General features: G+C 39.2%; 10 protein-coding genes and 2 long non-coding RNA genes across 25 annotated transcripts in view; 5 read left to right on the top strand and 7 right to left on the bottom strand.

Moving 5' to 3' along the window:
• Positions 1-354: 354 nt before the first annotated feature.
• On the bottom strand, positions 355-23,216 carry LOC115728263. Of its 5 annotated transcripts, none has more exons than XM_048285132.1 (11): positions 23,109-23,216; positions 22,705-22,775; positions 4,642-4,727; positions 4,374-4,472; positions 4,200-4,265; positions 3,958-4,074; positions 3,213-3,287; positions 2,680-2,782; positions 2,231-2,278; positions 875-996; positions 355-772 (listed from the first exon to the last, which is right to left on the bottom strand). In XM_048285132.1, exons 2-11 carry the CDS (start codon positions 22,757-22,759, stop codon positions 671-673), a joined length of 873 nt encoding a protein of 290 aa, XP_048141089.1. In that variant the 5' UTR covers positions 22,760-22,775; positions 23,109-23,216; the 3' UTR covers positions 355-670. The 5 variants fall into 5 exon arrangements, with proteins under 5 accessions (XP_048141089.1, XP_048141088.1, XP_030514465.2 ...); XM_048285131.1 differs by having other exon boundaries at positions 4,642-4,747; XM_030658605.2 differs by lacking the exons at positions 22,705-22,775; positions 23,109-23,216 and adding exons at positions 5,302-5,372; positions 5,737-5,898 and having other exon boundaries at positions 4,642-4,747.
• On the top strand, positions 9,970-37,486 carry LOC115732433 (ferredoxin--NADP reductase, root isozyme, chloroplastic). Of its 5 annotated transcripts, none has more exons than XM_048285115.1 (5): positions 9,970-10,196; positions 10,485-10,541; positions 34,687-35,019; positions 35,461-35,680; positions 36,806-37,486. In XM_048285115.1, exons 1-5 carry the CDS (start codon positions 10,074-10,076, stop codon positions 37,303-37,305), a joined length of 1,233 nt encoding a protein of 410 aa, XP_048141072.1. In that variant the 5' UTR covers positions 9,970-10,073; the 3' UTR covers positions 37,306-37,486. The 5 variants fall into 5 exon arrangements, with proteins under 5 accessions (XP_048141072.1, XP_048141070.1, XP_048141074.1 ...); XM_048285113.1 differs by lacking the exons at positions 34,687-35,019; positions 35,461-35,680; positions 36,806-37,486 and adding exons at positions 11,579-11,911; positions 12,379-12,598; positions 13,753-14,256 and having other exon boundaries at positions 9,977-10,196; XM_048285116.1 differs by lacking the exons at positions 9,970-10,196; positions 10,485-10,541 and adding exons at positions 32,278-32,536; positions 32,781-32,837.
• Positions 17,711-22,633, bottom strand: LOC115730590. Its single transcript, XM_048284952.1, has 9 exons — positions 22,520-22,633; positions 21,450-21,548; positions 21,277-21,342; positions 21,035-21,151; positions 20,274-20,348; positions 19,738-19,840; positions 19,307-19,354; positions 18,038-18,159; positions 17,711-17,934 (listed from the first exon to the last, which is right to left on the bottom strand). Exons 1-9 carry the CDS (start codon positions 22,631-22,633, stop codon positions 17,833-17,835), a joined length of 846 nt encoding a protein of 281 aa, XP_048140909.1. The 3' UTR covers positions 17,711-17,832.
• On the top strand, positions 26,936-27,629 carry LOC115730592. The gene is made up of 2 exons (XR_004014157.2): positions 26,936-27,350; positions 27,442-27,629. It is a non-coding gene; the product is annotated as an uncharacterized LOC115730592 (long non-coding RNA).
• A 9,908-nt stretch (positions 37,487-47,394) lies between the features above and the next one.
• Positions 47,395-54,491, top strand: LOC115729002 (probable ADP-ribosylation factor GTPase-activating protein AGD13). Of its 3 annotated transcripts, none has more exons than XM_048285119.1 (10): positions 47,395-47,604; positions 48,165-48,239; positions 50,055-50,186; positions 50,443-50,524; positions 51,222-51,297; positions 51,963-52,126; positions 52,342-52,480; positions 52,776-52,892; positions 53,175-53,270; positions 53,919-54,491. In XM_048285119.1, the coding sequence occupies exons 2-10, from the start codon at positions 48,200-48,202 to the stop codon at positions 54,198-54,200; spliced, it is 1,128 nt and encodes a 375-aa protein (XP_048141076.1). In that variant the 5' UTR covers positions 47,395-47,604; positions 48,165-48,199; the 3' UTR covers positions 54,201-54,491. The 3 variants fall into 3 exon arrangements, with proteins under 3 accessions (XP_048141076.1, XP_048141077.1, XP_048141078.1); XM_048285120.1 differs by having other exon boundaries at positions 50,096-50,186; XM_048285121.1 differs by lacking the exon at positions 50,055-50,186 and having other exon boundaries at positions 47,395-47,603; positions 48,163-48,239.
• Positions 54,492-58,323: 3,832 nt separating this feature from the next.
• Positions 58,324-62,999, top strand: LOC115729160 (pentatricopeptide repeat-containing protein At5g64320, mitochondrial). Its single transcript, XM_048284777.1, has 6 exons — positions 58,324-58,362; positions 58,465-58,552; positions 58,640-58,699; positions 58,792-60,923; positions 62,050-62,125; positions 62,485-62,999. The coding sequence occupies exons 1-5, from the start codon at positions 58,324-58,326 to the stop codon at positions 62,059-62,061; spliced, it is 2,331 nt and encodes a 776-aa protein (XP_048140734.1). The 3' UTR covers positions 62,062-62,125; positions 62,485-62,999.
• Positions 63,000-71,838: 8,839 nt separating this feature from the next.
• On the top strand, positions 71,839-76,147 carry LOC115729161 (2-succinylbenzoate--CoA ligase, chloroplastic/peroxisomal). The gene is made up of 10 exons (XM_048285148.1): positions 71,839-72,176; positions 72,534-72,606; positions 73,197-73,366; positions 73,472-73,602; positions 74,125-74,222; positions 74,397-74,590; positions 74,729-74,856; positions 74,991-75,373; positions 75,569-75,783; positions 75,952-76,147. Exons 1-10 carry the CDS (start codon positions 71,977-71,979, stop codon positions 76,079-76,081), a joined length of 1,722 nt encoding a protein of 573 aa, XP_048141105.1. The 5' UTR covers positions 71,839-71,976; the 3' UTR covers positions 76,082-76,147.
• Positions 76,148-76,979: 832 nt separating this feature from the next.
• Positions 76,980-78,967, bottom strand: LOC115729162 (cyclin-B2-3-like). The gene is made up of 6 exons (XM_048285136.1): positions 78,804-78,967; positions 78,619-78,711; positions 78,033-78,281; positions 77,830-77,928; positions 77,554-77,732; positions 76,980-77,430 (listed from the first exon to the last, which is right to left on the bottom strand). The coding sequence occupies exons 2-6, from the start codon at positions 78,703-78,705 to the stop codon at positions 77,232-77,234; spliced, it is 813 nt and encodes a 270-aa protein (XP_048141093.1). The 5' UTR covers positions 78,706-78,711; positions 78,804-78,967; the 3' UTR covers positions 76,980-77,231.
• Positions 78,968-109,580: 30,613 nt separating this feature from the next.
• LOC115756681 (probable 3-hydroxyisobutyrate dehydrogenase, mitochondrial) lies at positions 109,581-117,837 on the bottom strand. Its single transcript, XM_030696539.2, has 10 exons — positions 117,582-117,837; positions 116,379-116,467; positions 115,912-116,026; positions 115,206-115,356; positions 114,376-114,458; positions 113,546-113,641; positions 112,623-112,765; positions 111,811-111,895; positions 110,179-110,258; positions 109,581-109,766 (listed from the first exon to the last, which is right to left on the bottom strand). Exons 1-10 carry the CDS (start codon positions 117,714-117,716, stop codon positions 109,670-109,672), a joined length of 1,074 nt encoding a protein of 357 aa, XP_030552399.1. The 5' UTR covers positions 117,717-117,837; the 3' UTR covers positions 109,581-109,669.
• A 797-nt stretch (positions 117,838-118,634) lies between these two features.
• On the bottom strand, positions 118,635-124,271 carry LOC115756658 (LRR receptor-like serine/threonine-protein kinase GHR1). Of its 4 annotated transcripts, none has more exons than XM_048285322.1 (4): positions 123,886-124,271; positions 122,253-123,477; positions 120,591-122,135; positions 118,635-119,433 (listed from the first exon to the last, which is right to left on the bottom strand). In XM_048285322.1, exons 2-4 carry the CDS (start codon positions 123,313-123,315, stop codon positions 118,850-118,852), a joined length of 3,192 nt encoding a protein of 1,063 aa, XP_048141279.1. In that variant the 5' UTR covers positions 123,316-123,477; positions 123,886-124,271; the 3' UTR covers positions 118,635-118,849. The 4 variants fall into 4 exon arrangements, with proteins under 4 accessions (XP_048141279.1, XP_030552377.1, XP_030552376.1 ...); XM_030696517.2 differs by having other exon boundaries at positions 122,253-123,519; XM_030696516.2 differs by having other exon boundaries at positions 122,253-123,418; positions 123,797-124,271.
• A 5,312-nt stretch (positions 124,272-129,583) lies between these two features.
• LOC115756663 (obg-like ATPase 1) overlaps positions 129,584-141,276 on the bottom strand; it is a 15,504-nt gene continuing 3,811 nt past the window's right edge. The window contains exons 4-12 of the mRNA XM_030696520.2: positions 140,750-140,841; positions 137,971-138,069; positions 135,516-135,629; positions 135,013-135,077; positions 134,593-134,709; positions 133,345-133,420; positions 131,279-131,371; positions 130,541-130,591; positions 129,584-129,991 (exon numbers count right to left, since the gene is read on the bottom strand). Of these exons, the coding sequence (XP_030552380.1) occupies positions 129,893-129,991; positions 130,541-130,591; positions 131,279-131,371; positions 133,345-133,420; positions 134,593-134,709; positions 135,013-135,077; positions 135,516-135,629; positions 137,971-138,069; positions 140,750-140,841 (806 nt within the window). The 3' untranslated portion in view covers positions 129,584-129,892. The remainder of the gene's footprint in view (positions 129,992-130,540; positions 130,592-131,278; positions 131,372-133,344; positions 133,421-134,592; positions 134,710-135,012; positions 135,078-135,515; positions 135,630-137,970; positions 138,070-140,749; positions 140,842-141,276) is intronic.
• On the bottom strand, positions 139,983-140,552 carry LOC125316553. The gene is made up of 2 exons (XR_007199684.1): positions 140,490-140,552; positions 139,983-140,456 (listed from the first exon to the last, which is right to left on the bottom strand). It is a non-coding gene; the product is annotated as an uncharacterized LOC125316553 (long non-coding RNA).

Here is a 141,276-nt window from a genome sequence, read left to right on the forward strand (position 1 = left end):
AAAAATCTTCTCCTTTGATAATAATCCAAAGTGGAAAGTGTTCATTTGGAGAAAATCTCCTAAGGGTGACTTATCTGGGCAATTTTTTACTCATTATTACCAAGCTTTAGCGGAATTTATAATCAGGTCTTCGACTGTGATTCTTGCAAGCAAGGTACAAGGACCGCATTTGGCTAAGCAAGCTCTCTAACTCGCTCCCTCTCTACTACTAGCTCATAGGACCTGCATGAAACAATTTTTTCCTATTTGAGAACATATGTAGCATTTGAAACAACACTGCTATACATTATGTGATGGTTCTGCCTCATTACAGGGTTCACAGAACGCAACCCACTCCACAGAGGATACCTGCACCATAAGTTTTCACTCGCCGAAGCTTTTCATGAAACTGCTCCATATATTTTACAAGTTCAACAACATAAGTGAATAAACAATGAAGTTAAATCTACATTAAGAGCAACTGTAGAGCACACCTTTCTCATCTGAAATGAATCAAGATGCTCCACACAGATTTTCGAGCGTGAATGGAACGTCGAATGGAATTAAGCAGAAAAATCTGAAGTTCTCTGAATTGTCGTCTTCTTCTTTCTAGTGTTGTAACCAAAGACTAGCTATGCTCATGTGCGGATGATGAGCCGCCCAGGAAACCTATCAACACTGCACATACGCACTACTCGGGTTTCCCTTGAAATACTTGTACGATCTCCTCTGCTCTTGATTGGATGCCTTTTAGGTACTCCGTGAGGACCCTCTGCTGGTAAGAACCTCCTTCCTAATAAGAGAGGAAACGGAATGTCAGAGACATCAAAGAGCTACAGAAGTGACGAAAAAGACTCATCAAAATGTGGCCGGCAAGGTTAACAAAGGGACTTACTGTTCGGATCAAAGTTCGCTCTATTCGCTTCTTTATGACTGCGTATAAATCTTCTGGCGAAACATCGCCCTTCCCAAATGTCATGCCATCGAGCAATAGCTTATTCCATTCTTCCTCTGGAGCTGTTGCCATGAGCCATCCATGATTGAGGCACCAAAACAAGAATGGACAGAAAAAATCATCAGCTCATTGACCCAAAACATATAGTAGATGAAGAACACCAGACAGCAATACTGCAACAGTGTACTTCACAAGATTTCTCTAAATTAAGAGCTGCTTGTACCAGAGGCCAGCTATAAAATTCTCACAAAGCCAAAAGGCAAAATATTCATCATCATTCAACATTTTTGAAGTCAACTTACATAGGTTGTCACTTGGCTTTCGATGTATGACAAAATCAATTTTCCCACAATCACCTCATAAAAGCCTTAAATCTCATTAACCAATCAAGCTTGGCCCAGTATAGACAGTGTCCATAGAAAAAGTAAGAAAATCGTGCGCCCTTCAGATAATGAAACTACTGCATCTAATACCTTATTATAACCAAGATATAAGAACAACCTTTTAATCTACAAAGCATTCTGTAAGGCAGACCTGGTGTGCATGGAGAGGTACACTCAACTAAAACAAATTTTTTTTTTTGGGGGTCAGAAACTTGAACAATTAGTTAGCTAGATTACAATGTATACCCAACCTGAGATGACCTCTTTTTATTGCCAAAGGAGATGAAGGAGGATCGTCAAACTAAAATCAGGCTTGCAACCTATAGGAGGTAGCTCTGCTTTCTGGCAATAACTTTCTTGCTTTAGCTGTGATTTTTTACTTAAGCCAGGACTTCATAATGTCCAATATTGACAATTTGTCATCAAATAATCATACATACAACCTTTCCTCATGATTTGCACTGAAAACTTATCTAAGGCGTAGATGAAAATGAGATATGAACATTGACTGAACACTTCAAAGGAAAATTTGTTCCTTTGTATTTTCCTTAAAAGCCGAAAAAGGATAGATTGGGTTCTCCTTCTAGCTTCTCACGGACTTTTGATAACAGAAAGAAGGATGGATTAAAAGTCAATAGTCGGAAATGGCAATTGGTCCCCCAAAAACTAGCCTTCGCATATAGGGCTATGAGAATGGAGGCATATATAATTGGCTAACCTTTTCTGCGCCTACAATTGATCTCATTGTGCATGACTTTAAACATATCTTCTAATGCGGCCACAGACAAAATGTGACCATATAAGTACTGAAAAAGTGACTAAGCGAACACCCTTTATGAAGACACAATATGGTCGAGTCGACAAATTTACAGTATGAAAGCACTGTGCATAACTAAATTCATGTGATAACCACCTTTTATAAGGACCTCCAAAAACTCCTCTGCCTTCAACACTTCATTTCCTGCAATTCATTCATATCACAAGGTCAGCTTCGTAATCGGCCTCATTACGGCATGTCAAAGAATATGAAAAGATTCTCAAGGGACATGGAGAACCAGAGAACAAGATAATTATCCTATGTCCAAAGTTCCCAGTCTCCCCAACTAATTAAACTCGAGAGATTGCAACTATAAGTGAGAAATTAAACACAATGAATTGATAGCTAAATTGCCCCAATAATCGAAACATTAACTTTTCCTTAAAAAATCTACCTCTATGATTTTTTACTTTGAATGTTAATATAGATCTAGTTGAGAGTCAACAAACCAATAGCAGTTGATGTTGTAACCGTTCACATAACTACTACCTCCTTTGAGGTTCGAGGTTCGCGTAAGAATTATCAACTTGCTCACTGTTATTCACCTCTCTTGGCATAACTGCGCTTGGAGAGAACTCTAGAAGCATAAAGTTGCAAGACTTTCTGTAGCATAGCCACAAGCCCGGGCTTGTCTCCATCTTCCTTTGCCTGCACATGGTATAGATATGAAAACCTACTAATATGCAAGAAACTCGTAGAACAGATATTGGCATCAACATACTGTTTTGCTCGCAAAGGAAACAGACAGAGTTGGTATTATCAAATAAGAATCTTTATTATGATTAAAAAAACACTCAGTTCTTTGAGAAATTTTATCAGCATAACCAATTTAAGTGATAAAATTGAAATTTCAACCCTAGATAATATATACAAGAATAATTTTTCACTCTACCTCACATTTTGAGTTGAGTTGCCATCATGAAATGAACCAATATCAACCACAAAAGACGGACGATGATCAGGAGAAGAAATAGCACTTAGTTGAGCAAACGGATTAAAGAAAGATCATAATGAGGAAGGACCATTATAACCAAAATATGTTCAGGCAGATGTCCCCAGAAGTAGCAAATAGACTTACTTGTCTTAACTGTGCATTAACTTCAGAGAGGAATCCTTCATCTAGTTGACCTTCTTGCTCCATTTGCGTTACTTCCTAGGAAAAACCTACTCTGCTCAATACATATGATCACAACATAAACCACTAAGTGTCTTATGAGTGCAATGATGAGATAGGATGAAATGATAATGAAGCTGCCGGAAAACAATTCACCTTCGAAATAATAAAATATCTTCATGTGCAGAGAAGCAACAAAACATGAACACTTTTCAATTCTCTAGCTCTCATCTTTTTATTATTTATGCATGACCAATCAGCAAGCTACTCTATGTGGGGGTCAAGATTGATGAAAAAAGGAAGGAAAAGTGAAGGCCATGTTTGGTGGCCATTTTTCAGCAACTTATAACATTTCCCTGTGAATTCCCCTCCAAAATATGGTAATATTATGAAATATTATATACGATTCGATATTTGAATATTTAAAAATTTGAAAGTTCTTCATCATTTCAAGTTAATTAAAGTTAAGAGCGTGATTTCCACAAAGTTCATCGAAAGTTAAAGTAGAAGCCCCTGACAGATCCTAAATAAACCATGCGATTGGATGATGAACAATAGACAAAATCAAATTCATCCTCATTGTGAGTAGAACAATGAGCTGACTCCATTCAGTGGGATAAGGCTCAGCTGTTGCTGGTACTATAGATCATTTGAGTACACTAAACTGCCACAGAAAAGCAACAACTTAGTAAATATTTGAAACACATACTTCCTCCATTGCTTTAAGAGCCTCAGGGTCTCTGGGAGGCCAGGAAATCTCTTCCTTTTCATCAACAACAGGCTTTAAAATTCCCTGGAGAACATCAGTTGAAGATTCTATCTTTTCCTGCAGAAGCAAGCAAAAAAGATAAAGTGCAATAATAAAATAAAGACCCTCAATGTACAAGCCAGGGTGCTAAAGGTGAATTGTCCAAATGTGCTTGTGCATGTAGACGTAAGGGAGAAAGATACATTAGTTTTATGGACAATGCGGTCCACTATGCTCATCACAGAAAGAGCCAATTCCTCGTAATCTTTCTGCATAGATATGAAATGATGTCAAACCATTTCTCAACAAGTACAAAGGACTGATTTAGCAAAGGAAAAGATTAACACAGCAGAATCAAACAAGTACAAGAACCATGCTTTATCATCTTCTGACTTGCAGGTATCAGTTCTTGCAGCAAGTCTAATCCAGAAGCCCTCATTGAAGGCCAGGATGTTCTCCACAACTGTTTTCTGAAGCTGCATGAAGATTGAAAAGCAAAATCAGGAGGAGAATATATTCGCATTTTAACTTATTGATCGGTCATATGGATATCATCTCTCTGTCTCTCTCTGTCTGTCTCATGAAAAGTTTTTTACTCTATCCAATTGCTCATTAGGGGAGAAAAACAAAGCATCATCCGCTCACCTCCTGAGGATTTGCATGCCTCAGCAGATCTATCAACCTGTCAATTTCTACTGTCTTTTTGAAAGCTTCTTCCGCATCTTGACCGACTGCACATATCAAAGTTCTCCTGTATTATTAGACCCAAATGTGCCACTCTATTATTCTTCTTCTCAGACATAAAAGGTTGATGAGAAACTGCATAGTGCCTATATTTCCACAGCATTTAAACACATGCAGCCTAAAGACCAAAAATATGAGTTGGTAAATATGCTCTACGAAAGATCTAAAAGATATTTGGCCAAAGATAAACTCTAAAAAAAAGACAGTAGAATACTGCTTGTCCAACATTGCAGTCTTATATAGTATGTAAGCAATCCCTTAAAGGAAAATCCTAAACAATTAATTTAGAATTATGAGTTCAAGTTGGACAGAAAGAAGATTAAGGTCAAAGAAACCGTTTCATCCAATTATCATTGATACCTTTTCGGCACAATTCTGTTAAAACCCCTCAACAACGTGGTGGAACATGCATCATTGAACTACATTAGTTGTCCAAGGAAATGCCATGTACTTCGCACGTCTTTCAGAATTTGGAATATGACTCGTTCATTGTCATGCAACAGCATTGTCGAAACAACAGAAAACGTGATCACCAGGAACCCAAGAAATGACAGATTCTACCTCCTCCTGGAGCACGGCTTAAACTTCTCCATACCCAAACACCAGCCGTGTGCATTTCCAAGTGGTTGAGTCTGCGACAGACACATAAGCGCCAGTAAAAAATCAAAGCATATGGACCAGAAATCAAACAACAGAGTCCTCCTTTTTTTTTTTTTTTGGGCCGAAAGAGTCCTCCTGTTAAGAAGTAGCTTTTGCATTGCACAGTTCAATCGGGAACCGAAGTGGAAACTAATCAGTAATCACAATATTGTATCAAGAAACCCTAATCCTCAAACTCGAACCGATTAGATTCTCCTCCGCTCCGCTTCATTTCCTCCATCACATTGAATCATTCCAAAAAAAAAAAAAATCGCTAAAAACACACGAATCGCAGAACCGACATTGAACCCCGACATGCGCAGGTCAACATAGGACGAGACGAAGAAGAAGAAGCACCTGACGAAGAGGTGAAGAAGTACTGAAGCGCAGACATGGCGGTGCACTGGAGAGCGAGAGCGAGGCCATGTCCGTACAGTGGCGGAAGAGCACCACCACCACCACGCAACGACCGTTGCAAATGAAACCACCAAGTCCTGATAACGGAATCGACACGATAATCTCTCGCTGTGGGTGAGCAAGATCGTGTGGAGCGCACGCACGTGTGTAGCCGGATCTCGACCTTTGGATCTCGTGGGTCCCAGGATCGAGGGCTGAGAATGGCCGATGCATCTCCCTGCTGGTTCGCTCTTTGGGCTTCGATTGGACCCTATTTCAGGGTTGCGCCTGTTGGGCCAGAGACCTCATTATTTTTCGACTTTAATGACAAAAATCTCGGAAATCAAGGAAAAAAGCGACGAGAGAATTGAAAGAGAAAAGTGAAAGATATAGGACTGCATTCTATTTTGTGATTCTCAAAAGTGATTCTTTTTTTTTTGTTCTTATTTTTGCTCTAAAACTGTTTTTGGGAACAGAATCAGAATTAAAATAAGTTACGTTACCAAACAGGATTCTCAATTTTTTTTTTTTTTTGGGACAATTAGAGAACCAAAATGGTTACTATACAAATCCCAAATGCAATGAATAGAACTGGGCATCAGGCTGTACCGGCCCAAGCATGATAGAGCTTGGCACGCTTGGGCCGGTTTCAGGCCCATGGATCCTAATGGACTGGCTTATGCCCGAATCGAATGGTACCACATTTATTTTCTCTCTCCCCAAAACAATTTAGTTGCATCTTAAATATCGCAATAGTATAATCGTGTCCATTTGTTCCAATTCAAGCCCGAAACAATGGCGACTCGATTGTTGAGTTCCATTGTCACAACATGTACACGCCAACTCCACCCCTTCAACAAGCCGAATTTGACTATGACAATAGACAAGACGGTTCGACGATTTGGAAGAATTGCAAGGGCAAACGTCAAAAGCTCAATCCCTACAAATTGCTTCGCCGGATGATACCTCTTCTCCCGACGGAAGGCTCATAAGCACCCGAGGCGGTGGTTTCACGGAGAAGAACGTCCGGTGTTACGTTACGGCTCGAGATTGATGAGAATGGCACCCGGAAGATCTTTTTCAAGTAGAACAAATGGTTTTCAAAATTTATCAAAAATATCTTCTCAAATAAACTTTCCTTGAAAGCTAGCTCCTAAAGATGAGGCCTAAGTAGATGATTGCGAAAGATACTACCAACTTTGTTAAAAACAGGGAGATAAAATATCACCATTCATTCTTTAATCTAAAGAAATAACCTCCCTCTTACTCAAGTTTAGCTTTAATCACCGTTACCACTCAAGAAGGCAACCTTGATTGCGACCTTTCTAAAGGGCTGTGTAGCGCCTTCCCTTCATTGGAAAAGAAATCGAAAATCGAATAAAACTGGAAAAATTGAAAACTGGGCTTTTGAAATAAAGACAAAACAAACCACGGCTCGTATGTTTTTTCATAACTATCTCTACCACCCTCATTTTGTTAGATCTTGACTTACCGGATTTAATAAAAGTCAAAGCCAATATTCGAGGAAGAGAATGCCTATCGAGCAATTTTTGCGAGATTGCACGAGGGTCTCGAGGTCTTAAAATCTCGAAGCTTTAGCTCTTGATCCGCACTCGTCTCGTATCTATATAGGACTTATTTCGGGTCGAAAATCAATTCGAATAATTTGATTGGCACAAAGATTAAGATTGAGCTGGTTGATGCGAAAAGAACAAACTCTCGACTAAAAGCATAGCACGAATTGTTCCGTCCGCTGCATAGTTAGGAGTCGGGACAATGAAGATTAATGGGTCGTAAAGTCAATTAAAAAAAAAAATACATGTCGGCTTCTTTGTGTTCAGAACTTTCTTAATTCGTCTGTCCTAAACTTAAGACTAATATGCTTTGTCCATGAAACTAAGAAAGTTGTCTTATGGGAGTTCTGATATCATCAAAATACACTCATTGCCACTGTTTGAATCAGCATTTGCTAACTCAATTCTTTCACAATTAGTTTTGATGTTAAATATGCAACCTTTTATTTGTAATTTTTTTCTATTAGTAAAAGGATGGAGAAGATGGATCCGCAGCATTACCGTTTCTAAACATGTCAAGAGGGGTTGAAAAGCCCGTCATCACAACCTCACCACATGCCGCTAAAAAGTCACGAAATTTCCTCACACAAGATAGGAAATGCCCAAGGCATAAGCTAATTAGAGATTTATTAATGATATGCTCGGACTAGTGATTACGCGGTCCACGGATTACAACGCCATAGCAGCATAAAATAGGGATTTCATTTTTTCCTTTTCAGAGATTGGGTAACCTAAAGGCTCATCGAGCACGCTACACACCCCAATGAACCGGTTAAATTCAAACTTCTGGCATATACAAATAGACTTGACCAAAATAATTTGCACGTGATTGATGAGATTCAAAATGGCAATATCCCGATGAGCCGAAAGATTCCAAAACATCCGAACCAACCGTGTCGATCGCAAAAGGTTTATAATTGGGAATTTCAGTTTTTTGACCGAGAATTTGTCGGACACAAATATGTTACTTTGAAGGAAAAATTACAATTGCTATTAGCCTATCACGTTGAAACCCACCAACATCCGCCAGGACTCAATAAAGTAAATGGCCTAACTAACTTTATCTTAAGTAGGTTTTCCAAATTGGCTAGATTTTGTTTGGAGGGATGATAAGTCACCTCGCTACATAGATCATAGGGACGATGCAATTAAGATAAAATTGATGGGTGTTGGTTTTTGTTAACTTTATTTTAATCAAGGTGAAGTTTTGACACGCAATACGCGAAGCTGTTCTTATTATCGAGAAAGAAACGTGGCAATATCTACGATTTTGCACGTGTTCGATGAAAGTAAGGATGCAAATCTGCATTTTTTGAAAAAAAAGTCTGGATGGGTTTTTGATGTTTTTGGAGAAAATATTGGGTGCTCCTGGAGCGCCACGTCATCTCTGAGACACCCCATTTGATGATCGACACGTGTCCAGCGGAGCCCAGATTTCAGATTTTTTAAAATCTATTTTTCTCTCACATTTTTCTTTCCGTAAACACCCCCACAGGCCCCACCCCCCCCCTCTCTCTCCAAGTTTCTCTGCAAAACGTAGGACGGCATTTCTGGGTGGTGAAATCATCAGCGCCGCCGTCGACCGGAGAGGGGGGCAACCACCGCCTACGGCGGGCCACCCAGGACACCCTCCGGGAGCAAAACCTCCTTCACACTAATCAGTCCCCTCACCTTCATCTTCACATCTTCAACCAACAGCCGGCCGCAAGGGAGCCGCGGGCTGAGCCGCCCAAATCGCGGACTGCTAGGACGCGGCGGCGGAGAGACCGAGGTGGAGGTGGAGGCGGAGGCGGAGGCGGGGGTCAAGATCTGGTTGAGGGCGAGCTTCGCGTTCGAGATCGCCGCTCATCGCGGCTGAAGCGACCTTGTACCCGTCTGCGGCCGGCGACGAGAGAGCCGCGGGCTGAGCGGCCGAGATCGCGGGCGGCGAGGACGCGGGGCGGAGAGGCCGAGGCGGGGGTCCTCGCGCCCGTTTGCAGCCCACGGCCCACTTTCTCTCTCCAAGTTTTTGCAAAATCTCTCCTCGCCGCCCCTGATCTCTCTCTTCTAATCTCTGTTCAAGTACTCGGCCTTGCCTCCCGCGATCTCAGTGGCTCAGCCCGCGGCTCCCTTACCACCGGCTCCCTCGCCGCCGGCTCCCTCGCTGCCGGCTCCCTTGCCGCTGGCCGCAGATTCGGGCACGAAAAAGAAAAAAAAAAAAGATGAAGGTGAGGGATCCTATCACTTGAAGAGGGAGAGAGTGGGCCGTCGCCATCGTTGGAAATGCTTCTGGTTTTGCTTATGCTTCGCATTCATTTTCCTCGTAATCTTCATCATCTTCTTCCTTTTGCAGATACTTGGAGAGAGAGAGTGTCGGCTGTGGGGGTGTTTACGGAAAGAAAAATGTGAGAGAAAAACAGATTTTAAAAAAATCGGAAAAGTGAGCCCGCTGAACACGTGTCGTTCATTGAATGAGGTGTCTCAAAGATGACGTGGCGGAGCACCTAATTTTTTTCGTTTTTTCGAGAGGGCAGGTTCTGATGCTGTTCATTTTGTCTTTTGGGCCATCTGAAAGAAGCAGAGACTTCAAAAGCAGAGATTGGAGAGTCAATTGAGACGGAGAGGCATTCTTGGGGAGCCTGAATCAAAGAACCCAAGTTGTCTCTTGCCTCTCTCTAAAGGGTCACTGTCCAATCTTTTACTTAAACACAAGTTGAGCTCGCTCTTGATTTTCGCCTGATCCTCATGCCCTTTGTCGGCTCGTCGTCCCTTGTATACCCCACCGTAAATCTGCCCTTTGATTGTACTTGGCCGCAAGCGGTTTCGCTGCTCCCGATTCATCCAATGGCTCACTCGGCTGTATCTCAGGTGGGTGGCGTCGATCTTGATCGGTGTTTTGGTTTGCTGTTCGGGGCTCGAGAGAAAAAGTAAGGGGAAGTTCTTGGAAACGAAAGTTGGACTGGACTCGAGAATAACCCAAATGGCGGCTTCCATCTGATTAGCACGATTTTGCTCGCTTCTTTAGCGTTTTCTTTGCTTCCTGAAGTGCGACTTTGTTGATTACCTTTTTCCATTGTTTGCTTCTTTAACTCTTTTTTTTTTCTTTTTGTGTTTTTGGGTTTGTGGGGAACTGATCGGTGAAGTGATTTTTTGCAGGTTTCTGTTGCTGTTCCTGTTGGTGGCGATTCATCTATTAGAAGATCGGTGTTTAAGGTAGCTGTTCTTTTGTTCCTTTCTTTTTTCAGGAGTCTGTGCTCTCTCTGGTTTTATTGCGTCCGCCGGTAAATGAATATTTTCCATGCATTATGCTTTTGGTCCTTGTTGCTTTTGGTTAGATTGTCAATGATGCGAGGTCGGGAAAAAAGTCATCTTCTTTTGACACTCTTGTCCCCAAGGAGGGTAGAAATTCTCAATTCTGTTGCACTCCTCAGTTGCATCACCGCGGAAAAGTTTCAAACTTGAGAATATATACAATGAAGTTGCTGTCAAAATGGAGAAATTTAGTGTATGGTGTTTCTGATAAGTGGTAACTTCTGTAAATTTCATGTGGTGGTTCAATTTGAAGGATATTTCTGGTGGGGATGGAAGTGTCTGATTTTTTTTTTTGGGTCAAAGAAGTGTCTGAGTTTGGTGATGCAATTTGTTTCCCTTTTTTTCCTGGCCAGCACAATTCCACTCACACACACACACACACACACATCACGTACCCATCCTCTTTTGTCTAATTGTACATAGAAGAGGCCTACCATAACTCTTATCCGTTGGGGTCAAAGCAATCTTGTTGTGAACATGAATGGAATTCTTTTTCTGTGCTTGTACGGCGTAATATTTTGAATCTAGTTGAATTGCTATATACTGTTAAACTGAAAAATGGAGTCTTCAATGCTGGACTTGATCCAAATGCAAATTGAGCAGCAAACATAGATTACCAGATGGCAATATGGCATTCTCTTTGGTTCATTTATGAGTAAGGTGCAGCATAGGGCATCCATTCTGTTGGTTTTTGTTTTTCGCTTCTAAGAATAGTGACACACACCTAAATCTGATGAAGTATGTATGAGTCTCTTTAAAGTTTTGGCTGTGAGTTCTTTTTTGCCTTTCTTGGTTTATGTCCCACTGGTTGCTGAAAAAGTCGAACATTTTGTTATGAGATTCTTATATCTATAGTAAAGTTTGTAGCAGTACTCTGTTCTGCCCAGTGAGTGAATTTTGTAACTCTGTTAAGCTAACTAGTTTCTAATGAATTGCAGCCACATACTCTCAGTTTCTGTGGTACATTATGGGCACCCGTATTGACATTGGACCTGAGTACCAAGAATGCAAGATCCAAATACGGGTATACAATATGCATGTCGGTGCAGCAAGCAAATGCACCAAAAGTTTCTGTCTCTCCATTGCAACTCGAGGTTGCCAAAGAGCCCCCATTAAATACATTCAAGCCAAAGGAGCCTTATACAGCAACCATTGTTTCTGTTGAGAGGCTTGTAGGCCCAAAAGCGCCTGGTGAGGTTTGTCATGTTGTTATTGATCATGGCGGCAACGTCCCCTACTGGGAAGGACAGAGCTATGGTGTAATTCCTCCTGTAAGTTGCTAGTTATGGAGCCGTAATCCTTATTTTTTCCACTTTGGCTCTCTAGTTTGTGATGCGATTAGTTGAATGTGTATGAGTGGCGTGAGTTACTGATGATTCGAGCAAAAGCAAGAAGACTTTAATTTCCCTTGTCAAGTTCCCTTGATGAGGATTAATGTAGTGTTGGAAGAGATCTTGTATTAAGATACTTAATGTATGTCGATTATTTATGCTCCATCTCACTAAAGGAATGTTTTCTTTCTATCTCTTGACATGAATTCTTGCCAATGTATATGAATCCCATTGACTTACTGTACTCTCATTTTTTGCGATGCTTATCTGCATCATTTGATTTGTTTCAACTTGAGCAGCTGCTCCAAATTTTCTAAACGTGCTTTGTTTGATGAGTTCTTTGTTCAATTAAAACAATAACTCAGTGCTGAGCAGTCTATAATCATCATCATTGTGTGGCATCACAGGGTGAAAATCCGAAGAAACCAGGGAGCCCTCACAACGTTCGTCTTTACTCAATTGCATCTACCAGGTATGGTGACTCTTTCGATGGTAGAACGGCCAGCTTCTGTGTCCGCCGAGCTCTCTATTATGATCCCGAGACAGGGAAGGAGGATCCTTCTAAAATCGGAGTGTGCAGCAACTTTCTTTGTAATGCAAAGCCTGGAGATAAAGTTCAAATCACAGGTATGGCTGATTATTTTTCCTGGTTTGTGCATCTCGAGTGCCCTCTTTGAATTAAATGTCTAATGATAAAAAAATACTCTTTTTCCCGTTAATTGGCCAAGAATTGGTAGTTGCAAGAAATCATTCTGATGCCATCGCACCTTGTGCATGTTTGTGTATAACAAGATAACAATCATAGCTGCTTAGATTTTCACCTTCTGTCTTTAATGAAGCCTGGGATGCTGGCTTTCCACCTGTTGGCAATTCATATGTGCATTTTTTCATTGATAAGATGAAAGTGCCGAAAGAATGCTTCACTACTGACTAAGGTCAAGAACCAAAATTGCTGCTGAATTCTCACTAAGCGTTGTGTTTTAAGAGTTGATTGTATTGGGTCCTTCAGATTGATGAATGGCTCCTTCAGATTGGTGCTAGAATCAATCTCCCATTTGTGCTCAAGCTTGGATTGTAAACCAAAAAAAAGTTTTAATTTTTTATTTATTTTAAGATACCTATGGAATGATTCAATTAGAGTTGTGACTGTTTGCGAAAGTATTAGCAAAGATGAGCTGAGTTAACAGTGTTTCTTTAGTGTGAGAGCTGTTGGTCTTGGACTCTAGTTTGCAAGAATGGGAGACCTAATGTGGTGCCATCTGCCACTGAGCCACGGATGTCTGTTGAATCCTCAGTAATGCGCTCTGGAAGACCACAAGTATGAGACACTACACAAGGATGAGACAAAGGACATATATTAATGTTTTGCATTTTCAGAAGCTCAATATACTTCATCATTCTCAAACTATTACCTTTCCTTTCTTTTTATGTGAAGTACTGTACTCAAAAGAAACACATTATGGGCAGTACCTTGCTCGTACTTCTGAATTTTACTGAAAGCCTAGCTACAATTGCCTCTTTGAAGATAGTTTGACAACATACTTGAATTGAGACAATACTCTTTGTTTGCCCAATTTGATAGACAAAGATAGTTCGAACGTAATTTCTTTACGGTCCGAATCATGCCTACCTTGTGTTTGTTAGGTTAATTTCCTCAGCTTCTTGTGGTAGTCCATTTTCTGTTAAATCTTTTTCATACTGCCAGTCCTAGGAGGAGCTCAACCATCATGCATGTCTGATACTGAAAGAGAGCTCAACTTTGATAATTGTATCTTTTGCAGGTCCTTCTGGGAAGATCATGCTTTTGCCTGAAGATGACCCGAATGCCACTCACATAATGATTGCGACCGGTACCGGCATCGCCCCATTCCGAGGCTACCTTCGGCGCATGTTCATGGAATCTGTCCCCAAGTACAAGTTTGGGGGCCTTGCCTGGCTCTTTCTCGGCGTGGCCAACTCAGACAGCCTGCTCTATGACATCGAGTTCTCCAAGTACCTCAGAGATCACCCAGACAACTTCAGGTACGACACAGCGCTGAGCAGGGAACAGAAGAACAAGAAGGGGGGCAAGATGTATGTCCAGGACAAGATCGAGGAATACAGCGACAAAATCTTCAAGCTTCTGGACGGAGGGGCTCACATCTACTTCTGCGGGCTGAAGGGAATGATGCCGGGTATCCAGGGCACCCTGAAGAGAGTCGCAGAGGAGAGGGGCGAGAGCTGGGAAGAGAAGCTGTCGCAGCTCAAGAAGAACAAGCAATGGCACGTCGAAGTCTACTAGAACCGGAGTCTCTGCTCTTGCGTAACCGGTGAATTCACCTGCACTCGGCCTTCTCTTGATTACCAGTTAATTGTGCCATCTACCATCTGTTGCCCGATCGATTAGGATTTGATTAAGAAAACCGAGTATTTAGAGACCGATCTGTATCGCCGAATAATTAACCCAAATTATCATTCTTATTTCCATTATTGCCAAAAGTTGAGGAGGCCTTATTTGCTGTCTCGTAAGTTATTATTGTTATCATTATTATTTTATTTTTTTGCAAAGTTTCTCCTTCCAAACTATAGTATTAGGAAGTTTTTCACCGACACCATCATAGATTAAGGTGATGTGAAGTTGTCGAGGGCCTTATAATTTTAGCTCGAGAGAATAAATTAAACTGGAAAATAAAATGGAGATATTTCCTTTTTAACGGATAGCATAGATAACGCAAAGAGTATTTTGGGAAAGTTAATTCAAAACATTCTCTTTTCAAAATTACCAAATCAGTGTTAAAATTCCCAAATCAGGCATGTTACGATCACCACAAAAGAAATTTATTAAGTTGCAATAATTAAATGAACCGCCACGTCTTTTGTTATCGGGAAGGTTTCGCCGTAACGTCACGCAGAAAAAAAAAACTCAAGTGCTGCAACCGATCGAAGATCAGGTTGTCGAAGATCGATTTCGCATCGAAAGTTGGTCCGAACACCACCTCGCTCGACAGCTTAAAAGAATAAAATCTCGGATCTGCCCGCTGCCCTGATGTCCCCAGGTGGATCGGATCGGTCGAACGTGAAATTATTTCTCGCAGAGAAGGCCAACGATGCATCTTGGTTTAAAACGGTTGGTTTTAAACGTGAAATCATTACATATCAGCATTTCTTTGGCAAGTTTTTGTGACTCCTATTTATGCATCTCTATGCTTCTTGACAATTCTTTCTGTTGTGAAAAGACTGGCCTTTATTTTTTATTTCGTTTGTGCACTTATTTTCCTTTGTTGAATTGAAATCGACAGGTTCGATGGGTTCAACTGACAAGTTTGTTCAGAGTTTGTAGAATTAGTCCTCAAGTTGTAAGCCTATAATACAAAATCGATATGACTATTCTTTCCTTCTTGCGAGATTAGCGTGATGGAAGTACATTTGGAGTTCTCTGCCAAATTGTCCGAATTTCAAAGGCACAAGTTCACAACATAGTGGAAAACAACAGAGATTTTCATGTAGCTTTGTGCTATCTGCTATTCCAAAAGCATGAAGTCCATCACCTACACGCCCACTTACATTTGCATCTCAATTCCTGGTCTGAAAGTTAAAGATTTTGTACATATGCAATGCCACAGTTTCTGAATTTAGTTCAGTTCTATTATTATTTTTTTGTTTGTTTTGGGGCTCAAAGATCAAGTTACATGAGCCATGATCGATAATCTGACCATTGAAAACTTGTTAAGTCTTTTGTACTTCATTGATATCATTCCAGATTGACACACGAGCCTGTGAAAATCTTACAGTGATCTCTTTTCCTGCGTCATTTTGCTCAGCCTCCAGATATGTTGCAACAAAGAGGGGATCTCCTAGACTACCATGCTCTCTCTCTGTCATTGCCTCTATTACTAGGTAGTACATCCTGTCCAAGGAGGAAAGTTTTGGCCTTATGACAGTTCAGTGACAACATGTCCGACGTCCGTCTGTTCACCTGGCCATGCAGCTGAACAGACCGATTCCGTTAGACGTGTTATGTTATTCTGTCTGTTGTTGTCTTTGTTCTTTTCCGAATTTAGCAAGGGATGTATGACCTGCATGAGCCTATCTGGAAGAGCTGTTTTGACGAAATCATGGAGGTCAAAGTTGTCCACGAACATGTCTTGGGTTTCTTTCCTGTGACAATTCAGCCGAGGATCCCTAGCTTTGACATTGACTTGCCATCCTATTCTGTAAACTGGATTTCCATTTTTTTGTGCCCGATCTATTGAATTCACTTGTGTTTTTCTCCTTTTTTTTCTCCTTTTTTGGGTGATTTTCATTTTTAGATGTACGGCATATACATTTGGGAAGCAAGCGATATCGTGCTATATAAATAGGGGGATGATGTTCATTTTTGGAAAATAAGAGTAGTGGAAGATGTTAAGATTGTTGGGACTTTGAAGTTTAGTCTAGTTGAATGAAATGAGGATGAGGTCCATATGGGAAAGGAGATGGAGATTGGTTTAATATTGGCCTAATGGGTTTGGGCCAGGGACACCCCATTTTGTGGAAGGGTGATTTATGAAGCTGGTCGGCCTGCGCGCCGCTGCTCCGCGTGTCTTTTTTATATACCTTGTTTCGGTTTGTTGGACTCTTGTTTGTCTATAAATAAAGCATTGACTGTTGAGTTTTCTCTTTGTTCGCATTAGTGATTCGCTTTTATCTTTGTTCTTAACCACTAATCATTTCTTCATCGTGCTCCGACGTAATAGGCCCTTGATTACTCAGGAACTCTAGCATTCGGGCTTGTTTTGAAGTTTCAAGCAAATAGGATTTATGCTTGAGGACTATCCCATGAGGTTGGTATATGACTCCGCATAACCTTGAAATATTTCCGGAAGATTTGTCACTCTGTTGGAGGTGAAGGAATGCTGCTATCCATACCGACTTCTTCCCTTCCGCTGATCGTGTCGTTAAGAGTACATGCTCTGTGGTTAAGTTAGACTCTTGAGCGTTTACTTGATTTGGGGAACAAAATCTGTTCTTCATCGCTCAGGGATGGGTAATAGTTTTTGGCAATTTGTGTTGACTTTTGTACTCGTACTTGAGCTATCCGCCGCTTTGAATTTTGAGAATTCAAACTTGAAAAATCTATTGTTCTTATTACAAGTATACGATTGCATTCACAGATGTTTGATAAAAAAGAAGAAGAAGAATCTCCTCCTTTGATAACAATCCAAAATGAAAAGTGTTCAATTGGAAAATATCTCATGTACGGCTCTACGGAGAGACGGTAAGCATAACTTATCTGGGCAAATTTTCACTCATTATTGCCAAGCTCTAGTGGAATTTATAATCAGGTCTTCGAATTAGTAATCTGGAACCGTGATTCTTGCAAGGAAGGTACGAGGACCGCATTTGGCTAAACAAGCTCTCTAATTCGCTCCCTCTCTACTCGCTCTTAGGACCTGCATGAAACGATTTTTTTTTTTTCCTATTTGAGAACATATGTAGCATTTGAAACTCAACACTGCTATGCAATATGTGATGGTTCTGCCTCATTAAAAAGTTTCACAGAACCCAACGAACCACGCAGAGGTTGCCTGCATCATAAGTTTTCACTCGCCCGAAGCTTTTCATGAAACCGCTCCATACATTTCACAAACATATGTGAATAAACAATGAAGCTAAATCTACACTAAGAGCAACTGTAAGGCACACCTTTCTCATCCAGAATGAATCAAGCTGCTCTGCACAGATTTTCAAGCGTGAATGGAACATCGAATGGATTTAAACATAAAAATCTGAAGAGCTCTGAATTGTTGTCTTCTTCTTTCTAGTGTTGTGACCAAAGACTCGCTATGCTCATGTGCGGATGATGAACCGGCCAAGAAACCTATCAACACTGCCCATACGCACTACTCAGGTTTTCCTTGTAATATTTGTACGACCTCCTCTGCTCTTGATTGGATACCTTTTAGATACTCTGTGAGGACCCTCTGCTGGTAAGAACCTCCTTCCTAATAAAGTGGAAATGGAATTTCAGAGACACGAAAGAGCTACAGAAGTGACACAAAAAGGACTCGTCTAAATGTGGCTGGCAAGATCAACAAAGGGACTTACTGTTCGGATCAAAGTTCGCTCTATTCGCTTCTTTATGACTGCGTATAAATCTTCTGGCGAAACATCGCCTTTCCCAAATGTCATGCCATCGAGCAATAGCTTATTCCATTCTTCCTCTGGAGCTGTTGCCAAGACCCATCGATGATTGAGGCGCCAAAACAAATGGAAAGAAAAAATCATCAGCTCATTGACCCAAAACACATGTAGATGAAGAACACCAGACAGCAAATACTGCAACAGTGTGCTTCACAAGATTTCTCTAAATTAAGAGCTGCTTGTATCAGAGGCCAGCTATAAAATTCTCACAAAGCCAAGAGGCAAAATATTCACCATCATCCAACCAAAATTTTGAAGTCAACTTATATAGGTTGTCACTTGGCTTTCGACGTATGACAAAATCAATTTTCCCACAATCACCTCATAAAAAGCCCATAAATCTTATTAACCAATCAGGCTTGGCCCAGTATACACCATCTGTCCCTAGAAAAAGTAAGAAAATCGTGTGCCCTTCAGATAATGAAACTACTGCATCTAATACCTTATTATAACCACGAGATAAGGACAGCCTTTTCATCAACAAATCAACTTGAACAATTTGTTAGCTAGCTTAAAATGTATACCCAACCTGGCATGACCTCTTTTTATGGCCAGAAGAGAAGAAGGACGATCGTCAGACTCAAACCAGGCTTGCGACCAGTATGAAGCAGCTCTGCCTTCTGGCAATAACTTTCTTGCTTTAGCTGTTATTTTTCACTTAAGCCGGGACTTCATAATATCCAATATTGACAATTTTTCATCAAATAATCATACATATAACTTTTCCTCATGATTTGCACTGAAAACTTATCAAAGGTGAAGATGAAAATGAGATACAAATATTGATTGAAAATTTGTTCCTTTGTATTTCCCTTAAAAGCCAAAAAAAGATAGATTGGGTTCTCCTTCTAGCTTCTCACGGACTTTTGATAAAAGAAAGAAGGACAGACTAAAAGTCCAAAGTCAGCAATGGGATTTGCCCACCCCCCCCCCCCCCCCAAAAAAAAAAAAACTCACATATACTATGAAAATGGTGGCATAAATAATTGGCTAACCTTTTCCATGCCTACAATTGATCTCATTGTGCATGACTTTAAACATATCTTCTAACGCAGCCACAGCTAAAACGCAACCATATAAGAACTGAAAAAGTTACTAAGCTAACACTTTTATTAAGACAGACAAATTCATGTATGAAAGCACCGTGCATAACTAAATCCATGTGATAATCACCTTTTATAAGGACCTCCAAAAACTTCTCTGCTTTCAACACTTCATTTCCTGCAATTCATTCATATCCCAATGCCTCTTTACAGCATGTCAGTGAAATTTGAAAAAGATTCTGAAGGGGCAGGGAGAACCATATGTCCAAGATTCCCAGTCTCCCCAACTAATTAAACTCGAGAGCTTGCAGCCATAACGCATTAACTGAGAAATTAAACACAATGAACTCATATCTAAATTGCCTCAATAATTGAAACATTAACTTTTCCTCAAAAAATCATAGATCAAAAAATCGACCTCTATGATTTTTTTACTTTGATTGTAAATATAGATCTAGTTGAGAGACAACAACCCAATAGCAGTTGATGTTGTAACCTTTCAGATAACTTCCTTTGATGTTTATGTAACAATCATCAAATAATTTGCTCACTGTTATTCACCTCTCTTGGCATAACTGCGCTTGGAGAGAACTCTAGGAGCATAAAGCTGCAGGACTTTCTGTAGCATAGCCACAAGCCCGGGCTTGTCTCCATCTTCTTTTGCCTGCACATGGTATAGATATGAAAAAGCCTACTAATATGCAAGAAACTCGTAGAACAGATATTGGCATTAACATACAGTTTTGCTCGCAAAGGAAACAGACAGAGATGGTATTATCAAATAAGAATCTTCATTGTGATTAAAAAACCACTCAGCTCTTTGAGAAATTTTATCAGCATAAGCAGTGAAGTGATGAAATTTAAATGTCAACCCTAGATAATATATAAAAGCATATTTTCTTACTCTACCTCACATTTTGAGTGGAGTTGCCATCATGAAATGAAGAAATCAATATCGACCACAAAAAGAAGGATGATGATAAGGAGAAGAACTAGCACTTAGTTGAGTCGGAAAAAAGAAAGATCATAATCAGGAAGAACAATTATAACCGAAATATGTTCAGGCAGGTGTCCACAGAAGTAGCAAAGAGACTTACTTGTCTTAACTGTGCATTAACTTCAGAGAGGAATCCTTCATCTAGTTGACCTTCTTGCTCCATTTGCATTACTTCCTAGGAAAAATCTACTCTGCTCAATACATTCGATCACAATATAAACCACTAAGTGTCTAATGAGTGCAAGTATGAGATAGGATGAAATGACAATGAAGCTCCGGGAAAACAATTGCATCTTCAAAAGAATAAAATATCTTTATGGGAAGAGAAGCAACAAAGCATGACCAGTTTTAAATTCTCTAACTCTCATTTTTTTTTTTATTTATGCATGACCAATAAGAAATCTACCCATATGGGGTCGAGATTGATGAAAAATAGAAGGCAAAGCAAAGGCCATGTTTGGTGGCCATTTTTCAGCTACTTCTAACTTTTCCCTGTGAACCCTCCAAAATATGGTAATGTTATGAAAGACTATAGACAATTCTATATTTCAATATTTGCATATCTGAAAGTTCTTCAGTATTTCAAGTATAATTAAAGTGTGGGTTCCACAAAATTCCTCAGAAGTTAAAATAGAAGCCCCTAACAGATCCTAAATAAATCATGCATGGACTGGTGAACAATAGAAACAATCAAATTCATCCTCATTGTATGTAGAACAATGAGCTGACTCCATTCAGTGGGATATGGCTCAGCTGTTGCTGAGTGCATGGAACGGTTAGTCATAATTGTAGTATAGATCATTTGAGTGCACTAAATTGCCACAGAAAAGCAACAACTTAGTAGATATTAGAAACACATACTTCCTCCATTGCTTTAAGAGCCTCGGGGTCTCTGGGAGGCCAGGAAATCTCTTCCTTTTCATCAACAACAGGCTTTAAAATTTCCTTGAGAACCTCAGTCGAAGATTCTATCTTTTCCTGCAGAAGAAAGCAACAAAGATAAGGCGCAATAATAAAATAAAGACCCTTGATGTACAACCCAGGGTGTTAAAGGTGAATTATCCAAATGTGCTTGCGCATGTAGATGTAGGGGAGAAAGATACATTAGTTTTATGAACTAGGTGGTCCACTATGCTCATAACAGATAGAGCCAATTCCTCGTAATCTTTCTGCATAGAAATGAAATGATGTTAAACCATTTCTCAACAAGTACTAAGGACTGATTTAGCAAAGGAAAGGATTAACACAGCAGTTCAAACAAGTACAAGAACCATGCTTTATCATCTTCTGACTTGCAGGTATCAGTTCTTGCAGCAAGTCTAATCCAGAAGCCCTCATTGAAGGCCAGGATGTTCTCCACAACAGTTTTCTGAAGCTGCATGAAGATTAAAAAGGCAAAATCAGGAGGAAAATATATTCGCAATTTAAATTATTGACCAGTCGTATGGATATCATCTCTCTCCCACTCTCATATGAAAAGTTCTCACTTGATCCTACTCATTAGGGGAGAAAAGCAAAGCATCATCCACTTACCTCCCGTGTAAATTTGCATCCCTCAGAAGATCTATCAACCTGTCAATTTCTACCGTCTTTTTGAAAGCTTCTTCCGCATCTTGACTGACTGCACAGATCAAATTTCTCCTGTATTATTAGACCCAAATGTGCCACTCTATTGTTATTCTTCACTGACATAAAAAGTTGATGAGAAACAGCATAGTGCATATATTCCCACAGCGTTTAAACACATGCGACCTAGAGACCAAAAATATGAGTTGGTAATACACTCTACGAAAGCTGTAAAAGACATTTGGCCAAAGATAAATTCTGAAAAAAAGACGGTAGAATACTGCTCGTCCAACATTGCAGTCTCATATAGTGAATAAGTAATACCCTAAAGGAAAATCCTAAACAGCTAATTTAGAATTATGAGTTCAAGTTGGATAGAGAGAAGATTAAGGTCAAAGAAACCATTTCATCCAATTATCATCGATACCTTTTTGGCGCAATTCTGTTAAAACCACCATCTGAGAACTTTGGAAGGATTTATACAGAAGCACAAAAAAAGGGCCCAATTGAATAACAGATTCGCATGTGCTTTGCTCGGGGTCAGAAGCCTTACAATGGGTCAGATGGCCAACAAAGATGAGAAACAGAGAGCTACAAGAGCTCCTTAACAATGTGGGGGAACATGCATCATTATATTACATTAGTTGTCCAAGCAAACACCATATTACTTCGCATAACTTTCAGAGTTTTGAATATGACCCATTTATAGAGAAAAGCAAATGAGCAAAGAGAAATCTGGACTAATTGTAGGTTCCTATACTCTTACACAATTGGGCAAACCACAGAGAGAGATAGAGACAGAGCTATTGTAAACACAGATATATTGTAAACCAAAATGCATCCAGTTAATGAAACCACGAAAAGAACCCGCATCTCATATACAAGCTCGTTCATTGTCATGCAACAGCATCGCTGAAACAACAGAAAACACGACCCCCAGGAACCCGCAAAATGACAGGTTCTACCTCCTTCTGCAGCACGGCTTGAACTTCCCCATACCGAAACACCAGCCGCGTGCATTTCTAAGTGGTTGAGTCTGCGACAGACACGCAAGCCCCAGTGAGACATCAAAGCGTATTGACCAGAAATCAAACAAAAGGGTCCTCCAGCTACGAAGTAGCTTCGCATTGCACAGTTCAATCGGGAACCCAAGTGGAAACCTATCAGTCATCACGTCATGTATCAAGAAAACCCAATCCTCCAACTCGAACCGATTATATTCTCCTCCGCTCCGCTTCATTTCCTCCATCACATTGAATCATCCTCCCCCACCCCCCCCGAAAAAAAAAAGGCTTAAAACACACGAATCGCAGAACCGACATTGAACCACGACATGCGCAGGTCAACATAGGACGAGACGAAGAAGTACCTGACGAAGAGGTGAAGAAGTAGTGAAGCGAAGACATGGCGGTGCACTGGAGAGCGAGAGCGAGAGCGAGGCCATGTCCGTACTGTGGCGGAAGAGCACCACCACCACCACGCAACGACCGTTGCAATCGAAACCACCAAGTCCTGACAACGGAATCGACCCGATAATCTCTCGCTGTGGGTGAGCAACATCGTGTGGAGCGCACGCATGTGTGTAGCCGGATCTCGACCTTTGGATCTCGTGGGTCCCAGGATCGAGGGCTGAGGATGGCCGATGCATCTCCCTGCTGGTTCTCTCTTTGGGCTTCGATTGGACCTTCTTTCCGGGTTGCGCCTGTTGGGCCGGAGACCTCATTCTTTTTCGACTTTGATGACAAAAATCTCAAAATCAAATGGAATGAATTGAACTGGGCCGGGCTGTACCGGCCCAATCACGACAGAGCCCGGCACTTTTGGGCCCGTTCAAGGCCCATGGGTCCTAATGGACTGACTCATGCCTGAAACGAATGGTGCCACATTTTTTCTCTCTCTCTCTCTCTCTCCTTAGAACGATTTAGTTACATTTTAAATATCGCAATAGTATGATTGTGTCCAATCGTTCCAATTCAAGCCCGAAGCAATGGCAACTCTATTGGTGAGTTCCACTAGCACGACGTGTACGCGCCAACTCCGCTCCTTCAACTCCTTCAACAAGTAAAATTCGACTATGACGATGAAACATGATTGTTCGACGGTTTGGAGGAACTACAAGGGCGAATGCCAAAAGCTCAATCCCTACCAAATGCTTTGCCAGGTGATACCTTCCCCCCCCTCCCCCAATAGAAGGCTCATATGCACCCGAGACAGTGGTTCCATTGAGAAGAACGTCCTAGTGTCACGTTATGGCTCGAGATCGATGAGAATGATATCCAGAAGATCTTTTTTTCCAAGTAGGACAAAGGATTTTCAAAATTTATCAAAAATATCCTCTCAAATAGACTTTCCTTGAAAGTTGGCTCCTAAAGAGAGGCCTAAGTAGATGATTGCGAAAGATACTACCAACTTTGTAAAAAAAGGTTGATAAAAGATCACCATTCATTCTTTAATCTAAAGAAATAACCTCCCTCTTACTCAACTTTAGTTTAATCACCTTTACAACTCAAAAAGGTAATCTAGATTGCAACCTTTCTAAATGGTGGTGTAGCACCTTCCCTTCCGTCCGAATCGGAGTCCGAGAGAAGAATAAGGGGAAAGGTGCTACGAAAGGAAAGGAAGTCGAAAATCGAGACTAGAACAAAATTGGAAAAATTGAAAACTGTGGTTTTGAAATAAAGACAACAGCTATCTCTACCACCCTCATTTTGGTAGATCTTGACATACCGGATTTCATAAAAATTGAAGCCAATATTTGAGAAAGAGAGTGCCTATCGAGCAATTTTCGCTAGATTATACGAGGGTCTCGAGGCCTTAACATCTCGAAACTTTAGCTCTTGTTCGAGACTCGTCTCGCATCCATAGGACCGTTGCGGAATAAGGCTTTGTCACCAAATTGATGTGGAACAGCCCTTCTTGTTACAAAGAGAGCACTTATTTTTCGATCGCCAATTCGAATAATTTGATTGGCAAAAAGATTAAGATTGAGCTAGCTGATAGAAAAGAACAAACTCTAGACTAAAACCAAAGAACGAATATTCTTTGGGTGTTGGGGAATGAAGATTATGTGCAAGGATTGTTGATCGTATTTTATGTGAATTGATCAATTGATTTCTTAAGGCTTTGTTACCAAATTGATGTGGAATAGCCTTTCTTGTTACAAAGAGAGCACTCATTTTTCGATCGTCAATTCGAATAATTTGATTGGCAAAAAGATTAAGATTGAACTAGCCGATAGAAAAGAACAAACTCTAGACTAAAACCAAAGGAACGAATATTCTGTCATTTGGGTAGTTAGGAGTCGGGACAAATGAAGATTAATGTGCCAAAGGATTGTACATGATCCGACGTTATTTTATGTGAATTAGGTCAAATTGATTCCTCCAGTTGTTCCAGGAACTATCTGCCAAAGGGTTGAAAGATTGGTGGGTCGTAAAGTCTAATTTAAAGATAAAAAAAAAAAACGTCTCGATTTCTTTGTGTTCGGAAATTTCTAAATTCGTATGTCCGAAAGTCGAGACTTCATGCTTTGTCCACGAAATTAACGAAGTTGTCTTATGGGAGTTCCGACATCCTCGAAACACACTCATTGCCACTGTTTGAGTCAGCATTTGCCAACTCAATTCTTCTACAATTTGTTCCGGCGTTAAATATGTTAACCCTTTATTTGTAATTTTTTTTCTATTAGTAAAAGGATGGAGAAGATGGATCCGTGCAACTGCCGTTTCTAAACGTTCTCAAGAGGGTGGACATGCCCAAAGTCATGAACTTTCCTCACATCGGATAGCAAATGCCCAAGTCATGAGCTAATTAGAGATTTGTTAATGATGTGTTCGGGCTAGTCCTTTCGTGAGAAATAGGCAGCTTTTACCGATGGGTTACAACGCCATGCACTTGTTTATTTTCAATTCCGCAACAATATAAAATAGGGATCTCTCTCTCTCTTTCTTTTTTTTTATGGAGGTTTCGGTAACCTTAAGGCTTATCGAGCACTCTATACACCCGATGAACTAATTAAATCCAGACTTTTGGCATGTACCGATGGACTTGACCAGAGTAGTTTGCACATGAAATTCAAAATGGCGATCTACGGATGAGTTGGGAAATCCCAAAACATCCCAACCAATTGCATAGATTCCAAAAGGTTTATAATTGAGAATTCCAGTTTTCTGTGTAAGAATTTGTCATTGTGCTGCACGAATATGTTACTTTGAAAAAAAAAAATTTAACCTATCACGTCAAAACCCACTACCAATAGCCGCCCCGACTCAACAAAGTAAGGGCCTAACTAACTTTGTCTTATATAGGTTTTTTAAATTGGCTAGATTTTGTTTGGAGGGATGATAAGTCACCCCATTACATAGATCATAGGGACGATGTCATTAAGACAAAATTGATGGGTTTTGGTTTTTGTTACTTTATTTTAGTCAAGGTGAAGTTTAGACACAAAATATGGGAAGCTGTTCTTATTATCAAGGAAGAAATGTGACAAAATTGTAAGTAGATGCAACATCTGCGATCATTTTTTGCATTTGTTTGCTGAAAGTGAGGATGCAAATCAGCATTTTAGGAAAACGAAGTATGTAAATTGGTCATGAAGTAGAAAGTCGAATGGGTTTTTGATGCTCTTGCCAAATCCGTTTGTGTCGATCGAAAGCGCAGCATAAAAGGTTATAATATGTGCCTCAGATTTTTTTTAAAAAAAAATATAAAAAAAAATTTTTTTTTTTTTATTATCGAATATGCATTTTGCATAAGGAAATGGTTGAGTATTCTTCTTTATTCGATCTGTGAAAAAAATATGAAGGTGCTCATTAATGCAATTCTATGTACTTATATAGTGAATAGGAGCAATGTAAAAAATCAGACAAATGTTCTTGGACCTGAAGGAAGAACAGACTTTTTTTTTTTTTTTTTTTTTCGGTCGAAAAACTACTAGCTTTTTATTGATTACCCAAAGAGTTCGTAAACACTACACCTGTTAAAGGGGCTTCCAAATATAAAAGGTCCCATAAAGGTTGGGGTGGCCTAGCTATCCACGAGAAAGGACGATCATTGGACAGATGGGCTTTTGCGAGCCAATCTGCTACTTTGTTTGCGGATCTCAAACGATGGGCCAGAGATAAGCACTTGTAATGGGCCATTCGTTCTTGGGCTTTAGCAATCAGTGGTTCAAAATCTACCACTTCTGCGCGGTCTAACTTAATGTTAATAATACTCTCTCTCCTCGAGTCGTATCTCTTCAGCTTCAACTAGAGCCATCACCTCCGTTTGGATCGCCGACGAAGAAGGGACTTTGACAGCGAAACCATCCAGCAGCGATCCCGTTTCGTCTCGAAGAACACCCGAGATCACCCCTTCGGTCGCCTCTTCACAGAAAGCTCCGTCGACGTTGATCTTGAAGGTTCATGGCTTCGGTGAGACCCATACCTCAGTTGATTGAGCTTTTTCAGTATAAAGATTCGATCTTTGTGAGTTGCACTTGCTAAAATTTCCGTGTAATACCTTAGCTGCATCAATTAGGGACTTCGGATCTGGTGGTTTCCTTCTGAAGACAAATTAATTTCTTGCTTTCCACAAAAACCACTGCAGGGACGCAATATCTTCAAAGGTGGGTGAATTCTCATTCTGTAGCACAAGATATTGTAACCAAGCCTCAAATCGTGTTATATTTTGACGCGAGAACTGTACATTGACTTTAGGATCTTTCCAAACAGCTTCTGTCCAAGCGCAGAGTAAAAATAGGTGCTCAATTGTCTCTGTTTCTTGCTTACAGAAAAGGCAAGCTGGCGATGCTAAGATTCTCCTCTTGTAAAGATTCTCCATAGTGGGAATTGCATTTTGACATAAACTCCAGATAAAGGTTTTTATTTTGGGGGGCATTTTCATACCCCAAATCTGAAGCCAGAGTTTTCTAGACGGCTGGAAAGATAACAATGCATGTGTGTTCTATTGTAGTTTATCCCTTTCTCGGATGAAATTGTAGGCACTTTTAACCGTATAGTTCCCTGACTTTCGACTTTGTCCATCTCAATTTGTCCTGTTTGGTCGAAGGATTGAGTGGCATAGCTAGGACTTCTTTGACTGTTTGTTCATCGAAAAGTCCACTAAGTTTTTGAGCATCCCAGCACAGTCTCTTGGAACAATTAGTTCAGCCACTGTTTTGGGGTCATTCCAATTTGCTGGTCCCCCTATAATCCCTTTCTTCAGCCATCTGTCTTCCCTGATATTAATGTCTTTCCCAGTACCTACAGTCCATATCACTGATTCAGCAATATTGTCCCTTCCCATCATCAAACTTTGCCACCCCCATGAGGGACGAGAGCCCCTCCTTGCATTCCAAAATGGGGACGAAGGAAAGTAAATTCCTTTTAATACTTGACTGCATAAGGCTGACTCATCTTGAGATATTATCCATGCCTGTTTGCACAATATAGCCTTGTTAAACGTCATCAAATCTTTGAATCCTAGCCCCCCTTCATCTTTCCTTGTTTTGAGCACCTCCCACCTTTTCCAGTGAAATCCCTTACATGATTCTCCATTTTTCCACCAAAAAGCTGCTGTTCTCTTTTCTATGGATTGGCACATTGACTTTTGGATTTTAAATATAGACATGGCATATTGGGGGATTGCTTGTACCACAGCTTTAATCAGCACGTCTTTTCCAGCCTTTGAGATTAAGTTTTCCTTCCATCCCTCTAGCTTTCTGTTCACTTTAGCCAAAATCCATGAAAATATTTCCTTTTTGAAGCTCCCCAATCCGAAGGTATCCCTAAATACTTCCCAATTTTTTCAATTTCTGGGACTCGAAATTCTGCTGCCATATTGCTTCTCAATAACTGTGGGCAGCATGAGCAAAAAGAGATACTGGACTTGTTACGATTAATTTCCTACCCCAAAGCCAAACAATATTCATTCAATATCATTGCTAAGTTCTAGCATTCTCTCACTCTCCCATCTAGAAAGAAAATTGAGTCATTGGCAAACAGGAGATGTGACAAGGTTGGATAAGATTTGTTAAAGCTTGATTCCCACTAAAGTCCTTTCTTGGATTGCCTTTCTCATCAAGGACGAGAGTGTATTAGCCATCAGGATAAACAAATATGGGGATAAGGGATCACCTTGTCGAATACCTCTTGTAGGCTGAAAATAAGGTAGTGGTTTGCCATTAAACTTCACACTAAAGGAGACAGAGGTAACACATTCCATTACTCTTTGTACCCACCACTCGATGAAACCCATTTTTATCAAACATGCTTCTACAGAGTCCCATTCAACTCTATCATATGCCTTTTTCATATCTAGTTTTAAAACAGTCTAAAACTTTTCCCTTCTCTTTCTGATTCTTAATTGATGCAACACTTCCTGTACAATCAGTATATTATCTTGGATTTGCCTACCCCCAACAAAGGCATTTTGCTCTCTAGCTACAATTTTTGGTAGCTAAGGTTTTAATCTGTTTGCCAAGACTTTGGACATGATTTTATAAGAGAAATTACATAGGCTAATGGGTCTGAATTGGTCCAACCTTTCTGGATTTTGAACTTTTGGTACCAAAGTGATATGAGTTCGATTCAATTTAGGATTTAGAACACCAGAACTAAAAAAAGCTCGTACCTCTTCAAAAATTCCTTATTTGATGTCTTCCCAATGGTGATGATAAAATTGTCCATTCAAACCATCCGGCCTTGGTGCTCTAGTGAAACCCATTTGAAACACAGCTTTCTCGACCTCTTCCATCATAATATCTGCTTCTAAATGCTGGTTCATCTCCTCCGAGACAGTTTTTGGGCATTTCTATAGGGTTGGCTCAAAATTTCTAGGACCAGCAGCAGTATATAGATCTTTAAAGAACTCTACTGTCATCTCTTTCAAACTTTTGATATCTCTAACCCAGAGATTTCCTCATTTTTAATCATTGAAATTCTGTTCCTCTGCCTCCTTTGGATTGTTGTAGCATGAAAAAATATGGTATTTTTATCCCCCCATTTGAGCCAGCTAATTCTTGACCTCAATCGCCAATACATTTCTTCCTGATGCCATAATCTCTCGATTTCTGCAGTAAGTTCTTTTTCTCTATGCAAGTTTGAGTGTATCATGGGGGAGTTTGTTATGCTTTGAAGTTCCTCTTTTAACTACAAAATTTTTTTACTGCTGTTTTGAAAATTCTATTTGCCCCATCTAGCCAACTCAGCAGTTATTTTTTTTATTTTCTGCGTTAAACCTGCACCTTCCAAGCTGGGCTGATTCTAGATACTCTTAATAATTTCTCCACATTCCTCATAATCCAGCCAAAAAGCTTCAAATTTAAAAGCCTTCTTCCTCCTTATTACACCCCGTTTTGTTTTGTAGTTCGAAATAAACAGGAATGGGATGAAATGGATTAGACAGCTAACTTAGGTAGAAGGAAGTAGCGTATGATTCGGTTTTAGTCACTGGATTAATCAACAAGCGATGAATGAGCGGCAGTGGAGTGGCCAGAGATTGGACCTGGCCCACTACAAAAAAAAACTTAATTACGGCCCAAATGTACAGGTGACAGTGGGTCGGGGGAGCTTTGGCCCGCCTGAAATATACCCAGTCCAATTGATTGGCTGGCCTCTTTATTCCTGCTAGCCACCGTGGGCTCTCAACAACAAGGCCCAGTTATCCAGCCCACCATCAAGGCATATGAGCCCAATGCAGCAACTTGGATAACTAGCCCATTTTGCGCAATTAAGAGCAAAAAACGTGAAGACCCATCTTCTCCTCCTCACTATATTCTCCTCGGCGATATCACCAGCCTATGCTTCCTCTCCTCCATTGTTCCGACGCCTCCTCCTGGTCTGTCACCCCACGCGATCGCTAGCGGGCTACCTCGGCAGCACAAGGATCGGGTTCGCGCGAGAACTGAGGCGAGTAACTTCTCTTACCCACTCACTAATTCCTCCAATGTATGTCAAACCAGTGGATCGTTTGGTGGTTGAGCTGCAGAGTTGTGTCGGTACTGAGGTGGTACGAAGTTGCGTGATAAATCGATTGTGTGCATGTCGGGTGAAGGCTACGGGAAAACGCAATGGAAGTCCTTAGTCGCGAAACCGTGAGGGTGTGTGAAATGGGTTTTGGAAGTCGACAATGATCTTGAGCGACATTGGTTTGAAGTGGTGGGTATTGAGTATAATTTTTGGGTGTAGTTTTATGGTTCGATTTTTATACGGGGCCTGAAGCTTTAGAGGGGGGGTTGCTGGTTGGTACCAGCTCTGGTGGGATCACCGGTGGTAGTTTATTGATGACCCTGTGTGTGTGCTGAGTTAGGGGCAATGCGGGCTGCGAGTTGGCTATTCGGCCGTGAGAAGGCAGCAGCATGGAGAAGAAATGAAGTCCGGCTTCTATTGAATTAATAAAAATCATTAATCTCACAGTAGGTTAGTTTGGGAATTATGGACTGACAGGAATGTTGAATTCACCCTTGAAGGTTGTGGAATTAGGGGTGTCGGGGCTGAGTTGATTTGCACTAGCCTTGCCGTGAAACTTGAATTAAAATAAGAGTTTTGTGGCTATGGTACAGGAGCCGCAGGAGTAGAATGAATAAGAATGAGTGTGGTATGGTGGTTTGGAATCTTAAGTGGCACCAATAAGGAGTGACCAATTGAGGAATTTCGAGAATTCTTGGGCCTTTTTTTTTTAAACCGGGTTGCTCTGGTTTTGGTACTTGATTAAAGATTAAAAAAAAAGGTAGTAGGCGAGGTTGAACTAGTCAGTTTATATAGTTTGAAAGCTGAATTCCCAATGGAAGTTCGGCCCATTCACATTAGCCTTCGTTTCTTCTCGTAATGATGGGACGTCGATTTCATACGTGTACACATGTAAATACAGATTGCTTTCCTTTTCGCATTAGTAAAAGCTGTTGTTGTGGGACATAGCTTGACACAGTATACCACATGCATTGGTAATGTTAATGGCATAGTAGGTGAGGTTCGCGGTAATGAGCTGTGTGTTCGTAAAAAAAAATTACCCCATAGAGTTTATGGGAAGACCACGCTGTGTGATCCGGATGGTCCTGCTGTATGATCCGGACCGGTCTCGGAGGTGGTATGAGACATTATCATTGTTGCATGACTTGAGTATTTGAACTATGATATTGACACTTGACACGCCCTCCGGTGTGTGGTCATGTTTTGCTCTTAATGTAGCACAACGCATTATGGTATTAGTGGATGTAGATTATCTCTAGTGGAATACCAAGGGTGGTCGCTAGAATGAGGATACTTGTTCGAATTATCGTGCTTACTCATATTATTTGATTTGTTAGTTGGTGATTTAGGGAAGTAACTTGCTGAGTTTTATCTCATACCTTCTTGTTGACATTTTTTTAGGGAAGTGATGGCGAGCTTGGGACGCCATGGCTTTGACATTGGTTGGTATTAAAGCAGAGGATCAGGGGAGAGGGGGTTCCGGTATTTACACCTTACCTTTTCAGCTGATAGCAATAATAAAAGAGGGCTATGGTCTGAACCAATGGCTGCTAGTACAGACTTCAAAAACAGAGATTGGAGGGTCGATTGAGACAGAGAGGGGTTCTTGAGGAGCCAGAATAAAAAACCCAAGTTGTCTCTTGCCTCTCTCCAAAGGATCACTGTCCAATCTTTATTTAAAACACGAGTTGAGCTCGCTCTTGATTTTCGCCTGATCCCCATGTTCTTTGTCAGCTCGTAGTTCCTTGCGCACCCCAGCATAAATCAGCCCTTTGATTGTACTTGACGGCAAGCGGTTTCGCTGCTCTTGGTCCATCCAATGGCTCACTCCGCTGTATCTCAGGTGGGGTGGCGTCAATCTTGATCGGTGTCTTGGTTTGCTGTTTGGGGCTTGAGAGAAAAAGTAAGGGGAAGTTCTTGAAAACGAAAGTGGGGCTGGACTTTAGAATGACCCAAATGGCGGCTTCTATCTGATTAGCATAATTTTGCTCTCTTCTTTAACGTTTTCTTTGATTCTTTAACTCCTTTTTTTTTTTTTTTGTGTTTTTGGGTTTGTGGGGAGTTGATCGGTGAAGTGATTTTTGCAGGTTTCTGTTGCTGTTCCTGTTGGTAGCGATTTATCTATTAGAAGATCGATATTTAAGGTATCTGTTCTTTTGTTCCTTTCTTTTTCTCAGGAGTCTGAGCTCTCTCTGGTTTTATTGCGTCCGCCAGTAAAATGAATGCATTCCATGCATTATGCTTTTGGTCCTTGTTGCTTTTGGTTAGATTGTAAATGATGCGAGATCAGGGAAAAAGTCAACTTGTTTTGAAACTCGTCCCTAAGAAGGTTGGAAATTCTCCATTCTGTTGCACTAGTCAGTTGCTCACTATGGAAAAGTTTCAAACTTGAGAATATATACAATGATGATGCTGCCAAAATGGAAAAATTTAATGTATGGTGTTTCTGATAAGTGGAAACTTATACAAATTTCATGTGGTGGTTCTATTTGAAGGATATTTCTCATGGGGATGGAAGTGTCTGAGTTTGGTGATGCGCTTTGTTTCCCCTTTTTTTCCTTGCGGATGGATGGATTACATTCCTTTGCCACCTGTATGTTTCCATTGTGAAGGCAATGCTCGATAAGTTCTTAAGGGAGCAGCTGTATACATCTTATAAATATGACATCATTTTTTGGAAGTATTGGGTTTTGTGACGATTGGATTTGAGCTACTTTCAATTGAATCTCTTGAAAGAATGCTCAGAGTTATTTTCTCGTCTATATTTTCCTGCTACTGTCAATCTGTTGAGAGTTAGTCACTGATGTTTGTCCCGAAGCGATGAACTTGTCATGGATGACCATATTGGTAAACTTTCGACTCTTCTCTATAAAAGTTGAGAGAGAATATCAGCAGAACATTCATTTGTCAAAAGGTAGGAAATGAAATACTGGCAGAAGGGTGGTCATCTTATGATAGTGATAAAGTTGATGGGCAGAAAGAGAATATTTGTAGAGTAGGAATTAGAAAATATACACAAATAGAGATCATGGAATATGAGGAGATTACAAATTTTATCTATAGCTGGAGGACTATATCAGTTCTATTAAGGTTATAAAGCAAAATAAAGGAATGATATGAGGAAACTAAGGAAAGTTTTAGATAATGGAGGTAGTGTATAGTCGGGGAGAAGTTCTCCTGCCTTTCGTTTTGTCATAGGAGTTTTTACAAAAACTGTTCTTAAAATGTCTATGGTGCATGTCTTAAGTAGGCATATTGTGCGTAATTTCATACTTTTTGCACCACTTATGGTTGAAGATAAAAGTATTTGAAAAATTGTCGTGAAATTTCTCTCTTCTTGTCATTGTAACTGGTGAAGACATTCCCTAAAGCTTTCTTTCACTGAGGATTGAAAATGAAAAAACTGGAAAAAGCAAACATACTTCAAAGTCGTGTTAATAATTTTTCATCACGTACCCATCTTCTTTTGTCTGATTGTACATAGAAGAGGCCTACCATAACTCTTATCCATTGTGTTCAAAGCAATTTTGTCGTCAACATGAATGGAATTCTTTTCCTGTGCTTGGACAGCATAGTATTTTGAATCTAGTTGAATTGCTATGTACTACCAAACTGAACAATGGAGTCTACAATGCTGGACTTGATCCAAATGCAAATTGAGCAGCAAACATAGATTACAAGATGGCAATATGGCATTCTCTTTGGTTCATTTATGAGTAAGGTGCAGCATAGGGCATCCATTCTGTTGCTTTTCCGTTTCTAAGAATAGTGACACACACCTAAATCTGATGAAGTATATATGAGTCGCTTTAAAGTTTTGGCTGTGAGTTCTTTTTTGCCTTTCTTGGTTTATGTCCCACTGGTTACTGAAAAAGTCGAACATTTTGTTATGAGATTCTTATATCTATACTAAAGTTTGTAGCCATACTCTGATCTGCCTGGTGAGTGCATTTTATAACTCTGTTAAGCTAACTAGTTTCTAATGAATTGCAGCCACATACTCTTAGTTTCTGTGGTACATTATGGGCACCCATATTGACATTGGACTTGAGTACCAAGAATGCAAGATCCAAATACAGGTATACAATATGCATGTCTGTGCAGCAAGCAAATGCACCAAAAGTTTCTGTCTCTCCATTGCAACTCGAGGATGCCAAAGAGCCCCCATTGAATACATTCAAGCCAAAGGAGCCTTATACAGCAACCATTGTTTCTGTTGAGAGGCTTGTAGGCCCAAAAGCACCTGGTGAGGTTTGTCATGTTGTTATTGATCATGGCGGCAACGTCCCCTACTGGGAAGGACAGAGCTATGGTGTAATTCCTCCTGTAAGTTGCTAGTTATGGAGCTGTAATCCTTATCATTTCCACTTTGGCTTTCTAGTTCGTGATGTGATTAGTTGAATGTGTACGAGCGGCGTGAGTTACTTTATGATTCGAGCAAAAGCAAGAAGATGTTAATTTCCCTTGTCAAGTTCCCATGATGAGGATTAATGTAGTGTTGGAAAACTTCTTGTATTAAGATACTTCATGTATGTCAATTATTTATGCCCTATCTCACTAAACGGATGTTTTCTTGAATTCTGGCAATGTATATGAATCCAAGTGACCTACTGTTCTCTCATTTTTTGCGATGCTTATCTGCATCATTTGATTTGTTTCAACTTGAGCAGCTGCTTCAAATTTTCTAAAGGTGCTTTGTTTGATGATTTAAAACAATAAACTCAGTGCTGAGTAGTCTGTAATCATCGTCATTGCGTGGCATCGCAGGGTGAAAACCCAAAGAAACCAGGGAGTCCTCACAATGTTCGTCTTTACTCGATTGCATCTACCAGGTATGGTGACTCTTTCGATGGTAGAACGGCCAGCTTGTGTGTCCGCCGAGCTCTCTATTATGATCCCGAGAAAGGGAAGGAGGATCCTTCTAAAAGCGGAGTGTGCAGCAACTTTCTTTGCAATGCAAAGCCTGGAGATAAAGTCCAAATCACAGGTATGGCTGATTATTTTTCCTGATTTGTGCATCTCGAGTGCCCTCTTTGAATTAAATGTCTAATGATAGAAAGTTATTCTTTTTCCTGTTAATTGGCCAAGAATTGGTAGTTCCAAGAAATTATTCTGATGACATCGTACTTTGTGCGTGTTTGTGTATAATAAGATAACAATCATAGATGCTTAGATTTTCACCTTCTGTCTCTAATGAAGCCTGGGATGCTGGCTTTCCACCTGTTGTCAATTCATATGTGCATTTCTTCATCAATAAGACGAAAGTGCCAAACGAATGCTTCAATACTGACTCTAGTTGTGGAACCAAAATTGATGCTGAATTCTCACTAAGAGTTGTGTTTTAAGAGTTGATTGTATTGGGTCCTTCAGATTGATGAACGGTTCCTTCGGATTGGTGCTAGAATCAATCTCCCATTTGTGCTCGAGCTTGGATGGTAAACCAAAAAAAAGTTTTAATTTTTTTTTTTTAAAGTTACCTATGGAATGATTCAATTAGACTTGTGACTGTTTGCAAAAGTAATGAGCTGAGTTAAAAGTGTTTCTTTAGTATGAGTGCTGTTGGTCTTGGACTCTAGTTTGCAAGAATGGGAGACCGAATGTGGCGCCATCCGCCACTGAGCCACGCATGTCTGTTGAATCCTCAGTAATGCGCTCTGGAAGACCACAAGTATGAGACAGAGGACATATATTGATGTTTTGCATTTTCAGAAGCTCAATATACTTCATCACTCTCAAACTATTACCTTCCCTTTTTTTTATGTGAAGTACTTTACTCAAAGAAACATATTATGGGCAGCATCTTGCTCGTGCTTTTGGAATTTTACTGAAAGCCTAGCTACAATTGCCTCTTTGAAGATAGTTTGACATCGTACTTGAATTGAGACAATACTCTTTGTTTGCCCAATTTGATAGACAAAAATAGTTTGAACGTAATTTCTTTAGAGTCCGAATCATGCCTACCTTGTGTTTGTTAGGTTAATTTCCTGGGTTTCTTGTGGTAGTCCATTTTCTGTTAATCTTTTTCATACTGCCACTCCCTAGGAGGAGCTCAACCATCATGCATGTCTGATACTGAAAGAGAGCTCGACTTTTATGATTGTATCTTTTGCAGGTCCTTCTGGGAAGATCATGCTTTTGCCTGAAGACGACCCCAACGCCACTCACATAATGATTGCGACCGGTACCGGCATCGCCCCGTTCCGAGGCTACCTTCGGCGCATGTTCATGGAATCTGTCCCCAAGTACAAGTTTGGGGGCCTTGCCTGGCTCTTTCTCGGCGTGGCCAACTCAGACAGCCTGCTCTATGACGATGAGTTCTCCAAGTACCTCCGAGATCACCCAGACAACTTCCGGTACGACACAGCGCTGAGCAGGGAACAGAAGAACAAGAATGGGGGCAAGATGTATGTCCAGGACAAGATCGAGGACTACAGCGACGAAATCTTCAAGCTCCTGGATGGAGGGGCTCACATCTACTTCTGCGGGCTGAAGGGAATGATGCCGGGTATCCAGGGCACCCTGAAGAGAGTTGCAGAGGAGAGGGGCGTGAGCTGGGAAGAGAAGCTGTCGCAGCTCAAGAAGAACAAGCAGTGGCATGTTGAAGTCTACTAGAACCGGAGTCTCTGCTCTTGCGTAACGGGTAAATTCAGCTGCACTCGGTTCTCTTGGTTACTAGTTAGTTGTGTCATCTACCATCTGTTACCCTGTTGATGAGGATTTGATTAAGAAAACCTAGTATTTAGAGACAGATCTGGATCGCCGAATAATAAACCCAAATTGTCATTGTTATTTCTGTTATTGCCAAAAGTTGAGAAGGCCTTATTTGCTGTCTGGTAAGTTATTATTATTATTATTTTTTTGGGCAATGTTTCTCCTTCCAAACTCTATAGTGTCAGGAAGTTTTTAACCGGCACCATCATAGAGTTATTCTAAATAAAAATAAAAATAAAGGCATATATTAAAGCAAGTTATATATTTTTCATTTTACCGTAAGATATCTGTTTCGCATCTTTATGCTACACTCTATAGTCAGTCGATTGAGCCTAAATATTGGCTTTTGACATTTAAGCAGGTCGGACCAGAAGTTGCAGGCCCGGATACAAGTAATCGGATAATTAACGGGCCGGATCGTCCCTAGGGCGGCTCCAGAGGGATATCATGATTGACGGGAATGATGTCGCTGCTGTGCTTCGAGAGCTCTTAAAAACCTTTCAAGTTTTCTGTCACACGTATTCGTGCCACGAATCGGTGTTGAGTCTTAATCAAACTCGACGCACTCATCGGAGTTACAGGCCAGGCATATGTTGCGACATATGCCATAGGCAAATGAATACATATGGGGATTGCTAAGAGATGAAATAAATTGTGTTTTAGAGCCAAATTTCTAGCATATTTCTTTGCGATTTCTAATTTTGAAATGGTGATCCTTCGCAATATATATATCTATATATATATAAAAATATTATTCTAGCTTGGGGAGTGAAATGAAATTTCTTTTGCCACAGCCCAAAGGTATTAGGCAGGTAGGTAGCTTCTTATGCGTAAAAAATGGGCCTTAGTCTAAACATCATTAAATCTGAGGCTGTAATGTGTTACCCTAACCAAGACAATAGGCTATATTAGTCTAGAAGCTAAATGCGTCGAGATTATATCATACTTTATCTTAAAAATGAAGTTCCTGCCCATGCTTCTCGCGGGTTTGATCTTCCTTGTTTTTTTAAAAATTTTTTTGAATTACTTAGAACTCATTGTAGCACCTCGAATTTTGTGGGAAATTTTCCAAAAAAGTCCTAAACTTATTGTAATTGTGCCAATTCAGTCATAGACATTTTGCATTTGTGCCAATTCAGTCTTTTGGTTAATTTTGGCCGAAAGTCGTTGACATGGCGTGACGTGATCGATCGTTAATAATATTTTAGTACTTGCCAAGTGAAAAAGATCCAAAGCTTGACTAAATATAGGATCCAAGCTCGGGTGCACAAAACCCACACAATCCAGTAGGTCTGTTCAATACTACACTACCCTTATTAAGCAAATAAAACAGCAAACAGCTCAGGCGAGAGTCGCGGTTATGATTCTGTGAAAGAGGGCCGAGGGCGTGCAAGAGGAGGGGAAAAGAAGAGGCTCCGCGTGAATCAATATTACGTTTAGGTTCAGGTTTAAGAAATCTAAAATAAAAATAGAAATTATTCGATCCGGTTCCGAACAGTCCAATCGGTCCGGTTCCCCCTTCGAACGGAGAACTGGACCCGCCCCGGACACCGGTTCCAATTTTAAGGAACCCTTGGAACCGGACCCAACCGGCCGGTTCGGTCTTGACGGTTCCCAATCCGATCGATCCGTTTTGCTCATCCCTAAATTTATGATGTCAATCGATGTGTCTGAAGTAATTTCTCTTCACTCTGATGGCATGGTTTGACCTATTGCTGCGTGCTTTCAACTATTTTGTGACTTTAAAAAATCCAGCATTATACATGACTTCCCCTGTTTGAATAAGCCATATAAAAACATGGCTTCATCATTTTTTAAAGAAATTAAATTCATGCATCATTACATAACTATCATCATGTCAATCGTTGACTTGATTTTCACCGAAGGAAATATCATGAGATTTTATCAGGACCGTTCTTTTCAAGTCGATTCTCGAAACCCGCGATCTTGACACTTTTTGAAAGATAAGTTCACGTTGTCAAAATAATAATAATCACGATGACGATAATGATAAGGGAAAATTTTAAATAAGTGCTTCAAATATTTTCATTTTTTTCAAATAAGGATATGAAGTGAATTTTATTTTAAATAAGAGCATAAAGTGCTTAAACCAATTCAAAGAAGAGCCTAACCGAATGGCATTTTCATCATTCACATTTTCTTTTATTTTTTCTCCTTTTTCTTTTCTTTTCTTTTCTTTTTTCCATTTTTCCTCTTCCCTTCCCTCCCATCCCCATATCACAATCTCCCTCATGGAGAAATTCAGCTCGGCCCCGGCCAATGCTGGCTTCGGCCAATCTCAACTCCATTCTGGGTAAGTTACCCCGCAGGCTGCAGCGTTTGCAAATGAGGGGGGAGCTGGAACCTTCAGCGCGGATCCTCCAGAAGCCCACCCATCGATCACCAATTCTTTCATCCTCCTAGAGAGAACCTCAATTTAGGGCGCGTGCCGCCTGGTGACAACGGCATTAGCTTGGGAGGAGATGGAGGAATGGGACTGGGGGCCTTGAGGGATCATCCGCCTGTTGATCTACTTATTCAATACCATCGCCTGAATTGCAAAGTATGCCAAGTAAAGGGAGGAGAGAGCCTAAGCATGCCAATTCGGTCCATATCTTTTTTTTTTTGAGAAAATGAGGAAAAAAAAAAAAAAAAAAAACGATTTAAGTAAAAAATAAAGTACAGAGGGCCTTTATTTGAAACATGATCCACTTTAAGCTCTTGTTTAAGAAAATAAGAGCACTTCAAATCCTTATTTGAATAATAATAATAATAATAATAATAATAATAATAATAATAGGAAATGGTTAGTTTCTTAACGCTTTTGGCTTTCGGGAAAAACTCCCACTCGAGAAATTGGGGGTAAGATTATTTTCCATCATATTTAGGTTTCTTGACTTGTAAACCTGATGAAGATAGAAATTTGATTGTATATTTCTTTTATGGCCACAAAATAAATATCATTCGTGCAAATCCTTAACCAAGCTGACATTACGATCCTTGAAAAAACCTCTCAGATTGGTCAAAGAGTGCCATTCTCAAGCGAATCCAACTCCTCGAATGCAATGTCTTTGGGTGAGTTAAATGTTTCTAATCTCACACCAATGGATGAGATAAAAGCCCTTCGTTAAGATGTGCGAGGAAGTCCTTTTTGACCGGACAACCTATTCAGCATTAATGGTACGCCTCTGTACCAAGTCCATCAAGAAGATGACATTTCAGTGAGGCATGTACACATCATGTATGAATGACTACCCATGGTAAGCCCTAATTAGTGTTGTTTTGTGTAATTACTTTATTGATGCAAATAGCAGTCTTCTTCGCATAATGAAATGTGTGAGGCATATTATACATCATGTGTGATTGACCAGTCATGGTAAGCCCTAATTAGTGATGTTTTGTGTAATTACTTGATTGGTGCGAATTTCAATTTTTTTGAATAATGAAATATGAGTTGAATTATTAACCGAAATTTCGATCCCATTCTCAAGTAGTGTTCTTGATGAAGACATTGTTCTTTTTTAACGACTGTGTTTTCATTGATGAATTTGCATTGATGATTTTCAATTTTGTTTTCGAATGATATGTGTCAAAAGGGCCTTGATTTATATCAACCCTTTACAGCCTTCATATAGATCAAATCTTTCCACAATCAACATTACGAAAGAGGGCTTTTGCTTATGACCGTTTGTTAAACTATGACTGAATGCCTCCTCAAAAATCTGTCTAAAAAGTTCGATTTAGTAGATACAGTAGGGACAGCAAAAAGTGTTAAATGGACAACGAAAGGTAAACCAATCCCAAGCACCCTTCCTATAAACACCTTGAGAGTGAGAATGCTTCCAATATATAACTTAGCATCGGGGACGAGGGTTTTCTTGTGTTGGCTATACGAACTAAAATGAAGAGAGACATTTCATTTCTCTATCCTAAACACTACAAGTGAACATTGTTAACCCATTTGAGCCTAAATGAAATAGCAAAGAAAAAGTTTCAAAATAGCCATGTCAAGAACCACCCCACACTAGGGTAAAAATGGAGATTCGGGGTGGAAATAATATGGTGGAAAAGGTGAGTAAAATAATCCTTGCCTTCGCTTGCATCAATCTTCTTGTGGATGTTCTTCATGTGAACTCAAGCGGAATCTCAAAGCATCTTCAAGTGGTGAAGAGCATTCGATTCTCTCTACCTACACATTGATTATCCCTTGAATAGCCAAACTTAGGCCTATGATTTCATTTCTGAACCCAGTCGGTGATCATCTCCCTTCACTGGGCCAAAGTAAGTGATTTAACCATGACAATGGTTAAAAGAAAAATGGCGAGAGTCCAACGTAATTAAATGTATGAAAATGAATGAGTCAAGGAGTCTGATAAAGTTGAATCCAAAAGTGTGAAAGAAAAAAAATAAAAATCAAGGGGCATGAAAAAGTAAATTGCCACGAGCCTGTTGAATCTTTTCATTTCTTTACCCAATAGCCCAAGCATCCATTACGTTCCTTGCAAAGTCTCTTGAGATCAGGATGTCAAGGCTCGACTGCGAGTTCCTACACTGAAAACTTTGCTCGAGGAAGTCGGGGCAGGATTATTTTCCATCATGTTCAGGTTTCTGACTTGTAAAGCCGATGAAGATAGAGATTTGATTGTATATTTCTTTCATGGCCATAAAATGGATATCCTTCGTGCAAACCCTTAACCAAGCCGACATTATAGCCCTTAGAACGACCTTTTAGATTGGTCAAAGTGTGCTATTCTCAAGCGAATCCAACTCCTCGAATGCAATGTCTTGAGTGAGTTCAGTGTTTCCAATCTCACATCGATGGATGAGAAAAAAGCCCTTTCATGAGATGTGCGAGGAAGTCCTAAGTGCATCGAGAAGATGACTTTTTAGTGAGGCATATATACATCATGTATGAATGGCTAGCCATGGTAAGCCCTAATTAGTGTTGTTTCGTGCAATCAATTTATTGATGCAAATTGCAGTTATTTCGCATAACGAAATGTGTGAGGCATGTATATACATCATGTGTGATTGGCTAGCCACGGTAAGTCGTAATTGGTGATGTTTTTGTGTAATTACTTGATTCATGCGAATTGCAGTTTTTTTCGAATGATGAAATGTGAGTTGAATTATTAACGGAAATTTTGATCCCATGCTCAGGTAGTGTTCTCGATGAAGACATTGTTCTTTTTTAACGACTGTGTTTGCATTGATCTAACTATGATTCTTCACTTATTTCATGAAAAATTCAAGATTTGAAAAATATTTTTTACAAAATAATTTGTTACATCTCTTAGAAAATTTAGTTATCGAAAGTATTTTCATTATCGATAACAATTTATGTCTAACTATATATTTTGGAAAGTGATAAAAATATTTTGCATTCATTCATTTTTACAAGCGATCCAAACAATTATTTTTCAAAAAATATTTTTCAAACCTCGAGCATTTTGTGAAACAAACATGCCCTAAAAACCTCAGTGACAACTTACAAAAATTACGTCTTAAACCGAGATTAAACCGCTCCACCATCAATCGCTTCCAGTTGCCGTAACTCACAAGGACATGATATCAACTCCTGACCTGCCTGACCTTCCCTCTCCAAATAGGAAGTTTACCTCAAGTCCAGCAAAAAAAATTGCATTCACACTTAGTGACATCAAATGACCTTGAGGACTCATAATTGGTAAGAAAGACCATTTCATCACTTGGGCAACAATTAGGGTAACGAAAGGGCACTAGTTAGACGATTAGTGTAATCAAGTCCTCGACCCTAGATCTCTAGTTGTGTATGAAGTGGGGTATCCTTCCATACCTCACGTGGCTCCTAGCCGATTCCAAATGGCTAGTGGCCACTCCTATTCAGGTTGGATTTCATGGATAGATTCATTCAAATTGATATTTTTAACGTCATGCGAGGTAAGGATTTTGGCGAACCCGAGCCATTTGGAGACCATCGAATTGCTTTTGGCATTACCTCTAAACCTGTCAAGTCCCCAACAAGTTCTCTTAGGAGGGTCGCAGCCCTTGAATTCTCCCCATCTTACCTCGTGCAACGTTGGGAAACTACAACCGGAATAAATCTTTCTATGAAGTCCAAACTTAATAAGGAGTCGCCACTAGCTTATTATGGCTGGCGAGGAGCCATGTGAGAAACTGGAGGACATCTCACTTCTTACGCAACTAGAGAATTGAGGATTGAGAACTTGATTACACTAATTATCTAGCTAGTGTCTTTTTGGTACCTAAACTTGATTGATATATCAACCATGGTGTCCATGCGGTCTTTTCATTAAAATTATGAATCCTAAAGCTCTTGCCCTCTAAATGTACATGCAATGCACTTTTATTTATTGTGGTTGTAAAGTGTAGCCTAATCATTCAACTAAGAAAATGAATCACAACACAAAAGCATAATAGCAATCACGACAAATCCATCAAGGATAGTAATGAAAAGTTAAAGTGTAAAATACAGTAAAGTAACCCCACACGAGTCGAGAAAAAAATAGAGCATGGCATTGCTATCAAGCTCCAGAACAGAACAATAACCCCATAAGCCAAATTCAAATTGAATCCAATTTCTTACCTAAAAGATCAGTCTATCTAAACCTAAGTTATGATCAAAAGCGTTCATTAAAATCCCTAAAGTTAATTTATGATAGATAAATAAAACTAAGCTAAATGTAGCAATAAAATAAAAAACATTTGTATTAAGACGTGCTTCTAACCTCTTTTCTTAAATATTAATTTTTGTTTCTATTTTTTCAATTAACTTTTTTTTTTTAACTTTTTTTTTCAAGAAAGGAGACTTGGGTCGAGCCCTTGAGCCCGGTCCGAATGCCATGTTAAAAAAATATCATTGGTCGGGGGACCAAATGCACGCTTTTTAAAAATTTATTAAGAAAGAACACACCACAGGTCCTAACGTTTATGTACATTGTACAATAATGTTCCAAACCTTTCCATTAATTTAATCAAGTTCTAAACCCTTTATTAGGTCGAGTCCTCAATCCTTATTAAAATATGTAATTAAGTTCTAAAATTATGTTGAAAAGTGCACATCAAGGATGCCTTTTGGTCGATATTTGAGTGTCATGAATGCAATTTTAAAGAATGCCTATGAAAAGAATTTGATTGCACTTTTTGAAAAGATTTACAACTTGATTGAAACAATTCAAAGATCAAGAAGTTGATTGCATTCTATAAACGACCTTTGGGAATTCAAATGAATCTCTCCCAAATTAGCTTATAGATTTAGAACGTGGAGTCCAACATATGTGGAAGGAAAAATAGTAGGTACATAGCGACAATTCGAAACTAATATTTAATAAGCATAATTGAATTAGCATATGTGCTTTTCTTGTCACCCGTTAGTGCAGAGTGGACGCATAATCTGGTCTTGTCGCTTATAATTCTTCGTTGAAAATTCATGTTTTTGAGCGCTATGCCAAATCATTTTCACAAGACTAATTTATCCAAGTGATCTTAGCAAATCAATGACATGATTGATTGAATATGAACTGACAAGCATGCCTTGGCCCTTGTGGGTTATATTCGATCAAGAGTTACTAGAATCAACGCGTGCTACGCACCAGTGCATTTCATAAACGAGAGTGCGTTTATTCCACGAAAGAATGATTTAAAATATATTTTCCTACAAATAATCGCTTGTATCGCTTGAAATAATTAATTAATAAAATATATTTTTTTATTGATGAAAATATTATTCTTTTTTTAAGCAATTTAAGTGATCATTTTTACGATAACGTTTTGTAAACCAATTAGTTTCTGTAAAACAAATGAAGCTGACGTTTTTTTGTTTTAGTGAAAGTGTTTTTCGGACTTTCACTTGTTCGGTTCCCCAAAAATGACTTAGTAAAAAAAAAAAAAGCAGTTCATAAAATTAGGAAAGTGAATTCCTAAAACTAAGAGATGAAAACAGTTTCCCCAATTGCTCATCAAGAAATTTTTTAATAGTTTATGCTTTTATTTTATTTTTATTTTATAATTTTACTTTTTTTATACTTCAAATTTTTAAATTTTAATTTTTCTTCTTCCTCCACTGGTCGTTGGGCCTCGGCGACTTGTTACGGACATGGGCCGGCGAGTTTTGCCTGATGCCAACAAGCTCGAGCTCACTCGAGGCCGCCGCGGCTAGTCGCAATGGAGGGAGAAAGAAGAAGTAAAAGAAAGCAAACATAAAAATAATTTATTCGATTTTTTTTTAGCACGAGATAAAGTCATGAGATTAAAATCATTTTTCCAATGAGATCCAAACACGAGAATACGTCTTTGGTCACGTATCATCAAATATAGGAAAAATATTTTCTTTTTTTCATGAAGTTTTTCTCAAACTAAACGCACTCTGAATATGAGTAGGCTTTCGTTTGCTTGGTCGTGCCATAGTTTGGACATATAAGATGATGTGAAGTTTTCTGTTTTCCGAAGGGTTTTATAATTTTAGCCTTTGGAGAAGTTTTTTTTGATGATAGAATAAATTAAAATGGAGAATGAAAAGGAGATATTTCCTTTTTAAGAGATAGCATAGATACTGCAAGGGTATTTTGGGAAATTCAAAAGTGATACGAAAAGGGGGCTTTGGGTTAAATGTATAGTCGAATATACTCCGTTTCACTATTAATTTCATAAATAGACAAAGCCTTAAGAAAATGCTACTAATTTCATATGCCATTGTGCATTTATGTGAGAACCGGCATAATTTTCTACATCTAGAAAAAAGACTTAATTCGAACATTCTCTTTCCAAAATTCCCAAATCAGTCTTAAAATTCTCAAATCAAGCGTGTTACAATCACCACAAATTTAGGCCCAAAAAAAAAAAAATCACTACAAAAAAAAAAAAAATTTTATCGAGAAAGTTTTGCTGTCACGTCACGCAGAAAGGAATTGAGAGAGATCGAAGTGAATTACATTTGTTATAATGCGAGAAAAAATATAGAAACCTACATATTGCACCTTCTCTCTATCTTTTTTTTTTTTTCCTTCTTTCTCGAAATGTTAAGAATTTAATTGGTCAAATCGAAATGTTAATGCATCGATCAGCTAATGACAAAATATTAGGAACCTAATTCACTAAACCGAAAACTCAAGCACTACAACCGATCAAAGATCAAGTTGTGGAAGATCGATTCCGAATCGAAAGTTGGTCCGGACACCAACCCCGACAGCTTAAAAAAAAAATGTCGATTCTGCCCCTGTCCCCGTCTCCCCAGGTAGCTCGGTCAAACGATAAATTATTCTCGCAAAGAAGGCCAACGATGCATCTTGGAAAAACTGCTGGTTTTGGTCAGCGACTTTGCCGAGTGGGGAGGTGGAATCTGTCCTTGTCAGCAATGTCAACATTCATATGTGCCTCGTGGATCTCAATTGCTTTGTCGGGTTGGGGAATGGGATGAAAGTCCCGAGCATATAATATTCTGAGCTCATGATTTATTACCGATCTTATCGATTAGAACTAGACGAAGCGTCCAAACATAAAGTTATTCGCATTCAACGACGCGCAGAATTTAACCTGAGATTGTCGCACGTCCGATTTAAAAGGCGGATATGTCGGGTTGGGGAATGCAACGAAAAGTGTCAAGTACATGCTGAAAGAAGGTACCTTTATAATGTATTAAATAATATTTCGAGCTCGTGAATCATTCTGTCGATTAGAACCGAACGAAGCGTCCAAATATAGAGTTATTTTGCATTTGATCACTTGAAAAATTTAACCTAAGATGTGTCGCGCATCCGATTTAAAAAGATATGTCGGGTTGGGGAACGGAATGAAAAATGTCGAGTACATACTTAAAGAATGTGCCTTTACGATATATTATACCATATTTCGAGCTCACGAAATATTTTATCGATCTCAAAATTTTAAAACTTAATGAAGTGTTCGGATATACAGTTATTTGCATTTGATGACACGAAGAATCTAACTCGAGGTATGTCACGCGTGTGATTTAAAAGGTCGATAAAAAAATTTCAATTCCGCTGGCTTTGTTTCTCTCACCTCCATCGTTCAAAATCATCCTGCGTTGTCCTCTCGTCTCTCTCCACAATCCTCGTGTCTGTTCAGAATCCGGTCGATTTCCTTGTACATAATCCGATTCTTCTTCTTCTTCTTCTTCTTCGTCGTCTTCTACTTTTGAGGATTCGGAGCTTTGAAGATTTTACATTCGTTTCCGATTCGCAGGTGAGTCGCTGTCCTCCGTTTGGATCTTTCACTTCCAGGGGACGACGTTCGAGCATTTTGTCTGCTCCTTCGCTTCGTCCTAGATTGAATGATTTTGTCGATTTTAAGATGCCAATCAGTGTTTTCTGAAACAATTTTTCTTCGTTCTATTCGCATGGTTTGACCAATTGCTGCATGCTTTCTGATCGGCGCATGTCCCATCCCCAGCTTTCTTCGCTCCCTGTGAAAGATGGGCTTTATGAAAGAACATAATTTGCTGACCATTTCTTGATATCTGGTCATTTCGAATGCTTGTTGCCAACCTATATTATCAGGATAATCAATCATTACTTTCCGGGATTTCGTCCGCTGATTTTTCATTTTCCACTTCCTTGGTTTGGATTTTGGGCTTGTCAGTTGATTTGGCAGTTTGTAGTATTCTTATAGTTGGGTACCAGCATGCTCAACTATGTGAGATTTTTCCAGTTACTGCCTTTTGCGTGCTGTTCAAATGTGAACTGAAAGTTGTGCTAAACCGCGCCATTGTGTCATTGTTTTCTTGCAACATGTGGTGGGGATAGAATTTGTTGGATGGTTGCCGGTCCCTCTTCGAAGAATGAGTAACCGTGCTTATGAACTTGGCAGACCTGCCTCAGGTACTCACAGTACATTACAGCGTCTCTCTTTGATATGGCTTCTAGCTTGATTTCTAGATGAGCGTACTACTGAACATGATCAGAGATTGTGGATATCTTATGTGTTCGTGATTTTGTCATAGGATTTATCATCTACTGTATGGGGAAGATGTTCAAGGATACTCCAAATTGCTCATGGATAATATAATGATATCATGTTCGGATCATGATATGGCGATGAGTTAAAAACAGATATTTTGGCTATTTAGATAGATTTAGAAATACATTGGATTCACAGACTTACTGAAGTTGGTTTTGTTTGCTGCACATTAAAATCCTACGGTGGTTGAAGAGCCTATGTTGGAACTGCTTCTGCTATGGATAAAATTCATTCATGTTCTAAAGGCCTTAGCTGGTCCAGTTTGGGAAACTCATCTACAGGTTCTCCTGTTATGGTTATGGAGAATAGTCTAGCACAGAGCCTTCAGGGTAGAGCAGAACATCATAGATGCACATTATTTAGTGGCAACAGATGGCCTAATTAAGTGTGTGTGATACTCGGTCTGGTCCTAATCAATAAAGAATCTGTACTTTTTTCCTCTTCATTTTCTTTTTAATTGGGTAGGATTACCTTCCTTCATTATCAGTTTCCTCCTGCAAATAGGCTTCTTTCCAAAGAGTGTCCTTCATTAACTTTTTTGAGCAGTAACTTTGTTCAATAACCAATTCTCGAATGTAATTGAATTGTCAATTATGCACTTGCAGCATATTTATTTTCTTGTGAGATTGACAATTCGAAGGGTAACTCTTTGTCATTGTTTGGAAGGGAATGGCAAAATAAGACAGTTGAGTCAGTGTTCTGAGCAAAATTGATGGTCACCTTATGGAACAAGCATTTGTCAGTGATTAGATAAAGATGGAAGAATTTCTGGGATCAATTGCTTGTCATGGTGGGAGAAGTTGGAAGAACGTAACTTTGGCTTCGGTTGGCAATTCTATGCAACCAAGCCTTTGAAAAATCAGATCCCTGAATTGCTAAAAAAAAAAAAAAAGCACCACAATACCAACTGAACTGTTGGAATAGTATGCATCATTAGATTCTGAGCCAAGTCCAAGATGAGGAGTTCGAGTTCTTTTGCAGAGTACTGATAAAGCCTCATCTTTCCAATTTGACATCTGAGTGGGTGTGAATCTTATATCGACATGGTGTAATTGGGAGCAGTCTTTATTTAATCCATACCAGGAATTAAGCATGTTCTTAGGAAAAACATGGGGAACTTATATACACAATATTCTGTGTCTTTTGCTTTTCATTGGGGGACAACCATGGGAGGTTGTGGTGGGTGGTGGCAGGGTCTGATTCCTGTATTAGCTAATTCGAATAATAAAGAGAGTTTTAGCAAGTTACACTTTTCTGTGCACAAAGAAAAGCATAGTTTCTACTTACCTAGTGCTTTTGGAATAAAAAAGATCAAGACAACTTTTTTAGCATGGGCTAAATTGGGTTATGGTATGGTCAGGGGTGGGGGAGATATGGGGGCAAGGCAGGGAAGTTCCTTTTGAGTAAGAGAGAGCTTGTTTGACCATCTTTTGAAGTTTGGTTAGTAATGACAGGGAGGAAAGGAAAAGCTTTTGGTGAAAAGAAATTTTCCATCGTTGCAGTGGGAACTAGATGGTTTGAAAGTTTATGCTTTTGGTGCTAGGAAAACATTTTGATGTACAGAAACTCCTCGTGTAGATTTCTTTCATGCAGTATATTCTTTTCTTGGGATCCTTTTTGTAATTGGCTGGCTCCTCTGGGTGTCCTTTGCTGATTTTTACTTTTGTTTATCGAAGAAACTCATTGTTGCCATTACCGTTCATGCCCCTTTTCCAAGCACTTTCTCCGTCTTCATTTTCTGAGCTTGGGAATGAAGGGATTAGAGGACCCATTGATAATTCGGTCCATGAGGGATGATACCCTAGAAGGTCGAACTTACTGTCCTTATGCAAAGATTTCTAAAGTCACTTTACATGTTATTTATATGGTCATAATCTTACTCTTCTCCTTGCTATTTCCGTACTCCAATTATTGAGGAGAAACAAAATCAAACTAGAATGGCAGCTTTTACGCAATTGCCATGATATTCTCTTTACTATATCCCTTTTGTTTGGAAGCTGGTAGCTTTTGATATCACATGGTGACCTGGAAAATTTATTAGATGATGTTTTTTCCCTCATTCAGGCAAGAGAATAATAAAGGATCTATTAAATCAGAGTGATAACCGCTCTTGTGCCGATTGCGGTGCTCCTGATCCTAAATGGGCGTAAGTTTCCAGACTTCATCTTTTCTTTGCATATGTTTTAATATATTTTGATTTGACCTAGTCCTAGTAATAAACCTTGATAAGCCTTCTAATTAGATTAGCTTAGTGCACATATTATAGATGAATCTGTAGTTGTGACAATCATCTACTTGTTCTTTGAAAGTCATCTTTTCCGACTGCCTATTGTTAATTCAGTTGCTAAATTACTTTCAGAAGTTGAAGCTAATGTTGTAATTGCATTTGAATGTCATTTTTACTTTGAAACTAGGTGATGAGCATATTTGTAGATCTGGAGAGACAAATAACGTGACGTACAGATTTCCCACTAAGAGAATGTGCCTTATGAGTACGTTGCATAGTTCAATAATGCGAACATTGTAAATCAGTCTCTGGAGGCCACGGTGGTTTGGTTTTGTGGGCCAAATATATTGCTTAAGCATAACATTATCATAAAAAAGGAGATGGAATTGGGAGTTCTACTTAATCAGTGTACATTCAAATTGAAATCAGATTTGCTTTCTGTGGGCTAGATCACTTCAACGGTGCTTCATTGTGCTAGTCAGAGGAGGTAAGTTGACAACCAGAGAGGAGAATAGTATGGGATCATTGCCTCATGACATGTTAGAAACTTTCAATGCTATGTGCCACAGGATTTTGTCATAGCACTGTTAAGAAAACTTTGACTCTGAATTTGCAGGTCATCAAATATTGGAGTTTTCATATGTTTAAAATGTTGTGGAGTGCACAGAAGTTTGGGAACTCACATCTCGAAGGTATATATAGTCCTTGTTATGTGCTCTATAATGGTGCATAACCAGTTTTACATGTTTTAACATCTTATATTGCCGCATCTTCGGCTTTTATGTGAAGTGAGTGACAGCTAACAGAATGCAAAATTCAAATGATGAAGCCTGAGATGCATGTAATTATTTCTATACTGTCAGAGGTCTTGTAATTTTGTCCAATCAAGGGAAGATTAGGAAAGTTCCTTGTATTTAATATCAGTCCCCTCTGAAATCGCTTAGATGCTATTAGGAAATTTTTTCATTCACACAAATGGAATCACCAAACTTTTTGAAATCATACAACAGATGCAGGTGTGCATTTATTGGCTAATTACATTGCTGAAAGTTGTCTGATTTTTGCTTGTTGGCTTCACTTGTGCTAGGTTTGGATTCTTGTCTTCAAATATTAATAGAAGACTGCCTTGTTAGTTGCTTTGCAATTAGCCTTTAGGCAATGTTTTTTACAAGTAATCACACAGAAACTTTTGCAAAATCTAAGTGTTGTTATTTTATAAGGTTATAGCATAAATTTATATTTTTGTAACCATGGTTTTTTTTTTTGAAAATTTATGTTTCCCTTCACTTGGTGTCATTTTACAGGAGCAGAAAGTTTCTAGACGCAATTATCCACCGCTTTATTCATTTTGTTTCAGGTTTTGTCTGTGACACTGGATGATTGGTCTGATGATGAGATTGATGCCATGATTGAAGTCGGAGGGAATTCTTCTGCAAATTCAATTTATGAGGCATTTATTCCTGAAGGAGTTAAAAAACCTGGACCAGATGCTAGTCATGAGGAACGAACGAGATTTATCAGGTTATAACATGCTCAAAGCTCAAGTCTGTCACACTCTTTGTATGTAATTGACCTATTATATTCGTTAAGACCATCTGTGTATCAAAACTTTTTCCAATAGTACACACTCTTTCACTTCTCATCGCAAGAAGTGTTTCTTGCATGCTACTTGGACGTTGAAGCTGGTTAGGACTACTTTTGACTTTTTCTAAGATTACTTGTATGGTTTTACATAGATCCAAGTATGAGCTTCAAGAATTTTTGAAGCCTAGCTTACGAATTGCTTCAAGGCCATCCGAAAGGGGCACTCTTCAATCAAGTTTTTCTCGGAAGATTATGGATAGCTTCAGAAGTTCAAATTCATCAAAGAAATCTGTAAGTGATTCAGCTTTATTACCCGTCTTTCTATTGGGTTTTTTGAACTCCAGCATCTATAATATGCAGGGAGACCATACTTAAGATTCTACTTTTGGTTACTCTGATCTATTTTACGCATTTGTCAATGTGTGGCTCAACTAAACTTCCGTACATAGCGCCACTTTTCTTGATTACTGGTTTGTTTTATTGATTTGCTAAATCATTTGTAAGCAAATGGTTCTTTTATTGGTATTTGGTGCCTCATATGGTAATGGCTGTTGGTTATTGCTCTGATGCGAACTCTTTTTTACAGGAAGGCATGGTAGAGTTTATTGGTTTATTGAAGGTGAAAGTAATAAACGGGACAAATTTAGCCATCAGAGATATGCTATCTAGTGATCCTTATGTTGTCCTGAATCTGGGGCCGCAGGTTAGTTCCTGTCTCTGTTTTGACTTATGACACAATAGTTCATGCCTTGAATATCCTTATCCTGTTTGAATGAATTACTGCAATAGATCATATTTGAATTATCTCTTTAAATGATGGTTCAAGCAAGTGCCAAATCTTTCATCAATTGTGGTGGGGGCAGATATGTTTTACTGCTTGTTTTGGTACTTGTGTGTGCGCTTCTTTGTGTAGTCCTGTTCTTCTTTTGAGGTAAGGTTTCCTTAAGGCATGAGGTTATTAACAAACTGTGAATTCTGTTTTCAGACAGCTCAAACTAATGTAGTGAAGAGCAACTTGAATCCAGTTTGGAATCAGGAACTCATGCTCTCCGTTCCTCAGGATTTTGGGCCTCTAAAGTTGGTAAATTTCTGTCAACCTTATTCCCTTTTGGTAATAGATCAACCATGAAGCAAATTCTCGAGAAGAGGAGTCTAGTTGGTTATCCCAATACCTTCAGAATATTACAATTTGCTTCCATTATAAAGCTGAGTCGTTGTAACTTCTCAGGTCTATCACTTTCTTTGGTTTGTCATCTTCATGTCATTTTAATTTGATGTCTGAATGGCATTTACTGATGATATGGCTAGATTGAATTCTTTCAGAATTATCCTTCTATTTGGTTCTGCTGTTTGTCATGACAGTCACATCTCTCGTGGGTTTTAATATGATCCCTGCAGTATAAGCTTTATGTTAAGGGAATGCATTCTACTTACCTTGTTTCTCTACTGATACAATTTTGTATATCTCTGGATCACTGAGGGCTAAATCCTATTTTTGAACACAATACATGTTGCTATAAATCTCTTGAAAGTGTAACTCTGGATACATCTTGGACAATGATTTTGCATGAATCACACAAATTACTTTAATTTATGTGTGTGTGTGTGTGTGTGTTTTTTTTTTTGCAAATCATGTTCTAGTATTTGTCCACAAGCATTTTCACTAGAATTACCATAGAAAATTTTCATCCACTGTGCCATACTGAGGATTATCTTTGTACTTCTGCAGCGGGTATTTGATCATGACACGTTTTCAGCTGATGACATCATGGGCGAGGCAGAGGTGGATCTCCAACCTATGATAACATCTGCAATGGCGTTTGGAGATGCTGGGATGTTCGGAGACATGCAGATTGGAAAGTGGCTCAAATCTCATGACAATGCCCTCATAACGGACAGCACGGTCAACATAGTTGATGGGAAAGTGAAGCAGGAGGTCTCGCTTAAGCTTCAGAATGTCGAATCTGGAGAGATAGAGCTAGAATTAGAATGGATGCCCCTTGACCAATAGGTATACTTGAATGATTATTTTAACCTCATTATTCGAAATAAAACTTTAACAGCACTTATTCATTTTGTATCGAGTGGTTGGTTCTACGTGCTTGCCTTAATATTTATTTTGCTTAATTCCTTCATTTAAATTCCGAAGACCACCTTCGTTATTTGATTTTGGCTTTTCCTGTTCAGCTTTTAGGTTGGTCAATTGGGGGGATGCCTGACTAATTTTCTTTTGTAACAGAAGTTTGGATTGAGAAGATTCTAAGTAAGAAAGTTTAAGGTTCGTAGGCCAGTCTTCCAATTATACATCTGTCTTCGTGATTTAACATATGAACTATGCGGTCTCTTCCCAATTCCTTGCACCTTTGAACTTAAGTTGAAGCATCTTAGTTTTAATCTCCGCTTACTCTAGTATTGCACAGTCTCAAGCTAATAAGATGTGAAGCTGGTAATATGAGCACAAAAATGGTCTATAGTGAATGCATTCAACAGGATTGAGAGGTGTTCGCGAAAATCGACCATTCCCTGCAAGGGAGGTCGAGATTGGTGAGCAGAAGGAAATCGAAATTTGTCGGAGATGTTCTGAGATTTGTTCTCTGTTATTTCTGGATATCAAACAAGCCATCTCGGGCAGCATCAAATGACATGGTTGGTGTCTCGGGGTTTCGATAGACCGAACGGCATCATTTGAAAACAGACGCAACCAACTCACAAATCACCCGAACCTCAGGCAAGATCCTAAAAATGAGCTTGCCAAGAGGGACAAGTTTTAAACCAAAAAAAAAAAAAAAAAGGGGGGGAAAGAGAGACAATTTGGGTTCTTCAGGCCGACGGTTTTCAAATCTTTCGAGCGCAAGAGAGAGCCAACCATTTCAAAACGAAAGCGTTCATGCCAAATTAAAACCACAAGTTGCCGCCAACCATTTCGAGCCCTCTCCTTTCTAATAACGAAAAAGATCCTCTGCGTTGCTTAAGAGTTAGAAATGCTCGTCTTTGGCTGAGGGCACGAGTTCGAATCACCGCTCTACAATCCCAGAGCACGGACTTTGTGCCTCTGGCTAATTACCTTATTATGCCTAGGGAATACGGAGCTTATTAGGCATAGATCAATCGAGTGCTCAAAGAGTCACGTACGCTTCGGTTATCCGCGAAGAAAGTATACGCAGAAAAAAGTATCATGGTAAGCTATTGGTCCGTCGATTTTAATTTCTTGTTAATTCAGGTACTACCGATAATCTCAATTATCTACTAGCAGTGCACACTGCTAATGTCATTAGATGTTAAGATGCACATACGTAAAGTCTATCCTCATCATATGAATCTCGATTCCATTGATTGAGTACTTTGCATAAGTTTCGATAACCCGACATGGTAAGTGGAAAAACCAGCATGAAGATCATATGCAAAAGTGACTACCGCTGGTCCTTTCAGTGAAATACTTTGCTAGATTGCTGAGTTGGACTCCGGAATGCTTGCATGGACCAAGTGAGAATGAGCTATGTTAACGGACAATTATTCAATCTATTTAGTCCTCAACCTTTTAAATTTATAAATTTAGTCCTACAATTTTTCGCCTTTTGCCAATTCATTCCTATTGATCGGAATAGCTGACGTGGACGCCAGCCGTCTTACGTGGCACCACTGACGCCGACGTGGACAATTTTTAATCATATTTTAGTATTTTTTTCGAATAATTTTAATTTTTTTCCTTTTTTTTCTTTTTCTGTTTCACTCAGCTGGGATGAATCTATTGCAGCTCAAGGGAAAATTGTAACAAAAGTCCTAAACGTTTTGGCCAATATTAATCAAATCCTAAGCGTTTGAAAATGTGCATTCATATCAATTCCTAAACATATGATTACGGTACCATTGAGTTGTTTCGATGACCGCCCAACCAATTTTGCTAATATGACATGTCAAAAATTCAATGTGGCATTTTTCAAATTCTTTTAGATTATGTGGCATTGAAAAAACGTGTGCAATCAATATTTTGAATGTTTTGAATTTGGGGTAACAAGTCGGGATAAATTCACCTATAATGCCATAACTTTCGAATAGAGTTCACTTGAGGGCCATAGTTTTTTTTTTTTTTCGCTCACTTGAGTGCCACATCGAATTAAAATAGTTCAATTGAGTGCCATTTCTAGCAAATCATTCTACGAGAATTTTTTAATTATTTTTCATTTTTGATGTGACTTTTCATTATTTTTTTTTATCTTTTTATTTTCTTTTCCTTGCCGATGAGGGTCACCGGCGACCCTCTCGGACCATGAAACCCTCACATAGGGGTTCAAGGCCTTCGCGGCCCCGCCGACCACCGGTGAGGCGACCTTTGTCTAGATTTGGCGAGGGCCTTCGTGCCCTCGCCTCGTGATCGGCGGGCCGCGAAGCCTTTGTCGTTGCCTCGTCAGCCGCTTATGAGGGGGCCCTTGCCCAACTGTCGAGGGTTTTGTGGATGGCATGGGTCGTTGGTGACCCTGGCTGGCCAAGGGAAAAAATAGCAAAAAAAAAGGCTAAAAATTAAAATATTAAAATAATACCCAAAATTATTAAAATTTTTAAAAAATTGTTTCAATGGTGCCACATAAGATTTTCTGATTAATTTTTCAAATTTGTAGTATTCAAGTGAGCGAAAAAAAAAAGTGAATAAAAAAAAAGTTATAATACTCAAGTGAACACCGTACGAAAGTTATGACACATGACATGCATTAATCACTAACTTGGCTTTGCAACGGTTGATCAACCATTTTTTTCTAATGTGACATGCCAGAGATCCAATGTTGCATCTTTTTTTTTTTTAAATCGGAATCGGCCCATGAGGGGCCGGGCCAATTTGGTTCGGAACCATCGGTCCCGGGCAACGGGCAGGTTCTGGTTCTTTCACGGGCCGATTTCGGGCCTAAACAGGCCCGTGGCCATGTCTAGGGTGGCCCAATATGGTCCACATCAACTTTCTCTCTCTCTCTTCTTGACCAAAAAAAAAAAAAAAAGGACTTTCTCTCTCTCTTCCCCCTCAAAACAAAGCCACCACGGCTGCTTCAGCAGCTTCAAGCTCGATGGTTCCTTCATGGCCATTGAGATCTCCACCACAATGTCGACCTCGACAGCTATAGAAAGGGGTTGTCGCCTCCGGACGTGGTGGTGCCAGATCTGATTGAGCTCGATGCCGCGTAAGATCTGGTCTCCACATTTGCAGGCACGAGATCGATCAAAGAGAGAGAGAGAGGGTGGCCGGGCAACAAGAACAACTTATAAAATAGGATTGAGCAAGACAGCACTATCGAATTAGTCGGTTTTGATTTGGTTTTCACTAATGTCGATTCGATTCTCGATTCTATAAAATTGGCACCGGTGATTTTCGATTCGGTTCTCAATTTCAGGAAAACCGGATCATCCGAATCGAATCGATTACATTTTTATTTAATTTTTTTACTTTTTAAAGTTAAATCTTACAATCCACAATTATTATTTTTTATTTTTTAAATATAAACTTAATTTTAATTAATATTTTAAAGTTAAAATTCGGCTCATCTTTATTAATAATCTTCTGATTTCGTCGGATTGTCCGAAAATCATTTCGAATTTTCCCGATTTCTTACCGGGACCAGATCGGATTGAAAATCAACCATTCCCACCGTGGAGAGTGAGCTGTAATGGCCGTTGAAAGATTGGAAGTTACTTGCCACACTGCAGTTAATGTCTCACTAATCGCACCAAGGGGCCGCGCCGACTCTAGCCTTGCGCTCTCTTCCTCCCCGCACGATTCTCGTCACCGTCACGGCCTCCGCCGCCCAAGACGGTCGCAACCCACGACCACCACCATCTCAGGGAGTGACGCCCTCTTCGCCTCCTTGTCCAGACAACGCGGCCGATTCATCGACCCTCTTCAAGTCGTCGTCGTCGTCGTCGTCGTCCCGCCAATGACGACACCGGCGGTCGAGTTTCATTGTCGACGCGTCTTCTCCTCTCGAAAGGACGCCACGTTCGTCGTCTCATCGTGATGGGACCAGTATCGGATTCTCGTCTGAGTGTCGTTGGCCTAGAAGCATCGCCTCTCTTATCGGTCTCTTTTCTCCGTGAGTGAACTCTCTAATCTTTCGGATTTTGCAAATCTTCTGTTTAATCAGCTGACAAAAATGCCGAGAAATCGCCTATACTATTTCTGGGATGTTGAGGTTCAGAAGCGTCTCAACTGTTGCCTCTGGAAAATTTCGTTTCTTATTTGGCCCAAGCTTTATTTGTGTTTATCCTCGTAATTGCTTCGATTCATCTGCAAGGTTTTCATGGGTTTTGTGGGTGACTTAACTGCAGTTTTGATGGCTACGGACTCTGATAACAAACGTGTTGAAGTCATTTTATGCAGATGTAAATTCTATTACAATAGGTGTGACGGTCTGGTATCCACACTTTTTAGTGATTACTCATTTTTTGCTCGTTTGATTATCCTTTCAGATGATAAATGGGCCGGCGGAGGGGCAGCATCCTGTAGTAACAACTTGTACGACAGCTTGAGTGGATATTTGTGAGGAAAAAAGTATGAGCCACAGGCATTTGGTCTAATTGAGTCCATATTGTCGGTTCTGATAGCCAAAAGTAATGTTAAGGAGTTATAGACTCACTCCATCCGGGGGGAAAACTTCTTTGGTCTCTGTTTGAGCCTGCTTGTTGTTCGCTTTGTACAGCGGAATCGGAGAAAATAAATTCAGTTGGGACTCTTCCGAGCACACATGATTCACATTCAGAGAAGGAGACGGAGTGGGAGAAGTTACTTAAACCTTTTGATTTGGAAGAACTACGAAAGTCACTTACGGGGATTTCACCCTATCAGCTTTGCAAATTGCTTGTGCTTCCGATTGATGTGTCGATGTCGATGGAGTTATTTGAGCGGGCAGGTGCCCAGAAGAATTATTCCCACACATATGATGTATACTGTATCTTGATTGATAAGTTGGGTGCGGCAAAAGAGTTTAAGATTATTGATAGACTTTTGTTGCAAATGAAAGAAGAACAGATTACTTTTAGGGAGTCCCTTTTTCTAATGATTATGAAGCACTATGGAAGAGCTAGTTTGCCTGGACAAGCTACAAGGTTGCTCTTGGATATGAGAAGTATTTATTCTTGTGAACCAACGTTTAGGTCGTATAATGTTGTTTTGGACATACTAGTAGCTGAGAACTGTCCAAATGTTGCACCCAATGTTTACTATGAGATGTTGAGTAAAGGAGTTTCTCCTACTGTTTATACTTTTTTTGTGGTGATGAGGGCCCTTTGCATTATTAATGAGGTGGATTCGGCATTATCTCTATTGAGGGACATGACAAGACATGGCTGTGTGCCTAATTCGGCAGTGTACCAGATTCTTATTCATGCACTTTCCAAGAGGGAAAGAGTTGATGATGCATTGAAATTACTGGATGAGATGTTCCTTATGGGTTGCAGACCTGATGTTCAGACCTTCAATGACATTTTAGGCAGTTTGTGTAAGTTCAACCGGATTCATGAGGCAGCTAAACTGTTTGACCGCATGCTTCTTCGAGGGTTTGCCCCTGATGGTTTCACTTATGGGGCTCTGATTCATGCTCTATGCAAGGTGGGAAAAGTTGATGAAGCGAGGGCTTTATGGGACAAAATACCCAGTTCAGATGTTGTGCTTTTTAATACTATGTTGAGTGGATATGTGATGAACGGACGATTTGATGAAGCGAAGTCTCTGTTCTGTTGCCTTTTGGATAGTCCCCACAAGCCTGATGTCTTCTCATACAACATACTAATCTATGGACTTTGTAAGAAGGGGCATTTGCACTCTGCACGGGATTTGATAAATGGGATGGAAGATAATGGTTGCGAGCCAAATGTGGTTACATACACAATTTTGATTGATGCAGTCTGCAAACTAGGTTACCTAAATGAAGCTAATTGTCTTCTGACTGAGATGACAGGGAAGGGAATCAATCTGAATGTAGTGGGATACAATTGTCTCATATGCGCTCTTTGTAAGGAAAGAAGAATTGCTGAAGCCCTGAAAATGTACAACGAAATGACAGACAAAGGATGTAAGCCTGACATATATACATTCAATTCTTTAATAGATGGACTGACCAAGGATGATAAGGTGGAACAGGCCTGGGGATTGTACCATGACATGTTACTAGCAGGAGTGGCTGCTAATACGGTTACCTATAATATATTGACGCATGCCTTCTTAAAGAGAAATGAGATTCAAGAAGCTCTTAAACTTGTAAATGAAATGATATTTAGAGGGTGCCCTCTTGATAATATCACTTATAATGGCCTGATTAAGGCACTCTGTCAGGCTGGTGCTATTGATAGAGCATTAGGATTATTTGAAGAAATGACCAGAAAAGGACTTCATCCCAATAACATCTCTTGCAATATTTTGATTAATGGCCTTGGTCGAACTGGAAGAGTACAAGAAGCACTTGAGTTTTTAAGGGATATGATTCACCAAGGCTTGACACCTGACATTGTAACATATAACAGCCTACTGAATGGCCTATGCAGGGCAGGCCGCATGCATGAGGCTTTAAATCTGTTTGACAGAATAAAACTTGAAGGAATTTGCCCAGATGTTATTACATATAACACTTTGATCAGTTGGCAATGCAAGGAGGGGTTGTTTGAGGCTGCATGTTTATTCCTACAAGGTGGAATAGAGAGTGGATTTTTGCCCAATCATTATACGTGGCAAATTTTAGTCAACAATTGTATAAGCCAGGTATGCCTGTAAAGCTTAATTGCAGTATATACAGGAAGTGTGCATTTCAGATTTGGGATTCTGGTGATGTTATGTCTCTTCGTCTCCCATTAGAAATGAATTGAATGATTGATGCGATGACTTCTCGGTGATGAATCTAGTGGAAGTATGCAACTTATCGGATGTTTTGTTTTCCAACCAGCAGTATATAAACTACTAGGTGCCCTGTTTTCTCAGGATAGGATTGGCCATTTAACATCGCATTGTCAGGATCTTTCATAGGAAAGCGGACCTCTGTTCCAGCTACGACTTTCTAGATCATTCAGTTAGTTCTCTCTGATACTCTGTTCTAACTGCTGATGTATGCTATATTGCTCATTCTCATTGTCAGAATCTTCCCCGCTTCTCCCTTTTCAAGCATATTCTTTTACTAACAATTAGGTGTCTAGGGCTCTTCAAGGACCGGATTCATTTGGTGTAAAGTTCAAATGTGTAGGGGAAATAACTTCAGATTGAGATCTTGATGGATAGTGAAGTTTGGCCTAAGTTCAATCAATTGAGCTCTGTAGGACGATAGACTGAAATCTGTTTGAGCAGCACACCATGTCTAGACGACAAAATGGTCTCATTAAAAAGTATCTAGAGCAGCCAAGTTCATGAGATATATGGGAGGACACATCTGGTCTATTATTTACTTTTGAATAGCTAATAGTAATTGTGACATTAAGCAGCAATTAAAATTGAATTGGAGGAGTCTTTCAGACCAAAATGTTTGGAAGCCTTCTCCCCTTCTTGCCTTTTTTTCTACCATTTTGTTACTTTTGAAACCTGTTTACAGTCTTACACTATATGAATTGCAGCAATTAAAATTGAATTGGAGGAGTCTTTCAGACCAAAATGTTTGGAAGCCTTCTGCTGCTCGTGCCATGGTTACTAAACCATTTCATGTTAACTTTATGCAGAAACCTAGCTGTTACAGATCTTACACTATATGACCAAAATTAAATTGTTGGCTCTAATTCTATGTTTCTTGAATTTGATAACTTCTTGTCCTCTTTAAATGAATTTCATCTTCATACTTTTGATCACGGCTTTAAGCCCTGTATTTGTCGATGCTTGACCGACTTGTGTAATCCCTGTTTTGCAGATTGATTATTAAGCAATTCCTAAAATTTGGACAAATATTGGAATTCTGATCATGAGGGCTATAGAAAATTCACCAGGTTAGTCCACGCTCAATGTTTTAAAAGCCTATATCTTCACTTTTGAACATGTTTCTGGACTTTTAGCTGACCCATCATGTAGATACGAGGGCTAATAATCTGAAGGCTTTCTACTGGCATATATACTTTTTCTCACTTCCATTGTGTCATTTCATGCCATTAAGAAGATGCAGCCAATGAATAGCACTTTTTGACTTTGGCAGTGAAGATGTGTATAATATGACCTTTTTCATGTAGGTCATTCTGTGAGATTGAAGAATCCTTGAACTGCTTCAGTTTTTTTTCCTTGGAAGTAGCACTTTTCTATGAAGTGTTTCTTGAAGAACTCTGAATAGTTCAGAGGTTTCAAATTCATACAGGAATAGGTAATAGTCTTTGGGCACCAAATGCAAAAGGTGCTAGATTATGTAGTCACTCTTGAATCAGATGATCGAGTGCATTGGTGAAGAGGCATCAGCAAATTAGTCATTGAAAATTTTTCAAGGTATCTCTACTGCACAAACATGTTGGTATGGTCCATACGCAGTTCTTTCATTTTTCGCATTGTCTACCTCAGGCAAGGATTTCTTATTCTCAGTATCTGATGTGCTGCTTCCCCTTGAGTTGTTAATTCTTTAGTCACTGCTACTAGTAGTTACGTTGAAAAATTACTTGTGGAGCCGATGGAGCACGGAACTAAGAATGCCTAGGTGCATGCCCTACTTGTGGAGCCATTGGTACACTGAACAAAGGAGGCCTAGGTGCATATCCTCCCTGCCTTTTCCTTTTTTCAGTTATAGAAAACCTTGTGAGGAGGATTGTTTGATAAACTTGCATTGTCGAGTAGTTAAGTGAAAACTAGCTCCAACTCTTACCGAAGTGAATTTAGCATCTATGATGTGATTGGTTTCTTTTTTCCCCCCATCCTTCCTGAAAAGGCATATTTCCTTTTGGTGTATCTGTTACAAATCATTCTGTTTCCTCTGAATTTCACTTACATTTTTAACTTGATACAGAAACACATTCGTTACCTTGTTTATTAAAGAAACTATTTAAGGTATATGTCCTCATAGAATGGACAAATTGTTTTTCGCTTGGTATCTTTACGTGATTCAGAAACATTGATGCTACTGATTTCAGGAAAATGGCCCTTTGTCATCATCAATCTCAGCAAGCATTCCGAGCTTTTGTACAATATGTGCTACCTCAAAATGCAAATTGGTGTCTATCAGGCATCTACTCTAATGGAAGCACTAAAGATTGACAGGAGTCACACAAGCTCTATCAGTTGTTCATCTGATTCTAATGCACGTGGAGGATAAGTTAGCTTGTTAGTTATGGATGCATCAGCTCATGGCCGAGATTGTTTACCTAGGTTCATAGACCCTAGGGCTCGTGCTAATACCATACCTCTTTTGGCTGTACACACCCCAGATAACGAATAGGCATAAATGCCCTCAAGTTTTTAAGTTGGTAAATTTTTTTTTTTTTCCTTTACCTGTATTCCGATCCCCCAAAATTCACGAGAAGACAAAAGAACCTCATTACTTAATACCATTCACGCGAGACTGGTGGTGGACTTTACATTATTTCCATTTTCAGTTTCATTTTTTGACTCTAAAAATCTCAAACCTTTGAAGCTGCTGGATTGTAATTCCTCTATGTTATTTTATTCTTATACCTTATTTTTGTCTTCTAGTTCCAAAGTAAAATAGCAAACCATCACAAGATTTTACTTTCAATTGAAAGAGTCCTCAGCGGCACTTCAATAGTAAGAACTACGTCCTTTCCTGGTCGTATTGTTTTCTCTGGTTTTTCAGTCACCATATTAATTTTTTGTAAGGAAAAAAGATATCATTTTGATTTTGAAAAGTTTAGTCATATAATTGTTGAACTTCTGTTATGTGAATCGTAGTATGAATATGAGGTACGCCAAATGCATTAGCTAGGGCTTTAACTTTAAAGAGGTGATGGAGCTTCTTATGGAATTTATGTGAAATGTTTTATTGTCTCCGCCTTTGAAATTTATAAACTTTAATTTAGGTGGTGGTGCTTCTTTCAACTTTTGATCGCATGCGTTTATGGCTTTAATCATTTTAAGTATCTCAGGGGGTTGAGATTGGAAGAGAAGAAACTTAAGAGAGGTAATATTTGGGAAGAGGGGCAAAAAGTGAGCAAGATGAAAGGAGAAGCTACAAAGGAGGGAGAGGGAGGGAGGGAGACAGAAGTTGAGTGTGATGCCAAAGAGAAGTAACATATGTGCTCCAGCAGTACCAGATGATCCCCTGGGCATAGATTGTTTGGTGACACATTCTTTCTCTGAGAGCCCAAGGCTGGGAGAATATATGAAACAATCTACAAGTGCCTTTTGCATCACGGAAGGAGGGAGGGAGGGACGGAGACGGACAGAAGTTGAGTGGTGATGCCAAGGAGAAGTAACATATGTGCTCCAGCAGTACCAAGATAATCCCATGGGCATAGATTGTTTAGTGACATGTACAGAACAATCTATACAAGTGCCATTTGCATCACGTCTCTTTTGCTGTCAAATTCTCCAGTCAAAAATGTGATTCTTTTCAGCAGAATGGTCTATGCTGTTGCCATTCCACTCCAAGCAAAAAGTATATCATGCCGTAAGGGTTGGTTACTGATTTTTCCCACAAGCCAGATCTAATAAGCTAGTCAGTATTTAAGCATCTTCATGTGAAGTTTCTAATCCGCATTGCTGGATTGAGGATAAGCTGTATGGCTTGCTTCTGCTGATGACTTGTTTTCTGTTAGAAGTGCTTAGATAAACTACGAAATAGAGCTCCAAAATTTCATTGGCACTAGCTAATGTGGTTATGATTTACTCAAGCATACCAAAAATACTCATATTTCCTGGCTTTGCGGGCATGATGGGTTGCTTACAAGTGATGAAATACTTCCATGGCATAGCAGAGCTTTCTGAAATTCTCTCTTTCTGAAGTATAACCAGAAACTAGTGATCATCTGCTGTTTGCTTGTACCTTCTTAAAAGCTGTTTGGACTCGAGTTCTTGGACTATGGTGCATCTCCAGATCTGCTGTTATCTGGTTTGAAGAGTTTGGCCAGTCTTCTAAATATGTGAAAGCCATGGCGTTTTACCCTATTCTATATCAAGCTTCCTTGGAGTGCTTCTTCCTGGCATTTTGAAAAGCTAGGAATTCTAAACTTTGTCGAGTTTGAAGTGTCTGTTGATTTGGTGCTTAATGCTGTTATGTCTGTTTTAAAATTAGATTATTGTACTATGTTTGAAGTTGATTAATTTTCCAGAAAATTCGTCTAGGAAATGGGGTATTTCGGTGTAATCTGTTGCGAGGTCAATCATGTAAAGAAGTTTCAGGTGGGCTTGTGGCAAGGTCTAGTCATCTTGCAAGTTTTATTGTTTAAATAAAGCTTAGTCAAATAAAAAATAAGAAAAAGAAAAAACTGAGCGACGAGTCGTCCGACTTAAATTTTCTTGAGACTTTTCTGTATCTCTTGCTATATAATTCTTTGCATGTTCGATGCTGCCAAAGACGGTTTAATTTTCTGTCGTTTGGATGATGGGTCAAAGGTGTGCTAAAAGCTCTAAAGCTTCATGTCATGAAACAGTACCATTTTACTGTGCTGTCACTGCTGTGCATACTATACCTATGGCGTTTCCTTCTTTTTGGCAAGTTTTCTTTGTGTAATTATGATCAACGACCTGTGCATACTCTTGCTGAACTGATTGGATAAATTTAGACAGGCACCCAGTATGGAACAACTTACTGTTTTGAGGCTGTTCAAGCACACATGAATCCAACTTCACCCCTTCCTCAACAATATGGCTCCTCTTAGTTGGTAAGTTTGTCTTAACGATTTCCTGCTCGATCATCATACATTTTACGGGACAAACTTCTGGAAAAGAAAGTCTAAGGTGGTGCGAATTGATCATCAGCATGCTTCCCAGAATGTCAAGTTTCACTTCCTCTGTATGCCATTGTGTAGACCGTGTGGACTGCAAATCTCTTTGGCTTTTTGTAACAATACTTTCTTACCACGACCGCAACTCATACTTTAAGACTAGTGACATCTCATACTATGCTGTAATCATCACGCCTATCTGGACTTAACTGCTTTTGCATTGTCTTAGACTTGGCACGCTGATCTTGATTTTTGTTTTTGAGCTCCTGCCAGCATGTAATGCTCTGTTTGTTTCATGAAAAATTTGGCAACCCTTATAGGAAAAAGAAATTAATTTACATTTTGTAGGTTGGGTGATCGAAGCTAACTTCCTTTTTTTATCCCCCATGTGATAGATGTTGACTATTTAAGTAGACTGGCTAACCCTTCTCTTTCGCATGCTATGACAAATAATGAAAACATGTAATTGTAAGTCCATATGTTAAATCATGCTAACAGAGTATCATATATTAGCCATGCATTTGATGCATCAATTTGTGGAAAAAGTGATCCATATATTAACTATCGATGATGAGTATAGTAAATCATACTATTAACTCTTATGAAGAGGATGTATGTCAGAATTGACGTGATAGTGTTCACGTTATGAAAAATGTCTCATAGTTCCGGTATTAAAAAGAAAACAAGAACACCTATTAGTCCTTTGGCAACAAAGATAAATAAAATGTATCGATCATTATGTTCTCCTTTGTTCAGGAATCTCTCAACACATACATTTTGGATATTTGCATTCTTCATGATGAATGCATTTATCCTTTTTCCCATTCTCTGCTAGATAGTCAAAGAAGGATAACTTAATCAAAGCCATCAACTCTCATTACCTCGTTGTAGAGATTAGAGTAATCGATCCTATCTTGACCCAACGGTTGAATTGCCGATGCCATCTCTTCAGGTTGTTTTTAAGTGTTTCATGCTCATAATTATTGTCGGTACGTCTTTGTCTATTGTGAGACCTCTATTTTAAGGCATAGTAGAAGAAGATGTTTTTGATCCTTTCATCAAAGTCGTCGCCTAAATAGTTGAGGAATCAACTTCTGCAACAATTTGTTGCACCTCAATATGTCCAAGCTGCTTAACCTAGTTCCTTGGGGTCATACATTTCCAATCACTAGAGCCATCTCATCATACGTATTTTTTATCGTGTTTATGGACTTTTTGTAAGAATGATGAACCTACCATTACAACTACTTTCATAAGAAGTAACCAAATACTCTAGATTATCTGTAATATGCACATCTGGTAATGTAATTCAGTGATGATACTCTACCTAGCACTAGCACAATAATGTCTGCTAAAAGATTTGTTGAGACATTGATATAAGAATCGCAGTCAAACATATAACTCGGGAATGTATGACAGCAACAATTCCAACTATCACGTGAAAAAAGGTTAAAAAAAAAAATCAATAGAAATAGAAGACTCATCAGGAGAACAAATTTTCGAATTGATGGTGCACGTTCAAAAGAGGTAATGAATTCTCTGTTTCAAACGTGCACCGTCGATTGAAAAAAAATAACGTTAAATTTTCTTTGACGATTAATCCTCTGTTTCAAGCGTGCACTATCAATTTGATCAATTTGTACTTCTAATAAGTCTTATATATTTATTGTTTTTTCTTCTTTTATGTAATAGTTGGCCTTGTTGCTCTCATACCCTAAATTTTCTATTGATTACAATTACTACATCTGTATAGTAGCTAATCTTTTAGTAAACAATGTTGTGCTCATTCTAAATAGGGTACCATAATTGAATTACATTAGCTGAATGGGTAATGTGCATATTACAGGCAATCTAAATTATTCCAGTTTGACTCATTATGGTTTGTCAGCGTTGACGGTCCATCATTCTCGCAAAAAGTATTAGAATAAGATAAGGGATACGTATAGTGAGATGATTCTAGTGGTTGGAAAAAGATATGACCGCGAAGGCTTTGCTAAGCAGCTTGGACTTATCGATATAAAATAAGTTACGGAAGTTGACTCACATCTATTGATTTAGGCGACAACTTTGATGAGCGATAAAGGGATTGGAAATATCTTAATCTACGATGCCTTGTTGAAAAACAAGTCTCACAAAAGTCAAAGATACACGAGTAATGATACGCACTTTCTCAATAACTTGAAAAGATGGTATTGGGGGTTAAATTGTCGGGTCAAGATATTTTTGGTTGCTCTAAACTTTATCGTGATGTGATGACGGTAGATGGATCTCTGATGAAGCTACCTTTGTGTTAACCTCGGACTATTTAGTGGGGAATGGAAGAATGGGAAACTCATTCATTGTGAAGAGTGTGCAAATCTTTAAAAAGTATAGGTTGAGAAATTCTGAGCAAAGGATAACATAATCATTGATAAATTTGACCTCTGTTGCTAAAAAACAATCCGTGTTCTTTCTTTTGTTTTATTATTTTTAGAAACGTAAGACTTTTTTAATACATCGTGGTATTATTGTGTTATGTCTGATACGTGTCTTCTTCATATTGGTTAGAACCTGTAATTGATCTATGGATCACTTTTCAAGTAATTGATGTTTTGAACAGAGTCATGCAATTACGTAATGCAATTTCAATTCGATGACACTTTTCTAAAAACAAAATTGACTATACAAAATGTGTATCCCTCGTATCATGCGAAAAGTTCACGCATCATGACACGGCGAATCAAATGAAGGTAAGCGATCACATGATTGCACATCAGCTGACGCACAAAGATGTTCCTCTATGTTGTTCTTAGCTTAGCCAATGTTATAACGTGCAACGATAACAAGAAAAAGATTGAGCATGAACTTGTTAGTTATATCAATTTTAATTAACACATAACGATGAGATGAGATGACATAATATGACAATAATCATGCGCAATATTATATGACAAATTACATATAACACATCACGATAAAATGATGTACATTATATACTTTGTGATGAGTCATCTATATGCATTTTGTGGCTTTCCTTAACGTGAAAACCGTCATTTTCTTTTCTTTCGGTAAGGCCAAAACAAAATCATATTATATGTCAATATCATGTTTCGTATTAAAATCTTGAAATGAAGAACAGCATGCAGGGGCTCAATTTATGAGTTTCAAATCACGATGGCATTGACTTTTGACTTCTAACCATATTGTGAGGGCTTATCCTACACTTGAACTCAAATCCCTTGGGTATATATGACCTATGGATTGACTGATATATGAAGGGCGCTTCGAATGCAACATTTCAAGATTTTAATCACCTTATTCTTCTCGAAACTACACAGTTTGTACATCAACAACGACAACACTTGCAGCCTTCATGAAATCACGTGACTCGAAATCTAATTTTGGCATTACAATGGCCTAGGGACATGCATTTTTTACTATTTAACTGAGAGAGCATACCAAGTATTCTGAATTCTATGATTTTAAATAGATATTACGATGATCTTAACGTGCATTTTTTTTTATGAAAACGTGAGAGTATTTCAACCTACCTCGAGGCCTAAGACTCGGGGTCTATTAACCGAATGTCGATTTGGTGATTTATCATTTGCAAAAGATCATTATTTATCATAAGTTGGGATGTTTGCGCTCCCTAGTTTCAGGATGTGAAATCGAAATCGAGAAATTGCAAGCTTCCCTGCATAGAGAGAAAGATAAAAAAAAATTCATTGTTGAATTCGTGTGGCAGTCTGAGTGTCAAAGGATTTTCTTTGATGTATAAAAAAGCCCATGCGCAATGTCGCCTGGCATGGGTCGTTATAAAGAGGAAAACGGGAGCGATCTTGCCTAAATTCATTGTAACTTTTTTTGACATTCGTAATTTTCCTCACTAAAAATAATTACGCTTGTTACATATCATCTCATAACTTTTCTTTACATCATGTAATTTTCCTTCTATCGTTACGAATTGCATGGATCCTATAGTTCGTAACATTGCGCTAAAAAGGATAGTAGGTGCGCATGACAACACTTCTAGAGTAGAATTCTTTTTTCAAAAGTGCTTGTGGAGTAGAAATTGGTTTGATAACGCAATATTTAGAGTAGAAATCTTTTTGGCCACACGACTTCATTTTTTACTTTTGGAGCATTTTTTTTTTCTTCAGAAGTAGTTTTGGAGTTACTTGAAGAAATAAAACAAATTTGATTTTCTCTAAAAGTAAAGAAATTAACTTCTAATTAGAAGTTAATTTCTAAAGCAAAATTGTTGTCATGCGCACCTTTACCCAACTGGGTAGTAAGTTTCTTTTCCTATTATTAGTAAGTTGCCTTTCAATCATGGCCGTATGTAATTGTCCTCGCTATTAATTTATCTGTAAAAATATTATTCCGTAACTTTTCTTTTGAAGGTGTAATTGTCCATTGGTGGTTGAAAGTTCACTGAGTTCTATGGCTCATAACATTCCACAAAAAATGATAATTCACCTAAGTTAATAGTAAATTTCTTTTTCATCATTTTTAATACAAAATCTAATTGATCTTAACACTCCTTTACATTTCATAGAGTTTTGTAACCATATCGATAATTTTCCTTACTCACTATAACTTTCCTTAATCACATGTAAGTTTAATCCTTTTTGTGTCCTTAACTTGTTTTAACTTTAGTAAGTTACCATAAGAAAAAAAAAAAACTTACAAAGCAGATCCCAGGTGATCAAATTTTTCTCCTATTTATTTAGTAATTAATTTAACATTGAATGCACGGAAAATCCTTCCATGGCGTGGGAAATCAGGATAGAGGGTATGCCACTCTTCACATTAGACAATGATAGGAAAAATTATTTTAAAAAAAGCTTAAATATATTGTAGTTATGTCAATTTAGCTCATTTTGCCGATCGACTTTGACGTGAACAATTTTCAATAATATTTTGATATTAATTTTTATTTTTTCTTTTGGATTGTTTTTGCTTCCTAATTCGAGCGACCCTCGCCAGCCACAGTAGGATGAGAGAGAGAGAGAGAGAGAGAGAGAGTAAAAAAAATATGAGAATATTATTAAAAAGGGTTAATATCACGAAAAATTTTAAATTAGTACACTTGTAAGAAATTTACCCCAAGCTATTTTTTCCATGAAAAATCTCAAACCGGTACACTTATGACAAATTTACTACAAATTATTTTTTTGATAATGTAAAACACCAAGCTGGTACATCCGTAATAAATTTACTCTAAATAATTCTTTTACCACACAAAATCTTAAATTAATACATCTGTGATAAATTTACTCCAAACCGATACACTTACTATAAATTTACCTTCCGTTAAATTGAGTTAATACCATAAAAATCTCAAATTGATGCGCTCGTGATAAACAAAGGATAAATACCCCAAAAGGTTGCATCAGTCAACTGTCACGTGTCATCTAACTTAACAATTTGATAGTTAAATTTAATGAAAACTAACACAGAGTAAATTTATCACAAATGTACTAATTTGGGGTAAATTTATTGCATGTATATCATTTTAGGGTTTTTAGTGGTCAAAAAAATATTTTGGGGTAAAGTTGTCACATGCGTACCAGCTTTGGGATTTTTTTGTGATAAAAAAATAGTTTGGGTAAATTTGTTACGGATGTACTAGTTTAGGATTTTTCGTGATATTAACTCTATTAAAAATTGTACACGTCATCGCTGGCTAGCAAAGTGGATTGAAATGACATAATTGTAAATGATTTAGGACTTAATTGATAAAAAGAAAAAATTAGGACTGAATTAAAATAATTATAATATGTTTAGTACTCTTTGGTAATTACCTGATAATGATTTTGTAGATAAGACTTGTCTTTTCTTCGTCTTTGTCGTGAGCTTTTGATTTCCCATATCCACGGGCAACACCAGTCCACACATGACGCGAACCCCCACAGTTCTCCAACACCGACGCAACACCCGCGTTCCGAGTCCGCCTTCCCGCTCCGAGCGCCAAGAGAATGGGCCATTTCTCGGAGCCACATATATGCCAGTGCTTGAGCCGCATAGCCACCGCGAGGCGGGCTTCCGCGGTCACCGTCGCCGGCGGCCGCCAAATGACCGGACCCCAGTTCGTAGAAGCCGTTTTAAGGCTTGCTCATGCTCTGCTTCGGCTTGGCCTGAAGCCCGGTGACGTCGTCGCAATCTCTGCATATAACAGGTCCATCTTTTCTTCACTTGTGTAGGTATCGTAATTCTTTTGTTCAGCATTCATTCGTAGGAGGTGCAGATAGTTCAGCAGATTGTCTTATCCTCTGAGTTGTGTATTGAGAGAATCTTGCTACCAAAGAATGTCCGTGTCCTGTCATCGAGTCCCAGGAAGGAGTTATCAAGTACAATGTGTAATGAGTGACAGACATCATTTTCGATGAATCAGGTAGAGAGCCCTCGAGATGAGTTATGAGATGACTAGAATCAATGTTGCAGAACCGATCATCAGCTTCGCTTCTATCACTAGTGTGAGCTATGATTTGTTCTTTCCAATTTTTTCTCACATTTCATGGTTTTCTCATGTTAGTGACTGCTACTTGGAGTGGTTACTTGCTGTTGCATTCGTTGGAGGGATCGTTGCTCCTCTAAACTACAGATGGGTGAGTGAAGTTTTGCAGAACTAATGAATCTAGGGGTTGAATCTTCTGTATCTGCAATTATACATTTGAAGGCATAAATTGGATAGGACGGAAGTTCGTGGTTGCCATTGGAAAATAACTTGTCAAATTGTAGGTACATGGTGGCTCCCTGTGACGTGACATCTGTCCATCATGAGCTGATTTCATGACAATTTTAGTATGATGAATAGCTAATCTTTTACACGCTTTACCTTTTGAATGCTCAAGCTAAGTTTTAATTTGGCCAGCGCATTGTGCATTGTAACCAAAAAGCAAGACATACTAGAATTGTTGCAAGTTGTGCATGTGAAGTGTAACCGAGGGTCATGACCACGTGGAAGTGGAAAAACAGAGGATGATCAAGTTTCTGCATCTTATTAGCCTGGAGGATAAATTAGCCAATCTTAGTAGCTTAGTTGCCGAAATTGGCAGATCTCAGTGACTTAGTTCTCTCTTTTGTCAGCTAGAAAATTGAGGAAGTATGGCAAACTGCTACAGGTCATTATGGTGATTGTTTTATGATATGTATATCTAATTGATGGTGTTAATACATTCTAAAATCTTGATTGTAGAGTGCAAATGAAGCTAGATCGGCCATGTTAGCTGTAAACCCTGTGATGTTGGTAACAGATACGAGTTGTATCAGTTGGTATTCTGAGCTCCACAGGGATGGTACACCTTCTCTAAAATGGCATGTTTTCTTGGACTCTCTTTCTTTGCCATTTCCAAGAAATGGGAAATGGTGAGTTGCTTTCTTGAAGTCCAAAGTAGTTGTTGGATGAAAAAAGGTCAATGTTACCCATCATCCAATGTCAACATGATGATTTTCTTAGTATCATAGAACCAGCCTTTCTTTTCATGTGCTAGTTTCAACTATGGGCATGCTGGATCTGCATATGATAACTCCTCCAAGTCCCTTTTCAACTGCTGACTACGTTTGGGCTCGTGATGGTGCCGTTATAATATGCTTCACCTCTGGTATAGTCTTTACTTCCTCTTATTGCCAATAACGAGTAGTCCTCAATGGGTGATTTAGTGTGAAAGATAGGTCTTTTACTCTTTAATGAAGTGATAGATCCTATTTAGAGTTGTGTAAGGTGCAAGCACACACATACACCCGCAGAGATATGAAAATGGCGCTTTTGTCCATCTTGTTACCTACTTCAAAGTCTCAGTCATACGAGATGATACAGAATGGCTCTTTTTTGGTTTGACAACCCACTCATAAGTTTCAATCATATCCGATTGGCCATAGAGTAAATCATATTACATATCGTAAATATATACGGCTTCCTTTGGGTTGATCACCTATTGCTTAAGATATTTTACTGACCTTAGTTCTGAACAAGACTCCCTAGAAAAAGCTTCCTTTTCCGTCTTTCTTGGCAATTTATTTAGGGTCCTCAAATTTGAGGATTACATTGTGTGATATTGCTTCCTAGGTTCAAAGGTTGTCTTTCATTTCTAGATGTTTAGTTTTACTGGGCTTATTGGCCTCAGGTACTACTGGGAAGCCAAAAGGAGTTGCCATAGGCCATTCAGCTTTGTTCATACAATCTATGGCAAAAATAGCCATATGTGGTTACAGTGAGAATGACGTATGCCCTTTCCAAGTATCTTCTCTTTTTTTGTCTTCATGCTTGGTTGGTTATCCGAAATTCTATAGTCATAGTCAAAATAAGTCTCTAGTGATTGTTTCCATATTTGGAGGTACACAGGCAATTAGTCAGAGTAATAAGACAAGTAAATCTCTTTTATACAATTTTTTGTAGGTTTATTTGCATACTGCTCCTTTGTGCCACATTGGTGGTCTCTCATCAGCCATGGCAATGTTAATGGCTGGAGCTTGCCATGTCTTAATACCCAAGTTTGAAGCTAAATCAGCCATTGAGGTTATAGAGAAACAGGATGTCACCGCTTTGATCACTGTTCCGGCCATGGTCGCTGATCTAATATCCTTTCTCAGGTTATCTACAAAGAGTGATCTTTAATGAGCAATGTAAATACAAAATATTATGTGTAGAGAGCATCGGCCAGTTACGTGATCTAAGTTCAAAGTTATGCTCTTCTAGTGGTACTTTTGCTTAACTCCTAGTTTCCTCAGGGAGAAAGGACCGTGGAAAGGAAAAGACTGCGTGAAAAAGATATTAAATGGTGGCGGAAGTTTGTCAATGGATCTCATCAAAGAAGCTGGCAACTTCTTCCCAAGAGCTAAGATTCTCTCGGCATATGGTGTGCATCTTCTAAAGCATATATTGTGTTCATTTCACTATTTCAATGCTAGTTGGAGTAGAACCTGCTAGCAATGTGCATTGAACTCCTATGTTCATCATACTAATTTTTCTTCTTTGTTTTTCAATATGCAGGAATGACAGAGACTTGTTCTTCACTAACGTTCATAACTCTGTATAGCCCACATTTCTCGTTTTCCTCCCAGCCCCTTCATTTTCATGTTGGAACAGATCTCAGTTCCATTCAAAGACCACGAGGCATTTGTGTTGGCAAACCTGCTCCACATGTTGAATTGAGGACAGATGGTGATGATTCAATGGGCATTGGGAAAATTCTAACCAGAGGCCCTCATTTGATGATTGGATACTGGGATCAAGTTCGGTCATCAGTCTGTAACATTCATTCATGGTTTGACACGGGTGATGTTGGTTTCATCGATGGGCAGGGTCAGGTGTGGCTCATTGGTCGAGAAAGTGGTCGGATCAAGACTGGGGGAGAAAATGTTTACCCTGAAGAGGTAATAGAATTGGCTTAGAAATGAAAATTTTCTTTTTGACCAAGCATAGATTTGTTGATAGGTTCATATGTGATACAAATTTTTCTACGTTTTCAATGATGAAACTGTTTTATTTTCTCAAAATCATGGTTAGCTAATATGAAAATATGTACACCCTCAGAGCATTTTCTTGGGACATGTTGTTTCACGACATAGGTAGAGGCAATACTGTTCCAACATCCTGGAGTCGCTGGAATCGTCATAGTGGGAATCCCTGATGCACGCCTGACTGAGATGGTTGTTGGGTGTATTCGTGTGAAAGAGAACTGGCTTTGGTCTGATAAAAGCCATGAACTTGGAGCCGAAAAACAAGAATGTCTGTTGTCTGATGAAATTCTTCGACAATACTGCAGAGATAGGAACTTAACAGGGTATTGTTCTTTCAAAATCTCCAGCTACTTTAACCCTAAAAACTCTCTCTCAAACACAATCCATGCACACAGCCACGTGAACTTCTAGGCATATGTTGATTGTTTAATGTTGTATCCATCACTATCGATCTTCTCAACCAAAATAACATACCATTACTTTCTTTGCAGGTTTAAGATACCAAAAATTTTCATTCCTTGGAAGAAGCCTTTCCCAACAACTACTACAGGAAAAATACGAAGGGATGTAGTTTGCCAGGAAGTTGTTTCTCATGTTCGGTGCATCCGAAGCAATTTATGACCGCTGATATTGTGACTTCCCAATTGATTGGTGAAATATGACATGACTGCACTCTGGTTCTTATCATGCTTGAAATATCCAAAAGATTGACATAAGTACTAACCAAGTCCTGAGCCTTGAAACACTCTGTTGCAGACAAATTCTGCGTCAATTATTTGGAATAGGACTTTCCATCAGCTGTGAAATTTTGGAAGAAAGACAGTGGGAAATTGAGGTTTTCCAGTCATCGACTCATTGGGATCGGGTTTGAGGAGGCTCATCACTGCATTTAGCAGAGTTCAAGGTGCTTCTGTCAGTAAACTGTCCCCATGCAAGTAGTGCCATTTTTAACTCTAGGAACTAATTGTTTCTGGCTTCAAATTCTTCTTGCTAGCAATTATGCAGACAAGATTAACTCTGAAAATGATTTGATAGACTTGTGCATTAGTGCGCTTTTTGTGAGTGCACAACAGACTATTTAGCAGTGAGTATGAGTAGAGGATTACATGTCAGAAGCCCTTCGCCTATTTTGTTTCTGATCTGGATGAGCAATAGAATACCAAGCTTTACTTGTTCTGGTCAAAAGATGCTCAATGACCGATTTTAAACCTTTCAATATTTCCTCCTATTGTTTATATTGCTAAAGGTATGTGACAACGTCTTTTTGAGGGGGTCATACAGCCTCGTAAAAACAGATTTGAGCTTCCTTTGGTGCATGTCAGCATTAAGAAATTCAGCTTTTTCTCTTTTATTTTCCACATTTTGACAGACTTGTTTATGAACTTCACTCATTTCATGTAACTTGTGGCACAGCAGTAGATAATAAGACCTTACATGGTATCATTGTCAGATTTTCGTTTTGTTTTGTTTTGTTTTTTTTTTTTTTTTTTTTTTGTGGGGTACAAGCGAAGTATATGAATAGCACAATCAAAGAGCTCATCTGCATAACCATGTACACCTTCAAAGATTCAAAACAAGTTCACATGAATTGAATACTACACTAGCAAGGTATGTATTTTCACAGCCGAGAATCAGCAACTTTCCATTCAAGGGCTTTGAGCTAGCCGACAGGCTCGAAATCATCAGTGCAGTACCAAGACTTGGCTATTCCTAGAGATTCTCTAAAACCAAAGAATCGCTTGACAAAAATGTGACACCAAACAGTATGCTGTTAGAGGTCTCTCAGGACACAAAATTTGAACAAACAGGTAAGCTTGAGGACATAGGACAAGCTAAACTTGGTCTTCAAAAGTAAACGAGCTGGTTCAGCTCTAGCTACACAGTCGAATCTCCTCGTGTGGTACTTCTTATAGACACTCTTGACACTCCTTGCCTTTTGATGGGAAGTCACCATCAGTCTCGAGCATTCCCTGTACCAAGGAAATAGTAGCCAAAAGGAAGAAAAAATCCATAAGATTCCCAAGTCCCCGAAGCGTATAAACATGGGGATGAAAGATGTAATAGACAATAAATCGAAGTCTCTCGCTACTTACAAGATATGGTGGGCACTACAACCAGTCAACCGCTCATAGATTTTACTGCACGGCTTACACCCTTTAAAAGTGGCATGTGCGGCGTAAATTGCAGTGGCAGCCAATATTGAAGGGCGAAACTTGAGCATTTCACACTGAACTAGGCAGAGATCAATGAAGAAAAAGGACAAGTGCTTGATCTGGTTGGGGGTCGAACAGAAAGACGAATCATTTTCTACTAATGTAACAAGATCAATTCATAACGACAGCAAATAACATTTAACAGATAACAAGTACCTTATCATCAGATTGAGTTTCCTTGAGGAACTTCCACATGAAGGTGGACGGAGTTGGAATTGACAATTCACATTCTAAGGTGTTCAAGATCAAGTCCTCCTGCATAATACCAAAGGACAAATTGAATTATGTAAAGAAGAAAAGTTACTGGACAAACAGAAGCAAAATAATGAAAGGGTATTTTGCTTCTCTCTAGAGCCTACCATTTGTATAATCTCCTGTACGGAGCACGAGATCTCCTCCACAGGGCAGGAAGTAAACGCTAAGTCAGAAAATAAATCGGCACAAGGTATCGATCCTCTTGTTCCAGCATACTTAACAGCCAATTGCAGGGCAGTTACTCCAACCAAACTCACTTTCTTCTTTTCCACCGGATGAACAGCCAAGAATCGGTCGAAAAGATTGATGGCGAGATATAGAGCGTCAGTTGGGAACTCGAACACCTTGTGTGCCTATTTGTTCAGTGCGAAAGTCAGAGAAATCGCCAGTTTTTTTTTTAATTTTTTTCACAGCTGTGAAATAGATTCCCAATTTCGGGGACCAGCAGAAATGTCATGAAAATCCATTATTGTAGTGCAAAATTGCAAAATTTCATCAATTATCGTAGTGCAAACATTAACAATTTTGTGACTGCAATTTCAGTGCAGATCTTGCAACAATTCATAGCAGAAATGTCATGAAGATCCTCTTGAACTCAATGTATTATTCTAGTCCTACGTTGAACAATACTGTATAGTAACGTGAATCAAAAGTTACAATCCAAGAAATATAAAAGGAACTCCTTAGTACCTCAATCAACCACTCGACAATATACGCTCTCAACTTCTCATCAAAATCGAGCTTCAGTCTGGCGATGTAATTGGGTTTTATGCACATAGATTTCTGCACGGAATAGAACACCTAATTCAGTGACTCAGCACAATTTCAGGGTAAAGTGATAGAATTGGATCGTAATCAGCCTATAGATAGTTTACCTCTTCCGATTTGTAGAAGGCGCATATATCATCAACGTATCGTAGGCTTCCATGGGAACATCCGCGCGAAAATTAGCGTCATCTTCATTGCTCTGAGAAGGATAAGCATCATATGGATTGATATCACGGCTCGACTCCAGAGATGGATCCTCTGCTTCACTACCTTTAACCTGCAATGGGGGAAAAAAAATAAGAGAATGCTCGACAAGCCGGTCACACATTATTTGAAGCTCTGAAATTTTACATCCAATCCATGAAACCTAAAATTCGGATGCACCGTCAGAACAACACGAGATGGATCTTGTTGGCAATATACTTAAATCGGCTGGATTTTTCTCTTCTTCAGGAAATTTATTCGGATAAATTTTGACATTGAGCTGTTGGACACTGGTCAGAAAAATCATGAGAATGAGAAAAAACAGAATGACCAAGACAATAATACCCTTTTGGAAACTGAAATCAAAGGAGAATTTGAAAAACGATGCAAGAGAAAAGGAAAAAAAGGGGAAAAAAAAAACAGAGCAGTGCAAAAAAAGACATACATTCTGATGAAGATGCTCGATTCAGGGCACAGAAAAGGCATGATCGAGCTCCTGAAAAACTTGCGAATCCGCTTCAATTTACCACCTAAAGAAGAAGAAAAAAAAAAGAGTCAACAGCAAAATCCAAAAGCAAAACCACACAAAACAAAGGAATCGACAAGAAAGAAAAGAAAGACGGATGTGGGGATTTTGAACGGCGTTAGTCTTACACTTGATGACTCGGATGCCGCAGACAAGCTTCACTGCGATCTTCTTCATGATCAGACAAGAGGAAGATGACCCAGTCGGAGAGAGAAGGAGAGACACACTCTGATCAAGAGGAGATTTGGGAGCAGCAAGAATTTACTCTGGGCTCCGAGAGAAAAGTGATCGCAGCAAGAGAGAGAGAGAGAGAGAGAGGGAGAGAAAATTGAGACAGAGTGAGGAAGATGACTTACGTAAGGTGCGACGAAGAGTGTAGGAAATAGGAAACTTGGGACCTCTCAACCAGGTTCTTTCTCGTTGGACAACGGCACTTTTTCCCGCTAAATCCTTCTCTCTCTGTCTTTTTCTCTCTCTTTTCGATTTTAATCATCTAATTGCGATCCCTTTAATTGTTTTCGAGGTGCCAAATTTTCAGACGTAATATTTATTCTAGGATTTGTGAGTGAGCCTGGCACAAGATTCACTATAATACATTACAACCAAACACAGAATTCATGTTAATTACTAATTGAACATGGGGTTCTCAACAGATTCACACGTTTAGGAAACTTGGGAACTCTCAATTAGGTTCTCTCTTGTTCGATTTTTTTTATTTTTTTTTTTTTTGGTGACGATAGGCGGCCCTCAAATTTCATTTAGTAACAACGAAGGACTAAATGAATCTTAAAGGATATTTACGGGTTAGACGCTCAGTTTTGAGGAAGGTAATATTTAGAGATTCTTAGAAATTTAATGTTTGAGAAAGTGGGGGAAAAGCATTATTCCAGTCTTTATGTCAAAATTATGAAAGTAGCGATGATGAGGTTTGAAGCATTTGACTTTTGGAAATACTTAAACCGAAAATGAACATACCTTGTCCAATGCAGACATGAGCAAAACAAATGTTAACCATAACGTAAATAAGAATATCTCTAAGAAAGACAGATTTTGGTTGGGCAAGTGATGGAGATTGAGAGTACTGGATTTTACGTCCTCTTTTTTGAGTGGGAATATCCAGAACTCTTAAATAGATCTTCAACTCCAAACCCACCATTTTATTTAAACTCTTGAACCATGATATGAAATGAGTCAACAAAGCCTAAATATATCACAAATAAGATTTTTAAAATAAAAAAACTAGTGGTAAAGTACGTGCGCAAGGACGGGCAGCTTTGTTCGATCAAGGGCTGGGCCGCAAGGGTCCTGGTACTATTTAGGTGCGAAGAACTCCGGAGGTGACTGCAATGAGCAGAAATTTTAGTCAATCGGGGGTATATGGTTGGAAGCCAATTTAAAGTAACCCCAATTGCTCCTTCGGATCACTAAAGATTGTTAAGGACTCAAACATACCCCATTGTATTGTTATCAACTCACATAGTCGCACCTACCAGTGATAAGACGACTACTCCCTGCATGCCACCAAAGGGCGCTATTTAACGCTTTAGTTGGCCCAATACAAGAATGGCAGCCCTTAGACTCTTAAGGCTATTAGCCGTGGACTAGGGCCTCGGGAGACCCCTCTATTTGACTAACATACCCCCTTTTGTTTGATCTCCCCCCATACCAGGGGCTTCTTAAAATGGAACCCTGGCATAAGCTTCTTCTTGTGATGACACTTGGGATCAAATCATTGGAGCCGGGTGTGGGCTAGAATACCCACCTTGGCTCCGTTGGACTGATGCTGGACTTGATCCCACAAAATGTTGGCATGGCTAGTGCTTAGGAATTTCATCTTCACACACCTCGGATAGTTCTTTCGGGGCCTAACTTGCACCGCTTTCAAGAGCTGGCTTTCACACTCCTCTTAGTTGATTAATCGCTTGATCAACCACTCTGGCCGTAACGGTCAAGGTGAAGTTCATTATTGATTTTAGGTTCTAGTAAAGGGGATGTAAGAGTGAGTCTTCGACTTACTAATTCTCAATGCAAACGGTCTACCACTTTCTTTCTCTATCGTTATATACGCAATTTCCCTATCTAATGAAGAATGGGGAAACCGCTCTCTGGACTCGGAGTTTTAAAGTCTTGGTTAGCTCCAAACCTTTCCAATCTTAAGATCTTAAGGACACGTAGGGCGAATGGAATGCATTGTTAATTCCAATGTTTAGTTGGATTCCAACCCGTTTTGGAATCAGTGCCTATATACACTTATTCAGGACTACATGCTGCCTCCCCACGAGGCCAAATTCAAGATCTCCGTTTTGGAGAGAAAATTGGAACAATTATTTGGTGATAATGCCACGAGCTCCTCCTTACCAACCCGTGAAGGATTTTGAGGTTGGACCAGGTACGAAGAATGAATCTCTATCTGTGCACGGAAGTTGTTGGCCGGCGGCTGCTCAATTGTTTTAGTGTTCATTGCTGAGTGATCGCTTGCTATCGGGCTTGGAAAAGTTGGTCCGGAAGCAAAAAGACTTTTTCAAGGAAGATTTATGGCTCTTCGTCACCCTGGTTACGAGCCAACGGTATACCTCCTCTTTTCCTATGGTCATGCGGCTCTTCCTGCCTATCTTTGTTACTTTATGTAAGTGGCAGTTCTACTATTTTCCGCAAACAGGGATTTCAGATTGAAGAACTATCAATAGGGTGGCACAGGCAGGCGCTGGTAATTTTAGATCTGGGATCCATCAGTCCAGTCGAACATGCTCCCACAGAGATTAAAAAATTCCCAATCACGATCCTTGCATATCAGATCATCCATATAATATACGAAAAGAAAGATTTTAGTTAGGCAAGTGATGGAGATTGAGAGTTCTGTTAGGGGTAAGGGCCGCCAGCTTCTGCATCAGCGATTGAGAGTCTTCCTACTGTAGTTTTAGGTCGAGGGGACGTGGAGAAGAATGAGGGGCTTTGCGCTGTAGGCAAAGATGAGTTTGATGTGGGGGAAAAGGCGAATGATCTGCCTTGGAGTCATAGATACCGCTCGGACTGCATTCGATGTGGCTGTACGTAGAAATACTTGTCCTGTTTGTCGTGATGAACTACCCACTGATGAATCTGGTTATGAGAGTAGACGGATGCTGCAGATAGTATTTTGGGCCAGGTCTTTGTTAGATTTCTCTATCAGCTCTCCCACACTTTCACGAGTTCTCTTAAGTTTTCTTAGTTACCTCCCCCTTTTGTTTTTACTTGCTTGATTACAGCGAATTCTAGAAGAACTTTTCGTAGGCTGTTTTTGGGTCATTCATTTTGTGCAAATCACGAAGAAAACATTTGAAATGTGCAGAAAATTTTTTGAACGACTTCTCCATTATTATAGGGCCATGAATAGTATGATGTCCAGGGTTTGCCCTGCATTTCTCTTTACCTCAGTTCTGTTTGTACTTTGTCAGGCATCCGCTGATTAAACCGAACTGGTTTTCATGGTTGGGTTTGGTTCGAGAATACTATTTCAAAAGAATACCACTCGAACTGCATTAGACTTCCCTGTTGGCGACCTTTAAGCGTGTGAATCTGTTGAGAACAGTCTTGAACGTGTCATGCATAAGTTGTGGCTGAACTGGTCATTTGCTTGATAAGGTGCTCATGTATCAGTTTATGAAATGCATAGTACTTTAAAGGTTTGAGTTTGTTTGAACATACTCTATTGCAAATGCTCTGTTTCTTGTGATCATCAATCCCTGGTTCAGTAAGTTTACAATTGTCTTGCTTTACTTGCGTTTGATGTATATGCATTGACAATGTGATCTGTGTAGCATGCTTTTCTTTGCTGAATCCATGTCATCTTATGTGCTTAGTCTGTATCATGTGTATTGTCAGACATTTGCATGCTGAAGGGTAAACAACTTCAAAGAGTAAGGAGTTAGAAATGTTACTTGGGAACTTTCAGGACATAATCATGGATACACCAAGAGATGTCCTTAAAGTTGTTAGATCATAGTCCGTGAATCACCTTCGTCAAGCGAAAAACGTGTCTGTTAATTGCCACATGCCCTCATTTGCAACTCTTCATGGAAATATCTGCCAAACTTCACAAAAAGGGCGTGATTTTTACTGGTTTGCTGATTGTGTATTTACTGTGGATAAAACTGACAGTTCCTCGAGTCGATAATTAGGAAAGCTGGAAGTGCTTTGTGGATTAGATTGTCTTCCATGTGGTTGTTTCTTGATTAGTCTCAAAATCTTTAAATCTCCCATCTACTTAAGAAAACATATTATTGAGTTGTCTTCGTTTCCTTTGTGTAATTTGTTCCATTATTGTTTGTTATAGTTGTTTTGGATTTGAGGCCAGCACAAGTTGTTGATTTGATATGGTATTGTCTCCTTGTTTTTGAGGCCTAGAGAAAAGCTTACTTATATGCTTGATTTGTAATGCAGAAGACGATATTTTCTGAGGAATTTCTGGAAAAGCCAACGGATTCCTTGACGGAAGCTACTTCCAGTTACATCTCGAATGATAAGAGGCACGTCACGTTTTTAGAACATGTTTTCTCCAATCACGTTTGCTCTTCTGAATGAAGGGCGTGTTGAGATAGATACCTGGGCACTTCCCTTTTCCTGCTAGCGCCTTTCGATTGTATTAAAATGCAGAGTACCTTCGTCGTGGAAGAAAAAATTTTTAAAAATTTTTTTTTTTGGGGGTTTTTTGTTTTTTTTTTTTTTTTTTGAGTTGCTACATGAATCTCTAGAATGTATAGAATAAAATATTGGTGGGTTGTGACAAACTCATGTCTTTGTTCCTTGTTCATTGACTCATACTTCCGTTACGTTTGACATGAAATTATGTGGGTTCACAGGACCGGAGCGAGAGTAAGTTGATGTTCCAATTCTTCCTCTCTGCGCGAATTTCTGTGGTAAAGAAAGCTGGTCCGACCTCGAGTCCAGGCATTGCGCTCTGGTCTTTATGTCAAAATTACGAAAGTAGTGATGATGTTCGAAGCATGTGACCTTTGGAAATGCTTAAACCGAAAATGATCATACCTTGTCCAATGCAGACATGAGCGAAACAAATGTTAACCATAACGGAAACAAGAATATCTGTAAGAAAGACAGATTTTGGTTGGGCAAGTGATGGAGACTGAGAGTTCTGTTAGGTGTAGGGCCGCCACCTTCCGCGTCAGCGATTGAGGGTCTTCCTGCTGTAGTTTTAGGTCGAGGGGACAAGGAGATGAATGAGGGGCTTCGCCCTGTACGCAAAGATTAGTTTGATGCGGGGGGAAAATGCGATTGATCTGCCTTGGAGTCATAGATACCGCTCGGACTGCATTCGACATGGCTGCACGTAGAAATACTTCCCCTGTTTGACGTGATGAACTGCCCACTGATGGATCTGATCACGAGGGTAGACGGATGCTGCGGATAAGTGTGACTTGAACTTTGGCCGGGGTCTGATGTCAGCTGCAACTTTTAAATCTTGTTCAGTACCAGGTTTCTGTGAAATTGGGCAGCGTCATGCGCGGGTATGCTCATCTGTTTCTTTGGATAAACATCGTTCTAGCCTCGGATGATGTCTGAAGTCATGAGGAGCGTATTCTCTGCAACAGGTTTGAATGAAGAAGATACCTAATTCTTTTCTTCACGTACTGTCGAAGTACTTACTAATTTTTCATGCGTAAGAGTTTTGGTTGGGTTTTCTTCTCTCAATTGACAAAGCAGAGTAAATCCGGTCCAGAGATATTGCCTTTTTACAGTGTAGGAGCGCACATTATCGTGCGCAATAATGTTCGATTATTGTTCCATCACATCATTTTTCTACTCTTTTTATAAGTTACAAAATTGGAAGTGTTATGGATAAATCTCCCTCTTAATCTGTGGCGTCTATACGTTATGATTTATAATGACGAGGATCAATCACGAATGATCTTGAAATTTTTCTAATCCAGCACAGTCGGCGAATTGTGGCACTTAGCGGATCTCGTCAAACATTATCGTGCGTAATAAGTTTGGAGTTTGTAACATACAGGGCCACGAGAGTGAAAAGAAAATTGACTGGTAGGGTTTAATGGAGTGATAAGTGCAATTTGTTCTTTACTTTACTCAAGATCTTGAGACATGTTACCGGTTTAAAAAAAAATTTGTCGGGACGATGAGGACTTACCACTTTGAATTGGAATTGGTCTGGGTTGTTAAGAGCTTTGAGTCTAAAATTTCATTTCCTAAGACTTTTATAATTGCGCAAATTCATTCTTAAACTTTTTTTTAACCAATTTAATTCTAAACCTTTTATAATTATGCATTAGACCATAGTTTGAATTTTCCTTTTTCCAAGTGTGAATCAGACATGGATGGTCATTGGTTGTTATCGACTTCAAGAATTTTTATTCTGGTGTTCATGAGGTGGAACTCCGTTTTGCTATGGATGTGGGCCAAAGAGCGGTCTGTCTTGTGCATGCAGAGAAGCAGTGCAGAATTTTAAAAAAAAAAGTAAAGAAAAAAATTAGAAAGAAGAAATTGAAATATTAATATAAAATGATCACGTCGGTGCCGATCGTGCAACGTAGGACGGCCGGTGTTCACATCGGTGCTTTCTGGTCAAGATTGGCCGATTGGACTGAATTAACACATATGCAAAAGGCTCAGACTAAATTGATAAAAAAAAAGGGGGGGGGGGTTTAGGACTGAATTGATATAATTACAATAGGTTTATGACTTTCTTGATAACCATCCCCTACTTTTATGAGTTAGAAAATTGGAAAATGTTCGGATGAAATTTCATATGTAAAACTTGTTCGATCCCATATAATCAGGAGTTTCTATTTTTTTTTTATTGATATAGTTTTCATAACGTATGGATTCTAGCACACTTTAGATGCGCCAGACTAGAAGTAGAATTGAAGAAGAGTATTTATCTTAGAATAGATGTACATTACTAGCACCTACGTAATTGGCCGAACGTGTTAATTTGCTAGACGATCGAAAGTGTTAATCACCTCCTTTTTGCCATATAGATTCAACTATACTTTAGAATCTGTTTGCATATTTACATTTTTTTTTTCCTTTCGCGCTGCCACGTGTTCCGTTTAATGGTCATACCATGTCGATGTTGTCTTGTTCTAATGAATTTAAGCAAAACTGTGCAGTCGCAATTATTTCCTAGTGAAACCGTGCAATGGGACTGGTGATTTCATTATTGGCTACGGACGGGCTGACTTCGTATGAGCATTTCCCGATACGTGCGCTCCTTCCTCCCGTTCTCGAATGGTTCGATGGAACTAGTCGCATGTACTTGAAACACATATTCACATTTAACTACTCACAATAAGAAATAAAATTTAAAAAAAAAAAATCGGTAGGGGGGGCGCCGGTCCATTGTGTTGATCGATTCGACGTCAGGGAATGAGATTATGTTTTTGATGGATGGGCATTCGGGACGCATCAAATATTCATGCCGCATATTCTTCCTTTTCGCTTTTAGGAGTATGAAAAACGCTGATGACAAGTAGTTCAGAAACACTTGTGAATAACTCCCTTGATATAGATCGGAATGGCCTGAAGTATGAAGACGGTTGGGTTTACAACTTTTATGTTTTGAGTTTTCTCAGACGAGTATTGTAGGATGGTTGATGGCGAGGCGAAAGTCCGGTCCCTGAAATCGATCGAACCGGGTCGGTTTTCTTCGTCGGTTATATCATTGATTACCCTGTTCGACCTTTCCATCTCATAGTTTTGGAACTGGGATGATCGAAGCGATGGGTCCTTTGTGAATTGGGGCTTGATTGTGGACACAGAAGAAAGGAATATTTGACCCAGCGCCTCAGTGTTTCCAGTCGTTGCTCAAGGCCATCATGATCGGAAATTCTTGATGTCGCTGATGACCAGCTCTTAGCCGTGGGTATCATGCTTAGGGAAGCCAAAATTTTGGGCCGGCATTTATTCTGCATAATTTTCCGAACACAACAACATAGGAAGCACAAACCTTCTCTAAAATAAGAGGAATATACCATTAGAGCGAGTTTCTGAAAATTCATCCAGTAGCAATGAGTTTGAGTGGGTAAAAGTTCCGAAGTACCTATCGCATCGCTCCGGCAACTTTTTGGCCGATATTTGACTTGATTCTCTATAATTTTTCGAGAACAATCTAGGTGATTATTTTGATGTTTTATATAACTAGGAAATGTTTTGTAGTGCAAGTGTGACGTTCGAGGGCATCACTGTGCTTGCAAGCTCTATTTTGATATGTTATTATACATATAATAGAGGGCGCATGTGGAAGACTATAACCACAAATAATCAAGCGGTCATACAAAATACACAAGTGCATGCAAACAAACGGCAATCATGATACCTAATAGTATGGTAATAAGTTCACTAGACACGCCGCAATCAATCGTACCATCAGAGACCACAAACAATTGATCTTATTTATAAATATATGTTATATATTTTCAGTTGTTTATAGGGCGTTCTCATCCAATAATCGGGAGGATTAAGGGTTACATCTATCCCCGAATACAATCCATATCTCCATCGGTATGCTCTGACGCTATCACTGTCATCTTGACCTGCCTGTACCTGGATATCTGAAAAAAGGTTTAACAACAGCGAAGTGAGCCGAAGGTCAGCAATAGAGATATTAACCCAATAATTAAACCGTCAATTCATCAATTGATAGACAGAAACGATGCGCAACCAACCACAAATTACTCAATGAAAGGCACCACTAGATAAGCATGAATATACAATAGCTACTCAATTAAGGGCGACATTCGACTCATACGATTCCTCAATCGGCTTATGATGTGACTACCCATAGCCCCAAGATGCTAGGTTGTCACTCGGGATCGACATGCGAACCATGAACTTCATAAGCAACCTCTTTAGTATTCGGTCGGACACCCACATTGGACATCAGCCACGATTCAATTCGACTAGTCAACAATTGAGACGATCAGCCTACGTACTCAGATGACCCATGACCTAGAGAAGTTACCTCCATCAACGGATCACACATGCAAGACAGTTACATCCTCCATGCGAACACAATTTTCATTCGGCTTGTCCACAGCCAAAGTCAGCGATCCGCGCTAATTGAATGATGAATAGGCAATTTAGTCACAAAGTTAAGAAGCCTACTTGCATTAGGAATGTGTATGAAGAAATGGAGATCGATTCGTCTTCCGAACGAGCTCAAACCGACACCTTCTCCTTGGTGGGTCGCACAAATGGCCCATGCGGATGGAAAGCAAGCAGCGTCAAGAGGGAGCTAGGGCCAAGCTATGGCAGTTGAGGACCTCAAGATTGCTGCCGTTGAGCCAGAAGTTCGCTGGCCTCCGAGGGGAAGAGAACGAGAGCTTCAATTGAGAGTAGACGCGGCCGGTTCGGTGGAACCGCCGGTTCCGGTTCAGGAACCGGCGGTTCCGGTTCCACGAAAAGGTGGAACCGGAACCGGCCGTGAAAAATGGCGGTTCCGGTTCCGAACCGGAACCGGCGGTTCCGGGCCGGTTCCGGTTCCGCTTCGGAACCGCCGGTTCATTCCGATTCATTTTTAATAATAATTTTTAAAATAATAAATAATAAAATAAATATAATAAATTATAAATTATAAAATACAATTAAATTGTACATTGTAATAAAATATGGAAAAAAAAAAAAAGAAGGAATGGGCTTGAACTTAATGAATTATCATTAAGCGACCTACATATCTTCTTGGGGATAGAAGAATCAAAGCCCATGTAGTTCTTTTTACCTTTGAGAACCCCAACTTACCTCATCGTCAATCGTCGCTACCCGTTGTGGTACCCGTGGCGGTGGTATCTCCAACATCATCGCTAAAAAATTCGTGTTCACGATCTAACTCTTGGTGTCGATATTTCGCCCTCGTCCAATCGCCGACACAAGCTTGAGCTTCCACAGAGTCCGGGCTTAATCTTGAACGGCGAGAGTCCAAAATTAATCCTCCGGAACTAAATGCTTGTTCAACTGCAACCGTTGAAGAAGGGGTTGCTAATATTTGACGAGCGATGAGGGCGAGAACTGGATACTCGATTTGGTGACTCTTCCACCACTTCGGGATTTCGAAATCTGTACTATGTTCTCGCATCACGAAACTCAAATTGAGTGGTTAAATATTTTTCTAATTCAGAAATATTACCTGTTGCCCCCCCTTTTTTTTTTTTGCCTACTCTTAAGCATATTATACCCTCTACTAAGTGAACTACCACCTTCGCTACGTGAGGCAGTAGATTGTAAAGATCCGGAATCACTTAAACCATATCTACTACAAAATTCTCCATATAATGCTACTATAGATTCTTTAACATGTCCTAATATATTTAAAATATCTATTGAATCATCCAAATGTAAACAATCATGATAATACACATTCAAATAATCTTGTAAACCGTCTAATTTAATACGTGGATCAAAAACAATACCAACTAAATAGACAAGAGGAATTTGCAAATAATAATGCAACCATTTTTCTCGCATTACTAAAATAGTTTGACCTAATTCGGTATCTTTTTCATATTCACTAAAAACACTACTAATATTAACACACTCTATTAAAAATAAATGCGTTGTAGGATAATAAATACCAGATAAAGTCTTAGTAGCATCATTAAAAATTTTCAAAATATCTAAAATTTTCTTGCAAACGTCCCAATGTTGAGGAAGTAAAGTAATTTCGGGAATATTTTGTGAAATAAACATACATAATAAATCTTTATATTCAAAAGTTTGCCGAAGCAACTCGTACGTAGAATTCCAACGAGTCGGAATATCTTTTGGAAATCTTCTTGGCCTTCTCCCATTTTGTTTACAAAATTTTCCCCATGATTTCATACATTGGGGACGACTCCATAAAAATTTAATTGCACTTTTTATTGGGGCGAGAGAAGTGTCAAGAGTTCGTAAACCATTTTGTACACATAAATTTAAAACATGACAAGCACATCTAATGTGAAAAAATTGTCCGCCAAAAGTGGGTTTGCAAATATTTTCTAATTCGGGAATAGAAGCGGTATTTGCGGCGGCATTATCAAAACCAATTGAAAATACTTTATTTATTAAATTATATTCTTCTAAAACTTGCCTAATTATTCTATAAATATTATGAGCCGAATGGCTTTCATCAAAAACTCGGAATGCAATAAGTCTTTTTTGAATCATCCAATTGTCATCTATCCAATGACACGTGACACCCATATAACAATGAATTTGCCAAGGATCACTCCAAATATCGCTACCTATATGCACACGTCCATTGAATTCCGCAAAAAATTTTGCTAAAGATTTTTTCCTTTTTTATAAAGATGAAAAACTTCGCGTTTAAGAGTATTTTTTGGAATAGTTGGCGCTTGCGGAACCAACGCAGTATTTATCAAATATTTCATATTAAAATTTTCACCGGTATTAAACGGAGCATGATCAAGGGCAACATATTCACCTAATGTTTGTTTATAAAGTGCTTCAGTGAAACGAAATAAAGGATGAGGCTTAGAAGTGGCGTACCCGGAAATTTGTTGTTGCGTATTGTCGATCCCCGCTTGCGTTGGATGTTTTTTCGTCAAATGCCGACGGAATGTTCCGTAACCGTCTCCTTTCGTGAATTTATAAGTTTGCGAACAATATTTACATTTTACATTATACTTACCTTCGACTTCATCACGTACCTTGTCGAAGTGTAGCCACAAGTCCGATGTATTATCTCGGCCCTTCCGTTCCGGCTCATTTGCCGTTGACGTTTCTTCGACACCGGTGGGAGGATGAAGACTTTCTTGTGTTGGGATGTGCTCGACGTTCGGAATCGGGACATAGTTGATATTATCGTCGTCGTCTTCCCAACTTGCATACTCACGAGGATCGTATTCATGAAAGGGATAGTCGGAATCTCCCATAGCCATCTTGCCCTTGTCGGCATTTCCGCTTCCACTTGCCATTTTTTGAGAGAATTGATCGGGATTGAGAGAATTGGGAGAATTTGAGCGATTTGAGAGGATTTCGGAGAGAATTCGAGAGATTGTTCGGAGAATTTGTGACAAAAATGAAAGGGGAAGCATATGTATTTATAGGCAAGAATCATTTTTTTTTTTTATTATTTTTAAAAAAAAAATGAAAAGCAACGGCCCAAAGCGGGCGCGCCCGGGGGGGGGGCCGGGCGAGAGCCCAACGGCTCTCGCCCGGGCCCACCATCTTTTTTTTTTTTTTTTTTTGCGGTTGTGAACCGGCCCGGAACCGCCGGTTTCAGCGTTTCCGGAACCGTGGGCCCGGTCAACGGGCCGGTTCCGGGCCCACGGGCCCAAATGGCACTCACTAATTGAGAGAGAGATGGAGAGAGAGAAGAGAGGGATGAGAGAGAGTGAGAGTTCTTGAAAATGAGAGGAGAGAGAGTGGCAGGGCACTTTTATAGGGGCTAGAGGCGGTGGGGGCTGATTCAAAAGGGTTCGTGATTCAACCGCGAACCAAATTTCGCTCGGGACCGATTTCGTATTCTAGCACTAAAATAAATAATTCACCCAAGGTCCAAGTACCGCGCCCAAACTACAACGTTCTAATCAATTAATCCACCGTACCAACTTATTAACGCCAAATCACCATCTCTAATAATCCAATCCCGACATTGACTAATTCACTCATAAATCCAATCGGGCAAAATTTAGGCTGTTACAGAAAGCCATGAAGATGTAATGCTTTGATGGAGTCACTTGATGAGCTTGCACATAACTTGCACATTAGAGGGGTTTTGAAGTATTACAAACTTATAAGTTATCTAAAATCTCAAAGATGAATAGTTTGTCTAGAAAACCCAATTAGAGATTTTATCTTATTTGATGAATGCTGATCTACCCTAAATTTTCTATGTATTGCCAAATGGTTTACTTAAGAAACCGATGCAAGGAAAATCCTACAAAAATTTATATTTTATAGCATCTCAAATTCATCAGGGTCACCATAAGAGAAATGAGATATCCATAGTCAAAATTATAGTGCTAGTAGAATAAGATTCGCAACAGATTAAATGCCAAAGTGGTTGGGGGAAGTTGATGAGCCAATTTGATGGTAGCGATTTTCTTCTACGTGTCTTGGCGATCCAATCAGCCCACCATTTGTAATAAGCAAGTTGCGACAACATATTTCTAGATCCAAAATAAGGCTTGGGACCAACAAATGAACATGCAATTTATGCAAGGAGACAGGCCCGAGCCCATCTTTCTTAGCTCATTGATCACCCTCTCATTGGCGGTGCATCTCTTGCCAGTTTCAGTCTCAATTCATTAGGGCCGATATTTGACTTCATTCTCCATAATTTTTCAAGAACAATAATGTAAGAGTACGTGATTGTTTTTGAAGAGTTTTTTATGACTAAGAAATGTTTTGAAGTGAAAGCCGTGAAGGTGTAATGCTTTGATGGAGTTATTTGATGAGCTTGCACGTAACTTGCACGTGAGGGGGCGTTTTACACGCTCATAAGCTATCTAAAATCTCAAAGATGAATAGTTTGTCTAAAGAACTCACTGAATATGGATTTTATCTTATCCGTTGATTGCTGATCTGCCCTGAATTTTCTATGTATTGCCAAATGGTTTGCTTAAGAAATTGATGCAAGGAAAATCCTATGAAAAATTTATATTTTATAGCTTTGCAAATTCATCAGAGTCGCCAAAAGAGAAACGAGATTCCTTAAAAAAGGTCAGATAAGCACAATGAGAGTATCACTAAGTAGTCAGATATACGTATCTTCTAATTAACCCTAAAATAGGATGAAAAAGCAACGCCCAAGTTCTGTCACTATACTATCACTTGCTGTAACCTCTCTACACAATATTAATTAAAAAGGAAGAGGAAAAAGTAATTGAAGAACTTATATAAGTTAGACAGAAATCACCTCCAAAACTACAAAGAGAGAGCACTCTCTCCACAAAATTGGGGGATGTTCTGCCACTAATTCCTTGGAAATTTCATTCTTTTCATCTAAGTAATGAAAGCCAATCTGCCAAATTTATACTCCTAAAATGTCTCTTGAAAGTTGAATTCATTCCTTGTTTTTTCCTTTTCATTCACTCGAATCTCTTCCTTATTATCGATTTTGTCTGGATCCTTCTTTTCTTTCAAAAAAAAAAGGGGGGAAGGAGAAGGATCTTTTTCCCTTTGTCCATACCCGAATGTTTTTTTAATATGGAGGAGCCCTATGAGGAGTCTTCTTCCTCCGATTCGTCATGCTCGCCGCAACCGGTTTGACGGGCCTGCATGGGCTATTATTGCAAACCAGCATGCTGGTCCGCCGTCTAGATTTGAATATGCTTGAAATTACACTCGTCGGGAGTGGATTGTGTTGAGGGTATTTCTGAGCTATTTGATGAAGACATTGTCGGCGTCATTATTGAGGATGTATCCGATTTGCCCCGAAGGACATGCCAACCCGTATGAGTAGGGATGCTCCTATCTCCTTTGCATTGTCTCATGGCATTTCTTTTTCCCTATATGGGTTTGTTAGTTGTTGAATTTTATGCGTTGTAATAACATTGCGTATTGGATCTTGCGCCGTTGATCCTAGATTTTTTTAGTTGTAATAGGGCCTTACAATTTGAATAGAAGCATACATTTTATTAAGGATGTGTGAGGAAAACTTGAAAATTTCAGAATCTTCCCTTTTGCCATGTGATTTTCGGCCAGTAGGGGCTCAGTCAGGATGATTTAATTAAGTTCGAAACCCTCTTTTGCAGTCCATCAACTGTCGGTTCAATTTAAATGCAATTTATGAGCCTAACTGTTAGTGCAGAATGCTCCAAATAAAGTATATGCAAATTAACTAATATTTTTGTCTAAGGGCCGGGCTGATCCCTAATTTTTATGGGACGCCAAAATTTAAGATCATATGTAATTCCTATGTTATTGTTCTCGAAATATCATGCAGAATCGAGTCAAATATCGGCCCAAAAAATTATTGAATTTGCTTTGAACAGATTAATTTCACAAATTATTAGAATATCTACGATAAGATGCGAGCTTGAAAATCATAGGAATGAAGTACAACAAAAATGTTGCTTGTGAAATTCACATTTCTCGACATGAATGAATATCGTAATTTTACGTGACGAAAGTTGTTTTAGTAGCTTGGAAGCAAGGGACCGCTCGAGGAATCTTTGCTAGATACTCACTGGCAATTCCCAACACAACATGAAAACAGGGCTCGAACACGACACAAATTCATTGAGACAAATCTGAACTCGGCGATGTCGAGGTTGGTTCGATGACGAGCAACGAACGATGGAGGGGGCAGCAACAGTTGGAGCTCGCCAAAGTCGATCCTCTGCTTCACGATTGAAGAGGGAGAGAGAGAGAGGAAGAAGGAAGGACATGGCGGGCCGGGCTTGGGGGCGCACACACGGGAGAGGGAATGGCGAGGTGGGCCTAGTCACAGCCCAAACGGAAGAAAAAGAAAAGAAAAGGCAAGCCTATCTTGCGGGGGAAATAAAAGTGCGGGTCCGGGTCACCCGCACGGAGCCGGGTCAACCCGGCCCGATCTACTTTGAAAAGTCATAAACTTTATTTTATGATGGCCGATGTAGTCCTGAACTTTTCGATCCGGCCAACTTAGTCCTAAATCCTTTGATGATTTTCAACAGCCTTTCCATGATCAAGGCATGGAAGACTTTTTTTTACATTTTTTTATGAAATTTTTTGAATTATATATTTTTTTCTTCTTACTCTCCACAAGCAAGGTAGGCAAGGGCTGCAACGCTCTTGTCTAGATCCAGCGAGTGCATCGAGACCACAGCCGATAGCCTCTTGCTCTCTAGTGAGACATGACCTTTCACTCAAGCAAGGGTAGCCCTCGCCAGGTTTGGGCGAGAGATGGCCGGTGAGCGGTGATGGCCGCAACGTCCTCGCCCCCCAAAGGCGAAAAGTAAAAGAAACGAAAAAAAAAAAAAAGAGAAACATAAAAAAAAGGAGAAAAAAGGAAAATATCCAAATGATTAAAATTAATTGCTAATATCATCCACCTATGTGATGCAGTGGATAGTAATTTCCTTCACATCATTTACAAATTTACTAGTAATTATCCTCATGACACTTAAAAGGAGAAATCTTATGGATGAATAGAAATAGAGTGGATTGATGTTGAGTCCAGAAAATTTTATTATGACCAGAATAGAAGAAGGACGAAAAATAAAAGGGAAAATTTTAAATAAGGGTCCGAAATGCCCCGATTTTCTCAAATAAATGTGTAAAGTCAAATTTATTTCAAATAAGAACATCAAGTGCACTCATTGTTTCAAATAAGGGTTTTAAGTGGATATTGTTTCAAACAAGAGCGTGAAGTGACCATGTTAGTCTAAAAAAATGGCCTCTCACTAGTTTTTTATAGGCATTTTTTTCATTTATCCTTTTTTATTATTTTTCTCCTTTTTCTTTGATTTTTTGCCTCTTTTAAAAAAAAAAAATTTAAAAACTTAAAGAAAAAAAAAAAAAGAACCACAGGTGGGAGGGCAACCTCCCGCCTGTGGAAACCGCCCCACCCCCGGTGAGGTGGCGTTGGTGGCCGTTGAGGTCGCCGGCGCCTCGGCGGTGGTCCGCCGATCCCTTTGACTAGCGGCGAGGGTCTCTGCCTTTTTTTTTTTTTTTTTACTGTTAGTTTTTTATTTCATATTTAAGTTAACTAAAAATTATATTAAAATTATATTTTGACGAAACCGCCCTTGATCGGTCGGAATATTTGGCTAGCCACCTAGGCCAGGCCCTTATTTGAAACGACAATGATCACTTGAGGCTTTTATTTGAGACAAAAAGGGCAATTCATGCCCTTATTTGAAATAATGTTCACTTTAAGCCCTTATTTGAGAAAATCGGGGCACTTCGGGCCCTCATTTGGAATTTTTCCAAAATAAAATGAAGAAATGAAAATTACGATTATACATGAAATGAAATTCGCCAATGAAAGAAAAACAAATATTTATTGAAGAAAAAAAGCGTATAAATTGCATCTAATGTTTGCCTCTTTTTTTTTTTTTTCCATCCGGTGGTGTCGAATTTACTAAGAAATTCTCATCATTATCTTTTAGAGATTTGATTAGTACCGTCTGATTATGTTACGTTTATGACTACTTGAGGTGCATGCAACATTCTTAATCTTTCTCCGGACTCGCTATCGGTACCAATTATATGTTGTAAATCCCCGACGCGGTATATCTTGGCTGCGATTGAGTCGCCGAATCACAAGATGTTTCGTCCCACCTTGCTCCAATTGGAACGTTAAGTTCAATTTCCGCTCACGGAACATTAAATGTTTCCTTGTAGATTAAGATTCTTTGAAATTAAGGATAACAATTTACAATTTAAAACCACCCTCGAAGATATGAACTTATCCGTACAACTAATTTGGATGGCAAGTATCAATCTCCCCTTTCTCCTTTTTGTTTACTTTTCGTTTCTGTCGTTAGCAAAACTCTTTCTGCTAAATTAGACTGATGAAAATCATACGAAACTTGCTGATCCTCGAAGTCAGTGCATCAGTGCCCTGGAATTCCAATTTCAATAGTTCTGATGCTTTTTCATTCATACAGAAGGGACTCTCACTTCCTCTAGCTAATCAACTTCTATTAGACCAAAGTAAATCGCAGTCCGAAAATCATGTCTTTTGAAGCGTAATCAAATGAACTTTCATCTTGATCATCCGTTGAGAAATCGCGAGTAGCGACACAAGGCAGACAATATGCTAAGCCTACGTATGACATTACAAATAACTACCGGAGATCTTGAATAAACCACTCAATGAACCACAATCGATTTGTAGGAAAAGCTTAATGGGTTAGATTTCATGCGTGTATTAGTCAGCTATGGCATCTGCCAGCTCGTTTTTTTGTCATTTTCATGTATTATTTCTTAAGAATAATTGCTTATATCACTAGAAATAATTAGTCAAAAAAATATTTTTATTATCAATAATTTATATTTAAATATTTTTGTGCATAATAAAAATTAACTTAAGGTCTTCAACTGCATGCCCAAATGGACATTCTCTTCTGTTGTGACAGGGCGGTGACATGAACTTTTGAAGGAAAAAATAATAGATTATTGTAGATTAGAGGAAAAGAAAAGGTGTTTGTTCCTGACTGTTTTCCTATCAAAAATGGATTGGTCACGGTAACAATGTCAAAGATAATCGGGGCCTGCCAATTAGAATTTTGGAAAAGTGGGGTGACAATAATCTCGTTGTTGGTAACAGATTGCTCGAATGCCAAGTTGACAATTCTGACAGGGTAGACAAAAATTCTTAATTGAAAGTCGACTGAAACAAATCCCAGATAAGAAACTTAAAAAGAATCGGAAGAAAATAAAAGAGATGGATTACATATAATTACTTGAGCGTCAGAATTTTTTCTTATTAATTATGCCTTTTCAGGAATTTGTTATTACATTTATTTTTACTACCAAACCAACAATGATATATCACCACTTCAGTTAATTCAATGAAGTTTGTTATGGTTATTTTCCTGAAAGTTTGCTTTATAGATAGTATCAGTCTTCGCTCGACACTATTCATTTTTCTTATTTGTATATTCTTGCACATATATTTGAAACTTGGTATGTTTCTTAGTGAATCACGATGACTAATTCCGTAATTAGTACAACTAACTGGAATGTAGGAGGAGTCAATTTATTTTTTATAAAGTGTTTTGAGTGCATAATCGTATTTATACTTAGTATACTGAGAATGGAAACGATTATTGCTCGAATGCTACATGTAAAATATATTAGGTACATCAAATCATGTGCATAAAATAAGTTAGGTACATCAAAGTATGTATGTATGTATATCTATGTGTATATGTATATATATACTTTATAGTGACAAGTTTTGAAATTAATCCTTTTATATATACATATATATGTGTGTGTGTTAAGGGTTTTTATTTTTCCGAATATAAGGATTAAGTTCAAAACTTATGTCAGTCACAACTATAATTTGGGTTGGCAAAACGCATCCTTAAGCTGGTGAGAGAAGGGGCTCGTAGGATTAACTATTTAGCTTTATAAATATAATGACGCCAAACAAATCATTTACTTGTTTCCTTTTATCAAGAAAACCGAACACTTATCACATACTAATGTCCGAAAGCAAAACGGAACATGCTCTACCTACTCTCATATAGTCTTTCTACTAAAAGTAGAAAACTCCTCACCTTTCGATTTCATGAAGTAAATCGAGATGATTTATTCTTTTTTCTTTTTATTGAGCTGTCCTTTAACAAAACCGTTGCAAAGGAGCTTTGTCACTTGTGCCTTCATATGGTCAGCCACAGTGATAGTGAGCAAGGAATTAAGAAACAGAGGAGACTTAGGAGACGATAGTCAACGAAGCAAGAGTTTGAGATATGAAAACTAAGCGTGCTGAGTTGAGAGGAAAAAGTGAACTAAAAGACGACGACAGATGAAAATAGAAACTAGAAAGCTGAAACAAAGGTTTAGAACTTTAAACACTCATGTTCCGGTTCCGGTTCGGTTCTATCGAGAATGTACCGGAACCGGAACTTGTGGTTCCTAAAAATGTGAAACCGGGAGCCAGATCCTAGTTTATCGGAACCTTGAACCGAACCGGAACCGCCGGTTCGATTCTCCAGTTCCCGATTCTACTCTGGAACCATGCTCACCCCCACTCTTTAAGTCCACGGGTCTATGGACCGGAGCAGAGGTATGAGTGCCGGAATCGCACCGGGTTCCCCGATCAGAGCTCGATCATCGGACCGATTCTTTGCAAGTAACCTTGAGGCAAAACCAATTGCAGGAAAAACAAAGGAAAAAGCTCTGTCTTTTTTTATTTTTCAAGAATCAACAGTGAATGCTTGACGGCTAGCGACGGAGACTGCAATCTGTCCTCGCAGATCTTGACCGTCGACTGGAGATCCTCCGGCGAGATACTCTCGATGATCTCCGTCGAGAAGTTCTCTCTCTGCAGAAACCCTAGGCATGGGGAGAAATCCTCCGGATTCGGATCTGACTCGGCTCCACCGTCCTCGCGGCCGTTGTTCTCCGACGTCGGCAAGCTCGCGAGCCTCTGCAGCTCTCCGACGCCTTCTCGTCCGGCATCGTCATTTCTTGAACGCCGAACCACGCCTCCGAGACCAGGCCCCACAGTCACGCGAGCTTGAGCAAGGATGGGCAATCGGAGAAGCCTTCGGCAAGGTCGCGGACGTGGGAGGCGAAGCAGCTCAAGGTCGCAGTCGCTGCAGAGGGCGAGGTCCTTGGCGGCCTAGAAGGCGGAGGTGGGCTCGGAGGAGCATGCGTCGCAGATTTGGGAGCGGAGGTGCTTGCGGGAGAGGAGGTTGGCGGAGTGGACGTGGCGGTCGTAGGGAAGGCAGAGCCTAGCGGAGTCGGCCCGACAGTAGAGTACGGTGGCGCGGCCGGCGCAGAAGTCGCAGGGGACGGCGGCGTCGTCGCCGGCAGTTCTCGATGGGAGTGAAGATGGGTTGTTGATTCAGGAGATGGAGGAGAGTAGCAGTATTGAAAGGGCTAGACTTGGAATTATAATAAATATATGGGGACAATAATAAAGGCAAAATTAATAAAAAAAATTATTGATTCTCGGCAGCATGCCGACAATGCTGGAAAAATTCAGCCTTTTGAAAGCTGATTTAACCCTAAAGATTTTTTAAAAAAAATTACCAAACACTTACACTTTGGCCCAATGAACTTTGGGCGTCAAAGCCTCTTGAGAAAGGCCTTCCCAAACGCAGCGTAAATGGTTTCGGTTTATGTTCTAATTAAAGGTTAAGTGATGATTCGAGAATCAATTTAGCTAATCAATAGGAGTAGTTGCTACACGCAAGTCGCCTCGATTGAGTGGATTATCAGCGGCACTTATGCGTAAATTACGATGGTCAAATCTCCATATATACTTCAAAATCACTAGAGAGATTACATACTTACAATTCAAACTACGAAACAAAAATACATGAAATACGACAAGACAATTAAAACTGGACATCAAAGGCACAAAAAAATTGTTGTCTTCATGCATGAATGCTAAAATAACGAAAATATGAGAGTTACCTTAACAATGAATTAAATCTAAATACTCTGAAATTTCAACAAAAAACGTAAAAACAAGTCTAATTAGCAACCTAATTGTTTCTAAACAGTTTACAAATCAATGTGGACGGAGGCGAACTTTCCTCCCTTCTCCTCGACTTCATGCTCCTTTCCTTTTGACAATGCTGTTTCATCGGTCGATTTTGGTTTTACGGTCAAGCCAAAATATTCCTCCGGTGTTGTGGTGAAGTAGGAAAAATTAGGGGCATCATCCCGATTGTGAACCTCCTTGATTATCTGGAGAGCAGTCTTTCTGCTGAAAAGCTTGTAAATATGCTCTCCGCTATCATCATCTCTCGGTCCATTCATGGGCACGGCCGGCGTTGTTGCGGAGTAGGAAAAATTAGGGCCATCATCCCGATTATGAACCTCCATGATTTTTTGGAGAGCGGTCTTTTTGCCAAAAAGCTTATAAGCATTCTCTCCGTCGTCATCGTCTCTTGGTCCATTCACGGGCACGAGCGCAGGCTGTATAGAATGATCTTGTTGTTGTAGTGCCATGGAGTAGTCTGGTTTCGTTGAGAAGATGCCTCGAGAATTGAAGCTGTTCTGAGACATGATCAACTGAAAGAATCCAACATGGAGTCCCTTTGTTCAATCAAGAGGATTATATATTCAGACACGTCGTTCCTGAATCCTAATAGGCCAAGGTTTTCTAAATCTATGAATCCTAGTACAAGTTATCTTTAAGTGTCTAAAGTTTTTATTGGTTTAAAAAACTCAATTGGATTATATTATCAACTGTGGATTACTATTATTGGTTTAAAAAACTTAACTGGATTATCAACTATATGGATTACTACTTTGGCCATGCTTATCAGATAATTTGATATATCTTCATGGGACTCTTCCTCACTAAATTGTTAATTATATAGTAATCCAATGTTTAACATTAATATAAGTTTAAAAGCAATTACTTTTGATGCTTATTTATGTTCGAAAGCTTCTTAATAGGCCTTAAGACGACCATGTATCGACTCCATTAGTGAACTATAAATAAATATGATTGTTAATAAGTATTTTAATATTAAATAAGACTACATCATTCTGATTTATAATATTATTTTCAATCCATGATTTTTGTGCCTCTATTTTTTGAGCTTTCCAATTGGCAGACTAAAAATGTTTTCGATTTATTACACCAACTAATCCATGTGGAGAGGAATAATTAAGATCACGAAACATATTTTCTTTTCCTCTTTTTAATCGACAGTGATCCATTGTTTTTGCAATTACAAAAGTTAATTGGTTGGAAAAATTTCGCTAATATAGCGAACATTTAGTTATGATTCAAACGTAAGTGATTATTTGACTGGGGAAATATTTGCTCCTCTCAGTTCATTGCCAGAGTCCTTTCCGTTGATGGAGCGTGAGCATGCCAGAGCAAGACGAAAGACGTGTCTAGAAAGGTTTCCGGGGCTGCCTTATTACCGGTACTACCTTCATTTTCTAGTTTGAAATGGCTTGACTTCTTTTCGCCTACTCCGGTTTCTTTCACGTCTTTTTTCCTGATTTGCCTCTTCATTTCCCTTCCCTTTTATCTCCTTCCCGGCAAGAAAAATACTTGCACGTCGAATCGATTTGGCACAAATCCTGGAATGGCGAAACGCGAAACACCCAACTTCGTATGTCCTCCTCGACTGGTGAGCAATCCCTCCGTGCGAAAACGGTTAAAACTATGGAGCGCGACCGATGCTCTTGTACAAGAAAAGAGGGCACACTATACTCGTTTGCTCTTTCTCTATATATGACCAGTAACCCACCAGGTGAACTTACGAGCCAACTCAGCCTCCCCTAGCTGCTGGGAACTCTACACAGGTCTCTGCTATAGATTCGTTTACGTTGCAGAGATTCGTGTTCACGGGGGACGACTCTACTTTTTAGTCCTTAGAATAAAAAGAAAAGATATTTGTCGGTGCTGGTAGATTGTTGAAAAATGTTGCGAGTGTTGAAAAGTTGTTGGTAGAAAAAGGTTATTGATTATTTGACTTCCCTAGTAAGTTGTTGGTAACCATGATAGTTTATGCAACAAGTTTACTCAAATTTGATTTCTGAATAGATTTGTGTTACCGACCATTGCTTTAGTTGGTGACCAACATTTGTTTTTCTTTTAACTACCGACTTTCCTCATCTCCGACAAAGATAAATGGATTTTTTTGTTTTGTGAAAATTGAATAATTTGAAAGATATTTTCCTCAAAATGATCGCTTGTACGCTTATGAACATGAACGAACAAAAAATAAAATGATTAGTTGTAAATTGTTGTCAATAAAGAAAACAGATTTCATTAACTAATTATTATAAGCGATACAAACCATTATTTTTAGGAAATGTTATTTAAATTATTCATTTTTTGCGAAATAAAAGGAGCCAAAATTCTTTTTATAGTTGACCAACTTTTATTTGATTTTGTTATCAACACCGTGCAGGCCCATACCCTGATTCCGGTCAAATCTTTACTTTTCTCTCTATTTCTAGATTCGTCTTCCCTAGTTTCGGCAACAATGTGCTTCACCTTTTTTTTTTCCTATTTCCAAACGACAAAAACGATGTTGACTGAACCGGATTTTTAGTTTTAATTTTTCATACCCGGGTTTACTTAGCTATGACAAACAATTCCTTTTAGGTAGAGACATTTATCCGGTACGATTACATAAGTGGCATACTAATTGAGTGCTTTTGTATGTGATTACAGGGTGCGGTGTGGGAACAATGGATGAAGAAAACTACCAGCTGTTCTTGAAGAACCTAGTTATGAAACAGTAATCGGGTTTCCCCGAAGTTGCGTTAAAAAGGCCTGCCAAGATGCTAGTGGTGAGCAGTGTCCGTAGCGATTTCACAAACTCATTTGGCTTTCCAAAGATAGATAGTAATGCTGACCAATTAATGCTCAAAGTACGAATTGCGGATTCGAACTCGGAATCGAAAATTTGGCTAGAACCGGGCGACCACAAAGGGCTGTGGCATCCGGGCCTACCATTCCAAGTCAAAACAACGGTGACCAAACAAGAAGGAGACGACATGCGTCCATGGGAAGGATGAGAAGAGTCCCTTCATAACTGTTTCTTCAGCAACGAGACCGAGCGTATCACAGAGAAAGAATGGATCACCAATTTTCAACCTACTCGAGAACTTCTTGCAAGTTCAATACTCGCCTAGCGGCCGGCGTGCTCTTGCTAGCCCTAACAAAAAAAAAAATATAAAAAATTATTACAAATATAAAAACAATTAAAACTGTTGAAAAATATTAGAATATTATTAAAAATTAGCCACATTAGCATCGTCCGGCTAAATGGACTCCATTGGCATAAATGAAAAATATTTAGGACTAAATTGGCAAAAATAAAAAAATTAGGACTTAATTGGAACAATTGTAATAGATCAAGGACTTATTTGGTATTTTTTCTGATGAAAGTGTGTCGTTATGAATCAAATTTGATTGAAAAAACCCAGATACGAAACTTCTCTAACATTAATTAATCAAACACTTCATCCAAAAAATAATCAATTCGAATTACGAGACGAAGTCAAGCTACTATACATTATCAAACTAGGAAAATTAACCAATAGAGGATTATCTACAAACTGGATATGTTAAAGCAGGAAATAGAAATTCTCTAATGAAGAGAATTTAATGAAGAGAGCTGTACTGGAAATAGAAAGTCTCTAAGATTACCATGATGAACATTCCTCCATGCATACTTTAAACATGAGTAAGCTCTCCTCTAGTCACTTCCCACGAGGGATGTAATGACCATGATGCCACGATAAGAGTCTCGCCACAACAGAGATATTCTCGACGTAGCGAAAGCTTATCTATGATTTGCCCATGTGGTAGCATATCCATTGTCCGTATCTTAAGTTAGGTCTACATGGCATAATACGGTAGAATAATCATTTGAATCATATCATTATAAGTACGCTATGATTTACTTATTGAGGACACATCTATGGTGCGAAGCACTAAGAAAACTTTTGGACATGCCCATGCAACCATGCAAGTAGATAAAACTTTTTTTCTTTTTTTGGGGTCGAAAAGTAGATAAAGCTTTTGAACAGAGACAATATTAACCATTTTCATATAGTTCTAAGACTAGTTTGAAGATGTATTAAATGTTCAAAGACCACGTTGAACAAATTAAAATTTTAGGAACCGCATTGTATTTTGGGACAAAGTTCATAAACCATTTACATCATTATCTCCGAGCTTAATCCATTCAAATGAAAACGAAGGTTGGTGATAGGGCATGCCGATTAATTAATTAGCAAAATTAAATCATTCAACACGTGTGCCAAAAGAGGAAAACCTGTGTTTACATTCGGATTCATGGAATATGATATCGCTTCAATCTTGGTTCCCATCTTTACAAAATCATAAAGTTTATACTCTGCCTTGTGCCTCCAAAATCGCCCGTTGCAGGACCCACTTTTGAATGTCGACAAGCCTAAGATTTTTACCAACTTCCTATCTCATGATCCTCTGGCTGTCCCTTTGACACACCACCACCACTCCAAGCCTTCTCTCGACATCCATGAGCCAATCACAAGGTCTGATCCTTCGGCAAGCCGTTCAATCGAGTTTCCTAAAGAGAGGAAAATCCAAAGGCCGACCCAACAAGAAGATTTCTCTTTGCTCCTCATTTTCAACCTCGGGGAGTCCACAAAATCCCTACCACTGCAAGCAATGTGGGAAGAACCTCTTGACTTCATGAGGGATTTCTGATGCTTGTACGATTCTTTTCCATTGTCAAAGCGGATGCGACGAATTTGTTTACAAAATTGGATTTTTACCACGGAGAAAAAATTAATGATAAAATGATTCCAAGTGCTATGAAGAAGAAGTTCAGGTTATCAATTTCGCTTGGTGTTGGTTCAATGATGCAACGATTGTAGACCCTCTATTTAATCAAGTGATTGCAAGGGCATGTGATGAACTCTGCTCTTGACATTACTGAATAGGAAAATCTGGAATTATGTCTTCAACGTTGTTCCTCTTGGGGGCCGGAGCACGAGGAGACATCCATTTCTAATCGATTGTACTTAGGAATATATGTTTTCCTTAAACCTTCTTATGAATTGATCTAGACTGTAACTGCAAGAGCAACGGCAAGATGTGGACGACAAAATCTTGAAGGAGTGGACCTCATAATCATTTCTAATTAATTCTCTTTTTTTTTTGTGTGTGACTTAGAACAGGCAGTTAGTCTCATGGTGGATTAAGAAGAGTCACTTAATCATTTGTGTTCTTTTAATGTCCCTAGGGAGTCGTGTTTGTTAGAAAAATGTTAGTACCGTGGACTTCTCGCTAATCACGTTTGCACAGCTTATGTAACTGTAAAATGGTAGATAGACTCAACACTAGTGCCCCTTAGCGTCTTTGATGACTAGAATTAGGACAATAATGTTGATGGCCATATGGAAGAGTAATAAGAATCAGTCCATATAGGTAAAAAGGAGTGAGTGTTGACACTAATTTTGCAGGCATTACCATGCAAGTAGTCGACTAATGAGCTGCCCATGAGGATTGTGTTTTCCTCATAGGAAGTTAAGCATCTGCAGGTCAACATTTGTGCAGGAACTTGGTGGAGACTTTGTACCCTGTTAGTGATTATCAATGAGCTTCATAATGTGAACTGCATTATGGATTTGGTTTTCGGATGCCATCATTGTAGCCTAGGATGAAGTTTAAAGTTATTAGGAGGAGTGTATTCCCTGTAAAGGGTTCGAATGGAGAAGGTATCTAGTTAAATTTTTCACGTACGAATATGATTGAATGGATGCTATGAACATTTCCATACCAATGTGTGTATTTACCTTCCAGATGCACCTGCAGACATGCATGAAATAATACAACATGCACCTTTTGCATGAGTGACTATGAGAATTGTGTTGGATCACATGCCATCGAAGTGCTTCTAATTTTTGTTACTTTTGGGTGTAGCTTGTAGTAGCAATTCCGGGTAGAAGTCATACTTACCCCTGTTGCATATTCAATCTTACCTCACACTTGACATTAGTGCTGAAGGCTCACATGTGTGAAAATCAGAGAGGTATGGGAAGGATCTATTGCGGAAATTGGATAACTTTGTCTTCTCGTTGGCCTAGGAATGGAAGCAAATTAAGTCGCATTGGAACCTACAAAACAAAAGATCATAATTTTCTATGCATTCGACTAGAATTTCCCATCATCAGCATACACCAGAATATCGGCAAAAGGACACCTCAAGCGCCAATATTTGTGTACGGCGCTCACTCTATTGTCAATTTTTTTTTTAAAAAACGATTATTTAAGTGCCAACTCCGATGAGGTTGCAGGAATTTCTAGCCGTTGGCACTAAAGTAATCGTTTTTTCTTCGATTTGGCACTAAAGTGATGTTTTTTGGATCACTTAAGTGCCAAATTTTTTGAAAAATGATTATTTAAATGTCAACTCCGGTGAAGTCGCCGGAATTTCTCGTCATTGGGACTAAAGTAATTGTTTTTTCTCCGATTTGACACTTAAGTGATCCCAAAAAATATATTGACACCAAAGTTAGCGTCGTACATAAATATTGCCACTCGAGATATCCTTATATCCAAGAATATCAGATAAATAAGAAAAATGAAGGAGTGCTTTCCGATTCTCTACTCCAATTCCCATAAGTAACTACATTTTTCATTGAAGTTAATAGCCTGGTGATGTCTGAGTCCTGAAAAGTTCACAACAGTTGCATAGCCATGGGATTTGCTTCCCATGCTTCAAGCAATAAGTAGGAACCATTATATCGTTTGATCCTGACGAACGATATCAAACAGCAATTGCACGGAGATTTGGAAAGATAACTCGTCGGAAGAGCTCGTTGGAATTAGGGTTTCTGTCCCTCCGCATCTCCCGCACCGTCAACGACTTCGGCATCGACCTTGAGATGACAGCCGATTCAAAACACCGGTCAAAGATTTGTGTGTGTAATGTGAGCCAGAACCTAGGGAAATTGGGCTGAGCGGATTGACGATTGGAAGGTGACGGAGAACCCATTGAATAGTTGGTTCTACGAAATAAAAAAAGTATTTTGGCATGTCTAAAACATGCTCATTGCGCTTTTCCATTACATAATTAAAGAGATATCTTTGGAAAGCATGTTCTTTTGCTACGGTAAGTCCCAACCATAGCGCCCATAATTCAGCTTGGGATGATGAACATATTCCAAGAAATGAGGTGAAACCGCCAAGCCAATCACCCCCTTCATTTCGGAATAACCCTCCAGCTCCTGCAAGTCCAGGATTACCTTTGGACGCTCCATCGATATTCAGTTTAATTCATCCCGATGGTGGAGGACCCCAAGCGACCATAATGGGCGAAGCACGTGATCCACTTTTAGCCAAGTTGATCATCGAGATGGACTCTCAAATTATCCCCGAACTTGTTAACAAAGAGAGTATAGTGGATACCACGGGGTCGGCACTACTTAAAGATATTCAAAGACTCTTGGGATTGCTATTGGAGTTTAAAATTCGTCATATCTTTCGAAAAGGCAATCGAACCGCGGATATGCTTGCAAATATTAGTGTAGCGAAACGATTAGTTACTACGTTTTACTTGCAGCCTCTAAGGGAATTATCCCATGTTTTGTTTAGTGATAAGGTTGAAATTGCTGATTTTAGACTATAATTTCTTTTAGTTTTTGTGTTTTCTTTTAGTTTGTACCTTCTATTTACCCCCAAAAAAAGAGATATCTTTGGAATATTAACGTGGAGGGATGACAATGAGTCGGGATGGGCCGTGCGGAACCCAGTGGATAGGCCTATTTTTAGCCCATTTAATGAGTTAAGGACGAACGTGTGGCATTGCTCTGTAGGAGTGGGCCCACTGAAAGGCCCATCTTTTGAGGGCCTGGCACCATTGAATTAGCAAAGCACGCCGAGAAGAGACAAGAAACCGAAGGCAAAGTTAATTTGAATCTTGTAGCTATCTGCAAGCAAATATTGGAGTTCGATTAGTGGATAGTCCACTTACTTTGTGAACATTCTTTTCGCTTCGGGCCCAGTATGTTATCATCTAAATTAACGGCTCGGTAGATCTTCCTGTTAATGGCCGAGTTTAAAATGATACATGATGATTTTTTTTTCATTACAAGAAAGTTTAAGGAAGATTGAGTTACAAGATAATCCAAACTGCATGCAATCTCTAGATATCCTTTTTGAAAAACTAGACCGTACGTTGTCGAAGAATTTCTATACGTTGAAATCAAAAGTTCGGAATCCAAAAAGGTCTAATCAATATGTTCGAAAGGATTGATTTATAGAATTATAGCGTCCAGTAATCTTGATATAAGAAACCGATGGTGGATAGCTTATCACGTATCAGGAGAACACGAGCAAATTATAGACAGCCACGTGTAAAGAGGACATCTACTAACACCGAGACTTTTAGAACAGCTGCGTTGAGCCATCTCTAAAGAGTAGGGCTTGTCTCAATGAGGAGCACAAAGCATCAAATGAGGTGTACAAAATCCATATACAGAATGCGATGCTAATGAGATTGGTTAATCAATTGGAAAGAATAGACGAGACCTACAAGAGAAGGTACGGCAAAGGAAACAATAGGTTAGTTTTTGTCATTCTAATAAATTCAGATTAAAGAACATTTTAAAGATTTCAAATGCTCAAGCTTCCGAAATTGGGCGTGTGCGTGCTACGGTCGGTTGCTACCCAAAAAAAACGAAAAAAATCTATGGCGCACGGTTCTCTGAAGTCAAAATTCATGATGAACAACACTACCTTTTGATCTTTAAGAGACCCAAAAAAAAAAAAAAAGGTAGAGGTCCAGAAATTATTCTTGTTCAAAATTTCAATGTATCAATGTAGGGAGTGTTCTACCCAGATTGTAATGTTCCTCTGAAAGGCATTGAGATCTATAGAAGAAATGCGCGGGTCTGCAATGTTATCGAACTGTCAACCGAAATAAATTGTCAATGTTCACATCTGTAAGTGACCTGGAGGGAAACTTAAGGTTTGATAAAATGTAAGAGTGACTTGGAATGAAGCCACAAGTTTGATACGCAAAGAAACAAATTTTTGGCTTTGAAAACTGGCCCAAAAAGTCTGAAAAACTCTATGGATGCTAAAAGACATCATAAAAAGTCTTAAGACTCTCAACATTTTGAGCATTGATATTGCAATTAACAACGTCACTAACTACCCTTATGCTCATTGATGCCGGAATAATAGTGGCGGAAAACGCAAGAGAAGTCCTTGCTTTCGTGTCCATCTTTGCATAGCCCCGAGTATCTAGAGGAACAAGTCGCATTGAAAAAACAGTACTTTAGCCGAAAAGAATCATCATGAACAACAGTAATCAGACGCATAGAATATTACAAAATTCTGCAGTTGTTCTGAAAACTGATCCCAAGAATCAGAGTTTGCCTTGAGACACAACAAGAGAATGCTTTCCTTTTTATTCATTTTCTGGCAATGCTTGAAATTTGTCATCTCAAAAGACTCATCAACTTGTTAATCTTTATGTTAGGCTGCTTACTTTAACACTGTAGTTGAATTTTAATGTGATACAATAAATGGAGCATGTCTAACCATGCCCAAAAAAATACTCATCTCTTTTAACATCCTTTAAAGAAGGCAAGCGGTGAAATGAAGTCAGGAACAATGAGTTCAGAGAATCAGCACAAATGGTCAAAGTACTTACATTTCTTGCGCTTGGAATGTCAATGGGCAATTGACACCGACCTCATCAGCTGATGATGCGGCAAGGTTTAAATCTTTAGCCTGCATCTCAGATAGGAACTCGACAACTTGTATTATATTCTAAAAAACTGCACACACACAAAACAGATCACAAAGAGAACTCCCGCATTATAGAAGATCATCTCCTAATTAATCTAGTGTCTCTTCTCTTTAAATTTGGCTTGCGTAGTGTGTGTCCAACTTTCCAGTCTACAGGAGCTGGGTCACACCACTAGGCCCAACTGCTCATGCAACTACATGAACAATGTAATAGCAGTACAAATGCCGAGCAATCAAATGCATGTTTAGTAGAAGCCAGGTAGAATTCAGTGATACAGAAAGCCATACAAAGATAGGGAACCTTAAGAGTCCATTCACTGTTCCAGCAGAAGGCCTATGCTGTGTATCTAATGAAGATAGAAGGTAACAAGCTGAGGAGTGAAAACAATAAAATTTTCTTTCGTATCGCCTGTTATAGACGAAACAAAAGACCTAAAAATTGCTGGTTTTAAGAAAGCATCATGTGGAGAATAAGAGATTCCACGTCAGACCTCCAACAAAGGAATCTAAAAAGCAGAGAATGCAGAGAACAACAGATTGCTGCCAGGAGGAAGTAGATAGTGGATTTTGTCATGCACTGGAAGTTTCTACGGAGTTTTATAGCAGATGCTGTCAGAAGAAAGTTTTCTTCACACAAGCACCCTCCTCAGTATGATATGCATGCATTATCATAGTAGGTATATCGAAGTGCACACGTCACTATCATTCATCACAGTGTCAAATGTCCAAAGAAAACTTTCCATCAATTGTATTTGTTGCATAAAATTGTATTGCAACTCACTCAATTTTTAAGTTCCTAATAGTATAATACTAGAAGGTTCTGTTAGCAACTCCACCATGTTCTAAGCTTCAGACAATGAAAGCCAGCCTATTCAAGTAACTTTTAGTAAATTAAGCACAATAGTAGAGAAATGTGCATGCATATATAGTCAGGTCACACATTCTCAGCTTACAGGCTTGAGTGAGAAAGAAAGGGACATAGCGACAGGGGAAGGAAGGTGTACAGAATTCATCGCATTGTGAAGGTCCAGATTCTTAAATCCTTTCTTCTCGATCATCATTTTGTTTGAAGTCATCGTAAGTTGGATAGTTCCTTACTATTTGGTAATTACATCAAATATCAAGAGAATAACAACCACAACCCAAACAAATGGTTATAAGTCATTTTTTGTACAGTATAACTGCAATACTTGCTAAACTTGTATTTTTATGCCAGGCTCCTAATATAATCTCCCTCACATTCCAAGCTGCATAAATGGATTAACCATCTATCTAATGAAAAACATACAAATGTGAAAACCAGAGGCATTAGTTCGTTGAGAAATCCAATTGTCTCTTGATATGTTCCTCACAATCTGATTCGCCCACATTCTTCCCCCAACCAATGAAGAGATCTTGGAGGAATTGCCGAGTGAAATTTTTTTGTCCATAAGGCAAAAGGGAGGCAAAGACCAAGAATTTTCAATGAAGAATTCAGAAGGAAAAATAAAATAACGTGAGTTGCTTTTCCAAGAAAGCAAGTTTAAGCCATTACCATCAGCTTAGTTGCAAATCCACCTTCATAGTTTCTTGAAGATGGAACACCTTCCATCACTCCAGGAACTGGATTATAAGTATCACTGTCATGCATAGAAATGTAGTCACCAAAAGGACAGTCACAGAGAAAATTCATAAACATACAGACAGCGAATGAAACAGGATAGAGGCATTTCATAAAATAATAACTTTCAGACAATAATACCTATAATTAAACTTAGCTGGCTGCGTGAAAGCGCTCGAATGAGCCATCTTACTTTTCTTTAGTTCTAATAAACGACAGACTTCTACGTATTATATCTCTACTGAATTAAGACTTTAATCTCACATAACAGAATACTATAAACAGTAAGGGACCTCATAATATTGCTGGTAGATGTTGAGCAAGCCTGTTGGATTGCCCAATTCTAATATTAATGTTTTCATCCAGGACTGGATCCTGGAAATCTGACATACATGGCAATTTTTCAGGGAGACATCACTTTTTTCACTCGATTTTTCTCTTCCCCATCCTTAACGAAAACAACCCCCCCCCCTTTTTGTTTTCCTTCCTCCTGCCTATATACACCCTACATTCACCAAAAATATCCATCGACTGCTTCTTGGTCAGAGACAATTTCCATCCCCTCCTTTTCACTTGAGGGGACAAATTGACCAGCAGACAGCCAAGCAGAGAGGCAGGAGCTGCTGCCCAGTCTGAACCTAAATACTATGCATACATGACTACACACCTTTGAAGATGCAAAAGTGCTGGAGAAAGAGAAGCCACAATAACCCTACTTGTGCCACAGAAAAGTGACCAACTAGTACCTACTCCAACATCGAGCACTTGAAGAGTTGAATACTCTTGTCAAAACACTTGCAGCAATTCCCAAAGACTGACCAAGAGCAAGTGCCTCAGATACACCAAGCATGCTCACAGCCATTGCTAAGTTGTTGCAGATTTTTGCTGCCTAAGATTAAAGGACATTGGAGTATTACAAGAAGGGACAAGCTGGTGAGAGTAATTGCTGTTCACAAAAGTACACATCAAAAATTTTGTACTTCTATTGTCTCTTCAATATATGTCATCATGTCGAGGATGTGGGCTAAAACATCAAGGAATTCTGGAAATATACTCAGTTTAGTCAATGGGACAATATTGTCAAAATCTTCTGGTATTGAATAAAGAAAAAGCCAGTGCATGTCATTAAGAGCCCAAGAAGATGCTTTGCTTTTGTCTTGTTCAATTAGATTTTAGGTGTCTTTCGTACACTAAGTATTTATCAACCTTTCAGTGTCAGCTATGTCTATGAATTAATTCAGAAGACAAGATGGACATTCTACTCTAATGCAAGATAAAACCTGATAAATGCACACCAAGTAGGACTAGGCACTAACCATATCAAGTGAAAGCAGGACTAAAGCAGCAACCAAGCAAAATTCTAGCTTCAGAGTATGACTAGTAATATGTATTGATACAACGGGTGACAACAAGCTTTAGATGTATAAGCAACAGTATTCAGCCCATAAGTGGCAACCTCTTTTTATGCGGCAAATCAAACAACCAATTCCAGCTTTAGCAGTGGCATAAAGAAAGCAGTGAACTTTCAAAATGGTTTGCAGTGTTTCTCTTCTTTTACAGTCACTGAACACTAATTGAGGCTCTTATCATCCATGAGCAGTGCATGAATTAACACTTTCCAGTAGACACACAGATTATGAGTCATTGAACCAATAACAATGGAACTCACCGAACCATTTCCTGCTCCACCACAATAAATTGTGCTTTTGCCCATGGAGAGGAGCAACGACTTTGCTGCAAGATAAGCTTCTTCTGATCCACCAACCTGCCAAATGCCATGTTAAATAACTAATAGAGCATTCAAGAGAAGTGCATCAGTTATGGTGTTGAGGCAATCGCTTTTCCATAGGTCCATGGAAAATTCATTTACCTTCTTCCCAATCCCTGCTATTTCTATAAGCTGTATTGCTGCATTTAGTTTCATTGAGTCACTAAAATGCAATATCTAAGACGGCCACAGAAACCAAACTTTGCTTTTGGAATATTAACCAAAATCTCAGCTAGCCAATAGTGTCTCTATCAATAGGAATGTTTTCAACAATTATTCAAGTTATAAAGAAACCATGGCCAGGACATTTTTTTAAACTTTACAAAGGAGGCACGATTGCTTAGGGGCTTCAGTATCAACTAATCCATTTATTTCACAGAAAAATATGATTACCAGTAGAGATGATTATTTGATTCCTTCGTGGAGATTCTCAGCTTTTTTTTAGTGAAATTTTGTCTCTCAGACGACACAAAAGATAATCTGGACATGACTGAGAATAAAGTAGGTGATCCAACAATTATAATGGTAATGAAGGTTCTATTTTCTGGAAATCAAAGAATGAGCAGCTATGGTTAAATATTTCCATCCTTTCATGTTTATCGAAATAGCGTTACATGCATGAAGCAGAAGAAACACCAAGAGTTACTCACAAAGTACTTTCAAAAGCAAGTCCATACTCCTGAGCTATTACAATCATATCAGAATCTATTGATTGTGGATATTGAGCATACCATGAACGTGAGTGAGCCAGCTTCAGCAGCAAGAACACCTCCAGAAACAGGTGCATCCAGCATCATCGGAACTCCACATCCATCTATTATTAAGAACACATAAGCTTGTGCGGCATATACATATAACACAAGAAACAAAGATGAGAAACAAAATTCATAGGGGGCAACTTCCAATTCTTCTGAGACCAAAGATGATGTGCAGAAGGCAATAAAAGAATGCGTATGACTTAAATACGTCTTCTGTGTCTTAATACAAGGTATGTAGTTACCCTTGCCCTGCATAAGTATTCCAAGTCTGAGATGCCATATCTACTAATTACAGCAATTAAAAAGGGTGTCCAAGTACACAAGGCTTCCCGCGCTGCGGGAATCTGGGGAGGGTTTGATCTACGCATTTCAATCCTCCAAAGATAATCCTGATGGAACATTACAAGCTCAAGTCTCATTTTGACAAAAGAGAAAAAGAAAACCTTAAATTTCTCATGGTGGCGTTCCATCCAAAGTATTAAGTCCTAGTAAGAGCACCAGTAATTCCCAAATACATTCCATTAGATATCACTGGAAGAGCATGTGTTCTTGCACATGGGCATGGAGAAAGCAAGATAGTAGTGCAGCGTAAGCAATCATGCCTCCATAGCAATAATCATATATCCTGGTAAATCATAGTTTTTGGATGTTAAGTTGACGAAGACAATGGAGCAGTTTTCAGGACATAACGACTGCACGCTATTCAGGAAATAATCTTGATGGAACAACAGGTTATTAAGCATGACACTTACAAGCAATGATTTCATTTAAAGGATAAGTCCGCTGAGTTTACTTCCTGTTACCTTTCTTCCCTTTTAAAGTACAGTTAGACACAAGTGCTGAAATCTTTCTCGACGTTTGGGGATCAATAGTAGAAGAATCTATCAATAACCACGGTCTTAGGAGATTTCCACCATGAAGCAATCCATTCGGTCCAGTGTATACGTCAAATACCTACATTAATCAGACAGATAGATTATGCAATTATATCCTAACATGTCTTTCACCTAGGAAATTTCTATAAGAGAGGCTCCACAAACACAGTGATAAACAACTTGCAGGGATTTAAAAAATACATTTCTGAATCGTACCGGATGCTCCTAGCATACTTTTAAGATTGATATGGGAAATAAAAAACTCAATGCCTACCAAGAGTCCAAAGGAATTGAAGTGATGCTCAAACAGAAAAACAGGACCTCTTCATCAATACCATATGGTATAAGTTAGTGCCAATGATCTCCCACCGAATATAAGATCACATAAAGCCCACAGAAAGAATGGACCTCTGAGCATTAAGACATTTTATTTCTCACTGTTGAAACATTTACCCTCTTTCTGGTCAGTTCAACTCACAACTCCTAGTTCATATCAGCACTCAATCACGACAATACTTTCTATTTAAAATCTATAGGACCATCATAAAGATTAACTTCATTTTCAATATAACTGTGATGGCAGAAAGACTACTGCAAGAAAGGGACAAAATAAAAGACCAAATTTAGGACTCACATGGGAAGATGACGGCAACATTGTCATTATTATATCACTTTCTTCTGCAACTTCAAAAGGTGTTTTCTTTGTGGGGACTCCAATGCGAGCAAAGATCTTCATGGCATCACCATTTCTGAGAGGAATAAATTTTATTCAGTAACATAAATGGGCACTAAATGCTCCACAATAATTGTTCAAGAATGTTTCATTACATGTGAATACAAAATTGAAAACGGTGAGGCTACATGGAAAGTCAAAGGATAGTCTGGACACTCCTAATAAAGATAGGCTTCTGTCTGTGAGAACTCTCTCCTAACAGATGTGAATAAACCAAGACTCTGCTCCTGAACTGCTCATAGCACATTCATCTCCTTGTTGGTCTAGCCGATCATGTAAAATAGAAGCATAATGACATCATTTGAAGTATTATCATTTCAAGGAAATGCATCAACAGATTATTATGTTCCCAAAATCCAAAACATTACATATCATGCACAGCGATGTTGTATCCAGCTTTAACAAGATTCTTCACCATTCTGGATCCCATATTTCCCAAGCCTATGAAGCCAACATTCTGTAAATGTAAAAGCAAATTCAGCAGAGACAAAACAAGAGCTAAAAGCTGTAAAACCGTAACTGTCATATGAAATTAACCATGGAAAACCCCATCTACGAATTAGCTGGACATGGTAAATTAAAAGAGTAATATTTGAGATATTGCTGAAGCTAAAAATTGAGCAAACCATGATGCCGATGAATTAAGGTTCTTGACTCAACATAAAAACAAAATTCCTAGAAATTCATGGGTCGACAGAGCATTCTCAAAAACCAAAAAGATGCTATGGCACCACATATGAACAATGTCTTGGATAGATGACTCAAAAAGGATGAAAAATGAATAACTTACATGCTTAATTATCCAACATGGAATTGAAAAAGTAAATCACCAAACATAATCGTTAGTGACTAAGAGAGCAAGAAGCAGGAATCCGTTTATTGACACTGAATCAAGTCCATCCTAACATTACAGATATCAGATGAGAGGGCTAGAGAGAAAATAAATAAATAAATAAAAGAGAGAGAATGATGAAGCATCACTTAATGCTCACACACAACAGCTGACATGCATAAACTAGATCAACATCTTCAGTTTTATATTGCCCGAAACAAAACATACGCTATCTAAGCTCAACTGGGAATTAGCAAAATCAACATCCAACTCTTCCCAGGAAGAAGCAAACAAGCGGGACTCCCAGTCTTTTTGCCAACTCAGACTTCTTGCAAGCACAAAGGGAAGTAATACCCATTCATTTTTACCCCTGAACATCACTCTGCACTGTGGACTGGCTACCACTTCACTTCACAGTTGATAAAGGTTTGATATTCTTCAAATAGACTATTATACCACCAACCATGGATTAGAATTCACAGCAAAAAGCAGAACCTAATTGAAAGATGAAGCCAGACAGAGAAAACGAGGCCAAGGAATTCATCACTCGCTCACATAAGCAAATCTTGTTGATATTCTAGAACCCAAAAGCACAAAGCCACCCTTTTTCTCAAACGCAAACAAACAACGTATCTCTTTAGTTCTGTGCATTATTGACGAGTCAAAATAGAGGTCGCAACATTGAAGCGGTTTGTACAACAGAAGGATGAGGAAGAAGCGAAAGAGCTCGCTTGCTTACTCCGAAGTTCGATGGCGCATCATCCGGTGAAGAAGAGAGACCGCGCGTCAGCAGCGACGGTCGAAGGAGCGAAGATGATCCGTTGAGTTCGCGCTTGGAAAGAGAGAGCAGAGCTCTTGCTCCTCGACTCGCCATGGCCTCCTTCAATCTCGCCTCCCAAGTCTGAAGCTGTGCTCTCTCAAGTTTCAGGCCGCGAGAGAGCAGCTTCTGCGTCCTGAAGTGGAGGATAGTACGAACCGGACGATTCCCCTTCGACGGTCAACGCGTGGTCAAGGTTTTGTCTTCTCTTGGCCACGTAGGATTTTCCTTATCCGTTTGTAATCCTTCTTTGCCACGTAGGATAATAGTCACCATCCCGCGAGTTCAGTTGAAGGATGCTAAGTGCATCGTAATCGATTCACAAGATTACTTTATGAAGTGAAATTGAATAATCAAGACCAGAACCGTCGTTCAAAAATTACCAGATTGACATTTATTCTCTAATGTACTCCAATCGCCCCTCCTAATCCATGGTGAAAACTTAGAACAATAATTTGACAAGTTCGTAACTCCGTCGACATCATTTAGTCCAACCTGATTAACAATAACCGTTCCCACTCCCAATCGGAGTCGGTGACTCGGTTTTAGCATGCCGATGTCTGTCTAGATCGGACTTCATACTAGTGATGGTCAAAAGCTCAATCTAACTTCCTGCATTTCATCCAAAAAGCTCGGACACCATCTACAATAATTTGACTAGTTCATAACTCCGTCGATATCATTTGGTCCGACCTGATTAACAATAACCGTTCTCATTTCCATCAGAGTCGGTGACTCGTACCAACATACCGATGTCTAGATTGGGTTTATACATACTAGGTATAATCAAAAGCTCAATCAACTTCCTGCATTTCATCCGAAAAGCTCAGGCACCATCTCTATTTTCTGGACACGCACTTTACCCGCTGTAAATTCATGTCAACATGCGCGAAACATCGAGACCAACCGACTCTTTACTTGGAAAGATAGGAGACAACCTTCAAATGCAGGAAGAAAACACTTGGCCAGTGACAATGACGAAGAGACACGTGATCAAATAACATGGAAAACGCATTTGGCATGCTCTAAGTTTCACTGAATTTTCTTTCCACCACAACCACCTAAGAAAGCCACTGGATCCCAAAAATCATGGAACTTCCGAACGGGAATCGAATGAGATATTAATTCCCACCAGAAAAGGAAAAGGAAAAAAAAAAAAAAGGACTGTTCCGACAGTCAACTCCGATTGTCTATATAGAGGAAAGATCTTCATATATCGTCTTGATACCTGGTCGCTCTGAGACAGACCGTATGCATCTCAGCGCGATCCCAAGGACCTCCTTCATTCCCTTCTCGAATGCTGGGTTGCCCATTTCAGGGAGCAATGCTGAATCGAAGCATTCCGTGCCACGACCCTCGGCAACCCTCAACCGCACCCAGTCAGTCAAGTCGACACCACCCCCTTCGCCAGAAATCACATCTCCAGCACATCGCCCGGTCAACAATTCAAGCAAGATCACACCAAAGGCATAGACATCTGATTTGAAGGAGGGTAGAGGCTTTTTGGAAGCAGCCAGCTCCGGAGCACGGTATCCCAAGACACCTGCATCAAGAATCTGTTCAATGGTACCGGCCTGGGTCATCAGACGGTGAAGGCAATAATCGGACACCCGAGCATTGAGGTCGGGCCCATCTAGCAGAACATTTGTTGCTTTGAGATTTCCATGTGGAACGGCACGATCAAAGTGGAGATAGTTCAGGCCACGTGCAATATCTACTGCTATTTTGAGCCTCTGAGCCCACGATAGAGGTGGACCTTTTCTTCCTGGCCGATCTGACAAAAAGGATCATATAAATGAAAAGTCACTTTACAGCGGATGCATCCACATATCTCAAAAGTTATGAGAAAATGGTTGCATTCAGACTAGTACTATAAACACTAACTTGAAACTACATTATTGGAGGACTGGAACAGTTGATACAACAGCATCATGACCAAGCAACAGGAGTAGTCCATGTACCATACATGATATGAGGAAGTGTTTCGTCAACCTCAAGTACCAAAATAAAAATATGAAAGCACCATTAGTTTTTGGGATTAGTCAGAAATGAGTTGGTCAATTATTTTAAGGCATAACTAGTCTTATACGGCGGACTAAGCCAAGGTTTTTCCAAACAAGAAAGAAAGATCAGACATTCACCAACTGGGCAATGGCTTATGAAGCGGACATGAGCCCACTTAGTTTCATATCCCATGAATCATTCTTTAGTGTCTGAAACTATACTTCTCTTGGGCATAGAGCTTGTCCCTCCACATCTCTGGATCTTCTTGAGAACAGATTTAAATGTTTACCGTGAGTCAACATAACAGACTACATGTCTCCATTTTGGTACTTGATTTGTTCAAAACACATTAATGGTCTGTGATCATATGAAATAGTTACCAAAATGTCAATTGATCAAGGTAACTACTCAGATCAGATAGGACACGAACAGTCACAATAACAAAAAGAAGGATAAAATATCATTGATAAAGATAGGTTGGAGTCCATAAATTCTCGTATCTAACATTGCTGCATAATGACTTAGGGTGAATGCTTCAATGGTATGGTCATTCTTCTGATATGGCCCGAGACTGGATGCAATGGTAACTTTGCACTTACTCCAGTCCTCATATTCCAGTTTCACCCACAATGTTTCATATCGAAGGAATGCAGGCATTCCGAGCAATCTATCGAGAAAGTACTAAGACAAGCAACACTTCTCAGACGTTACTAATATTCATGTTGTTTGTTAAACATTATAATCCCTGCCATAAGTAGATTATCAAAGTGGCTAAAGTAAAAGTAATATCCTAGCCAAAAAAGCAATTGATCACACACACATATTGTGTTGTGTTTTGTGTGCGTGAGTGCGTGGCTCTGTGTGTGTGTGTGTGTGTGTGTGTGTGTGTGAGAGAGAGAGAGAGAGAGAGAGAGAGAGGCATGATACCATAAAGAAAGCTTGCAAGGCTGCCAGGTGAGATGTAATCTGACAGAATGAGCTTCTCATGTTGAGTTGGGCCCCAGTAGTACCCTCTTAGACACACAACATTTGGATGACGGATATTTGCAAATTTCTTTGCCTCCTTGGCAAACTCCTTCCGCTGTTTAGCCACTCCTTCTCTCAGCCACTTTACAGTCAACAAAACACCATTATCCAACGTTGCCCTGTAAGATGTCCCATGACTGCTTCTTCCTAGAACTTCTGCAGGAGCTCTCGAAAGCTCCTCAGGTGTAAGAGTGATTGAATCATCAAGAAAATGCAATTCACCAACCAATCGGTCAGGTGACCTCACATCCAGCCTGGCAAGGTGTTCAGCAGTGAATGAATCGCCAGATTCAGGTGACCAGGACAACTGGCTTTTTTTAGATGGCGAGAAGCCAGTTGTTGCTGCTATTTTCTCATCAGGACTAATTACCTCAGCAGAAGATGATCCTTTACGTGATGCCAGGAGATCTTCTGCTGACACAACCAAAGCACCACCACTGCCTGCTCCCCCAGTAGCAGAAGGATTTGGAGTAGCTCGTCTGCGAACCTCTTTATGACTAACATGTTCTGTTTTGCGGCTCTTTGATCTACGGACATAACAGATGAAGATGACAAGCAGAAGAAGAATAAAGACGATCAGTACACAAGCAACAACCAATGCCACTTTGTAAATAGTTTTAACCGTCTTCTTAGAACTTCCAGCTGCCGAGCTGCCTGATCCAGAGCTATTTGGAAGTTGTAAACCAGCGTTCCCAGGAAAAAAGGAAGACCTTGGGAACTTCCTCAGATTTTCTGGGACCACTCCAGAAAGATCATTGTATGAGGCATTGAAACTCTGGAGTCCGACGGACAAATTGCCAGGAATGTCACCCGCAAAATTATTCTGGCATATATCTAATGAAGTCAGTAAACTCATGTCAGCCATCGAAGTTGGAAGAGAACCAGATAAATTATTCGATGCAAGACTGAGCACTTGAAGTCCAACCAATGATTCAACTTTTTTGGGGAAATATCCACTCAATCGATTATGGGAAAGATCAAGCACCTTTAGACTAGGTTCAGCTGAGGATGGAGGCAACAGCGAGATATTACCAGTCAAAAGGTTATTTCCAAGGTAGAGTTCTTGCAAAGTGGATAAAGTCAGAAGATCAGGTAAAAGAGGTCCATCTAACTGATTTGAACTGATATCAACAACCCTAAGTTTTGGATACTGCGTCAGGACTTTTGGAATGTCACTGCTAAGAGAATTATGCGAGAGATTAAGATAATTCAGACGCAAAAACTGAGGAGTAACCTCAGGGATGGCCCCCGACAAACGATTACGGCTCAGATCAAGAAATTCAATGTTACCCCACTTAACCATTCTAGTCAAGTTTCCCTCAAATTGGTTATTTGACAGATCCATGACAACACAACTCCCACTTAGCAGCGGAAGTTCTCCGGTGAGACCATTCGAGGAGAGATTAAGAACACTCAAGGTGGTCGATGTGATCATATTAATTGTCCCTGAAATGAAAAGCCAGATAAGAGGGTTACAGAAGAACAATATAAGCAAACTATGAAGAGAACACTGGTCTAAATTACCCCCTATCGAAAAAGCAAGAAAATCTGCAAGGAGCATACCTGAGAGATTGTTGCCACTCAAATCCAACTCAGTCAAAACCAAGGAGTCTCCTTTCAATAATCCACTAGGAACAAAACCTGAAAATCTGTTGTTGCTAAGCTTGAGAACCTCTAGATCATAGACAAAATTAAACTCAGGTAGTTCCCCAGACAGTTGATTGTAACTCAGATCCAACACTTTCAAATTCTCAAACACTTGCATCTGTCCTCCACTTACCAATGATCCCGTGAGCTGATTGTGGCTAAGATTTAAATGCTTGATACTCTCAGAAATGGCAGGTAAAAATTTCTGCTGCTGTGAACTAGAACTGACCAGCGAATTTCCACTAAAATCAACGTAGGTGGCATTTGATAGGAACAAAAATTCGGAGTCCAAAGGACCATCCAACACATTCCCGTGCAAATCAAGCACCTCCAAGCCAGCTATCAGCTCAAATCCTTTGGGAATCTCCCGAGTAAACCCATTTACTGACAGATTAAGATACACAATATTATAGAGCTTAGTTAATGAAGGAGGCAATGGCCCAGAAAATGAGTTGCCGCTCAAATCCAGAGATTGGATTGATGCAAGTCCTGAAATAGAATCAGGGATCGGGCCAGAGAAGTTGTTCCCTGCCAACGAGAGATTCCTCAAGCTCGCCAGTTTCCCAATGCCAGGCAGTAAGGACGATGAGAACAGATTGTGCGATAAATCCAGGTACTCAAGGCTCTTGAAGTCGCCTATATTATTTGGAATTTTGCCTGCTATGGAGTTTTTTGCCATGGAAAGTTTAACAAGCATCGTTAGGTTGGCAAAAACACTCAAGTCAGCATCAGCAGACATGTTCAAATTATCAAGGACGACTCCTGCAACGTTGCCACCATTACAAACAATTCCATTCCATGAAGATGGGCATCCATTGAAATCTATGGATTCCTCATTCCATGAATTAAGTACATAACCAGTTGGATCACGCCTTATGCCCTTCTTAAACTCGAGCAGCGACAATATATCCTGGGAAGGAAGCTGCGCTGCGGCAGAAATAAGCAGCAGCGACACGACTGCTAGCTTCAAATACATCATTGGATACTCCCAAATGCTTCAGCAAGATGGAAAGCGCGCACAATGGCTAACAATAGCGAGATTTCCAAAGCTTCTCACATACAACTTCAACAAACAGGACAGTCTTCAAACAAGCAGACCGAAGCATCAGCAGCCGGAGCTTCAAATACAGTGCCAGTGTTGCTAAGAGCAAATAAGCACACCCAAATTTCACCAAGTTGAAAGCTACAGAGACAATTGAGCAGTCTTCAAAGCAATCAACAACAAACCATTGTGACTGCCAAAAGCAAACACGGCCCTCTATCAAATGCAACTAAGCTCACATTCCATGCCATGCGGCAAAAATCAACTCTAAATGCACCACCCTTGGGGAAAACAGACGCTTTTCGACACTACAGAGGCATAAATAGCTCCACGGAAGCAATTAGCAAATGATATCAACCACAGGGACCCAAAAAAAAAAAATACCACAACGAAAGGGTTCTACTGAGAAATCTCACACCACTCAAAATGCAGCATTTTGTGAACCAGCATTCCTTCTCTCAAGACCACAGGAACTCCAACTCCTCTCGCGGGTTCAGATTTTCACACCTCAAAAGCCCGCTGAATCTCCCCGTCTCAGAGCGCATGGAGAGCACAGACCTTCCCAGCAACACTGCAGCAGCAGCATAAAAGCTCCCCACTCACCATTTCGTAGAGCTCTCATGACAACACTGACCTTCGACACCCAAAAAACGAAAAGGAAAAAAGGGAAATGGAAACCCCACGAAGGACGGAACAAGAAGTGGGTCTACTATGAAGTATCAACTAGCAAGCATTGAAGACGAAAGGGACCCAGAGCTCTACTACTCTTTTGGCTCTTTATAAACATTCCAAAAGCCCTAATCTTTCTGCAATGATAAAGGCGTCCCCGGTGTCGCACAAACAAAACCCGGAAAAGAAAACGACTTTGCCCACTCTCTTTCAAGGGAAAGACTCCTTTTTTTGGGTTTGTCTCAGCTCATTACAAGTCATGTGAAGGAACCCAGAAAAGAACGAAAAAAAAAAACAACGAATCTCATGGAATAAATCCAAAAGAACATTGAAGGCAAAAAAAAAAACTCTAAATTCTATTTTCCTTATGCGTCTTTTGAGGGAGGTTAGAATGTGTCAGTCGGCTAATGGAGGGAAAAGCAGAGAGTAATTTTCGAATAAATTTATGTGGGGGAAAAATGGAGGGACTTTTTTCTGTACCCGCCAAAGACATCGGCTTTACTTTTTAGTTTAGTATGTTTTTTTTTTTTTTGGTCGAAAGCTTAGTATAGTTTAATCGACATAGGATGTGACATCATCATGGATTGTGCTGACTTCAAAATTTTGGATTAATTTATCAAATGGTGAGCTATTTCATACAACATTTTCACAGCAATTTCAGCGATGAAAGACAGGCCGGAGTTCTATATAAGATCTTGGAAAAATTCCAAATAAGGACATGGGTGTCCTTATTTTTTCAAATAAGAATGTGAAATGATCGTATAGTTCTAAATAAGAGTCCGAAGTGATCATGGCTATTTTAAATAATAAGGGTCCGACCACACCAACTAGCTAAGTACTTTGACCGGTTAAGGGAATTTTCGTCCAAAGACAATTTTGACCTACATTAATTAAGATTTCGTGTAAAAATTAGGATTCATATCAAAACGGCATCATTTTAATGCTTCAGTTAACCTTAATGCCACATAAGATGTCACTTAGGAAAGATAAACTACTAAAAATATTCACATCAACATTTCGTTAGGCAAATTAGAGCGGAGCTATCGAGTCCTCGGCGAGGATCGCCTCGCTCGGGACCTCGCTTGCCGTGGGCGGGGCAACCCTCGCCCTGATCATCATATGCTAAAATAAGAATGTTTCGTATCCATATTTAAATTTTGTTCTAAGATCTTTGACTGACATCTCACAATTGCAGGATCTTCACAACAATAGATGACATGTGGTTTTTTTAGGAACCTTTTTCGGACGTACAAAACTATTTGACGCTAAAATTTTCCGACGCAACATGTTTGCCGAAAGCATCCGACGAAATCCTGATCTTTTTCACAACTTTTCATACGTACAAATATAATATTAAGGTTTCTTTCTGCATGTGTGCCTGCCTAGCGGACGTCAAAGCATTTATCGAATCCAATTGAAGCCGACGCTTTTGGTTTTTTTATGAAACAAATCATGAATTTGACCGCCATGGTCGCTGTTTTGACGGTGAGTTTTGCACGGAGGTGACAAGTGTCGTCGTCCGTCCGTCCATCTCCGTCCATCTCCGTCCGTCCTGTCAGTGCCACGTGGACCTCGCGAGTGCCCGCTCGACCAGGGCTTTGGGCCTCAGGCCCACTAGCATCGGAAGTGAGAGGTGGAAGTAGGTGTGGAGCATAATGATTAGATTGATGACGTATGTATGACACACGCACATGTAAATATTAAAAGCGAGAGAGAGAGAGTGACGCTGACATTTCTAAAGGTAAGTAAAACCACTTCTTTTAAAAATATTTGATTCATATATAAATTAATAGAAACACGCAATGAAAAGCATAAATTGTAGACACATGATGGAGGAAAATAAAAAAAAAATAAAAATTAGAAGGTTGTTGTAGCATAGAAAGTAGGAAATTTTCAGATTCGAAACATGTGAGCGATAACGTAAATTTCGAGTTTATCGATTTTTTCGTAAATGTAATTATTGTAGGAAAAGTGAAATGACGATGTTGGAGGAAGGAAAAAAAAATTGATATTTGAATTATGGATAGTACAAGTAAACTTGTTAGGATAATATGCGTGAGTCGAACGAAAATTTCTAAAAGCATGAGGTCAATCAACAATATGAGTCCGAGAAAATCGTACATTTTTTTTTTTAAAATTCCGTAGTCATAGCATATGAAGCATTACTAAGTTAGAACTTAGAACTCGTGCATTAGTTTTATATCAATTGGACGAGTGCAACGCATTAAGCGCACAACTAATCCCAACCGGATGTTACCATTCTCTCGTACCTCACATATGGATTAACAAACAAAGACACGTGAAAAATGGCAAATTTTGAACAAAATAAAAACCACTCGAGTGAGTGGTGAACGTCTTTATCTTCCTTGCTCGATACCCAAGTTAAAATCACCACACTTTTCTTATAGCAGCTCTAGTCACATAAACTTATGTGTCTTTCGTAATTCCTTAAAACCTACAAAATAAGTAATTGGTACGCTCAATAGAGATTTGTCAAAAAAATCATATCAAAAGTAAATATACAAGAATTGAATAAAAGGCGGAAAACCCGTTAATCTAGAAATTCTCTCAACATCAACAAATATATTTTATAATCTATTCATCTATTATTCATCTATTCTGGGAGTCAACAAGGAAAAGGAAGCATCTCACGATAGGCAAGGGGGAAAAGAAGAGGAAAAATCGACAAAATTTCCCTTCGAAGGACACGTGTCGTTTCCTTATTCACACCTCCAACCACTTTCACATAAATAAAGGTCGGAAAATGAATAGAATCTCTGGCACGTGGACCCCATTCCCTGTTGTCCAAAAAGATCTTTGCGCCATTTTTTCAACGACGTGGTCCCCTGCGGATAAGTGTCCGGTTCGAAGGCCCAGTGACCCTAGCCTAACGTAAGTCCAATATGTTTTCTTCGTACCCAATTTTTTTTTCCCCTAACAAATTCCAATGAGAAAAATAGTGGAAGAAAAAAGACCAACGTCGATGACAAGCGAAGATTGTGGTGGGAGTTCCACGCTTCTAAGAAAATGTTCGATTTAGACCCTAACTATTAATTACTGCTTAGAATAAACTTGTATCAGTGACCCCATTGTAATTCTAGCAGGAGTAGAACCGGAGCCCTCCACATCTCGGGCAAGCTAAATTAACTCCACAAACAAGTCATCGATTGTTTCTCGAGAGCGAGGAAAGATTAGGGAATTCGATATTATAGCCAGGGACATCCAAAACACATGGGAGTAAGCCCTACGTAACTAAGCCAGCCACTTTTGAGGCTAAAGTTGTAACTAAATTCCTCTAACCTTCGATGCTAAAGTACTTGACTTGAGTTCTCCCGAACCCTATCGATTGCGACTTGGAATCCTCGATTTGTAATGAGAATTTATTTTGGTTAAGGAGCTCCCGTTGACCTATTATGGGTCGGTTAGAGGTAAAGTAAAACGCATGAGCTCTTTTACTAATGCGAATGGCCAATATGGCCTTATTCTCTTTTGCAAAAATGTATGGGTTTAATACTACGAAAAATCTCAAACTGGTGCACATGTGATAAATTTATACCAACATATTACCGGTACACTTGTGGCAAATTTATCCCAAATTAATTTTGTGAAGGAAAAGTGTCTAAAAAGTCTTAAATATTATTGTATTGGTGCCAATTCAGTCTTAAATCTTTGAATTGTGCCAATTTAGTCTCAAACCTTTTGTATTTTTGCCAAGTGAGTCCATCTGACCAATTATGACGTAAAAACACTAATGTGGACATCGGTAATTCTACGTGGTACGATTGACGCCGATGTGAATTTTTTTAAAATATTTTTTATATTTCTATATAGTTTTTAATAATGTTTTTTTTTTTTTTGGATAGAGAGCTCACGACCCTCGCCAGCATTGGACAAGGTCCGCGGTGCCCTCTCCCAAATTTGGGTCATGCAAGGGCATCACAGCCATCACCCGTAGCAAGTGCCTGCGTCTAGGGCCGCCGAGGGTTGCCGCCCCCTTGCTTGGCCCAAGTCTAGGAGAGGGCTCGCAACCCTCTCTTTGGTCGACAAGGGCGTCAAGGCCCTTGCCTAGTACTAGCTAGGATTGTCGGCCCTTTGTAAAAAAAAAAAAAAAACAAAGAAAATATAAAAATATTTTTTTAATATTAAAAAATATTTAAATATGTCCACGTTAGTGCGGGCAAGGGCGACGTAGGATGACTGGCCTCCATGTCGGTTATTTTTTGGCTAAAATTGTTTAAATGGACTTAATTGGCATAAATGCAAAAGATTTATAACTAAATTGGCACAACCGAAAGGTTTAGAACTTAATTGACACCAAAGCGAAATGTTTAAGATTTTTTTGGACACTTCAACCAAAAATCCTAAATTAGTACACGTGACAAATTTACCTTCAATTGGTTTCTATTAAATTGAATTATTATCACGAAAAACTCAAAACTAGTAAATCTATGACAAATGGAGGGTAAAACCCTGAACTGGTACACCCGTCAATTGATACGTTTCATCAAACTCAACAATTTGACTGTAAAATTAAACGGATGATAAAATCTGTCACGCTTATACTAGTTCGGATTTTTTGTGGTGAAAAAATTATTTTGGGATAATTTGTCACAGATGTACTAGCTTGAGATTTTTCATGATATTAATCCAAACATATATCATGCAATAAAAATTAAATCAATCAATAGTGAAGCGAATAAAGTACTGCAAAAAAAATAACGGCAGTTGTATCTGGCAGAATTCATACAAGACCTTGCCATTAAGTCTCGGTATAGGACCCCGTGTGCGGTAAACAGAAACTCAAAGAAAAGAAAATACTCGTGCAATTTTCCAAAGTGAACCATGCATAAGAGAAAATATATTCTTATGACGTGTTTGTTTCGGAGAAAATTATTAATAAAAGAAAATTCTTTCCAGAAAATTATTTTTCACAAAAACATTTTCTTTTTATTAGATTAGGGAATTCATTTTCCGGGGTCGCACTTGGAACTCGACGAAGGAATCGAAACAAACGAAACAAAGCACAAATTCTACCTTGAATTGAAGAATGAGAGAGGACAAACTCCCTCGCTCTTCCGACCTCACGCCTAACCCCATCCTGATTCCTGACCTCAACTCACAGCTTCACCACCAGCACATGAACAGGCCCGTTCGACGCACAAACAGACAAAAATATACACTCGCGAACTCGTGAACCTCCCACACGTGCATACACTATATACTTGAACGAGCACAGTTTGGATTGTTGAGGCTCTCTGGAATCCCCGGAGATCTAAACTTTTAGCCGTCGGGCCCGAGATTCTCATACCAAAAGTTCCTAATCGTTAGGTCCACAAGAAGATTAGTGGAAAAAAAATGAATGCAAAACGATGTAATGCTGACGGTTTTCGATCGGAAGTCGAATTCGTCGTTATTGACAATTTTAATTCCTGAGATTATTTTTTTTCTGAAAAGAAAAGAAAAGAGTATATGGCACGCAGGCAAAACTCGGATGCCAACATGCATAGCACGCGAAATTAAGAAAGAATAATGGTAGTGAGAAAAAAAGCTCACTTGCGCTAATAGAACTCTCCAGGGAACCAAACAAAAAATCCCCCCGATACCATCGTTCACAGCTGCTCTCAAAAGTGGATGCTAACTAGATTACTAAGCACTGGAGAATTTCTTCAACTTGATTGCTAAGCACTGGAGTGTTTCACGGAAGCCAAAATCAGGCACATCGTCCGTTAATAGTACAAATCAAAATATAATTTCATCGGAGCAAGAAGAGACCGCCTAACCAACAACATCATGAGAGCAGTCTCTTCAAGACAGAATACGGGTGAAGCAGCAAATGGTACATGTTTCACTTCTTGCCACCACCAGAAACATTGAATTTGAAGAATATGACGTCTCCATCTTGAACAATGTATGTTTTTCCCTCCTGTTTGTACTTCCCTGCAGCCTGCAATTTATTCGAGGAAAACTTACATATCAACATCCAAGTGCAGCTCGGTATGTTGGGCCATATAGGTAATAATTTGTATTGCGTTTCCCAAGTCAAACTTGATTAGGGCTTAAATAAGACGACAAAAGTCCCATCCAGTCAGATAAAAGCACATGTAGGCCCTATTCCGAGAGGGGAGAAGAAAAGGGAAATCATGCATGGGTTTGGGCACTTGTTTGTGCACTCTCGTGTGCTTTCGTGATCAATATCTTGATTCACTCGGATGGCGCCCAACTGATCCAAGGTGACCAATTTAAGGAACAACAAAAAGAATATGAACCATTCTGACTTCAACAGCTATTAATCCAGAAATCGATTTAATTTTTCTCTAAGCCCTTGACTATCGCCTAACCCTGCGTTTGTGTTGGTTTGCGTGTATTTCCCAAATGTCATAGCTTTAAGTCTCATCTCCAAACAGGTCTATCATCCATGCTATGGAAATTTTTCAGGAGGTGACAGGAGATGACTAAAGAGGCAACCGGAAGACATTACAAAACAGGTACCTACCTTGACAGCTGCTTCACTCCCAAGTTCTTTTAGATCCTCAAATTTCATAACCTGCAACATTTTGAAAATCAAAGAAAATAAGTGACCTGCCCATCTGTCCTAAAAGACCCTCCTTGACATAGTTTTATCACAATAGACAAAGGTTTCTATACATTTCATTCTTTAAGCCATCCATTTCTTTCTGTTTTCCTCGTTTCTATCCTATATAACCGGGTTGAGATTTGGACTCGCAATCAAAAATATTTGAAGTTAAGTCCCAGTTTACATCCTATACTGTTTCCCCTGTGAAATTGAACTCATGAGGGAAAGTTTAAAAGATAACTCTATAGAGAATTACATGATGGGCCCTTCTAACCAGCAGCCACAAAGTAAAGGCAAAAGCGGAAGGCTCCAGCTTCAGAATACACCATTGAGAACAAAAATAAACTTCTTGACAGTTCTCCTTAAGGAATAAATTTTATGCTCCTCCCAGACTCGAGCAAAATTTCACAGGCAAAAAAAATCAGTGTACACTCCTTTTTAGTTACTTCAAACATCCTTGTTAGCCTGTCCATTATCCTTACGGAGTCCACAGTACATATATGTGGGATTTTTGTTCTTTCGCTGGGATACTCTATGGCTACTCTTCTTGTTGGTAATGACCTCGCAGCAATCATCTGAGGATTGGCTGGTAGGTAAAGAGAAGACATCGAAAAGAAAAAGCACTGGTTATTCTTACAAGTAAGGAGAAAGAACTACCTCAGCACAAATGAAACCTCTTTCAAAATCAGTGTGAATGGTCCCAGCAGCTTGAGGAGCCTTTGTCTGTCTCCTGATCTGCCAGCACTTGACCTTCAAAACAAAAATGTGTCCATCATAGTTTCATGCCACAATATAGCGAACGCAAAAATAGGAACTGTATAACTAAGGTAGATGTCAGGAAAACTAGAACTGCAAGAAGGCAGAAGTTCCTTGACGCCTTTTGGCATCCCCAAATCTGGCCTGCTTAAGAAATGCTAAGTCTTAAAGATTATATGTGGAACGATCCCGTGCCTTCAGATTCATACAGCACCAACCCATGAAAACTATCCCCATTGTCTTTCTTAATACTGCTATCCCAATAAAGAAAGCAACCTTAGCCATCCAACTATCCTAGATGTCCTTTATACGCAAGACGACAAACCCTGAAGCGGTATCAACACCACCAGAACAAGTAGAGAGCACCTTAACATTGTGTTTGAAAGGATTCTTTTTGGTGGGTAAAGAAAATGAAGGTGAAAAAAGAATTTCTTTGATGTTGTTTCGAAAGGGGTAGAAGGTAAAGGTGAAGAAAGTGTTGGATATGAAAGTACTTTATTTAGGAAAAAGAAAATTTGAAGGGAATGGCATTTATCCTTAAAATTTGTGGGTCAAAGGCAAGGGCAAAGATGTCATCTGGCTTCAATTCCCCTCCTTTCCTCTCAAGTTTGGGGAGAACCAAATTTGATGGGCCTCAAAGAAATGAAATCCCTCGCCATTTTTCACATTTAAGTTGGGCCAGCCTCTTTCTGGGGATTTATCTGTCAACTTTGCGACTATCACCCAATAGGATCGTAAAATGCTCTAGGATAAGCAGTATTATTGAACCAGTCAAAACAGTGATACCCAGGTTTTCAAGTCCACGGCCAAGTTCTTGTTACTCCTTGGGTTGCAGTCTCCACCGGATCTGTTCCCTAGAGCACCTTAACCGAAAAAACCCAGCTTTCTCAATGTATTCCCCAACAAAAGAGAGTCCCAATACTTCACCCTTTTCTTTCTCCATCTTTGCTCTCCCTACCCACTCTACTCTTCCAAAACAAAGACTAAAGGGAAAAAGAAAAATCAGGATCAACAAACAATGCACAAGCATTTACATAGACCATCAATTTTCCAGAAATAGGCCTTGCTAATGCAACTATCTCAACAAACGGAGGGAAAAGCTTCCATGGTCATGCGTGATTCAAGACCGTACGGATGCACCTGGTTCACAAACTCATCACTCACTTTAAACCACAAACCTACCTCCTTAATATTTAATCCTACTCAATAGCCATCAAATATACCCACTTTTCAATGCTAAACTTTGGTTAATGCACCTGCCAGAATATCATCACCTCGGATTCTCTCAAGTAGGTGCATGCTATTATATCCCACAATGTCCCAACTTTTCATGCCCAACTTCAGCCACTACACCACCATTGTCAGAGGAAGATCCGTCTAGACTCTTTCAAGTAGATGTATATGCTGATGCGGAAATAATGTAAGCTAGGACAACAGGAAATCATATCCTATTTCTTCCTAAACTTCCTCCAGTTCCTTGAGCCTCCTTCCTGCACATTTTTCCCTTCTGTTCCATAGCTGCTGCTCAAGCCAGACAAGATTTCCAAACTCAAGGTACCACATAGGACAGCCAAACCATTTTGTGAAACTAAAAGAGATCATAGTCAACCAAGATTTTATTAATGCCCTGCTTCTTCCAAGAGATATCCCTCCTTGCTATATACCCAATAAAGCAGGCGCCACCAAAACCTAAATTTGTAGACCAAAACATCATAAAGAACCCAAGCATAACCTGAACTCATTACCAAGTTGTTTGTTATCAAGGAGACCACCAAGCAACAGATACGGACATAGAAAATTTTTGAAACGTATTAGGCGATTGTCAACAAGGCGTAACTCGAGAAGCTAATCTAATTCAACAACAGGAAACTTTTACAGATATAGCTTCGTTGATTCTCTAATTGACTAGAATTTAAATCTTCTGATACTTTTGGTTGTGTTCATTGTTGGTCGGTTTATTCACTTACCTCATCTGGGCCCGCTGTGAAAAAGTATATCAAATTGATCGCTGAAAATCCTGTCTTTATTATCTTCGGAAGGGCACTGAAAAAAAAAAAAAAACCAAACTCAGACCAAAATTTCTATATTTATTCATGATGGGCTAACCAAAGAAAAGGTCAAAGTCGAAAGACACATGAAAAATCTAGTAACATAGTATTGACACCTAGTGAACATGACACCCGACAGTAACTCATCGAAAGCAAAAGTAAGAATCAACAAAGAGAGGGGTTGAAGCCACTGGTATTTTGTGAATCACATGCTATAATAATTCTCTCATATTGCCAACGAAAATCAGTCCCTCTTAAGCTACAAAACAACACAATCCAGAGAGCATATGTCATGAATGACATCAATGAACGAAGAACAAAAGTTTCTTCCTTTGTTTGGAACTTGGGAGGACGTGGGACAAGCATTTGTACTCCAGTTAATGCAAATGAGGGAATGGCAACCAGACCTGTCGATAACATTTGGTACTGGAGTGGAAGAATAACCATTGTGAAGCTGTTTAGGATTGATTCAATTTTTCTTGTATAATTTTCCCAAAAGAGGAATTCACAACTATGGCAAGGAAAGGGGATTGAGATGAGCATTTAATAAGATGGATAGAAAAAAACACAGAGAAAGGAAAGCATATCATGAGAGAGAGACTAGTCCAAGTAAAGGGGATTGAGCATCAACATAAACATCGATTAGCTAGCCAACAAACCATAGCATAAGTCCTACAGAACAGTCAACTCACTACGTAAGTCAATATACATCAACGTCAAATTCCAAATATGAAAAGAAGAAGAAAGGGAAATCATCAAGAAAAGGATGCTGAAGCAACCAAGCAGCCTATTTGAAACCATTGTTGCGAGTTAATCTTCTCAGATCTCTCCTAGTTCTAGCAGATAAACTATCAGGAGACACTTTGATCATTAATTCAGGGCTTGAAATTTCTAGGTGGCATTATGCATCAACAAAATGGTTAAAAATTAGTTAGACTCTGCCACTTTCTGTATTTTGCTCCTTCAGATTATATGTAAGAGTGCAGTTCCGATTATTTTAATAGAGTAGTTATACCTAATACTTGCACATAGAGTAACGGTAAGCACACATTAGTTACACAACACTGCTTGTACCGCCGCCGACTCCATCACCACAGCCAAGAAAAACTTTGTTCAAATTCATCATTTTAGAAGCCGTATGTCCTAATCAGGAGAAAAGAAACTCACCTTTGCACCTTGTTTTCCTCACAGTATTTTGCAGCTTCATCTTCCGATATATCAGCAAGGTTTCTCTCCAAGACACAGCTGAAAGGAATTATTGTTTCGGCTCCATGCTCCTGCACCCTGCAAAGCAATGTAACTTGCTACAATAGGACCAGACTAAAATGCCTGTCTACAATCCACAGGCAGTAGAAAGTATGACCTATCACATATATTGACTGATACAAAAAAGAAAAAAATGCACCAATCACAGATAACATATTGAGAAGGAGAGGAAAAAAGAAGGAAAATTGGGGGGGGGGTTTGTTTGGGGAGACGAGGGGGAGAATGTTGGGGGCATAAAATATTGCAATTGAAAAAGAAGCCCACAAATCTTTTGGGCTTAGAGACCCAAAATTGGTTGGACTCAAAATATGGCGAACATACCAAGCATGAATCTTGGGCAAAAACTTGTTCTTCTTTCTCTGATAATCTTTCTCATTCATATTAACCTGGCAGCACACAGAGACACGCTCAAGAGTCAAACATGAGGAAAATCTCAGTAGGAGAGCAATACTTAAGGGTCTACCTTACACAAAACAATTAACCATGAAAATTTCAGCTGTTTATTTACCCAAGATATCTTGCTAAACAGTTCAATGGAGAAACTAATTATGAAGAATGGTCTTTGGATCTAAGGAGTTTCGTCAGTAATAGAGTAAGAGAATTCAAGTTTCACTTGACCAGAGGCTGACATGGCCTACAACTTCACTCTTACCTCATGAAGACATTTTGATCTCTTTTAATTGTAGAACTGTAAGTGGGTTTCGCACCCCACCAATGCAGTGATGAAGAAAGCAACCACCAAAAAAACCTACGGAATATATGCCATGCGTTGTGAAACATAATGTCCCATCACTGCTAAGGCCATGATATCTGTTAAAACTCACCAAGTAGACAACTGGCTTTGCTGTAAGTAGTTGAAAGGTATTCAATATCTCAATATCAGCAGCTTTCCAGTCTCCAAGACGAACATCTTTTCCATCCTCTAGCCATGCCTTGACCTGTCAAGAAGAGCATCCGCTTCCTTTAGATATTTGTAACATCTCAATTGAACGTAAAGTGGTTCTAAACTGACACTCACGAGGTGTCCATCGCAAATAATGAAATCAGCATCTAGTCACAAGTTAAAGCTAAGAGAAGAAACGTGAAAATACAAGTGCACTTAACTAATCCTGCAGCCATGCAACCTTTTTCTTTGGGCCATCTGGCTCCATATTTTGACCCATTCTTGTGCAAGGACACCGATGCTCAACAAATTTCACATGCTTTATACATTTCGCGCTAAACTTTACCCCATTAGGCTTACTAATAACTGGCGTGAAGATTGATGAAGCCATCATAGTTGGACCCATTGGAAATCAGAATGCAAATGTCAAAAAATGAGCTAATAGTAATTGGAGGATTCCAATAATTTTAGCCAATACCATCTAATGTCAATGTTCAAGAGAAAGGAAAACTTTTAATACTTGAGCATCCTTTTGTGAAGAGAAAAAAAGTATGTAGACCAGTTTCTTGTGAATAAGATGCATAGCCAAAGTTGAGTTAAATCATAAAGTTGATGAAGCTATCAAGGTGCACTTCTTGATAGTCAGGAATCGAAATGTCAAGAAAACTGCCATAAATTTAGCTTATATAATCTTCAACAATGTCAAGTAGCATAATAGAAAATCTTTTAATAAGTATGTAGATCAGTTTTTTGTGAAAAGATGTATTGCCAAAGTTGAGTTAAATCATAAAATCGTTGAAGCTATCATGGTGGACTTCTTGAAAGTCAGGAGTCTAAAGTCAAGAAAACTGAAAGGTTTTTCATAGATTAGCTAATATAATCCCCAAAAATGTCATGTAACATATGAGAAAAATGGAGAAGTTTTGATACTCCAGCATTCTTGTACTAGCATAATGTCTCAGTAGACCAGTTACTTGCAAAGAGGATGCACAGCCTAAGTAACGTTCATATTCACCAACAATACAATCCTCCTCCCCATCACTCCTATTTCACTTGAACCCACCAAAACCCAAAAAAAGGAAATAACCCACCCCTACCATCTAGTAAGGAAGAACGTCTCAACCTTACTAGCGTAAGATATCATGCAACATGCAATATCTATGCTCTGCTTCTGTACCAACATAAGATTTTAAAGCAAAGAGGCCAAAATAGGGCACCAAATCGCATCCTGGAGAACCTACAAGAGATTATTCTTCACATGAATGCGTGAAGTATACAAAATGCCAAAACATGATTTGGTATGCAGTTGAACGACAAAGTAACATTACAAATCAACATCTGAGACTTCTAGGGAACATTTCCCACACCAAGTGCAACTGAGGAGATTTGAGGAAGCTAGATTAATCACCAACAGAGCATTCCAGTTTCAAGCAGAATGTTAGAGCTGAAATTTTTTTTACAACTTTATTTCTAATACAAAGAGCAAACAAACATCATGCCAATCAAGAACTATGTGCAGCTCCTGGTCCTTTAACCTCCAATAAGCCATTTCCCAGTAGATATAGAAAACCACATGAAATGTCTTGTGTCATCAAGCTCGATTTAAACCAAGCTCCTGCAAACGCCAAATATTGGAATCTTCTCTTCAACTTCCTATCTGATCTTCACAAATCCAACGAGGATTTCAAACCAAATAAGCGCTTCTAGTTGCATATCCTATTTTTAGTCTAACATTCTTTCCGGAAGGCCCTTTAAAATCGCACAACAATTGGTAATGAACACTTTGCTGTATGCCTTTTCCACATGATTGCTTCTGCGAAGTTACATTCTCTTGCCCAAAGTACTGAAAATTCGAAAATATGTTATTTTTGGTCCAACATCTTTTCCAGAAGGCACTTCCAAAAATCGCACATCAATGTTATGAAAACTTTGCCGTATGCCTTTTCTACATGATTGCATCTGTAAGGCACATTCTCTGCCCTAAGTAATGAAAATTCAAATACATAAGGAGGCCGCCGAGTAGAGTATCATCATTTTACTAGTTAACAGTGAAAACACATAAAAAAACAGAAGCTGCGTAACTGAAAAAGCATTCCACTACTTGAGAGGGTTGCATTTGTACATCCTCTGTCATAACTCTTAACAATAACTACAAATATTTATGAGACACAGTAAATAAGAACAGAAATTGAGGAAAGATACAAACATGAGCTACTCAAACCACATCAAATCAACTGAGAAAACAGTTAATATGAAATAAGTCCATCGTTGCCGACATTTCAGATTCACATATGACTAGCACAGAGCACTGAAATATCACATCAACACAGGATAGGAACTGCAGAAGAAAATTTGCCTGTTCAAATAATTGTGGAAAAGAAAAAGTAAAGCCATACCTTCATACAGCATTCGTGCTCAATCTTTAATTGCTTGTCATTGCTCCTCTTCATGCTCTTCTCCAAATCCTCTATCTTTCTCTCCATAAATTCAACATCCTTCACAACACCATCTTGGTGGGTTCAGGAAAAATAGTAAATATTGAACAACCAGAAGAGAGCCATGGTAGCGAGAAGCATAATGAAGCAAATATAATCTGATGAAATCTTTATCCTCTAATAACTGTGCTTCCCAAAATAAGACAGAGGTATTACCAATTTAGCATCAGAGGAACTTCTTCAGTTGATCTCATTATATTTTATCATTGAAAGCCAGAGAAGGCTTATTGAACAAAAAAATGCCCATATGGATTACGCCAAATAAAAAATCATCTCGTATGATCATGCCACTGCAATTCTATCGAAAAGTAGGAAAAAACACATGGGACTCTCCGCACCAGAATGCCGCACCTAGATAAAGAAGGTAGCCTCTGCTGCTGCTTCTTTAATTTCTAATTTTTTTGATAGGAAAGTTCAACCTACTACAAGGTACCCAAAGGGGGTGCAAAACCATCTACAGAAAAAGAACAAAGAACTACAGCCATATACGAAACAGCTCTCAAAACCAGAAGCGATCCCGTATTCAAGAAAAATCATCAACTATGTCAATTTCGGCGTTTACATCCATATGCAATTTTCCACTATAGCAAAAATGTACAAGTTAACCTTACCAAAAAAAAAAAATGTACAAGTTAAAGCCAATTTTCAATAAAATAGAAACGCAAGATTCGTCCTCAATCTAAAGCTCTCTTCTTCCGCTCCTGCAGAGAGAGGGATTGATGAAATCCTTCTTTTCTTATTGCGCTGCTAAAGGTGCTATCAATTCCTCAAGGGAAGACATTTTCTCCTCCCTCCCTCCCTCTATGTGTGTGTGTGTGTGTGTGTGATGCAGCCAACTATATGAAACAACCTGCTCTTTGTTCAAATATTGATGTTCTACTTGAATAATTAGTCTTATCAATTCAGATTGGATTCCATAAATTTCCTTTTGCATGTGGAATAGGATAATATGTTTCTTATTCCTGTTTGAAGTAGGATTTCATATATTGAAATATGTGTCCTGTTCAACTTGGAGTAGGATTTTTTAATTGCACTCTACAGTAAATGAAGATCGAAGGAATTAAACAAATCTTTGCTTTGGAATGTGTGATGCAATTTCTCTCATGTGTGTTACTCAGGAAACTGTAGTGTGAAGAGATGCGTGACATGCCTAAAGGTTTGATTTATTAATCAAATCATGACATACCTAGAGGTTTGGAATTCATTGTGCAACTCCAACACCACCAACCATCCCCCCCCTCTCTCTGCGGGGCACCCCAACTCCCCCTCTCATATGTAAATCGTGTCCTCTACAGCTAAGCAAATTGTATGTAGCTGCAGGTATCCCTCTTCTACGATGTACAGGGCCATATTTTGAAAATTTATTGCCCACCTCATGTGGAATTGACAAAGCTGACTAGGATGCAAGTGCAGTGAAGCACATATGCGCCTGACTAGAAGGACCTGGGGAAGTGAACCTGTATCTCTTAATGAAGCAATTTTTTAAGGAGCCTTGACTAGCTTGAAAAACCAATGGATTATGATGGATACCATCCACATATGCAGAAGTACATTCCTTTAACTAATAGCTTAGTAAAAGCAATGGCTTTAGAAAGCCGTTTAGCTAGTTAGATATTTGTCAAGGTTGAATCATGTAACCCAACTAGGCCCCCGTGACTTGATGATATTATGCAAACACGTCCTCTTGAATAAAACCTTGTAAACACAAGCACACTTGCAACACTACCCTCTTTAAATGTAACTACTCGTCTAATTATCTAGCAAATTGCTTTCTTTTCCCATGCCCGACAGACAATACATTAATTAAAATGATTTCAAACAAAGTGAACCAAAGAATGCTTATCTTGATTAGGTTCACTCACGTCCAAACTTTCTGTCAAGCCATCGGAACATGTTACATCCAGTGCCTTTTCTTTTTAATGTGCAAAGCCACAAATTCATAGGCTTTTAGAGAATCTTAATATGCAAAAGAGTCACTCCCAAAGTGCACTTTCCCTGTACGGAAATCTGTGGCCTAAAAAATGGGAAAATGAATGAGCGGTAGAACTCCTATGCATTTAGTGGAAATAGGCTAAACATGACATGTCCTGATCCTCCATATATTGACCATAGTCATCCAAGATAGGGAAACAGTTAACATGCAGTGACATATGGAGATCCTTCTTACAATTCCACATCAAGATCCCTTAATAAGTGCCACTATGCATGGGTGTAGATCCAGAGACCACTGATTGAATTTCTTAAGAACATGCAGTGGCAATTCTTATAGTCAGCTAATTCGTGAAGCCGCAAAGAGATGATCATCCCTCTTACAAGTTACAAAATGCAGAGGCAGAGGAGAGCAAGACAATTTGAAGGGGTACAGAGTGATTGTACTTATTAAGGACCTCGATCTCTTTTCCATTAACTTTTTCTTCAACAATGCTACGTTAGATATTGAATACCATGCCTCATAAATGGCTTTCCTATAGGGGTCAGCACCTCCTTATGGCCACTCTGATGAAATTGTTTTCGAAGAAGGATCCTCCCCTCCCAAGTTTACTACAAAAGAATCATTATGGTTGCAGGAACCACGAAGGCCAAAAGATGTCATGCCCATAGCAAAAATCCAATCCTCAAGAACAGCATAATTTATGGAAAATTACAGTAGACGGTCTGGATCATATTTATCTGAACTCACCTTTAGTCGTAATTCAGCACTAATAACTTCTAGATCCCTAACAGGATCAACCGAGTCATCAACATGTATAATGTCCGGATCCTCAAAGGCACCTAAAAACAATAGTAAAGTTTTGCAAACATCTCAGATAAGAAAAAGCCCCAGCGATAAACAAACATGCACAGAGCTCTTCCCCAACTAAAATTACAGTCATTGCAGTGCTGATATGGATAGTCACTCTCATTTCTTTGATGCATGGCCATCCGGCATCAAAGACAATAAAAAGCTAACATGTAAAGCCAAAGCAAAAGGTTGCTCCAACAAACTTTTGTGCTCATTCTTTTAGGTTATCGCTTTTTAGCATTGACAAAAGTGAAAGGCCAAAATTACGCTTTGATAGTGGAAGTTGAGAGCATAAGATGCTTTTGTCAATGTTTATACTATTTCCTGTAGTAACTTCCAGAACATTTTCAAGATCAAGAACTTCTAAATATTAAATCTAATGAATCAAAGATTGAGCCAAAAGCTAAAAGCTACAACTAGAACTG

Source organism: Rhodamnia argentea, chromosome 9 (genome assembly GCF_020921035.1).
Source record: "Rhodamnia argentea isolate NSW1041297 chromosome 9, ASM2092103v1, whole genome shotgun sequence".
NCBI lineage: Eukaryota > Viridiplantae > Streptophyta > Magnoliopsida > Myrtales > Myrtaceae > Rhodamnia > Rhodamnia argentea.

Excerpts from the sequence above, each read along its gene's own strand:
- LOC115732433 (XM_048285115.1), top strand. The coding sequence starts at position 10,074 with ATGCCCTTTGTCGGCTCGTCGTCCCTTGTATACCCCACCGTAAATCTG. Across the intron at positions 10,197-10,484 it reads CTCACTCGGCTGTATCTCAG|GTTTCTGTTGCTGTTCCTGT; the intron begins GTGGGTGGCGTC and ends GATTTTTTGCAG. Across the intron at positions 10,542-34,686 it reads TTAGAAGATCGGTGTTTAAG|CCACATACTCTTAGTTTCTG; the intron begins GTAGCTGTTCTT and ends AATGAATTGCAG.
- LOC115730590 (XM_048284952.1), bottom strand. The coding sequence starts at position 22,633 with ATGAACGAGCTTGTATATGAGATGCGGGTTCTTTTCGTGGTTTCATTA. Across the intron at positions 20,349-21,034 it reads CTCTTAAAGCAATGGAGGAA|GAAGTAATGCAAATGGAGCA; the intron begins GTATGTGTTTCT and ends GATTTTTCCTAG. Across the intron at positions 19,355-19,737 it reads GCGCAGTTATGCCAAGAGAG|GAAATGAAGTGTTGAAAGCA; the intron begins GTGAATAACAGT and ends AATGAATTGCAG.
- LOC115728263 (XM_048285131.1), bottom strand. The coding sequence starts at position 23,183 with ATGGCCTCGCTCTCGCTCTCGCTCTCCAGTGCACCGCCATGTCTTCGC. Across the intron at positions 3,288-3,957 it reads CTCTTAAAGCAATGGAGGAA|GAAGTAACGCAAATGGAGCA; the intron begins GTATGTGTTTCA and ends GGTTTTTCCTAG. Across the intron at positions 773-874 it reads AGCGAACTTTGATCCGAACA|GAAGGAGGTTCTTACCAGCA; the intron begins GTAAGTCCCTTT and ends CTCTCTTATTAG.
- LOC115729002 (XM_048285119.1), top strand. The coding sequence starts at position 48,200 with ATGAGTAACCGTGCTTATGAACTTGGCAGACCTGCCTCAG. Across the intron at positions 51,298-51,962 it reads TGGGAACTCACATCTCGAAG|GTTTTGTCTGTGACACTGGA; the intron begins GTATATATAGTC and ends ATTTTGTTTCAG. Across the intron at positions 52,481-52,775 it reads CAAATTCATCAAAGAAATCT|GAAGGCATGGTAGAGTTTAT; the intron begins GTAAGTGATTCA and ends TCTTTTTTACAG.
- LOC115729160 (XM_048284777.1), top strand. The coding sequence starts at position 58,324 with ATGCCGAGAAATCGCCTATACTATTTCTGGGATGTTGAG. Across the intron at positions 58,363-58,464 it reads ACTATTTCTGGGATGTTGAG|GTTTTCATGGGTTTTGTGGG; the intron begins GTTCAGAAGCGT and ends TTCATCTGCAAG. Across the intron at positions 58,553-58,639 it reads TGAAGTCATTTTATGCAGAT|ATGATAAATGGGCCGGCGGA; the intron begins GTAAATTCTATT and ends TTATCCTTTCAG.
- LOC115729161 (XM_048285148.1), top strand. The coding sequence starts at position 71,977 with ATGGGCCATTTCTCGGAGCCACATATATGCCAGTGCTTGAGCCGCATA. Across the intron at positions 72,177-72,533 it reads GCAATCTCTGCATATAACAG|TGACTGCTACTTGGAGTGGT; the intron begins GTCCATCTTTTC and ends TTCTCATGTTAG. Across the intron at positions 74,857-74,990 it reads TAAGATTCTCTCGGCATATG|GAATGACAGAGACTTGTTCT; the intron begins GTGTGCATCTTC and ends TTCAATATGCAG.
- LOC115729162 (XM_048285136.1), bottom strand. The coding sequence starts at position 78,705 with ATGTGCATAAAACCCAATTACATCGCCAGACTGAAGCTCGATTTTGAT. Across the intron at positions 78,282-78,618 it reads TTGTCGAGTGGTTGATTGAG|GCACACAAGGTGTTCGAGTT; the intron begins GTACTAAGGAGT and ends CTGAACAAATAG. Across the intron at positions 77,431-77,553 it reads TGTAGTGCCCACCATATCTT|GGAATGCTCGAGACTGATGG; the intron begins GTAAGTAGCGAG and ends TCCTTGGTACAG.
- LOC115756681 (XM_030696539.2), bottom strand. The coding sequence starts at position 117,716 with ATGGCGAGTCGAGGAGCAAGAGCTCTGCTCTCTCTTTCCAAGCGCGAA. Across the intron at positions 116,027-116,378 it reads AACATCGCTGTGCATGATAT|AAATGGTGATGCCATGAAGA; the intron begins GTAATGTTTTGG and ends TATTCCTCTCAG. Across the intron at positions 109,767-110,178 it reads ACATTCCAAGCGCAAGAAAT|ATACTCGGGGCTATGCAAAG; the intron begins GTAAGTACTTTG and ends TTGTTCCTCTAG.
- LOC115756658 (XM_048285322.1), bottom strand. The coding sequence starts at position 123,315 with ATGATGTATTTGAAGCTAGCAGTCGTGTCGCTGCTGCTTATTTCTGCC. Across the intron at positions 122,136-122,252 it reads GAGTGGCAACAATCTCTCAG|GGACAATTAATATGATCACA; the intron begins GTATGCTCCTTG and ends TTTTCATTTCAG. Across the intron at positions 119,434-120,590 it reads CCTTGCAAGCTTTCTTTATG|ATCGGCCAGGAAGAAAAGGT; the intron begins GTATCATGCCTC and ends CCTTTTTGTCAG.